Source organism: Schistocerca gregaria, chromosome 2 (assembly GCF_023897955.1).
Source record: "Schistocerca gregaria isolate iqSchGreg1 chromosome 2, iqSchGreg1.2, whole genome shotgun sequence".
Taxonomy (NCBI): Eukaryota; Metazoa; Arthropoda; class Insecta; order Orthoptera; family Acrididae; genus Schistocerca; species Schistocerca gregaria.
The window spans coordinates 648,505,976-648,650,154 of record NC_064921.1 but is presented as its reverse complement, the minus strand read 5'-3'; the positions used below and the strand labels follow the sequence as shown (position 1 = coordinate 648,650,154).

General features: G+C 42.7%; 1 long non-coding RNA gene across 1 annotated transcript; it reads left to right on the top strand.

The window, feature by feature from the left end:
• Window positions 1-34,218: 34,218 nt before the first annotated feature.
• Window positions 34,219-103,787, top strand: LOC126336620 (uncharacterized). The gene is made up of 3 exons (XR_007564983.1): window positions 34,219-34,360; window positions 103,341-103,492; window positions 103,669-103,787. It is a non-coding gene; the product is annotated as an uncharacterized LOC126336620 (long non-coding RNA).
• Window positions 103,788-144,179: the final 40,392 nt, after the last annotated feature.

The following is a 144,179-nucleotide window of genomic DNA, read 5'->3' as shown; positions in this document are numbered from 1 at the left end:
ATGGACGTTTTGCTCAGTCATCTATCTACATTCGCAATGATACTCGCTAGGTAGAGAAGGCGTGGTTTAGTTATGATACTGAAATTGGGAAACATGCTGTCACATCCTTAGTTGGTGTTAAAATGTCGTGTGACGAGGGCCTCCCGTCGGATAGACCGTTCGCCTGGTGCAAGTCTTTCGACTTGACGCCACTTCGGCGACTTGTGCGTCGATGGAGATGAAATGATGATGATTAGGACAACACAACACCCAGTCCCTGAGTGGAGAAAATCTCGACCCGGCTGGGAATCGAACCCGGGCCCTTTGGATTGACAGTCTGTCGCGCCGACCACTCAGCTACCAGGGCGGACTGGCTGGTGTTGAAAGTATTTAAAATTGTTAACATTGTTCGCACTATCAACTGTGATGCTTATTACGAGGGTTGGAACTTAAATAATGGAACTATTTATTCACAACACTATACAAAACAGTTACATGTTTGCACCTGTTACTGTCCTTCAAAGTAGTCACCAGCGTTGTGTAGAACCCATTGCCAGCGATGCGGAAGGCGTAGTATTCCGTAAGCAGAGCCTATTCTGTTGATGGTGCGAATGGGGCTGTCTACTGTCTGTCGAATTCGAACAGTTCTGAAGTGAATGCCACGAAGTGGTTTCTTCATCTTCAGAATCAAACCAAAGTCACAAGACTTAAGTCTGGAGAGTACGGTAGATGGTACAGTACTTACCAGTCCCATCTACCGAACAGAGCAGCCACAGCTTGCACTGCATGTGCCCACACATTGTCATGCAAAATGATGGGTGGCTTGCAGAGAAAGTGTCGCTGAGTCTTCCGCAAAGCTGGCCGCAGGTGATGCTCCAAAAACGAACAGTAATACTGGGCACTGACAGTCTGCCGTGGAGGAAGGTAATGCATTAGGTTAACACTATCAAAGTCGTACACGAGAATCACCATAACCTTAGACAGCTTCATTCGCGCCATCAACAGAACAGGCTCTGCCTAAGGTATACTACGCCTTCCACAATACTTGCAATTGGTTTTACACAACGCTTGTGACTACTTTGAAGGACAGTAACAGATGCAAACACGTAACTCTTTTGTTTTTGTTGTGAATAAATAGTTGCCTCTATTTTACTTCCAACCCTCATATTACAGTATATCAACAGTGCCTTCTCGATCCCATTCATCCACTGGTACTCTGTTGGTTACCATGCAATGATTGACTGACATCGCTTGTGTGCGATGGATAAAGAGTTTTGGAGGAGGGGCCACACCATCTGGGGATGGCTAGCACTGAAACAGTGACTGCGTACATGACTGTAATATGAGGAATCAGTTGAAATGGAGCGCAGAGCCATCAGCTATTCTTTCACTGTGACATATGAGTTTGAATAGAGAGGTCTTCAGTCACCTTTGGACAGCAGTTAGGGAACTCTCCGCAACGCCACCAAACTCGTCCAGTTTCCTTATCTTGTTGCTGTTCTTCATTTAAGATCATCCTGTGTGTGTGGTGTATTATGGAAACAGCAGTAACAACATGATTTACACAATGCGACATCTAGTTTTCTGTGAGAGGTAATAGATAAGAACGAGTTAATGTCAGCTTAGAACCTGACACAGACCTCAAAGCCGTGGCGGAAAATAATAAATGTATGGCAGTGTACAAAGCGTGTTACAGCAGAAGAAAACAATGTTTCAAACAACAACACAGGTCACAGGGAGCGTATCTCGCTAGCTACAGTATAGTCTGTGGGATACGGTCATCTTCCTACAGTACATGTGATGAAACTTTAAACTCGTCTGTGCAGTGGATCAATACATGTATATTTACTAAGATCGTCACATGTATTCAATATCAGCATGCATGCGGTATTTGTTTTCGATATATGGAAAGGGAGAGATGTGGTAAAAATCTTTTCAAGTTTCCTATCAGATGAAGTTAGTGGAGGATTTATAGTTCGTAATTTTTCTTTGTTGGATCCTACAGATTAACAAAGATAGAATGTTGGGGTGACAGTCGTGAATGAGCCCTGAGGGACATGGATCTGTATTACCAGTTTGTGGTTTGGCTGGCTCTCAGCACTGTGGGGCTTAACATCTATGGTCACCAGTCCCCGTTTGTGGTTTGGAGAAGCATCACAGTGCAGTAGCAAAATCCATTTCCTCTTCCGCCCCCCCCCCACCCCAATTCCTGTACTGTCTTTTATACTACCTAGTGTTGCAGGAGCAGGCTTTGTTTGGCGCTTACCTTACGCATCATGCATAGTTGGCAGACGCAGTCCTGGCTCATTAGCTCAGCTTAAGCTGTTCCTACATGGTTTGCAGAGGGTGACAGCTATAGTTTCCTGCAACATCTACTCAGTTCCGACGTACATTAGAATGATCACATGTGCAAGGCTGCAGGGATGGTAGTGCAGAGTCTGAGAGACAGTTGCAGGATGCATAGGGACTACCGAAAACCACATTGGAATTTTACTGTAGCAGACAGGTTCGAGAAAGGTAACTCGTTTCGAGATATGAGAGACTAGAAATGATTCACTTGTGGGTGTAATCGTTAAAGGACTTCTCCATCAGATAAAATACAGGTATGTTGTTGAATGGAAAGACTTGATTCCAAATCATAGACATCATTTTTACTGAAAGCGTAGCACTAGAGATATAAAAAGCTAGTGTACATTTCTGAAGACCTCATACAGCACACCATCTACTACCGTTTGTGATCCTTCTCAATCAACCATAGCCTATAACTCTGTGGATATATCACAGAACCTCTGACATGGCATCATGACAGAGTGCTTTACCAATACTGGAGAAATATCTAGCAGCAGCATGAGGGAGTTGCAAACACCAGTTTCATATCACGCTCCTTACCTAAATCAATTTCAAAATAGTGTAATTTTAATAGGAGGGTGCACCGTCGCTGTTGTGTAACAGCACTGCTGGTCTGATAATATGCACTTGTACGAGCACCGCCTATACTCAGTGCCATGATATTTGTCTGGAAAAAACACGTCATTCAGAGGTAATGCCATACCTCGATTTATAAAGCCAGTATAGTTTTTTAACATGGATACTTGTGTGCACCTGTAGAACCAAGAACACTTGCGACAGTGATATACAGTAGTTGTTGCGATCGGTTTTTTTTAACATCTGGTGGTTTGTAAGCCGCTTACCCCTCTCTTTCTAACGTACAGTGGTAGCACCCACAAGAAAATCTTATGAAGTATGTTCACACATTGCTGATTTTCTCTCAGTATTATTTCGTATCGTCTCAAATCTATTATTGGCGAAGTATTATACTTAGTAGAAGGGGATGCATGATACGTTCATCTTGAGCATCAGGCTTATAAAGTATGTATCTGTGTTTCGACATGTGAAGCGGAAATGCCTATGTCCAATCGTAAGGAATATATGGATTTGATGTGGAATACTGTGATACCAAAGTGAAGAGTATGTCAGGTCTTTCCAGAGCTATAGCTGTCAGCAGGATGTATTTCCGATACGTCGCTCATTGTCAAATGTCGATCAATTGAGAGCGCGGTTGTAAGACTTAACTGTAAGGATAGTAATGAAATATGTTTGTTACTTATTTCCTAGGATAATTCCGTCTAGGGCTGCGAGATGCGCCAGCGATGGCCTGTGGCATTAATGTTTCATGTTTCCTATTAACAGCAGGAGCTGTCCGAATGGACAGGCCTGTTGAGGTGTAGGAATGTAGCTGACATAACCATGTCATCCTCTAGATGGCCGAATGACGAAGTAATACTTAGTGTTAGTTTGACAGCTTTCATGATCACATGGAAATTTGAGAAGATTCAGAATGGATGTGTGTTTGCGCTGGACCATTATTCTCTCCCATGTAAATTTTCGGTTGTTTGCTTCTACAAATTTCGCACCTTTATTTAGTTGAGGGAACATCGATTGTGGTGTGTGGATCTAGCATGTGGAAGACATGATTGCTGGTTCTCTACACATGAGGAACACCTTAGTGTAATTTGTAAATCATAAGGATGATTTGGAATCTGATACATCACCAACACTGGTATTTGCGAGTGGAAATATCAGTTTGCTCTATTTTTTTGAATATAGTTTTCATGTAGAGGTTTTCGCAGACGGGATAAATTTCTAGTTACTCAATGGCTTAAAGCATGCCCCCTGTCATAAAAGTTATGTGTTTGTAGAGAAATAATTTCCGGTCTTTATCTTTGGAATTCTCTTGCGTGAATGATACTGGTATGTGTTTGATATCGAAAAGTATGATATTCTTTGAGGTCATGTGGAAATACATGTGTTCTTGCAATCCCAGAGTGTAGAGACGTGTGTAGTAAATCAAGCGAGCAAGCAGGTTGGGACCAGAAGCTGTAACACATTTGTGCCGACCCCGAATTTGTAGAACAATTCTGATGTGACCTTGGTCCACAGAGGGCATTCTGGTCATGCGATGGGAGTGGATGACCGTGCGACCTTGCAGGAAGTACGTAGTGCAATGAGGAGTATACCTATTCAGTATGTACTTATGCTGTCTTCGTTGCATATGTACGAGCGTCAGGCGATAGAAAGCTATTTGAATGATGTAAAAGAGGCATTTTGTACAATGCAGGATACGAATTGTATCTTTACTACATCGACACCATACGCAGTGGTATATTGCTTGGTTGGAGATCGGTTTCAGACTCTAATATTCAAGCTCCTGCACTCAGTGGCAGAGCGGTGTGATTGAGGAAGAGTTTTTCAATGTTTGACGATCTGTAGGACACTTTGCAGGGTTTACTGTCGTTGCCAATAGATTTCTGCTGCTGAATGTCTCATCTGCAGAAAAAATAGGAGAACGGTGCACCCACCCTGGCAGTATCAGTATCAGTATCAGTAATTCCACATGTAAATTCAATAAGAACCAAACATAATGCTCACATTCTTTGTGCCGGTATATAAGAGTCCCTACATAGTGGTGAGAACTTTTGTGTATGTTGAAAGCAGGAAGGGTAACAGGTGCAATGTTAGGGCTGCGAGGAAGATTGCATTCGATGTTATTCTGCGCTATTTCCGTAAACAGTCTCTCTTAAGAATTTCCATGCACACAAGCTGATTCATCACAAAAGCGCCCGTTAACTTTTTCTGGGACTATATACAGTTTCTGAGAGGTCGACTTGGATCTTTTCTTACATAGCCATGTGACATCAGTATAACATTTAGAACCTTTCAGATGTGCTTGAAATGATGTGTAGCTACGTGCACACATTAGGTAGTGTAGCGTCAGTCATGCTGGGCAGGTAGGCACATGTGTACGGCTAGACACAGCTCAAATGTCCCGTTACCACTAGGGACATTGCACCCTGCGCCATTCTAGGAAGCAATGGAATGGATTTCTGCAGCATCTGCGAGGGTGTGTTGCTCTAAAATTAGGTCTTCGCTCCCACCCTGTCTTCGCTCTTGTCCTCAGTGGCAAAACATTGTAATTGAGTAAGAGACTTTACATATTTGATGATATGTAGGGCACTTTTGCAGGATTTAACTGTCAGTGCAGTATGGCCACCTGTAAGATAAAATAGATTTTTGCCACTGCAGAAAACAATAGCAGACAGTGCTCCCACACTGGCAGTAGTTTGATGCACAAATTAAGTGACGTACAGGCTGTACCATTCGTATTGCTAGGGAGAAAGCAGTCGATGTTATTCTGGAACAGATTTCTATATTGCGACCTGTGACATCATACCATTTAGAACCTTTTAACTGCTATGCACACATCTCTCTCAGCACTGGACCCTCAACCGAGCTATGCCTGATATTGTCAGCAATGGTGCCTAAATGAACACATTTCGACAGGACTTTCTCAGGTCTCAACTATGATAGGGGTGCCACTGCTTCATGTTTGCAGGACCCAAACGGACACCGGTGCATGGCTCGGCAGCTGACAGCCGCATCGTCACTTTTCAGGGGCCTCCCGTGTGATAACATCCTGTTCAGTCTAGTGGACAGAGGTCAGCAGGTGGTGCATCCACGCGATGAAGGTCTGTGACATCGCATTTTTTATGTGCACTTAGTGTTTGTGCAGTGCATTATTTTTTGCTGTTTAAGCGTTGTGAGCGTGTTTGCATAGCACTCTACATGCAATATTTTTTTGTCAATTTGCGAGTTGCTTGCGTGCCTGTATGCTGTGTACTGTATTATTTCGGTAATTTACGAGTTGTTTGCTTGTGTGTACATCAGTGTACTGCATTATTTCGGTGATTTACGAGTAGTTTGCGTACCTGTATACTGTGCACAGCATTATTTCTGTAGCTTACGAGTTGTTTTTGTGCCTTCGCACCAGTGTACTGCATTATTTGCAAGTAGTTTGTAGGTCTACAGACTATTTACTGTGATCCTAAGCAAGTCTTTGTGTTTTGTAACAGAGTGATAAATGAAGTACCTGAAATTCGTCCCTAAATAAATTGTTCCAAAAATAAATAAAGTACACTCCTTGCTCTCTCCATCAGTCCAGAACAAGGTGAGTCCTTTTCCCGTCATTTTTCCCTCCAGACTGTCCTCTTGGATCACGGCACAGGAGGGATGACAGCACCCTTTGCTGGTGTACTGTGTACTAGGTCAGTTGGACTCTGAACCTTGGAGTGAACACACTTGATGGTGTACTGCATCTAATTCTTTAAATTAAGACTGTTTAAATAAAATCTTACGTTCAACCTGTCCAGCACAGGCTGAGTGCTTTTAGTGCCAGTTCCAGGAATAGGTGGCGGTCGGATGACTTAGGTCAGAGGAGGCAGCCCAAGTACCTTTTTCCAGCCATTTTCTTAAGTTAGTCGAGGTAGTTGTGGCGTGTTGCATTGTCCTGATGGAATGAGATCTTCCCGCCATTTTGTGGGGGATGGCTGGGGAGGGGGATGGGGGGGTTAGGTTGGTGGAGGTAGTCCAAGTGACCTATCTTCCTGCCAAAATTTGAACTTCTCACCATGATGTCATTGTGACGTTGCCATGTCTATCACCGCCATTGTGGATCCGCCATCTTGAATAAATTTGCCAACAGTGGAGAGTGAACTGACGCTGGCATTGTTTTACTATGTATGCCAACATCCGCAGCGTACAGCATGGAATGGAGTAAAGCCAGTTTAGTGTTGACATTGAAGGTGGCTATGTGATAAGTCTGAAATGCTGCCATCGCCAGGAGAACAGGCGTTTAAAACATTAGAAAATCACGATGAACTTCATGTTAGGCCCCCACGGAAGGGCACATACTGTGACAGGGATTGAGCCGACCCCACCAAGGGGGAGTAGAGCGTTCTGTACACCTCCACAATGTCCCACCACAGCATCGACGTCGTCCTCTCAGGAGACACGTGTCACTGGGCCGGTTCAGTGGAAAATTACCAGAAGTGCGCCCACAGGCAGCGTCAGACACGGAAAGGGAGGCCACCGAATCAGAAGTGGGTGAGGGAAAGTCACTATCCAGAGGGGGACAATCACTGGAGATGGAGGCAGTGAAGGGCGTTGCGTCGCCAGGTGTCAGGGCGCCAGAGGACAGCACACCATCAGTGGCAGGGTCATCATCCTGTGCAGACTTCCAATGTATGCAGTCTTCCCAAGGGTGTATGGCGTTTTGTCTTCCATTTCCTCGGCGTCTGTTGTTTCCTAACATGCTGCTCCGTGTGGGATGGGAGGCGGCTGTAGTGCGACATGTGGCCAGAAGGAAGAAAGGCGGAGGTAGGTACAGCTGCATGATCGACAACCAGGGGTTGGGACTGATAGTTTCTGCCTACTGACGGTAGTCGTTCATTTGTATTGCCTCCGGCAGAGATGTAGAAGAGAAAGGCGATATGTCCATCACGTAATCGAGAGGAGCTGACACTGGTACTGACAGATCCAGAGAGGGCATGCTGCGTGGTGCAGCTGCGCGGTCTAGGGCGCGGCTCCCTCCCCCGTCCTTCCCCTGTCTGTAGTTCGAGTCCTCCCTCGAGCTTGGGAGTGTGTGTTTTCCCTAGCGATAAGTTAGTTTAAGTTAGATTAGGTACTGTGTCAGCCAAGGGACGGATGACCTCAGCAGTTTGGCGCTATAGGAACTTACCACCAGAGGGGCTGCAGCAGGCAGCACCGCTGCAGGAGGAGCTACGTCTCCGATCAGAGTCTGAACCAGTCCACGTCAGAGACATTCAGAACGAACATGTCCTTCCAGGCCACAACCTGAACAGGTGAGCTGCTGGCCATCGTACACGATGTGCACAGCAGTATTGATGATCGAAAAATGTATTCCGAGAACAATTTGTGGCGGGCGACACATTTCATACCGTATAAAACGTTCAACATCATACGCCTTCGGTCGTTCGTAATATAATGTAAAAGTTAATTTAATTGTGGCTTGGTGGTAAGAAAACGCCATGGTGGTCAATGAAGTAGGGCTCAAAGACAGGCCTTTGCGCGGAAGTAAAAAATTGCGCGATTGCTCGCAAGCAACACACTAGGCGACACACAAACAAGGCGTGCGCATCTCATTACAGCCAGAGGCCGACTGCTTTTACTAGGCAGCAACACTGACGGTTGCACCACTGCAGCAGTATGATAGTTGCGCTCGAGCGCCGAGCGGAAAGGTTCTTGTTTATTTCACTTGCCGCAGCGTCGCTTGTGTGAAGTTTTCCCCGTTAGTGTTGTTCTGTCTGCCGAGTGAGTCTTAGTAGCTCCGCTCCGTCTTACTGTCTGTTGGTGTTCGTCTAATGCCAGCGGCGTCGGCCGCTCCACCATGGCTACCATGGTTTCCACGTGTATTCCACGAAAAGGTACTGTGAGCTTCACTTTCAACCGGGTTTCTAGAAATCCACGACTGGCTTGTCGATACCATTCGTGTGAACCCTGATCAGGTGCACATCGTTTATTTTGACGCAGACGAGCAAGTGTTTTACGTGAAAGTTATGGATCCCCTGAAATTGACTATAGTAATGTTGGAGTGTTCAAACCCCCGACGGAGGTTAATGACGGCTCTCTAAAGAACATATTGACTTCTTATGGTAACTTGAAAAACGTCCGCCGAGAACGTTGGTCTATTCAACAGAGATAATAGCGTTATAGTGGAATTCGTTCCGTGGAAATGCATGTCAAACGGAATATTCCATCACATTTACTAGTGTGTGGTTATCGCGTTGGTATCGTGTATGCTGGTCAAGAGGGAACCGGCTTTCTATGTAATGAAAGTGGACACGTTCGATCTAATTGCCCACGTAGGCTTTTTGTATTAAAGCTGTCAATAATGCAGCATCGCAAATTGACGGTTGCTGAACTCATTCCTTGCACTCCCGACGTCAGACCTACTTCTCCTTCAGATCATAATGCACAAAAAGCCAGTTCTGATAATTTTGTAAGTGAATTTTCGCCTTTTCCTCCGCGACCGGTGCAGAATCCTATTGCCTCTAGGATAGACCCGTAACAGTGAAAAACAAGCGACGTCGCACTCTAGGTAGTGTTGGTGAAGATTTTGCCGTACCTTTTGCCCCAGCCTCCTCTGCATTGTTGTGTCCCCTGCTTCTCTCTATGCTACGATACCTTCCATCCGTGGTATGGTGAGCGGCGAAGAAGTTATGTCCAGCATCCGCCCTGCTCTCGAAGTGGCTCCTCCTGAGCTGCCTGTGTGTGGAGAGAAAGCGGAGTCCCCTACTTCCTCCTTGTGTCCTCCGTTACAGTCTGAGACAACGAATTATCCTCCTGCTCCTTCGTCTTTAGACGCCGATTGTTTCCGGAATTTGCCGCCTACAACAACTCCCGAGGAGAATGAAATTAGTGGCCAAGTATCACCTGTTGTATTAGTAGTTCCCCAGGATGCTTCCCCTTAGTGACTGGACCTTTGTGCTGAGGGGCAGGAGGCTGTGCCGATAACCCCACCCACACCTCCGTCTGCAGAGGCCGCCATGCCACGTAGCCGCAGAAACAGCATATACAACCTGAACGTAAGATGGCACATAAGAAATAAAAGAAAAAGTTTATGATGATAAAAGTTCTGGTCCCCTGATGTCTGATTTTGCTGTGGACTCCGCAATGTACCTTGACGCTCAGCTGTATACTTTGATACTTTTCTGCGATGCCAATGCGCGAGACTTTCGGAGAACTTATGAATATTACTATTCCATCCTGAGTGAATTTTATGCTGCTTCGGATCTCGCCCCTCAGCGAATTGCGGATATTTGGCGTGTAAAGGAATTGTCGAAGAGAATACAAATGGATGGTTTGAAAATCCGATCGAAGCCACGTTCATTGGCGACAGAAGAACTGACTTCCTTAGGTCATAAGCTTCGGCATCAGACCCGTCGCCGATGCGCTTGTATTCATTCTCTCACGATGCATGATGGAAGTATTGTAAGGGCGGAAGCTGATACAGTACGTATATTACACCAGTACTATGTAGACATCTACGACATCGATGAGTCCAATGAAACCTTTTACGACTCACTTATCAGCATCTTGGACACAACAATTGCACCTGAATATAACGCAACGCTCTTAGGTGCCTTTTAGCCCGAGGAAGTTTCCAAATTTATTGTGGGATCGCCATCTCAAAGGTCCCCGAGTATAGATAGACTTCCCACGGAATTTTACGTGCACTTTTGGCCTTCGTTGGATGCTACCTTTACCTCCCTTTTGGATGAAGTGTTACCTGGTTCAAAGTGGAAAAAATGTTTTAATCCCGAAAGTTACTGGACCGGCTGCCCCTGATAGCTTTCGCCCATTTACCATGTTAAACTTTGTTTACAAGACTGTGGCGAGAGCAGTTAATGGTAGGATGAGGGCTGTGATGGAGACGATTATTGTAAAACATCAAAGCTGCATCCCTGGTCGTACCATTCTTACTCCTATAGTCGAGTGTCATGACGTGGTTTCGATTGCTGCTGTAACATCCGTTCCTTGTCCTCTTGCTTTTCTAGACTTCGATAAAGCATGTAATCGTGTTAATCACTACCTTCTGCTTCGGATTCTGGTGGCAGTTGATTTCACTGTTGACACACGGCGAGTGCCCTCAAATCCGTTTACGGGCATTTCGGCTTCGGTGGTTGTTAACGGCCAACTGACACCCCCAATAAATACCCGTAGGAGAGTGCCTCAAGGAAGCCCGCTGCCAATGACTTGGTTTGCGATGTCTCTGGAGTCCCTATTTCGGATGCTAACATCCCAGATGACAGGTTGGATGGTTTCTGGTGGACTTACAGCTTTTCGTGCATTTGCAGATGCCGTGATGGTCCTACTTCGCAATCTTACTGAAGGCTGTAATCGATGATTTTTGTCGGAGTTGAGGTGCAAAACTTAGTGAAGGTACGTGCAGGCTTCATCCCTTGCGAGGTGTTGATGACGCTGTTGTTCCATGGGATATTGCGGTGCATCGGCATAAGTCTCTCGGTATCATCATTGATCGTTGTCTACTCAAAATGGCGACGCTCAGCTGGAAATCTGTAACGGAAAAAATTCAATGAGCGTTACTAGAACATGAAAAGCGTTCTCTTACTCTGCTCCACAAGGGCCGAATACTGGGTACGTATGTCTTAATCCAAGCTTATTGCATGGCCCAAGCTTATTGCATGGCCCAAGCTTATCCGCTTCCCTCGAAGATGGCGAAGAAACTACAGGAACTGTCTGGTCATTTCTTATGGGTAAAATATATCTGTCCCTTATGGTATGAGGTAGTCGAGCAGCCTCGTTCCTTTGATGTGTTGGGCCTGGCAGACATACGAAGGAACATGCAGATGCTGATGATGATTCAAGAAACTCACACATTCACGTTTCGTTTATTTCTCTGTGTCCGTCCTGCTAGTCTAGAACCGCCTATTGATGTAGGTCGCATAAATTATAACACGTTCGTGACTTCTATCTGGCGGTGAGCTGTTTAGGGACTGACATCTTAGGGAGACCTGTCTTCACCATGAAGTTCCTAAAGACTCGTTGGGAAGTAGTCCTTTACTCAAACCTCTTTGAAAGAGAATCGCCGCAAACAACCTGGCGTTAGTTTTGTTCAATATCAGTCTTCCGATTTTGCCAATACGCGTAGCGTCCTCACGGTATAAGGTCGGAAATAACTTGATCCCAACGAACGAGCGACTTTTGGGCTTAATCACACGGATTTATGTAGTCGTTGTATTTCTCCGGATACGACACGACATCCCTTTACTTGTGGAGCTCATATGGCAAACTGGCTTTGGATCAGGACACACTTGGCCTTCCTTACTCGGTCTTCTGAGATTGCATACGCTACAGACACCGTATTGCTCCCAGATTCTTATTTCTTTCCACGGACGAAAATCCCTACCGTTATGTGGTTGCTGGGATCCTTCGTTCATTATGTTGTAGAAGTAGAGGGGTAATATCACATGAACGTCAAGCAGTACATGATCACTGCCTATTGGACATGCCTGCGAATGCCTCGATATCGAGGCCTCTTCACTAACATGTTGAATCTTGTTTACCGTCGGCAAGATGTTGGTTAATTTAATTTTTCTGATGATAAGTATTTTTCTTTGATATGTATGTTCCCATACGATTTGCTTCTGATTGTCCTCTCCTTGTTTCCTTGTTCGTTTTGTTTTGTGTTTTACTGAGCATCGTTCCAGTTCCATTGTAAAATGTATCGAGATGAAGTACAGGTACACATCTTGCAGTGAAATTGAGACTTTTCTTAGTTTGCTATTTTGAATGTAATCTGGTTTAGTTTTCCTTCTGCTTTTAGATTTTATTACAGACTGTAAAAATATATAAAAAACACAAAATTAAAAATTAAAAAGTTTCTAAAAACCATAGAAAAATAATTGTTGATACATATCATGTGAGCTAGCTGGTGGTTTGTCGGATACGTTCTCGTTTGTTTTCTCCTTTCTCCTTATATTTATCATTCAGTTATCATAATTAATTTTTTCTCCCATTTTCAGTGTATATTACTTGATGATTTGACTATGGTCTATTGAAATGTCATATAGTACCACATCATACTGATCATAAAAAAAGGATCAACACTGCTACACGCAGTACCCGAATCCACTGTCCTCCCCAACACAAAATTCAGTTCATACCATCAGCTTATTTTCTACCTAAACTTTCATCATTGTCGGCACTCTGTGTCAGTGGAATAACACCACAGTCTTGGACGCAAACTCGCAAGGCAAATTTAGTTTTTTTTTTTTTTGGTCATCAGTCTACTGACTGGTTTGATGCGGCCCGCCACGAATTTCTTTCCTATGTTAACCTCTTCATCTCAGAGTAGCACTTGCAACCTACGTCATCAATTATTTGCTTGACGTATTCCAATCTCTGTCTTCCTCTACAGTTTTTGCCCTCTACAGCTCCCTCTAGTACCAAGGAAGTCATTCCCTCATGTCTTAGCAGATGTCCTGTCATCCTGTCCCTTCTCCTTATCAGTGTTTTACACATATTCCTTTCCTCTCCGATTCTGCGTAGAACCTCCTCATTCCTTACCTTATCAGTCCACCTAATTTTCAACATTCGTCTATAGCACCACATCTCAAATGCTTCGATTCTCTTCTGTTCCGGTTTTCCCACAGTCCATGTTTCACTACCATACAATGCTGTACTCCAGACGTACATCTTCAAAAATTTCTTCCTCAAATTAAGGCCGGTATTTGATATTGGTAGACTTCTCTTGGCCAGAAATGCCTTTTTTGCCACAGCGAGTCTGCTTTTGATGTCCTCCTTGCTCCGTCCGTCATTGGTTATTTTACTGCCTAGGTAGCAGAATTCCTTAACATCATTGACTTCGTGACCATCAACCCAGATGTTAAGTTTCTCGCTGTTCTCATTTCTACTACTTCTCATTGCCTTCGTCTTTCTCCGATTTACTCTCAAACCATACTGTGTACTCATTAGACTGTTTATTCCGTTCAGCAGATCATTTAATTCTTCTTCACTTTCACTCAGGATGGCAATGTCAGCAGCGAATCGAATCATGGATATCCTTTCACCTTGTATTTTAATTCCACTCCTGAACCTTTGTTTTATTTCCATCATTGCTTCCTCGATGTACAGATTGAAGAGTAAGGGCGAGAGGCTACAGCTTTGTCTTACTCCCTTCTTAATACGAGCACTTCGTTCTTGATCGTCCACTCTTATTATTCCCTCTTGGTTGTTGCACATATTGTATATGACCCATCTCTCCCTATAGCTTACCCCTACTTTTTTCAGAATCTCGAACAGCTTGCACCATTTTATATTGTCGAACGCCTTTTCCAGGTCGACAAAGCCTATGAACGTGTCTTGATTTTTCCTTAGACTTGCTTCCATTATTAGCCGTAACGTCAGAATTGCCTCTCTCGTGCCTTTACTTTTCCTAAAGCCAAACTGACCGTCACCTAGCGCATTCTCAATTTTCTTTTCCATTCTTCTGTATATTATTCTTGTAAGCAGCTTCGATGCATGAGCTGTTAAGGTGATTGTGCGATAATTCTCGCACTTGTCAGCTCTTGCCGTCTTCGGAATTGTGTGGATGATGCTTTTCCGAAAGTCAGATGGTATGTCGCCAGACTCATATATTCTACACACCAACGTGAACAGTCGTTTTATTGCCACTTCCCCTAATGATGTTAGAAATTCTGATGGAATGTTATCTATCCCTTCTGCCTTATTTGACCGTAATTCCTCGCTCTTTTAAATTCCGATTCTAATACTGGATCCTCTATCTCTTCTAAATCGACTCCTGTTTCTTCTTCTATCACATCAGACAAATCTTCACCCTCATAGAGGCTTTCAATGTGTTCTTTCCACCTATCTGCTCTCTCCTCTGCATTTAACAGTGGAATTCCGGTTGCACTCTTAATGTTACCACCGTTGCTTTTAATGTCACCAAAGGTTGTTTTGACTTTCCTGTATGCTGAGTCTGTCCTTCCGACAATCATATCTTTTTCGATGTCTTCACACTTTTCCTGCAGCCATTTAGTCTTAGCTTCCCTGCACTTCCTATTTATTTAATTCCTCAACGACTTGTATTTCTGTATTCCTAATTTTCCCGGAACATATTTGTACTTCCTCCTTTCATCAATCAACTGAAGTATTTCTTCTGTTACCCATAGTTTCTTCGCAGCCACCTTCTTTGTACCTATGTTTTCCTTCCAACTTCTGTGACGGCCCTTTTTAGAGACGTCCATTCCTCTTCAACTGTACTGCCTACTGCGCTATTCCTTATTGCTGTATCTATAGTGTTAGAGAACTTCAAACGTATCTCGTCATTCCTTAGAACTTCCGTATCCCACTTCTTACCGTATTCATTCTTCCTGACTAATGTCTTGAACTTCAACCTACTCTTCATCACTACTATATTGTGATCTGAGTCTATATCTGCTCCTGGGTACGCTTTACTATCCAGTATCTGATTTCGGAATCTCTGTCTGACCATGATGTAATCTAATTGAAATCTTTTCGTATCTCCCGGCCTTTTCCAAGTGTACCTCCTCCTCTTGTGATTCTTGAACAGAGTATTCGCTATTACTAGCTGAAACTTGTTACAGAACTCAATTAGTCTTTCTCCTCTTTCATTCCTTGTCCCAAGCCCATATTCTCCTGTAACCTTTTCTTCTACTCTACTATTATTTAGTTACAAGATTTATATGATCACTTGAGGTACAGGATTTCCTCTTTACGCCAGCATGAAATCCATGACTGGCTACAAGTGGACTTCAAGTAGCCGAACATAGCGTTGTCCAGTCAATGAACATGATTCTAGCATTGAAGTTTAACAGTAAGGTTGTGTAATACGACTTGAAAATAGAAAAAAAGGAATCCACTACTTTCCAAAATCTGAGAGGTTCTTGAAATTATAATCTCTGCGATATTTTCGTTATGTTTATCAAAATGTTTCAAATGGCTCTGAGCACTATGGGACTAATCATCTGAGTTCATCAGTCCCTTAGACTTAGATCTACTTAAACCTAACTATTCTAAGGACATCACACACATTCACGCCCAAGGCAGGATTTTAACCTGCGACCGTAGCAGCAGCGCAGTTTCCGACTGAAATGCCTATAACCGCTCGGCCACAGCAGCCGCGTTATGCTTTTGTCGGAAAAGACATTTTCTACGTCTAACTCACTTCTTCTTCTATCACTATCTCTTGGTGCCTTATCTGTGTGCAGGGATAGCCAAATCAGATGGTGTACAGCTTAGATTAATTACTTATAACGGAAAGCTAAATTATTTTTGTTTTATATTACTAATAATTCCTATTTTAAACTTCTTTTTGAATGTATTTTACACAATTGTGATTGGGGAGCGATACCGACGTTGTTGCTATTAATACAGTGCTGCTCTTTTTGGGGCCATTGCAGCAGCCTTGCAAGCATATTGCGTGATCAAAAAAGAGCCAGCGTTTTTTTCAGAATTTGAATACCGATCCATTTAAAGAAAAATGGTTCTTCAATGTGAATGTCGTGTGACTAGATCCTCCTATTGGGTAGACCGTTCGCCAGGTGCAATTCTTTCGTTTTTCGCCACTTCGGCGACTAGCGCGTTGATGGGGATGAAATTATTATGATTAGGACGACACCACCTGAGCGGAGAAAATCTCCCACCCAGCCGGGAATCGAATCTTATAAGCACTTATAATTCTTTCCACGGTAATGCATCATTCTATTAATAGTGGACCAACAGCCACTCGTTCCCCTCATTATGATAGTTTTGTCTTTCTTTTTGCTATTCATACGAAACAAACAAGATTTGATATTTTGAAGAATCAGGCTCAGTTGCACACATTATCTGTCCTTTACCAGGTTTAGGCTAAATTAATCTAGCCTTCTTCAGAAGTGTAAAATTACTATGACATGCCAGAGTAAGGCTCGGTCAACATTAAAATTAAAACCTATAGTACCGTGGTACCATGTCGAATTAAAATTGGTTAACTGGAGTCCAGTCTGGAATTTCTTCACCACGAGGTCGGTAGTTTTAATTCGATATGGTACCATGGTAATATTGGTTTTAATTTTAATTTTGACTGTGCCTTACTCTGGCATGGCATAGTAATTTTATGCTTCTGAAGAAGGCTAGATTAATTTAGTCGGAACCTGGTAAAGACTAGAAAATTTGGACAATTGAGGCTGATTCTTCAAAATATTAGTCTTTCACAGTTGCTGACGTGGCTGCAATATGCTAAAAAAAAAAAAAAATTAATCATTTATGAAAGAGAAAAGTAGTTCTACAGGGGTTCCATAAACGTTTACTCTGATAAAAAAAAAAACAATGGAACTCCATTTTGGTTACTGTAAACGCAACATGCTTTATACCACATATTGCACTATTCATTTAGTTTCCAACCTGAAATAAATATTAGGTATAGATAATAAATTTTAACATTTAAATCACTTCAACATGTGCAGCCCAGTTAACATGCAAAATATCAAGCCGGTATTCAATATCTTGCAACACATTCTGCAATATGTCTGATGGTATTGCGCCAATGTCACCTATGATGCTTTGTTGCAGTGTCGCAATATCAGAGACTACAGTTCCATCACACCTGTCATACACAAAGAAAGAAATGTACGGGAGTAATAACAGGTGACCTCGGGGGGGGGGGGGGGCTATGGAATTGGCCTGTCGCAGCCAATCCATATGTTCAGGAAGCTTTCGCTAAGAAAATCACGTATATCTAGAGCGCAGTGAAAGGGAGCCCCATCTTGCTGAAAAATGATAGTGTTCCGCACATCCTGTAGTTGGGGAACAGTGTAATTCATCAACATGTCTAGTTAAGCACATCCACCTTCAGTGCTCTCGAGGGAAAAAAAAATGGGCCAATCACTTGATCACACATTATCCCATTAACATTTTGACTGTCCCGAACGTGTTCTGTTAAGACATGAGGATTTTATGATCCTCAGATCCGGATGTTATGGCGGTTAAATGAGTCACAAACATGAACCTCATCGGTAACACAGACACACTTCAAGAAATCATTGTCCTCATACAATCTGTTCATAACGTCCACTGCAAAATGTTCACGTTTCGGACGATCATCTGGTTGTAATGCCTGAACGATTTCGTTCTTGTACGCAAACGCTTTAAGATGTTTTTGAACCACTTTATTTTTGCACTGTATTCTTCCGCACTCAAAGCTCCCGCGAGGCTTCTGATCGATTTCTGCCTCGACCTCGTGAATACAGTTTAAACTGCCTGCTCAGTTTCCTCCATACAGGTGGCCCGCCGCTGCTTGTCCATTTCTGAACCGACCACGTTGCGAAACAAGTTTCTGTCCATGTTTTGACTAACTTGAATCAGGCGTTTTCTTTCCATTGTGGGACGCAAACTTTTGCTGCACAGTAATCGGCGATTTGTTTTGTGCTAGCTACACAACAGACTGGGCGTGCCTCTGGGGTGTTACGGTATAGCTCAAACGGCACCTCTTTTGACGGAAGTGTTGAATGAAACACAGCTCTACACATGTCTCATTGGTTCCCTAGTAAACATGCAACAAAAACAAACTTTACCTTTAAAATATAATTAAAATTTGACCTTGAAGTCAATGAGAACATCTATGGGGATCCTAAAGTTTCCGCCGGCCGAAGTGTCCGAGCGGTTCTAGGCGCTACAGTCTGGAACCGGGCGACCGCTACGGTCGCAGGTTCGAATCCTGCCTCGAGCATGGATGTGTGTGATGTCCTTAGGTTAGTTAGTTCTAGGGGACTGATGACCTCAGAAGTTAAGTCCCGTACTGCTCAGAGCCATTTGAAACTGAAGTTTCAGCATGGTAAACTGCTTTGCCTGTACCGTCTCCACTGGACACGCGGTGACTAATATCGCCCAATAATAATTGCACTTTTATACGCAATTGTCTCTGTAGGTATTAATACTTGGCATGTGACTCATAGGAATACTACTTCAGACAGTCGTCACACTTCCTCAGAATTCATGCAAGTAATTTCTGTCAGGCAATGTGCTCCTCAAATACGTTATACGCGGTTATTACACCTACAGTAGCTGCTGATGGATATTCCTACACATTTGACAGTTGTGACTGTTCATTGTTGATACAGTCAAACAGTATCGACTCTCTGGTCACTACCATAGTCGACTTTTACTTGTGCACAGTAGCTGCACTGCCCTGTCTCTCGCGGTTGACCGCTGTCTTCAAGCGACCCCTCCCTCCGGCCTCCCCCCTCCGCCTCTCTGTCGCCGCCCTCGGACAGCCCTCCTCCGGCCGCTGACAATTACGGTCTCAGGTCTCCATGGCCTCCGCTGCTGCAGAGTCCCCCACCTCCAATTATGTCGCCATTACGGTGTGAAGAGCTCGTTGCTGGCGTCTTTGTAGAGAGATTAACCTCGCGCTCCTTTCAAAGCACTCTTACAACTGGCCGCCAAATTGCGTCTCTCCAAGGCTTACAATTTGACGTAATCAGAGCTCTCACTCTGGTGCAGACGGCTCGTTTGAACGAGTGCGACCGCTGAAGGTACTTCGCTTCTTTTGTGAGCGAACTATCTTTCCTTTTTCTCAGCAACTGCTCGCGAAACAATACGTGGGGAGGTGTAGAGATGCGTTTTCCGCAGATGAAAGCAGCTGCATCCAGTGGCCAAATTATGCTTCTTGACCTATTTACAACCCGATTTCGCATGATTAACAGGCTGGTTAATTTCTTAGAGTATTTCTCTGTATGCTTCAATGATACACATTTCTAATTTCAGATTTTCTGTGTCTTCAACTCCTTGCAGATTTGGGGCCGCTCTTATCTTAATCATTTTCTATAGAAGTACGGAGAGTACGAATTCTGTAACCCACTTATTAACCGGTGAAACCAATAATAAGACTCTTAAAACACTTTTACTAACTTTAATTGGAACAGCATTGACGATAAACCGTCGAATTCATTTTGTGTAGCACGTTATTGAAATTCAACCACTGAAACCAAACACACGTACCAGTACTTGAAAATTATGAAACACAAAAAGTTTCTCACTGAGTTAGACCATTGAATTACGTAACACATAAACAACTGCCAGTATTAGGAAAACAAATTTTCTCTGGACTCGGATCCGGCTCTGCCCTAGTTCGGATGATATTCTTTTAGACTTCTTTGAATGCCACCCTGAGTGAATTCCCTCTTTCTTTCAAAGACACCTTTCAAGTCCGAGGTTGCTGGGTTGGTGATTTTCTGTGCCGAGAGACTGTATGGTGGTGTTATCCTCATCATTTCAGCATCATCATCATTATTCTTGACAGTGTCTCGATTTGGGACTTTGGACGGGCGCTTGTGACCGTGCAGTTGGGTGCCCCACAAACCAGACATCGTCATCATCAAGACCGAAGTTTGTTTGCCTTAGTATCCGCAGTACCACGTGGAATAACGCAGAAGACTACGGTTCTGCTGTAGCTAAACATATGAACGTATGCCGTGCGATATAGGCACAGCCTCGTCATCATCACTTTCGTGGATCAAACACATTTATAAGATGATTACCAACAGCCAACAATTTTTTTTATATCCATCTGTCTGAAAATACCGTGTGGTTATAATTTAGGTGCAACTATTCGCGGAGGACCAATGTGGGCTTCAGTTATCGTATGCTACTTAATCTTGGTAGATATTCTAATGCATTAATGCGGAAACGATTTACGCTGAAAAAAAAAAACATTTCCAATTTCGGGTACCAGATGCAAATTTGGCACTGTGAATACAAGAGACACGTATATAAGAAGCGGAGAAGAAGTCGTAAGGTGTTGAGCCGAAATTACTTTACACATTTTACCAAAAATAATTAATTACATCAAGATTGGATTTCAATATCAAAGCTCAAAACTTATTATTCCTTCATAATTAAACGTCACGTACCGTTACTCTCTATTACAGTTTCTGATAACACCACGCTACAAGACTAACAGCTTAGCACTTTGATGGCAGGTCACAAGAAATTAAGCTCAAGTTACACGTTTTACTCACTGAGCTTAATTCAGGAACAGAAGGTATCAAAACTGCCATCAGTTTCACAGGGCTTTGGTAACAACTATACAAGTTAAAGTCTGAGTTAGAAAACTTAGCAACGCTTTCACAAATTTTGACGTAATCCAATTCCAGAAGAATGAACTTGCAATTAGTATATAAACTATTACGAGTTGCATTAATATCACTGCAGTGTCAGATTTTAAAAGAGCAGAAATAATTACATAGCTTCAGCTAGTGATCACTTGAATTTTAATCTAGAATACATTAATGCCAAATAACGTAAATGTCACACACAGATTTTTGAAACGGTGTCTATCTATGGGAGCTGACACATCTCATTTAAAGTAAAGATTAGTGACAGCTTAGAATTAAATAGCGATTTTCAATAATTACCACCAAGTAATAATTACCAGTGACTAACTTACAACATAACGAATTAAAATACTACCTAGCTTACAACACGACAATTTAAAAGCCCTATTACTTAAGATCCCCCCATGAACCATGGACCTTGCCGTTGGTGGGGAGGCTTGCGTGCCTCAGCGATACAGATGGCCGTACCGTAGGTGCAACCACAACGGAGGGGTATCTGTTGAGAGGCCAGACAAACGTGTGGTTCCTGAAGAGGGGCAGCAGCCTTTTCAGTAGTTGCAGGGGCAACAGTCTGGATGATTGACTGATCTGGCCTTGCAACATTAACCAAAACGGCCTTGCTGTGCTGGTACTGCGAACGGCTGAAAGCAAGGGGAAACTACAGCCGTAATTTTTCCCGAGGACATGCAGCTTTACTGTATGATTAAATGATGATGGCATCCTCTTGGGTAAAATATTCCGGAGGTAAAATAGTCCCCCATTCGGATCTCCGGGCGGGGACTACTCAGGAGGATGTCGTTATCAGGAGAAAGAAAACTGGCGTTCTACGGATCGGAGCGTGGAATGTCAGGTCCCTTAATCGGGCAGGCAGGTTAGAAAATTTAAAAAGGGAAATGGATAGGTTAAAGTTAGATATAGTGGGAATTAGTGAAGTTCGGTGGCAGGAGGAACAAGACTTCTGGTCAGGTGATTACAGGGTTATAAACACAAAATCAAATAGGGGTAATGCAGGAGTAAGTTTAATAATGAATAGGAAAGTAGGAATGCGGGTAAGCTACTACAAACAGCATAGTGAACGCATTATTGTGGGCAAGATAGATACGAAGCCCACACCTACTACAGTAGTACAAGTTTATATGCCAACTAGCTCTGCAGATGACGAAGAAATTGAAGAAATGTACGATGAAATAAAAGAAATTATTCAGATAGTGAAGGGAGACGAAAATTTAATAGTAATGGGTGACTGGAATTCGAGTGTAGGAAAAGGGAGAGAAGGAAACATAGTAGGTGAATATGGATTGGGGCTAAGAAATGAAAGAGGAAGCCGCCTAGTAGAATTTTGTACAGAGCACAACTTAGTCATAGGTAACACTTGGTTTAAGAATCATGAAAGAAGGTTGTATACGTGGAAGAACCCTGGAGATACTAAAAGGTATCAGATAGATTATATAATGGTAAGACAGAGATTTAGGAACCAGGTTTTAAGTTGTAAGACATTTCCAGGGGCAGATGTGGACTCTGACCACAATCTATTGGTTATGACCTGTAGATTAAAACTGAAGAAACTGCAAAAATGTGGGAAACTAAGGAGATGGGACCTGGATAAACTGAAAGAACCAGAGGTTGTACAGAGTTTCAGGGAGAGCATAAGGGAACAATTGACAGGAATAGGGGAAAGAAATACAGTAGAAGAAGAATGGGTAGCTCTGAGGGATGAAGTAGTGAAGGCAGCAGAGGATAAAGTAGGTAAAAAGACGAGGGCTGCTAGAAATCCTTGGGTAACAGAAGAAATATTGAATTTAATTGATGAAAGGAGAAAATATAAAAATGCAGTAAATGAAGCAAGCAAAAAGGAATACAAACGTCTCAAAAATGAGATCGACAGGAAGTGCAAAATGGCTAAACAGGGATGGCTAGAGGACAAATGTAAGGATGTAGAAGCTTATCTCACTAGGGGTAAGATAGATACTGCCTACAGGAAAATTAAAGAGACCTTTGGAGAGAAGAGAACCACGTGTATGAATATCAAGAGCTCAGATGGCAACCCAGTTCTAAGCAAAGAAGGGAAGGCAGAAAGGTGGAAGGAGTATATAGAAGGTTTATACAAGGGTGATGTACTTGAGGACAATATTATGGAAATGGAAGAGGATGTAGATGAAGACGAAATGGGTGATACGATATTGCGTGAAGAGTTTGACAGAGCACTGAAAGACCTGAGTCGGAACAAGGCCCCCGGAGTAGACAACATTCCATTAGAACAACTGGCGGCCTTGGGAGAGCCAGTCATGACAAAACTCTACCAGCTGGTGAGCAAGATGTATGAGACAGGCGAAATACCCTCAGACTTCAAGAAGAATATAATAATTCCAATCCCAAAGAAAGCAGGTGCTGACAGATGTGAAAATTACCGAACTATCAGTTTAATAAGTCACAGCTGCAAAATACTAACGCGAATTCTTTACAGACGAATGGAAAAACTGGTAGATGCGGACCTCGGGGAGGATCAGTTTGGATTCCGTCGAAATGTTGGAACACGTGAGGCAATACTGACCTTACGACTTATCTTAGAAGAAAGATTAAGAAAAGGCGAACCTACGTTTCTAGCATTTGTAGACAAATTCTAAAGGTGGCAGGGGTAAAATACAGGGAGCGAAAGGCTATTTACAATTTGTACAGAAACCAGATGGCAGTCATAAGAGTCGAGGGGCATGAAAGGGAAGCAGTGGTTGGGAAAGGAGTGAGACAGGGTTGTAGCCTCTCCCCGATGTTATTCAATCTGTATATTGAGCAAGCAGTAAAGGAAACAAAAGAAAAATTTGGAGTAGGTATTAAAATTCATGGAGACGAAGTAAAAACTTTGAGGTTCGCCGATGACATTGTAATTCTGTCAGAGACGGCAAAGGACTTGGAAGAGCAGTTGAACGGAATGGACAGTGTCTTGAAAGGAGGATATAAGATGAACATCAACAAAAGCAAAACGAGGATAATGGAATGTAGTCAAATTAAATCGGGTGATGCTGAGGGAATTAGATTAGGAAATGAGACACTTAAACTAGTAAAGGAGTTTTGCTATTTAGGAAGTAAAATAACTGATGATGGTCGAAGTAGAGAGGATATAAAATGTAGACTGGCAATGGCAAGGAAAGCGTTTCTGAAGAAGAGAAATTTGTTAACATCGAATATAGATTTAAGTGTCAGGAAGTCATTTCTGAAAATATTTGTTTGGAGTGTAGCCATGTATGGAAGTGAGACATGGACGATAACTAGTTTGGACAAGAAGAGAATAGAAGCTTTCGAAATGTGGTGCTACAGAAGAATACTGAAGATAAGGTGGATAGATTACGTAACTAATGAGGAGGTATTGAATAGGATTGGGGAGAAGAGAAGTTTGTGGCACAACTTGACTAGAAGAAGGGATCGGTTGGTGGGACATGTTTTGAGGCATCAAGGGATCACAAATTTAGCATTGGAGGGCAGTGTGGAGGGTAAAAATCGTAGAGGGAGACCGAGAGATGAGTACACTAAGCAGATTCAGAAGGATGTAGGTTGCAGTAGGTACTGGGAGATGAAGAAGCTTGCACAGGATAGAGTAGCATGGAGAGCTGCATCAAACCAGTCTCAGGACTGAAGACCACAACAACAACAACATTACTTAAGAGCCTGGCTCCAAATAACAACACACAGGTACAAGCCGCACAGTCAAATGGCTGTTTTCTGGGCTTTCAACAAAACATCAATCATTGAGATGGCCTTTACAATGCGTTAGCAAAGAATATTTGTGTAGTAATGCCTGAAATATAGATTTGTTACCACAAGCAATCAACATATCTAAAACGTAAGGGATGGTACACATTTGTTAATGAAATACCTATTTATTTGAATGTGAACAAAACACGACCAACTTCGCGTCAAAGCACTGTTCAAACGTTGGCGAGAGGATAAACGTAACGCGGCTTTTAGATGTAACCAAGGCTTAGGAACAATATGAGCAGTAGAAAAATTATCATGATTTTCTGGAGGTCTTGGTTGCAGGAAATTACGGACACACAGCTTAGCTCTTTATACCAGCTAGAATTAAAATGTGGGTGACAGGATACCAAAGTAAGAATAATTGGCAAGACTCCCACAACAGTCTGCCACAATATCACCAATTCACTGGAGGCTCCACAAGAGCCCGCTCCACAGGGTTTCAAAGTAGCACACAGTTTTCTGATCTGCTATCCAGGTTGCTAATAGATTCCCTCAGACACACCTGCTTCAATGAACAGCAAGCCGGACTACGCTACTGCACAGGTCACAGCCACCTTAGACACACTACAGCGGGCCTCCGCTTCACTCGTGGCACCTCCAAGGCAGCCACCGTACAACCCCCGGCGGTACTCTCCATTAGAAAATAGCGGCATTGCGCACGAGCCCAAACACCCTCCCGCTCACTGCACAACAAACCCTTTGACGGCAAAATTCGGAGAGAACAATAAAATAACCATAGAAGTTTGAAGGAGCAGCAAAAGTCATCGTAAAATAATTTCGATAAAAGGAACCGGAGGCACGCCATATACAAGGGATTAAGAACGGAATGTGAATAGAAAGCTCCTACAGGCGACCTTGCGCGCCATGCATCTGGAAATTGTCTGGCTATAGCACGCTAGTGGTTGGCTGCATTAAGCAAATATTTCAATGGGTGAACGACGTAACGTATTGTCCCACCTTGTATGAAAACAGTGGTTACCACAGAGTTGCGGTCTTCCAACGTACGAGCCACATGTTGTATAAGCAGGTCACGATGAAGTGCAGACGTCACACTATACCTGACGGGTCCTTTAGGTGTATTCTCTTCAAAGAAGGACGGACCGAGAATGAAGGTGCTTGTGAATCCACAACACACAGTCACATAAGGCTAGTGCCTTGGCTCTTCGTGCACAACACGCCATTTAACAGTACACCAAATTCTGGAATTCTGTGTATTCACTTCACCTTGCCGTGAATGCAAAATGTGCCTCGCCACTCCAAAGGATGTGACAAATGTCATAAACTTCGACCCGTGGCAGTAACGTAGAGCAAATTCAGAATGTTGCTGCCGGTCATGAGGTTCCGGGTGCTGCATTGACTGGATCTTATACGGGTACCAGCGTAAAATAGACAGCAAAACTTTCCGAATTGTGGACCATGGGATGGGCAATTCTCTTGATACTGCACGAACAACTAGCACTACCCGGGGCGCGTACTGCAAGGTCAATTATGGCACATCTTCTGCTGTAAGCAAATTCTGGACCCACTAGTAAAAACAACGGCCATAACCTGATCTCCAGTTCCATGTCCTAGTAGGCGTGACCACTCCAAATGGGGAACACATGATTATCACTGGTCTAAGTACTGCCTTGGTATCACCATTTAAATCGCTAGAGCGAGGTCAGAGTTTAAGTTGAGAAGATAACGCCAACCTACTGCATGGGAAGTTACCAGCTGTTTCATTTTTACGCTTATATTAGAGAAGTGTAGGTTCACGAAACAGAGCCTGCAGAAGAGTTTGTGTGCCCACTGTTTAGCAAGGACCATACGGTATTCAACCGCCAATGGTATTTCATAGTTATAAAACATACCTATTGAGCCTTGGCTTGCTCGCGTCATGCCTTGTATTTTTATCACTGGTTGCAGTTGAGTGGTGTTTTATTTCTTCTTCGGTTACTACAATCAGGTTGCTGTCTTCTCTCCATGAGTGGTAGCAGCAGCGTGTATCGATACTGCTGTACTATCTTTGATGTGGCGAATATATTTTCCGGCTGTACGGTGCGTAGCAGTCGGTCAGTTAAGGCAGAGCAGCGAGGAAGTCTCCTTGGCGCGTGGTCAGGTCAGAGCGCTGGCGGCGTGCATGCGTTGTTGGAGTTGTAAGGCACTTCTTGCAAGGGTTACGAAGTTCGTCGCCCACCGAGACTGGACACTAAAGTTGAGTGCTCACTTAACCTACTATCAAGCCTCAACAGTTTGATCCTGGTTGTCGCTTTCTGGGAGATTCCCACGAGCAACAACTTGTGTGCATTGAAGTCGGCTAGAATTGCAGCCATCTTCCTGTGGCGTGTTTAACTTAATTCATTCCTTCATTAATGAAGTGTATCATTAATGAAGTGTACTGTCTCGTGGCCATTGATGTTCCGGTGGCCTGCCCTCGTCGTTGACGTAGATTTCGGCAGTGTATTTTCCTCGTCATATAGGTGCTGTACAGCACTGGGTGTAGTTCGACAGCTGACGTGGTGTTGGTAGTTTCCGGCATTTATTCTGACTTGGCTGGATTGGGCACCAGTAGCCAGAACGTTGTGCTATTGACATCTTGTTGTCGTCTTGCTGGTCAGGTGGAGCAGAAGTGATCTTGTTGGTTTGTTGGTCGGCTGGCATTTGGTTGGGTTGCCTTTCGATTAAGAGGTTTTCGGTCAGGCTGTTTGTCTCACGTAATTGTGCGGTAGTGTTACCTTCCCGGGCCGATTCTTGGAACCTTCTGCGCACTGATCCTTGTGTTTTAGATAGTGATTTCCTTTTTAGTCTTAAGTACTCTGTGTGGCCTTGAGCCGAGATTTAGCTTATTACAACTGCAAGGCTTTTCTTCTTAGGCCTTAAGCCATAAAACAAATTCTTTCTTCTTGAGTATGTAGCATTCAGCCGATTTTCAGCCTTTCAGAATTAAAATAGAAAATTCCTTGTTCCTAGGCCTTAAGCCGCAAATTTGGTTCAAGTTGATATGTGGCCTTGAGCCGAGTTTTCAGCCTTTTCAAATCAAAAGTTGAAAAATTTTGTTTAGGCCTTAAGCCGTAACACTATTCTTTATTAATATGAGGCCTTCAACCGAGCCGGCCGCTGTGGCCGAGAGGTTCTAGGCGCATCAGTCCGGAACCGCGCGACTGCTACGGTCGCAGGTTCGAATCCTGCCTCGGGTATGGATGCGTGTGATGTCCTTAAGTTATTTAGGTTTACGTCGTTCTAAGTTCTAGGGGACTGATGACCTCCGATGTTAAGTCCCATAGTGTTCAGAGCCATTTGAACCTTCAGCCGTGTTCTATGGGAAACATCTAAGCTAGCTTTCTGCCTATTTATATTGGAGATAAAAAAAAAAACTGCTTAGGCCTTGTGCCTTGGTTTTTAATGTGGCGCTCAGCCGATCTAAATTAAATCAAAGGATGTCTTTCGTCAAAACCTGGAGAGTTATTGAATCTTGCTTGTGTGATTGTTTTAAGAAATAAAGTTTCTACGTTGAGTGCAACTGACAGTAACTTATTTAGGCCCTTTTCCACAAATATAATCTCGTCCGTTCTGTCCTGCTAGCCCAGGGATTTCACATATATCTTGTCCTCGTGTTTTATGTGTTACCAGTAATGAACGAGGTACGAGTTGCAAGGTGTAAAAACAAAAACCTAGTAGTCACTTTAAAACGTGTCTTGCAGTCATGAATAGATATGTATTGTTGTTGTCGTTTGAAGTTCGATAACGGTTGATTCAGCTCTCCACACTATTTTGTTCTGTGCCTCATCATTGCTACGTAACTGCCTCACGACACATCCATATGATCCTGTTCAATAGGGTAAAGACTGGGTCACATTCTCCAACTTTTACACGCCACACTTCATTTTACTACGGAACACAGGGTTTCGTGATGCTTCAAGATATGTTCTATTGACAGGTGGCTTCTTTTTTCAAATTGTGCTGTACATTTTTCTCCACAACACGGTTCAGTACCTCTTTATTAGATACCCGATTTATCCATCTAACCTTCAACATTTTTCAGCAGCGCCACATTTCAAAAGCTTCTCTTATGTTCTTGTCTAAGCCTTTTATCTTTCATGCTTCATTTCCATACAAGGCTACGCTACCGCCAAATGATTTAAAGCAAAGGTTCCTAGAACATTCGATGCTAAAAAATTATGTTTTTTCAGGAAAGCTTCAGTTGTTATTGCAAATCTGTCTTGTAGATCCTCTCAATTTTTCATTTATAGTTTACTCAACTTGCACGTTGGATAACGTGTGGGACATAGTACAAGTGTGTCTAACCCTCTCTCGCTCTCTCGCTCTCTCTCTCTCTCTCTCTCTCTCTCTCTCTCTCTCTCTCTCTCTCTCTTTCTCAAGTAGTGTATCTCTTTCATGTTCTGCAACACTTCTGTGTAAGCTGTAGATAACGTTTTGCTTTGCTTCCTCTGTTTCATCGATGTTACGTTCGGAACTTCATAGAGTCAACATTGTCGAAAGCTTTCTCTAAATCTACGTACGCTATAATTGTAACATGATGAAAAAGACCACTAAAACTCTATGATAAATATTCATTTATGAACTAACCATTTTCATGGCATTAGACCCACATCTCCAAGGATAAATACTTACTTCATTACTTAGTTGGAGAGATTACCAGTAGACGGCCCAACATTCTCTGTCCGATTGTATTAAAAACCTTCAGCCGTCAATAGGTGGACGCTTAAGATAATTGTAATTTATTGTTCCATCTCAGATTACATGTTTCGATCACTCGGATCATCATTATATCTAAGTTATTGCATCAGCAACCGTCTTGTCTACTCAGCACAACAGATCTGATTAGACAAGACGGGTTGTCGATTCAATTGCATTGCTCTGAAGATACCCAGACTGAGCGAAACATGCAGTGTAATTAAAAACGTGCAACAGAGGCGGAGAGAATATATGAGAATTATAAATATCTACTCGTACACAGTTGCTGATATCTCTCAGGACTATTATGTGGAATATAGTATGTCGACTATAATCAAGAGATAGGTTGGACATTTTTAATATAATTGGACAGAGAATGCTGGGTTGTCTACCCGTTATACGAGTATACGAGGGTATCTTGAAATAAGTTACGAAGGTGTGTCTCTAACGCCATGAAATTAATTGGTTCACAAATAAAAATTTATAATTCAGCTGAATCGTTTTTTTTTTTTTTCATTACGAAAAAATTCTACAGCTGTGCCCACAGAAAAAAATTCTAAAATTGCGTTTTCCTTGTTCAGTCTTTCGGTCATACGGTCAGCAGTGCCTCAGCTGTACTTCTTTGGAACCCAACTGATTCTACTCGAGTTCAGGTTCTGCTAGTTTATTCTATTCTTCTGTATATAATTCGTGTAAGTGTTTCGCAACCATGACTTGTTAAGCTACACGGTTGGGGAAAAATTAATCCTCCGAGATGGGGTCGATTTTCTGCGGACCTGTTCTTTGTTCCAGCAACACAGAGTGCTGTCGCCGCACAAGAGGAGGGCACAAGAGGTGGGAGGGACGGGCACGCCTCCGGCGTGAAACGCGTCGTAAATTACGGTCGACGCTATCGGACGCGGCCTCAGCCGGTGCGGCTGTGCGGCTGCTGAGGAGCCTCGTAAAACATGGCCGCCAGCTCCTGCTCCGTAGTGTCGACGTTTTGTGCGGCTCTTATCGCGGTTTTGTTAACCACTTCCCTCCCTCTTTCCCCTAAGTCACTGCCTGGCCGTGATTACATAGCAAATCGAAATTCCCCATTTCACTTATAGAGGAATATACACTCACATGCAAAGTAAGCTGCTCTTAAAGTAACGATCATCTCAGAGTAGTTGCTTCTGTATATAGCTGTGTCGTATCCGTAATTATGTTGAGCAAATGGTACAAAATGCAAGTTAGTGCCAGGACACTTCTTGCTAAAATTATGAAAGACCCCCTGTAGCTGTAATAATTGCCACGATAAGCAGACGAAGAATTTCTACAATTTGCTTCAGGTATGTCACTTCCGGGTGAAGTAGATGAGTAGATCCCACAGACGTGCTAAATCGCAGGGATACTGACTGCTATGCTTCGTCTGCTATTCCAGTGCCAAATATTTTCCGTTAGATTAAAACTGGGTGACTTAGCAGGCGACAGGTGCGACAGCAGGTATGTGCGGCAGTCAAATCGGGAAAGCACCCACGCAGTCCTGTGAACACGATTGTTGTCGTCTTGGAAAATTGGGTCTCAGCAACACAATGATCATGAAGATAATCACAGAGTTTGTTGAAATGTTCTTGTTCATGTTGTAATATGAGTGAACGCCAGATATGGTGCGAAAAAATCCCTAAAAAATGAGAGAAGCACCTCCAGCCTGAACTACACTCTTCTCATACTGCTGGTTAAATGCATCTTTGGGACGTCAATGCACTCGACACCTTGCATCATTTGGAAAAGAAAACCATCGTGATCCGTTGGACTTAGCTACTGTCTTATTTGGCCCATTGAGGAATTCAGCTTCATGCCATGATCATCATATTGCAATTATTCTACGATTCTGCTGTTTATCGCTTTCCGCACTACACTTTCACCGATCATGCCAGTCTTCTGGCAATCATCGTGTCCGGACGTTTCGATACCAGCTCCTTCTAGGACACCGAAGCTTTCTTCTTTCCGCTAAGGTCCACCACCATACGTTCTTTGGGTATCGGCTGTGGTCCATCCATGCCATTTTACTCATTTCGTTTGTATCGTGTCTGTCACCGATTTATCGACACAATAGCCTCTCTAATGTTAGTATTTCGTACACCATCCAGCTTAGTAAGCTAAAACTTAGCCTCCAAAATTCCATCTCTAGTACATATCAGTTGTTTGTCTGGCGCTTGTTTACTACCCACGCTTCTGCTCGGTATGTAGGAAAGTTTTCAAAAGCTAAACAATACAAGGCCTGCATGGCCATTTCTGTTATTTTGTTATTCCAAAGGATCGAGTTGGGTTGCAATTCGGCCCTCTTGCCCTATCCTACTTTATTATTTACGTAATCCGTTTTTCGCCTTGACATCATATCCCCACGCACTTGCAACCCCTGATCTTAACTGACGTCAACCTTCAGATCGTCTGTGGTGCTGTCACGAAACCTTATATATTCGCTTTTTGGCATGCTTATTGTGAGGCCCCATCTTCCGAATCATGTACTGAGCATCGTCTTGATCTCCTCCTACGATGACCTGGTCGTCAGCGAATGTAAATTGTGTACAAAATTTTGTCTACCACGGGCATTCACATGCCTTCACATTTGCTCCTCCAGGCTTCGAGTGGTTTCTTCACACGGGTTTTAAACAGGACTAGTGTCGATGATATAGTACACTCTAGGCTCAGATCTTTTGTAGCACGAAACTCCAGTGACACTAAATTTCCTGTTTTGACTGTCTCACACCGTCCGTATAGACTGTTCAAGTGCTTTGATGCAAGTAGCTGACACACCACTGTTTTAATAATTGTACATATTTGTGAATTAATAACAGACTTTCTCCATTCCTTAGGTACCCGGTCCTTTTCCAAATGCTCGTGATACAATTCAACCAAAATATGAAACACGACCATACGAGTTGCCGTTAATAACGCTACATTTATTCCACACGGATCCAGCGATTTGCCACTTTTCATGCGTCTAACAGCTCTACAAATTCTTGCGTGGTTATCTCTCGTGTACATGAATGTTTCTTTTTCCGTCAAATCTAACGTTCCTTGAATCAATTCCTCTCTTTCATCCATGATAAGGGCTTGGTAATGCTATACTCACTCATCCATGCTTGTTGCAGTAAACCCAGCCGTAACTGTGTTTTCAATTCTTAGCGTCTTCAGTATTGTGCCGTGACGGCTCTCTGGATATTGACCCTCGCTCTTTGTTTTCATCTTTGGTCGTCGGTTGCGACTCGGGCGCGAAGTGGTTCGCTCTGGCGGAGAAAAAGGAGGTCGCTGGAGAGAGATGAGAGCGAGGAGGCGAGCAGGAGCTTCGCCAAGTGGTCGACTTGGACGCCGTCGGCAGTACTAGCGGTGTGTTGCTGACTAGTCGGGGAGCCTGGCCGTATGGAGGCTGTTGACAAATGTTGTTACGTGGACCTAGTTCACTTATACGCCAACTGGAGAATTTATGCTGGCAGGCGTGGCCTCTTGGAAATTTTTAAGGTGATTTTCCTGTGCTTACGTCGTTTTATTTGATTACGTTTTCTGCTCACTATATCTGCGGGTGTTTTTACCATGAACTTCTTTTATGTGCAGTTCGCTTTTTCCTCCTGAACACTGAATTCAAATTCATGACTTATTGGGTGGGCTAGTATTACGATCCGTTGACTTCAGAGTGGCGCTGAATAGTAATTTAAATTATTCGCGCCAGTTTCAATTGTCCCACTGACTTTTTCACCGTGAAAATCTGTGATTGTTGTATCTGACGTTCTAACCCTCCCGGGTACTAGCATTTGGTCTGCTCCAGGCAGCACTGGGTATTGCAGAGCGGAGGTCGTGCTTGGCAACCTTTGTAAGTAGGCTGTTTAGGTTTTCTTATTGGTAACGCCACATAGCGCTCTGTATGAAAAATCACTGGCTGTGCTATGCGCAGTCTGTGGCTAATTTGCATTGTTGTCTGCCATTGTAATGTTGGGCAGATGGATGTTAACAGCGCGTAGCATTGCGCAGTTGGAGGTGAGCCGCCAGCAGTGGTGCATGTGGGGAGAGAGATGGCGGAGTTTTGAAATTTGTAAGACTGGATGTCATGAACTGCTATATGTATAATGCTATGTAGGTCAATACATTGTTTGTTCTCTATTAAAATCTTTCATTCGCTAACTATGCCTATCAGTAGTTAGTGCCTTCCGTAGTTTGAATCTTTTATTTAGCTGGCAGTAATGGCGCTCGCTGTATTGCAGTAGTTCGAGTAACGAAGATTTTTGTGAGGTAAGTGATTTGCGAAAGGTATAGGTTAATGTTAGTCAGGGCCATTCTTTTGTAGGGATTTTTGAAAGTCAGATTGCGTTGCGCTAAATGATATTTTGTGTCAGTTTAAGCACAGTCTTGTACAATTTTTCTAAGCGGATGTTTCATCTTGTTAATTCGCCAGATATTTTCTGGGGTGATTTGGTGTTGCCTCCGCACCGGATAAGCAATGATTTTAGAGCAGAATTATAGCTGGATATTTTATGAACTATTTTCCGGCAATATCATTTTGTTTTGACCCAAACGTTCTAAGATCTACATTTCCTTGGGTTGGTGATCTGATTTGGCTGTAGCTTCCATGTGTTTGTAGTTTGTATTTTGTAAGTTGACTGAAAACTATGTCACCGCACTTACGGCGTTCTGGACTTAAATGCGTTAATATGATTTTGTGTGCACGCATTTGGCGTCTCCGTAATTTGATATTTACTATTGTATGCTTTGTACTCCAGATGGCTGAGCTAAACTTGGTGGCCTGTGAGCCTTGTACTGCTACGTGCGGGCTCGGTTGAAGCTGATCGTCATTGTTTCACAAGGCCGTAGTCCAGCGGCACACTGTTTGTCCCTCCGCCCGCGGTCGAGCGTTAGGGCTATCGAGGCATTAACTGTGTCCATCTAACATTGAGTGCCACAGTGTTATCGAGACCACTCCGTGCAAGAAATCCACATACAAGGTAACATTACTAGTTTTGCATTACTCCTCAGTCTTTTACACAATTTTCGAATATTTTATTTTCTAGTTTGTGTTTGACAAGCGGTCACTAAATTCTGTGTTAAAGAAAAGCGTTTTAAATTCGCGTATTACTATGTGTTTGAGTTGTATATTGACTGGTACATTTTTATGGTTGTATTTTTTATATTTCTAGAAAAAGGTTCATACGTTGATGCTTTCCTAAAAATGTTAACGGGCGTTAAGAATTTCGCCCGTGGAATTCACTAAGAGTACCGGTGTGTCTCTTTCTCCCGCTAACAGCGATTATCACCTATTATTCAAAATTATTTTAATACGCGGGAGCTGTGATTCTCTCCTTTTCTGGATCGAGTTGTTGCCCTTAATTGCCTTCATCTTGTTCCTTCTACGGAATTTTTTTTTATTAGTACGATGCATCCCTTGGGGACTGTTATCATCACAATAGATTTTGGGAACTGTTGGTATTTATTCGACTAAAATTGGTATTTATTATTTAATGTGAAATGAATGGTTACTTACTGATCTCTTGCCCTCTAAGTGGTGATTGTTAAAGTCATCAAAAGAAATTTTGACCTTCCTGTAAACTTATTTTTTTTCCTTCCTGAAAACTTTATATTGACGAATTCTTATTTTAATATCGTAAACTTTAATTCTGAAGAATCTTCTTGTAAAGTTTTTTTTGCTTGATTTATTTCAGAGACCCTTTATGAATAAATTGTTTTGTGTGCGATACAAAACGCGGAGTCCAGTCCACACGCTAAGGTCGTTATTGGGGATTTTTGGATGCCGAGGTTTCCCCAGCACAAGTATCTTCTAAGTTCTGCTTGCTCTAATATCATCAACGTTTTCTTCTATATCATTTCCGACTATCTGCCATTTGCAGCTTTAGGAATCGCCTATAGTTCCGTTTAGCGCAGAATGTTTTATATTTATTGGTCTCTATCAAGCCAAGTGCTCAGGCATTTATTATAGGCCTCCTTTTTAGTCTTTACCAGTTTGTACACATCTTCGTTCCTCCTTGGATCCTCCTCTCTTCTTCCATTCTGCCCCCGCCCCCCCCCCCTCCCCATAGCTTCAAAAGTCGCCATATGAATAACTGGCTGATAAACATTCTCGACAGTATCAGCCTTGATAAGTGATCCCTTGTTTGACAGTCTAAGTAGATAGAAAAAGGGTTTTCAATTCTCCTACAAGCTTAGCAGTCGCACTCTCGAAAACTTCACATCCTCGAACCCTTCATATACTAATTCTTCTGTATGAAGTGTACGTAGAGCCTTGAAATCAACAAGTAATAGTGTCATCCACATTCAGTGGCCCATAAAACTCTAAGCCTTGTTTTCCATTGTCTTATCACACAGAAAATTACTGGTCTTAAGAGTCGGCTGCTCCGATGCATAGTAGTGTACTGACTTACGTCTAAACCATCCATTCACTATCTTCAAGCATTTTGCTGAAATGTGACCTTATAATCCTGGCCTTTTAAAACATTTCTCCTCATAATGACCAACAATGAGGTCACTAGTTCTCCACCCTGTGCGTGCAATCAAGTTCCCTGTAACTAAAATTTCTTTTTTATCTCATATCCTGCCTAGTGGTCTCGTCATTTCTTCATAGCCTGTCCTGAGGTACTCGACTGCAAATGTTCGTTGCAAGCAGTTCAATTCAGAATGTTTGCTTGGAAACTGGTTATGAGGTACTCGACTGCAAATGTTCGTTGCAAGCAGTTCAATTCAGAATGTTTGCTTGGAAACTGGTTATGAGGTACTCGACTGCAAATGTTCGTTGCAAGCAGTTCAATTCAGAATGTTTGCTTGGAAACTGGTTAAGACGGACAAGCATTCAGAAAAGCCCGTTGTATCTGGAACCGATTGTGGATGACAATCGTCCCCGATTCCCATCGCTTACTCTTTTTGCTATCACTGCTCTAATGCCACGTTCCTTAGCTATCAGTCGTACATCATACTTGATTATACTGTGAACAATCCATTTTGATGCAACTACAAATCGCGTAACTTCATTCATGGTGTGCTCACAGCCACGCGCAAATATGATGGCGTCTTTCTGCCATTCTGTCACATGTCCACGTCGATCCATACTACTGCGCTGATTTCTCACAGGCGACTGGCAGACAACCACACACCACTTTACTGCGATAGCTGAAGTCAGTGGCAAAAGGTTACATGACTGCCTGGTACCGCTTTTGCGCCTACAGTGTCGAGCAAGTAGTGTGCTGCTTCAACGGGTATCAGATGACCTTAGTGTTGTGTAGATCATTTTTTGTGCTGTCATGAGCTAACAGGATGAAATCGTGTGGCAGTACATAATCTGTTTCTCCAAGGTTTGGGCAAATAGCAGCCCACGTGTTGCAAGCGTCCCGCTAATAATTTTTTGCGGTCCACCAAGATAGAATGTTTAAGTAACAGTTCATACCTTTCTTGAAATGGAAAGTTAAAAAGTGCGGCTTTCCGCTACCCTCTGCTTCTACAAAGTGACGCAGGTAGAGGAGTTACTCAGACAAGTAACTGTCATTTTCAACATGCTGGACCGTATGCCTTCCTAGAATCCAGATTTCCTTAGAAAACACTACGGTTGGTACGTCCTTTGATACCATCCATTGGTATCATTCACCGAACGGCTCCTAAAGTTTAGATAGATGCTGAAATTAAATGCCTCTGGGCACAGTTTCTTCTGTGACTCTAGCTGTCACCATAATGCCATCTCTACGCTCAGTTTGTCGGTTACCAGAAGCCATAGAAATGGGCTCTCTCCCCTGAGCTATTTTTAACCACTTGCCACCAGTACGTGCAACACAATTTTCGAAACAAAATTTTCCTTTACGAACAGTGCGTGCTTTGCGTAAAACTGCCACTTGCCTCCTTTCCTGTCCACTCCAGACTAATACACGGGAGGAAATAATGTGAATTCTTATGTGGGTTGCTATCATTCTTATATTAAGCTAAACTACGGGCCATTAAAATTGCTACAACAAGAAGAAATAAAGATGATAAACGGGTATTCATTTGACAAATATATTATACTAGCACTGACACTTGATTACATTTTCACGTAATTTGGGTGCATAGATCCTGAGAAATCAGTACATAGAACAATCACCGCTGGCCGTAATAACGGCCTTGATACGCCTGGGCATTGAGTCAAACATAACTTGGATGGCATGTAGAGGTACAGCTGCCCATGCAGCTTGAACACGATACCACAGTTCATCAAGAGTAGTGACTGGCATATTGTGACGAGTTGCTCGGCCACCATTGCCTAGACGTTTCCAATTGGAGAGAGATCTGGAGAATGTGCTGGCCAGGTCAGCAGTCGAACATTTTCTGTATCCAGAAAGGCCCGTACAGGAGCTGCAACGTGCGGTCGTGCATTATCCTGCTGAAATGTAGGGTTTCGCAGGGATCGGATGAAGGGTAGAACCTCGGGTCGTAACAAATCTGAAATGTAACTTCCACTGTTCAAAGAGCCGTCAATGCGAACAATAGGTGACCATACCATCACGCCTGGTGATACGCTACTATGGCGATGACGAATACACGCTTCTAATGTGTGTTCACCGCGATGTCGCCAAACACGGATACGACCATCATGATGCTGTAAGCAGAACCTGGATTCATCCGAAAAAATGACGTTTTGCTATTCGTGCACCCAGGTTCGTCGTTGAGTGCACCATCGCTGGCGCTCATTTCTGTGATGCAGCGTTAAGGGTAACAGCAGCCATGTTCTCCGTGCTTACAGTCCATGCTGCTGCAATCGTCGACGAACTGTTCGTGCAGATTGTTGTTGTCTTGCAAACGCCCTATCTGTTGACTCAGGGATCGAGACGTGGCTGCACGATCCGTCACAGCGATGCGGAAAAGATGCGTCATCTCGACTGCTAGTGATACGAGGACGTTGGGATCCAGCACTGCGTTCCGTATTACGCTCTTGAACCCACAGATTCCATATTATTCTAACAGTCATTGGATCCCGACCAACGCGAGCAGTAATGTCGCGATACGATAAACGGCAAGCCGGCCGGAGTGGCCGAATGGTTGTAGGCGCTACAGTATGGAACCGCCCGACAGATACAGTCCCAGGTTCGAATCCTGCCTCGGGCATGGATGTGTGTGATGTCCTTAGGTTAGTCAGGTTTAAGTAGTTCTAAGTTTTAGGGGACTGATGATCAAAGACGTCAAGTCCTACAATCCGATCTTTATCAAAGTCGGAAACGTGATGGTATGCATTTGTCCTCCTTATACGAAGCATCACAACAACGTTTCAACAGGCAACGCCGGTCAACTGCTGTTTGTGAATGAGAAATCGGTTGGAAACTTTCCACGTGTCAGCAAGTCGTAGATGTTGCCACCGGCGCCAACCTTCTGTGACTGCTCTGAAAAGCTAATCATTTGTATATCACAGAATCTTTTTCGTGTCGGTTAAATTTCGTGTCGGTTAAATTTCGTGTCTGTAGCACGTCATCTGGGTGGTGTAGCAATTTTAATGGCCAGTAGTATATGGAGTAAAGTTCGTGTAATAGAGAGCAATATACTTACCAACACATAATTTTAGCAGCAAACCACTCCCTGATACACGAAAACTCTCTTCGAACATCTGCCACTGAAGCTGGTTGTGTGTGCCAGTGGCTCTTTCGCTGAATGAGGCTGCGACGTAATGCATTTTTCTTCTTTGCCTCTTCTCCATTTTCTCTATTAGTCCTATCTCTTAGGGCCGCAAACTGAGGAGCTGTGCTCATGTGTCAGTGGAATGAGGTTTGTTAAGCTAACTCATTCTCTCGTGGACTACACGACCTATGCATTCCTCCAATCAGTTAGAAATGTTGACGATTAGCTGCCTGTCCCAGCAGGATGGATCCTCTGCAGGTGTCTCTGCTTTTAACAACAGTTTTCTAGCTTTGCTTCTTCTCTATACACAACAGAATAGTATAGGAACATACTACCTATCGCCGCCACAATCCCTACAAACACACTACCCGTCCTTGAACTCGATCACTGAACTTTTATTCGAGGTCGCGCACGATTCCATCGATGACCTTGAACTGATGAAAATGTCAATGGCATCATCATCCTTATCAGTGGAAAACCACATTCCTGTCCCTCCATTCCCAAACGTTATCTAGAGCCAAAAAATAACGAGTATTAAAAAAATCCAAGACGGATGAAATAGGCAAATCACATTAGTAGAAAAAGTATCCTTCTCTCCATATCCCCCGCCAGTCACAGTGCCGTATTTATATCCAGCCAATCGTAGTGCGGCACTAAAATATTTAAGATCCCAAAAATGGTGCAATTGTGTTAATGCAAAATTTAAATCACCTCCCCCTCATTATATGTGTGCTTAACACCCCCTGCTCCCTCATGTCTTCAGAGTGTAGTATTAGAAAACACCCTGGGAAATTAAACAAAAAAGAAAATAACCTCTCACCCTCGCAATCATTATCTGCATCCAATCTTAACACAACAAGATTTTTGAAATGGACCAATTGTAGGTGCTATTTAACATACTACCCCGTCTATCTGCAACTAGTCAAAGCATAGTATTAAAACGGTGTAAATTACTTAATTTCTGACATGCACATCAGCCCAAGCCTCCCTTGCCCTCCCTATTTTCAGCAATTGTAAGATGTGAGTGAAATAGACCAATTAAGAGCTTCTCCTCGTCTTTTGCAACCAACCAAAGCATAGTATTTAAATGTTACGTAAAATGGCGCTGATTTCTAGTAGCAAATTATGTCACCCCCAATTGAAACAGATATTCACCATTTATCAGGCAGTCAAAGATATTCACGTTGAAAGCACAGTTATTTCCTTGAAAGTCAAAAATATTCCTAATGTCCAGCATATAATGGTGACAAGTTACATTATTTATGTACAGACAAATTCTGTGCACTATTACCCCATTGCCCTCGTCTTTACCATGCAATATTAAAAGAAATTTAAGTTCTTGAATGTGGGCTAATTACTAACAATATATGATAAACGTTAAATTTGAAATACTATTTGCTCAATAGTAAAATGCTAAACGCCTCACATTAATGTCTAATACCTAACAGCTGAAAGCTAACACCTACTGCCTAACACATGATACATAATAGCTAATGGCTAACAGCAAATGCTTAACAGCTAATGCTTGATGCCTAATGGCTAATGGCTGACACGTAACACCTAGCGCCTAACATCTAATGCCTAAAAGCTAAAACCTAATACGTAACATCTAAAATCTAATAGGTAACGGTTAACACCTGACCCCTAACACCTAACTCCCTACATCTAACGCATAACACCTCACATCTGACAGCTAACAGATAACAGTTAATGTCTACTACATTGCCCCTACTCTTCACTCACCATTCTTGACCACAGACCGACGTTCATCACTGAGCCTAATGTTTCATAACCATCAGTGATCACTCCCATTAAAATTTATCAGCTTACTACAAACGTGTATTAGCTTGTCTCCAATTGTATCAAATTAACCCTCAAACTGTATCAATTTGCCCCAAAAGTTTTTCGTCTTGCCCTAAAACTGTCTTAACTAATTTCCCAATTGTGTATTAACTTACCCAATAGGCTGTCGAATTATCCCATCAACTGTAACGAATTACCCCTAAAACTGCATCGCCTATGTAACTGGAGTGTAGAAGACTGAATAAAGCATTATGATGCCTACGCTTAATGCCAAAAGCATAATCCATAACACCTCCAGGGAAAAACATAATATATAATAGAGAGACTAGAGTTTCCGTTCCTTCAGTAACTGTCATCTACCTGGTGCAAGGATACTATTTAAGATCCAATAAAACATGATACATAATGAGTAATGTGTGATGCTTAAAGTCTCTATGCAACAATATTATAATTTATAGATTCCCTCTCTCTAGTAACTGTAATCCATTCGGTGTTGAAATACTACCGGTGTACAAAGATCCATTAATACCTTAAGCTTGATGGCTAAAGTATTACACCTAAGTTCCAATGTGCAAAATTGTATGCACGTACATACCTCTGGTGTAATGTTAAAATGACTCGAAGGTCAGAGATATGAATGGTGGCATTCCATCAAATCACCATATAAAACCCATCCACACTCCTGCAAGAGAGGCCAGTGACTGCTGGCAGGTCCTCGGTTAATGACGTAATTGGATGTGCTGCACTATACAGGGAGAATGGTTCGGAAGGGTGTTTCTCACGTATGTGCTACAACGTCTCTTATATTCGTGATTCTTCAGTCTTTCTAGCAATATTCACGTGCTAAAATAACGCTGGTTTCAAATACTCTTTGGAAAATTTTGCCATAACGTCTCTGAATCTCCAATTCCTTAAAGAGCTTATTATGATTTTACGAAATCCAGGAGGTCGGAAATTAGGAATTTCTTGCGAGATTTTGGACATGAAATATGCGATCTGTATGGTCTAATTCCTACACCAGTTGCTTGTATCACTAATATTAAAGGACATAGTGTTCAAACATACGTGTTTTAAACCTGTCAGATAGAGAGAGAGAGAGAGAGAGAGAGAGAGAGAGAGAGAGAGAGATATGGATAGAGGAATTATTCTTTTCCGTAGCATGTTAGGTTGTCTCTCAAGCTTGGAAAAATGAAGATAAAAACAAGAACTCTCCCCTCCAACAGGGTCTGCTTCTTTGTGTGTAACGTTTGATATAAAGCGGACCGAGATGTATTATCACTGACGTTGTTACACAATGGGAAAACACTGTAATATTGTTCATTCGTGCCTTTCATTCATATTACAACTTTGATGCCTGTAACGTATGGGAGGGTATTATCGTACACAATACAAGCGAAATGTTTAGCATCATTGCCTTTGGTGCAGATGGACTTAGTTTGATTGCTGGTACACTCTCATGTTTTTATGAGGTCGATAGGCATGGAACACGTAGGAGAATGAAGAGAGACGTCTTGGAATTATCGAAAATCGCCACTTAAAATGAGATTTGCTTTGTCGAAGACGACATTAAGCTTCAGAAGTTCACCGGTGACAAAGTTTTCGTTAAAAATAGAGGTACTTTGGTTTATTTGCAACTAGTGTAGCTACTCCCTTATCAACATTATCTACATTGTTTTAACAGCTCTGAGGCTGAGAAATGGGTTTTTGCTAGACGAAACTCTGCTTCTTATACCTGAAAATTGTGGAGCAGAAATATCCACACATTCCAGTTGCAATGTTGCTATAAAATGAATCAATCGAGAAATAATAGGTAGTAATACCTGCTGAGTGAAATGTTATCGTAAATTCACTGGCACCATGTTCAACACCTCCAACTACCTTTGCAAAGGCATGTGGAACCTTATCTTTTTGTAAGGATACACAATCTTTGTGCCACGTGCAGAACTCGCGGCGTTGTGTGGAAGCTATACAAAGCGCAATAAACGACTGAAATAGACAGGAAATTTTATGTCACACTACACAAGGGGTATACAATCTTCATTTAGCATTTTACTGGAGTTCTTTGTGTGGACATTGAACTTCATCTCTGTTTGTACGCATACATCATTATGTATTATAAACGTAAGCGTGCTATATGTGTGCCGCTAAAACTCAGAAACGAGTCCGGGTACGATCAAGGGGTTTATACAGTGTGTTAGCCCTCTATTGCCGTTTTTACATGAAGTGCATAAAAAAACAGGGTCTGGGAAGTTTCACTCTCTAGAAATTTTTAGAACATTCGAGAGTATCCGAGAACGTTCTTGAGTATTTTGGAGCATTCGTCAATATCCCAGAATGTTCTGGAATGTTCCATAATGGTTCGGGACGTTCTGGAATGTTCGGAAATAGTCTGGAACATTCGGGAAGATTTCAGAACATTGGGGAACATATCAGTATATCCCCAATCATTGTGGAACATTCCGGAACATTCCCCAATGTTGCAGAATGTTCTGAAACATTGTGGACCATTCAAAGCCTTTTTGGAATGTTCTGGAATTCACCACTGGTGGGGCTACCCATTGGTAGAGGTGCATTAAGCAAGACCTGTTGCGGTTTCGAAGGTCAGTTTCTTGCCAGTGACGAAGAGAGGACCCGAATAAGTAGTGCAGAGAGTGAATAACAAGAATAAGTGAAGTGCGAGTAGTCAAACTGATACAGTGACTGAATATAAATAAAAAAAGTGAAAAGTGTGTAAAGTATACATAGTATACTTATTAATAAATTTGATTTATATTTTAGACAATGCCCAAATGGGAAAGAAGAGGAAATCTTGCCCGCTGTGAATCAAACTGGGAAAACAAAAAGAACAGTGGAGAAACATTCAAAAGTATTCGATAGCATCCCACAACATTCTACAATGTTTCGAAGTGACCCAGCGTGTTCTGAACTGTTTGGGAATTGTCTCGAATACTCGGGAAGAGTCCAGAACCTTCGGGAAAATCACAGAACATTCCAGATCATTGTGGAACATTCCAGAATGGAAAAAATCGATTACCGCTGGACGCACCATTCTGCGTGAATTTTTGCGTTAGATGACCAGGGAGACTCCAGAATCAAAACATTTTCTCGACTATAAAAGCGTACAACACATGCTTTCAAATGACTCCTTTCAAATAACAGGCGGAAGTAAAGCTATGAGTCGTGCTTGGGTAGCTCAGTCAGATCAACATGGTACATTGTCGAGAACCGAAAATACCCTACGACTGATAAAAGGGACGCAATACATTTGGCGGATTCACCTATGTGTCAGCAATGCAGCGTGCTGGATACGGACGACCATCGGCTGGTCTGCGGCGAGGCATTGTCTCTCTGGACTCTTGCAAGAAAGATAGTAGCGTTAATGCGGCACATTATCTATACAGCAGTCTCTTCTGATATATTTATTTATTTATTTATGCATTTACTTTACCTGGCAAGATTAGGGCCTTCAGGCCCTCTCTTACACCTAACCAGGCATACTCAGATTGAACGAGTAACAGTTTCTAAATAACATTAAGGACGAAACTTCCTGGCAGATTAAAACTGTGTGCCCGACCGAGACTCGAACTCGGGACCTTTGCCTTTCGCGGGCAAGTGCTCTACCAACTGAGCTACCGAAGCACGACTCACGTCCGGTACTCACAGCTTCACTTCTGCCAGTATCCGTCTCCTACCTTCCAAACTTTACAGAAGCTCTTCTGCTAACCTTGTAGAACTAGCAATCCCTGAAAGAAAGGATATTGCGGAGACATGGCTTAGCCACAGCCTGGGGGATGTTTCCAGAATGAGATTTTCACTCTGCAGCGGAGTGTGCGCTGATATGAAACTTCCTGGCAGATTAAAACTGTGTGCCCGACCGAGACTCGAAAGGCAAAGGTCCCGAGTTCGAGTCTCGGTCGGGCACACAGTTTTAATCTGCCAGGAAGTTTCATATCAGCGCACACTCCGCTGCAGAGTGAAAATCTCATTCTGGGAACATTAAGGACATTTAACGTATTATGCAGTATTGATGTTAAACAAAAAAAAAATTGAGATTATAACAGTAGTACAATGATAATTATAACAATAAAAATAATTATAACAATCAAGAATAATAATGATAATAATAATGATAATAATCATAATCATAATAATAATAATGATAGTGACTAATTATATGAAAGTAAACATACTTTTCTTTTCTGAATGTCAGTCCGATTGTTAGTTGGGGTATTTTTTTTCCAGAGGAAACCTATTTTCCTCGTCAAGACGAACGCAGAGGCGTGGATCACAGGTATGACGGTCCATTACATCTATAGAGATACACGTCTGAAGGTACAGAACGTCCTGGATTACTGGCAATACTTGCAAGAGGGACACACAATACTGTTACGGCTACAAAAGTAAAAGAATTGGTATGACAATTTCCTAGTAACGATTTTTGCGGACCCGCCATATACTTGGGGTGTGCCGGGTGCGCATACTTGAGCGGCGGTGCTGTCGTTGTGAAACCTACCAAGTAAAGTGATCAGCTAAGGACACTACGTGAGTATGCGACCTAGGAAAAACTAACGATTGCACAGTTAGCAAATGGATTACTTCAAATTTTGTTTTCATATCTATCAATACTTTTCTTTAGGGTGCCGGAGGTGGCCCCACTTTGATTTTGTTGTTATTTCATGCTGCATGGTAGGACGGCAGCGAGGTTCCTTCCAGGACAGTTATCATGTTTCAAGACGTACTACGTTTTTGTGAATAATAAAGGTTTATGTTTCACCTGCCTTTCTCAATTAAATAATAATAAACCCCTCACTCCTGACAAAAAAGTGGTTCCCTTGTAAACAAATTAGAAAAAGATGGATAGAGTTCTTTCTTTTTTTCATATAAAGGCAAAGGACCCGAGTTCGAGTCTCGGTGTGGCACATAGTTCTAATTCTTCCAGAGAGTCAGCGCACACGCCGCTGCAGAGTGAAAATCTCATTCTGGAAACATCCCCCAGGCTGTGGCTAAGCCGTCTCCGAAATATCCTTTCTTCCAGGAGTGCTAGTTCCGCAACGTTCGCAAGAGAGCTTCTGTGAAGTTTGGAAAGTAGGAGACGACGTAATGGTGGAAGTAAAGCCATGAGGACGGGTCGTGGGTCGTGCTTGGGTAGCTCAGATGGTAGAGCACTTGCCCGCGAAAGGCAGACGTCCGGAGTTCGAGTCTCGGTCCGGCACACAGTTTTAATCTGCCAGAATGTTTCGTATCAGCGCACACTCTGCTGCAGAGTGGAAATCTCATTCTAGTGCAAGATGTACAAATGATGTTATACAGATACATAGAACTGAGTCATATCTTCAAAACGGCTCTAGACCGTATGATGTCTGATGACTATAATGTTATAATTGAAGCTGAAAAAGACCACCTGGAGAACACGAACAATGATTTAATGCCGCTCAAATAGACGAATTCGCCATCGTAACTGTGGACAATGAAAACACAAGCCGTGACATAATTGTACAACGAAGAAGGGGCTACAACGCATAGCAGAGATACACCTTTCATATGATGCCCTCCAGTATCCATTAACATTTCTGCATGGAGACCATGGATATCACTTTAATGTGAAACAAATCAACCTGAAACCAGGGTAGAAACTGTTCTGGCGTAATGATCAGAGACAATGAAACATAGTATCGCGTTGTCAACACTCGCCGGTTACTCCAATAATTCTCCCGGGGAACGCCGTACACTGCAGCCAGTAAATGTTATAAAAATAGCTGGTTTGAAGCAGTTATTTTAAATGTAACGCACAACACTTCCACTGTGTCTAGAGGCTGTAGTTTTCTGTAGCCCGGAGGTAAGCCAAAGCAAAAAACTTGCGGGAACAAGTCTCTGCTCATCTGTTTCCTGTCTCTTGGACAGATTTCGTTAAATCTTGTTTGTGTGAAACTGGCATTTCTTGGAAACATGATTAGGGAATCCATGATTCAGCACATAAGAGATATCAACTGATTCAGCAGGTCATCCCACACCAAACCGGATATGGCAATATGTGCAGTGTCCAGCTCATGTGACTTAAGGCAAGGAACGCGAACATTGAGTGCTCTTTTGTTCTCAGCCCAAATTATTGTTTTACCATTTAGGAAACTCTTAAACTGTTCTATAGGGGCTAGTGATCTTCCATAAGAATTGAGTCGTTGGGGGAAAATTCTCTTCTGGTTTACTAAACTGAACTCTCGACCATTGGAAAAATATGGTCTCTTAAGTTTGTGTCCTCCCTTTAGGTAAAATGCACACTTTTTGAGGCAATATGTCCGAAAATTGATGTTGCATGTCTTCTCCCTATGCATTACTGGATCAATCTTTTTCAAAGACTTATATTTTCCTTTTTTGAAAGACTTATTTTGTTTCGATGGTATAGTGGGAACAGGACCTGCACGTAATGTGATTTCCTGATCAGCATCTGTTGTCTTTTGTTCACATAGGTTAGTGATCAACAAATGCCTAACGTAATTGCTCAGATTGTGCAACACAGTAGGCACAGTGTAGTGTTGCTTTAATTCACAATGCAGCGGGGATGTGCTGCACCTCGGTATGCACTGTGAAATGACAATGATCCTGGTGTTTCCCATAGTTCCCTGCAAAGGTTTTCTCTCAAATGTGACAGACTTCTGCAGAGCAAAACGTTGATTCTTCTTAGTGGCTTAATGCCATCTTTTTATTTTTTAGCAAAGAGGTATTCACAGCCTCAGGGATTGCACAGAGTTGTCGAGTAAAGCATGCCATGCAATCGCGGCCTCTATATAATTTAAACTGATAGTATCTCCGGTTATAGCTGCGCTGTGTGTGGTAGGCGACACTGAACAGTCTATGTAAATGTACCTAATCGCAACTTCGTGGAGCTTAAACTCTGAATATTCATCACTAGAAGGGCAGTTCACGTTGAAAGCTGCATTATACAGTTCTTATGCATGAATGTCGTTACCAACACATGATTGCAGCAAGCATTAGATATCTGCATGAAAGACAAACGGCAATTTTTATTGCATGCTATACGACTCGACTTCAAAGAACTGTTTTTATGCTAGGGGCATTATACTTCTGGCAGCTTTGAATTATGAAAAATTAACCAAATTAAATGTCAAATGGTCTTTAGAATGGAAGTCGCGTAAACATCATTCGCATGTCACAATGGATCTAGTATGAGAAGTGATGTTACTCTATACTAGTCTGAAGGGTTTTAATGCAGCAGAAATGGTCAATTTTTATGTTTGCAAACAGGCAACATTAAGAGATTCACATGCTCCTCGTATTTATAATGTGTTGACATAAGCAGTCTAACCCTTGAAACTTTTCTCCTTCATGTTCTTCTTCCGCTTCTTTCGATAACCGTCAACTGATGGTCAGAGTACTGAATGCCAGCACGTTAACAATTATATTATTTCCTCGAATATTCCGACATTATTCACTTTAGTAACACATGACCTCTTCTCAAAGATTCATAAACGTGGATACTGGCGATAGCTAGGCACAATGTTCACTTTGTTATTTGCTAAGTACGTATCAGCTATAATTCACTAACTGAAGCACTAACCATCGTTCTTTGAATCGATGTTTACGACATTAGGTGAATACCATATTTTTCTGATGGAAGATTTTGGTGAGCCATTGTAATATGATTTTATTGTAAGCAATGTAACTCGAGGAGAACAGTACTATTCTGTAATCGAAAAATTTTGTGATCCATCATGATTTGATTATATTGTAAATAATACAAATTGTAGATTTATTTTGAGCTGACTACTATAATTTATCATATTTTATTATTAAGATGTGAATCCTTAACAAATGTATCATAAAAATGTAAATAGACAAAAAATCATTCTATGAAAAAACAGAAGATCACGCAGCTGCCCCGTCTCCCATTGCACTGGACCGTTCTATCTCACAACGGAAAGCGAGGAGCTAAGATGACCCTAAGTAAAGTATATTGTGAGTTACTAATAAAACAAGTGAAATGCATAATTTTTCGCAAAAACTATTTTGTGGAATGACCTGTAATAACGAGACAAAGTTGCACAAATATATATTAGTAAAGCTATTTAATCAGGAATTTTAAATGAAACGGTAGTGCTAAGGGAAATTGCAGGGAACTTTGTTGCAATTTCTGAGAAAGCTGATCACTGGTCACATGCATGTACATGAAGTATACAGTATATCTGATGTATGAAATACAGAGATATTAAGACACAAATGAGTTACAGGCATTGGCTGTTGGCGGGCATTTATTTATATTAATGAGGAAAGTTAAAAATTTGTGCCGGACTGGGATTCCAAACCAGATCTCTTGTTTACTAGGCAGATGCTCTGACCATTTTTTTTTTTACTCTTGCTGCTCTCGTTTCCTTCTTTGTTGTTGGTTGTATTTGTTCGGGGCGGACGTCCCATGGCACCTGTTCAAGTTCATCGTTGATCCGTTCACTAAGTTTTTTGTTTTTATTATAGAAGGCAACAAACAACCTGACCGAACACGCTGAGCCACCGTGTCGGCGTCTATTGAGCCATCCGGACACAGTGGTTATCGCCACTGGAAGCACTATCCTACCACGCCTCCTCTCACATCCTCACACTGCTAATATAGTTCCAATTCGCAATTATATATATATATATATATATATATATATATATATATATATATATATATATGTGTGTGTGTGTGTGTGTGTGTGTGTGTGTGTGTGTTAGAGGGAGAGGCACACTGAATGATTACTTTGCTTGACAAGGATCAGACGTGTGCACAGTATTTTGACATAGAAAATACAGAAGGGAAAGATGACTTCGACAGAGAGAGGTGTTTAAAAAGTACAGTACTTGATGTAAGAAATACAGAGAGATTATGTATTGCAAGGAGCACAGAATCTGACATAAACAGGCGATATTTTATGTATATAATGCACGAAATAATGAGACTCTCGCGGAAATAATGGATATCTTTGACTTTCAAGTAGAGGATACATAATTTTCTACCGGATATGTGGCGCCGTTTTTACGTATAATATAAGCGTTATACTCTGATTGGTTGGAAACTGAGGAGGGGAGACTAAGGAGAGGGGAGTACGCAACTGGTCTGTTTCCATCACCTCTTGCACTTGCTAGAGGTAAGGAAGAGAAGGGGCCGTGAGTTGCTTTGTACGTCAGAAATAATGACTTTGACACCATTAAAATACATCGCTGTGATTGGTAGGAAAGAGAAGGCAGGAGTGGAAATGTATGTCGGAAATAAAGTAAAACAAACTTTTAATATTTCAACATTGAAATACACTAAGTTCTGTTTCCGTCATTTTCACTATCAGTTATAAGGAGCGGAACGGGCGTGTCTTAATCTGTACGTGAAATATATTGTAATTTTACTCTTTGTTAATAGAATGTTCTGAAAGAGGAATAAGGGGTGATGCGTACATCGGAGGTAATATATTTCGACACCATTTATTTCGACTACAAACTGATTGGCTGGAGATAGCGAGATGGAGGGAAAGGAGTGTTGAGCAGTTGGTTTGATTCCACCATATTGGTTGTTAATACTGAGCTATGATCCGCTTTAGGTAAGGAGCTTTGCACTCTGATTGGTCGGAGATACAGGTGATGAACCTGACGGTACCATCTTGGTTCTGTAATACTGGATTATGATTGGCTGTCAACAAGGATCGTGAATTACACAGATAATCATAATGATGTCACTGATAACAGCGATCACCTCACTGAAAAGTATGACGATGTCACAAGGTCAGTGATCCAGGTAACACGACGTCACAAATCTGAAAAGATTGTATCAAATTGTTGGCATCACGAACAGCCTTATGCGTCTTTCGAATCAGCAAGGTGGCTTACTTGTACTACTTTCTGACAAAATGTCAAAGACACCATCAAACAGACTGCACCATTCGTAGTGCTAACTTAGTGATTGTTATCCATAGTGTCACTCTGTTTGTTACTCAGCGGCTCAGACATTCAACAGTTTCGAATATTGTGTCGGTTCTTGAATATAAATTCTGAATAAATATCTGTTGTTGGATAGAACACACTTCCTCATTTTGCGAGTGTTTCGTGGCAAATTACTTAGAAGTCGGCGAAACGTTAAACATAAGCCTTCCATCGCTCGTCCTTCGAATTATTTGGCGTTTGAAGGAAGACATTGTGTCTCCGCCTGATGGTGCTGAAGAATTTACCCTACCACCTCTTCTCACCTAGCGGAAGGTTTCTTCCTCTGTCTGTATCATCTCTAACCACTTCGATATCAGTTTCCGTCTGAACAGAATTCGTTAGCAGCGTAATCTATAGAGGCTGCTCAGGAAACCTTACTTTCTAAAATAGATGTGGCGTCCTTTGTATGATATATCTGTGTCTTAACAGGCTCCTGCCTGCTGGAAACGGCACTAAACACTATAACATTTACTGGCTACTATTAAATTAGAAATACACCGATAATATTTCTACTGTGAATGGATTTTAATTTATGATCGTAACTGTATGTAATGGAAAGGCGTCGCACTATTTTTTGCCTCTCGACAGGAAATAATAACAAAACCAACGGGAATTAAAACAAGTTTCTATTAGTAACCAAGTAAATTGTACTTACGTAATATGAAAGGTCGCTAGCGTAATTAGACAAAGATGTACCAAGTAATAGTATGGTTCATGAAAAAAACGAACTATTGAGACTGACCTTACTTGATAGTTAACTTCCGCTTTGCTGATAAGATACAAACAGTAGTAAAATTTAGCAAGTCTTGTACCAGTGGTTTAACCTGAACGACATACGACATAGGAGTATAAGTACGCTTAGACAACAACTGTCTCTCAATAACACTTACTATCTGTGCAATACAATAGGAAGCCTATGATAGTTAGCACACAAAATTAGAAAAAGAAAACCACTTAACTGGTCTGTCAAATAATACAGTACTCACCAGATAATTTGAGATGAATGTGGTGGCACTATCCATCTCCTGTGGTATTCAAAACATGCAGCAAAAATATCCATAATTCTTCCATACAAAAACCTCTGAAAATTGTCTGATTAGCGTCAGATTTTCGTAGTCCAGAGCTAACCAAAGTATGCCGTGAATAAAAAGCCAAATTACTTCCTCATTCGAGGCTATATTATACAATCTCGCAGTTCTTCTCGCCTCTTTCAGTTCACAAGATGCGCACGCTTTGCCTGCTAGCCACAGACTGACTCATGCCAGTAAGCAGCCTTGCGGTTCGACTGTCAGGTCCTCCTTTCTATCCCCGCATAGCCAGTTCCGTTGCGGAGGCATTTCCCTCCAAGTTTTACATTACAAACCTACTTTCCCTATGCATGAACCAGTATTGCGAATAAACTTTTAACATTTTCATTCTTTTACAGTATGATGCCTTTGAAATTATATCCATAGATTAATTACAATCCTATGAACAATCATAAATACGAGGTGCATTCAAGTTGTAAGGCTTCCGATTTTTTTTCTCCGGACTGGAAAGAGATATAAACATGCGTATTGTTTTAAAATGAGGCCGCATTCATTGTCAATACGTCCCAGAGATGGCAGCACCGTACGGCTGTGGAATTTTACCGCCAGCGGCGAGAAAAAGAACTGTTTTAAATACTTAAAATGGCGACGTTTTCCTTACTGGAACAGCGTGCATTCATTCGTTTTCTGAATTTGCGTGGTGTGAAACCAATTGAAATTCATCGACAGTTGAAGGAGACATGTGGTGATGGAATTATGGATGCGCCGAAAGTGCGTTTGTGGGTGCGACAGTTTAATGAAGGCTGAACATCGTGTGACAACAAAGCGAAACAACCTCAGGCTCGCACAAGCCGGTCTGACGACATGATCGAGAAAGTGGAGAGAATTATTTTGGGGGATCGCCGAATGACTGCTGAACAGATCGCCTCCAGAGTTGGCATTTGTGTGGGTTCTATGCACACAATCCTGCATGACGACCTGAAAATGCGAAAAGTGTCATCCAGGTGGGCGCCACGAATGCTGACAGACGACCACATGGCTGCCCGTGTAGCATGTTGCCAAGCAAAGCTGACGCGCAACGACAGCATGAATGGGACTTTCCTTTCGTCGGTTGTCACAATGGATGAGACGTGGATGCCATTTTTCAATCCAGAAAGAAAGCGCCAGTCAGTTCAATGGAAGCACACAGATTCACCGCCACAAAAAAAAAAAAAAAAAAAAAAAAAAAAAAAAAAAAAAAAAAAAAAACCGTCAGTGCTGAAAAAATGATGGTGTCCATGTTCTGGGACAGCGAGGGCGTAATCCTTACCCATTGTGTTCCAAAGGGCACTACGGTAACAGGTGCATCCTACAAAAATGTTTTGAAGAACAAATTCCTTCCTGCAGTGCAACAAAAACGTCCGGGAAGGGCTGCGCGTGTGCTGTTTCACCAAGACAACGCACCCGCACATCGAGCTAAGGTTACGCAACAGTTTCTTCGTGATAACAACTTTGAAGTGATTCCTCTTGTTCCCTACTCACCTCACCTAACCTGCCTCCTAGTGACTTTTGGCTTTTTCCAGCAATGAAAGTCAGTCTCCGTGGCCGCACATTCACCAGCCGTGCTGCTATTGCCTCAGCGATTTTCCAGTGGTCAAAACAGACTCCGAAAGAAGCCTTCGACGCTGCCATGGAATCATGGCGTCAGCGTTGTGAAAAATGTGTACGTCTGCAGGGCGATTACGTCGAGAAGTAACGCCAGTTTCATCGATGTCGGGTGAGTAGTTAATTAGAAAAAAATCGGAGGCCTTAGACCTTGAATGCACCTCGCAATCAGTACAACATTCACATTGATGTTTACTTTCATCCTAGTAGTGCAGCGGTTTAGTCACGATGATAAAACGAGTTCAGTGCGTACTCTAAATTAAGATGTCTGCTGCAGTATGAAAATGCAATAGCTCAGTTTATTATGTCTTTCACTGCCATACAGCACAATCAGTCGGCCAGCACCGGTATCTGTTGTTTACAAGTGTGGTGTTTGTTGTGGTGAAGATAATTCGTAAGACTTTTATATATATGCCGAAAGAGAAATCCCGCCATCAGCTGCAATCGGGCATACTGTCAGTGGCATACCTTGTATGTGGGTACGGCAGCGATAGAGACAGACTGCTGCGATAGAGCACTGGAGCTTATCAACAGGATGCTGGCAGCTTTATAGCTTCGCCATTTAAATTTTTCCTTCGAGTAGTTCCCCCTCCACATGGTACGTGTGCTTAACTGGGTGGTAACGTCCTCGCAAGCTGGCCCGGGTTCGGTTCCCGGCCGGGGACTGGGTGTTGTGTTGTCCTCGTCATCATTTCATCCTCATTACCGACGCGCACGTCGCCCGTTGTGGCGTCGAATGAAATAAGACTTGCACTTCTCGGCCGAACTTCCCCGAGTATGGGCGCTCCAGGCCACGATGCCATTCAATCATATGATTTCACTTTTTTCCCACCACATGGCTCCGGATGCCGGGTAACATGAAATGAAGCTTCCCAGCCGCCACCACCACTGCCCCTCCCCCCCCCCCCCCACATCACTTACCAAAGCCAAGGGTATGCATCTCTGACATTTGGCAGTCGAGGTGAGCCAAACGGTTGTCTCGGAAAATAGTTACCTTAGTTACCATTGTTTTTATGCCAGTTACGTTTAACAGTTATTTATAGCTTTCGTTTATGTTTACTACCGAATTCTCCAGACGGAGGTACAGTTTATACCTATGAGCACCAGACAAACGTGAGCTGATAGATTCCCCTCGGTTCGCATACGTCCCAACTTGGACTTACAAATATTTCTGTCCATTGTTCATCTTATGGACAGGACTTTAACTTTTGTTGCTTAATCTCCAGACAGTCTGATCTCTCATGGTAGAAAACTGGCAGTGCCTCGTCGCGTCATCTTAACTGTGTGATGTCACTGCCCTTATGAATCTTTTTTGGTGATTCACATTCTTCATTTTCTATTGTCGTCTTTAGCTGAGATATTTGACTTTATTTGATTTTTCTCCTAGTTGATTTTGGGGCGAAATACTGGGCTAACAGCTATTTCATACACTTCAATGGCAACTTTGTGGTGGCGTGTGGATCATGTTAAGGATAACAAAGATCCACTTATTTGTAAACTCGGCGGAACCCTGTGACGACCGGCGGTTATTACCGTAGAAGTACGAAAATACTGGTATCAGTACAATATCTACCGTCTCTGGAAATATCATCGTCTGTTACTACCTGCTGGCGTCCGACACCCAGTTACCAACATACAAGCTATTCATAGTTGTATCCCGTAATTTTCAGTGAAAACGGACACAGAAAAGTAAGTTACTGCTACAATCATCTACTAACGGTTATTTCCATAGTTAGATAGCATGAAACCGAAACAAACACATCGATAAACAATTTTCTGCCTGACAGTTATTTCCATGAGCTGTTGAATACCTCATGGATGGTCGGTCCCTCTACTCAGTCCTTATATCCGTGGTCAGATCTCGTACGATGCGAAACAGTAGTAGGCACGTTAGTAAGCAAGAAGGCGATACCCACTACTGGCAGTTATTAACATAACTACTAGTGAAAGATGAACGGTTATTACAATAGCTGCTTCTTCTGAGTAAATGGTTATTTCCATCACTTACTTTTTGCTTCCTGTAACTGGCAAGCGGCAATCAGCTGAGGCTCTATCTCCAACCACTCACACAGTGTCATACACTTTACCTCAAGGCAATCACGCCTATGTGTTAAACATCCAAGATGGTGGAATCAAACCAACTGTCCTAAAAGTGCCACGCCTTTCCCCCCGACTCGCTACCTCCAGCCAGTCAGCTTATAACCTAAATAAATGTTGTCGAATTACATTAATTCCTATTACACATTCATCCTCCCCTCCGCAAAAACCCCCCTCCCAAACTCCTCTTTTCAGAGCGTACTATTAAAATAGTGTGTAATTTCAATACATTTAACGTACTCATCAAGCCAAGCTACTTCCGCTCTTTTCTTCTCCCCTCTCCACCTTCAGTTTACAAGCGCGAGGCAACACGTGGACAGGAAACGAATGGTTCAAATGGCTCTGAGCACTATGGGACTTAACGTCTGAGATCATCAGCCCCCCTAGACTTAGAACTATTTAACCCTAACTAACCTAAGGACATCACACACATCCGTGCCAGAGGCAGGATTTCAACCTGCGACCGTAGCAGCAATGCGGTTCCGGAGTGAAGCGCCTAGAACCATTCGGCCACCGCGGCCAGCACAGGACACGACATACGATAATTTCAGTTTGGTAAGAAGCATAATTGTCGAGGTTTTATTAGATGTCGATCAGTTTAGATTTAGGAAGGGTAACGGCAGCATAATGGCAGATTTGACCTTGAATGAGATTTTCACTCTGCAGGGGAGTTTGCGCTGATATGAAACTTCCTGGCAGATTAAAACTGTGTGCCGGACAGACACTAGAACTCGGGACCTTTGCCTTTCGCGGGCAAGTGCTCTACCGACTGAGCTACCCAAGCACGAATCACGCAGAAGTAAAGCTGTGAAGACGGGGCGTGAGTCGTGCTTGGGTATCTCAGTCGGTAGAGCACTTGCCCGCGAAAGGCAAAGGTCCCGAGTTCGATTCTCGGTCCGGCACACAGTCTTAATCTGCCAGGATGTTTCAGATCTGACCTTACCAGCAAAACAAGACTCACGAAAAACCAAAACAATTTCATAGAATTTACTTGAATGGATGGTATCAGCTGCATGAGAACTTTATGTGGAATCAGCAGCAAGGAGTGAAAATGTGTGCCGGACATGGACTTGAACCCAGAATCTCCTGCTTACTAGGCAGTTGCGTTAGCCACTACGCCATCCGGACACAGTGTCTGTCACAAATGCGAGGACTACCTCGGCCGCTCCAAGCCCGACACTCAGTCCCGCCTAGCGCCACCCATCCGCAGTCTCCATCCATGTCCTCCGTGCGTACTAATTTTATATATCCCAGATGGAGGTCGGACGTTGATGTGTATTCACACTTAAAGGTGTCGATGCATGGCCCATCAAGGCGAAGAACACACACCACACATTCAAGTAAACGATTCACTTCGATGGGCAAAAAATCCACGACATTCGATGCGGATCCACATCAACTTGCGACCTCTGTGCGGAAATATAAAACCAGCGAGCATAGAGGAGAAGGACGGGGCTGTGGATCCGTGGGGCTAGGCAGGAGAGTGAGTGAGCCGGAGAGCGCACCGAACCAGCCTGTGCATTTGTGATAAACACGGTGAGTGGATGGCGTTGTAATTAAGGCAGCTGCCAACTGAGGAGGAGATTCCGCGCTCGAGTCCTGCCGCAGTAGACATTTTCATTCATCGCCTTTAATTCCGCAACACAGTAAAATGGTGATATATCTCCGAAATTCTCAGGAAAGTAGATCTGAGCTATAGGGAAGGTATATGTAGCGAAAAGAAACAGTAAGAATAGAAGTGTGCACAGTGATACGGCAACGGAGTAGAGTAGGAGCCGACATAATAGATCTGATGATGGATGACATTGGACCAGTGGACGTCGCGCGGTGACGGGCGGTCGCACTGGCCTGTGTTTACATCGCGAGCGGTGCTGAGGTGGGGAGCCGATCAGCGTGTGGAAGCGTTGCTTACGTCTGTTTTCTTCATAACAAGTTCGATGTCCACAATTACCAGTGTCAACAACGTTCAGTGTGTTTTTTATCGCGCTGCATTGTGCCCGACGGCGTTTGAAATTCACTAGTGGATTTTTGGGGATTTTAAATTGCCTGAAGATATAGTCAACACGTTTCAGTGGGACTTTGTGCAGTACTCGTTATTTGCCAAATTTATTTCGAGTGACGTTTCCTAGAAATTCGTTGAGGAGCATGATGGCATGAGACAATTTCGTCATACTGGTGGTAGTTTTAGTAATGTCCAGACCGTGCCTTCGGGATACGGAGTGATAACCGTCAGGGTATTTAACGTGCCACTTGAGTATCCTAATGAGCTCATTGACGTTCTCTGCCTCTGTACGGCGTCGTTTTGTCGGTTACCAATGAAAAATGGTCAAGTGCATATCGTTACCAAGATAACAGCGGCGTGAGAACTGTACGTGTAGACTTAATAAACCTTTGCATGTTGTCATTGGCGGTTGTCGCGCGCAGGTAACATACATTGGTCAACCTCGTACCTGTTCGATCTACCATTCAACAGAACGTCTGCGGATGAACTGCACGCGTCGATGTCCATTTCAGCTTCCACGGGAACGTCCTGCAGTTGGTAGTGATAGGGTTGTTTCATTATTGAGGCAGTCGCGTGGACTGTACCACAACCCCGGCAGCCGGAACATGTTAACGAAGGCGCAGTGCCAGCTGAGGTGGAAAGCAGTGACAATGACATTCAAGATAGGATGAACGGCACTTCGGCCCCGTCATACGCGCCGGGACTGCTACCGCTGGATACCAACGATGCGCCGGCCACTTCTGAAACCTAGCCGTGTGAGACGCAGGAACAGGTGCAGACCAGTTCGCCTGAACGACACCTACCAACAGAGACTGCAGCAGAAACGAAGAAGCAAAAGGAACAGTGGCAAAGAGGTTCAAAATGGTTAAAATGGCTCTGAGCACTATGGGACTTAACATCGATGGTCATCAGTGCCCTAGAACTTAGAACTACTTAAAGCTAATTAACCTAAGGACATCACACAACACCCAGCCATCACGAGGCAGAGAAAATCCCTGACACCGCTGGGAATCGAACCCGGGAACCCGGTTGTGGCAAAGAGGATAACTCGGATGATTTGATACCTGTACCTATGTCAGTAAGTGGCATCGAGAGTCAACCGCAGTCTTCTTGCTCAGTGCGCTGCAAGAACACCGCGAGGGAAGAACGCATTCGTGGACAAACCAAACATGTGAAGGTACTATTGAGCGCCAAGAGGGAACAGAGCGCTATACCAGCTAAGAGGAAGAGCGAGCAGCTGCCGCAACGCTGCGGAAGGAACTCGCTGACGTCAGTCGCAGCCCCGAGTGGTGGCCAGGCGGATGCGACCACGTTGACACAATCAGCCGGCGGTGGCGGGCAGGCCAGCGCGCGCACCGCACATCATTTCGACAGCATTGATACGTGGTGGCAGCAGGACGAGGAGGTGCAGCAGTAGCTGCTCTCGCGCATGACTATCGCGCTGCGACCCTCTGCCACTCCCTGACACGTTATGGCTTTGACGTATCGCCTCATACGACAGGCGTTGCAAAACCTTGGTTTGAAGCTGTCGAGAAGGATGATCCCAACACTTGGAGCTCATCGCCCTGTGTGTCACTATGTGCGGTAACCAAACGTATAATATTACCATACTTAACATCAATAGGATTTAAAGTGCGGTGAAACTCTGATCGCTAAATGATTTCTTGTATGGTACCAGCGTTGACATTGCCCTGCTACAGGAGGTAGTCACAATTTTAGAAATGCCTGGTTATGTACTTAGTGTTAACATCAGTATGCTGTAGGCACTGCCATACTTTCGCGCGACGGTATAAAAGAGAACGTTCCACATTTTATAAAAACTAGGTTACCATGCTCCTTAGCATTTGTCGTGCACACTTCTATTGTATGCTTAACGACAGAGACCAAACTCCTAACGTGAACAGACGTGTAGAACTCGAATATTTAATTAATAACATGCGTCTTGACGATACTTAGGAAAAACTGCACGGGGAACAGGTAGCGTGCAACTTCGTAACCGGTCATTCTGCCAGTCGGCTGGCTAGGATCTACGTGTCCGATACCCTCCAGCGACGCACTGTGAACTGTGACATAGCTCCTGTCAATATATCCCATAATTGTGCATGTCAGTGTTACCTTAACCAACAACGTCAGCAAATCTATCGCCGCCAGTGGAAATTAAATGTCAACTTTCTGCAGGATGACCAGCCGATGTGGCCGAGCGGTTCTAGGCGCTACAGTCCGGAACCGCGCTGCTGCTGCGGTCGCCGGTTCGAATCTTGCCGCGGGCATGGATGTGTGTGATGTCCTTAGGTTAGTCAGGTTTAAATAGTACTAAGTCTAGGGGACTGATGACCTCAGATGTTAAGTCCCATAGTGCTTAGAGCCATTTTAACCATCTGCAGGATGCCCAACTTGAAGAGGAGGTGAACATAATGTGGCAACAGCTCCAGCGGCACCCAGGTCGTTACGGTAGCGTTCTACAGTGATGGATTCAGTGTGCCAAGCCCAAATTTACGCCTCACCATCATGACATATGCCCGATGAGAAAAGCTTTTGGCATAAACAGACTATGGAATTTTATTATCGCTGTTTGAGAGAATTGTACAGTCACACTACCAATCCTCCTCGCGATATCACTGTTAAGATCAAACGATGTAAAGCGAAAATCATGGCGATCCAACGCAAACGAATAGAATGAATCATCGTGCGAGCCCACCCAAAAGATGTTACCGTTGAAGAACGGGCTTCTCTGTACCACATTTTGAGAACGACGAAACGCTGTAAAGCCGTGTTCGTTGAAGTCGTCGTTGATGACGCCGAGAATGCCTTCATGAAGCAACGTGCAATCATCTCGCACGTCTGACTATTACAGTCGACTTTACAAGAAGCAGCCAGTTGATGAACAGTCTTACGACAATTTTGTTAGGACCTTGTCACGCGAGAATAATGCAAATCTGGAATCTGTTTTCACGGAGGATGACATCCTCCCAGCGCACCACAGTTCAAAGAAACGGAAATCACCCGGACCCGACAGTCTCAGTGCTGAGTTTTACCAGCGCTATTGGAACATCCTTGGCCCGACACTCCTCGAGACAGCGAATGAAATCTGGCACCTGGAAGTAATATCCAAGTCATTCAAGGAAGGTATCATCTTGCTCTTACCGAAAAAAGGTATCAGCAGCATGGTAGAAAACATGCGACCCGTCACACTCCTGAACGCCGATTTCTAAATCATTACCAGATCGGTTAAACTACGGATGCAAACCGTTATGCACAAGGTTTTAGGCAATTACGAATACATTGCAGTGCAAGGCCGAAGTGCAATCACACCTGTTTGTGATTTTAAGCGACATCATCTGTTCATATGCGGAGACCAAAGGAAATGGCGCTCTGATCCTTCTAGATTCTGAGAAGCCGTATCACCGTGCACGTCATGACTTCCTCTTTAAAAGCATGGCGAAACTAGGCTTAGGACCTCATCTCATAGAATTAATTCGCAAACTTACTACAAACGTCTCTTCCCGCATTGTCATTAATGGGCATTTTACAAAAGAAATTTCCATTGAGCAATCTATCCGACAAGGATGTCATCTGTCAATGATTTTGTACGCCACTGCAGTAGAGCCGCAACTGAACAACTTAGTGCACTGTGGGATCTAAGCTACGGGGGAAGAATATATAGCAAAAAGACACAGTAAGAATAAAAGTGTGCACATTGATAGTGCAAGGGAGTAGAGTAGGAAACGACACGGAATTTCGTATTGATTTTAACACATTTGATGATGGACTTCTCCCGAAACGTGTCGTGAGATGAGATGATGAAATACTTTGGTAACATATACAAGTGTATTACTAGTTAATTTATGAATGTCTGTTTGTTGTCTGTCACTCCAGTCTGGTGGATAATACTCGGCAGTTCCCTAGGAATGTACCTTTCACTCAGCATCACAGTTCACGGTGTTACAAATCAGTCCCTATTGACGGAGGTTTCGAGTCATGCAACAGAGTCGAAAGTACAGCGTAATGTGCAATTTAATTAAGAGTGAGAAAAAGAATCTGTTTCACATTCACAAAGGCGGAATTAACGAAAAACAGATTACTTTCCTGTAGCTAATCTCATGTCTGTGTGCTCTGATTTTCGCAGCGCTTGGGACTTAAATCGGCTGGTCGATGGTCCTCCCAGCTGAAACTGTCAAAACTTGTGCGTACCACCGTGATCGAATGTGACACGCAGAAATTAATTTTCTGCAGAAGGGCGAAACTCTGTTTTCTGTGCACGCCGGAGAGCAAAAATTAACGTGCGTGGCCTTCAACGTCTGCGTCGTTTACTGTAACTTTAAACACCTCTTCCATAGTAATTACTTTAAAGTAATATGAAGAGGCACTCTTCAGCGGAGATGGTTTTAAATATTAAATTAGTGACGAACACAGGCGCGATGAAGGTGTGCAGTGTATGAGAAGCACGGTTTTTTTACGTTGAATATGGAGGCAGTTGGGACTGGGACGACGTAATTACAAGACTCCTGCGTTGTGCTCAGTTTTTGATCATTTGTTACTCTCTGTCTTCACGCATTATGTAGTTAATGAACTCACAAAATACAGGACCTTTACTTAGGGGTGGACACTAATTTGTCTTTTCTGCTACATGTTGCTGTTGTTGTTGTTGTGGTCTTCAGTCTAGAGACTGCTTTGGTGCAGCTCTCCATGCTACTCTATCCTGTTCAAGCTTCTTCATCTCCCCGTATCTGCTGCAACCTACGTCCTTCTGAATCTATTTCGTGTATTCATCTCTTGGTCTCTATCTACGATTTTTACCCTCCGCCCTGCCTTCCAATACTAAATTGGTGATGCCTTGATGGCTCAGAATATACACCACCAACCGATCCCTTCTTCTAGTCAAGTTGTGCCACAAATTTCTCTTCTCCCCAATTCTATTGCATACCTCATCATTAGTTATGTGATCTACCCATCTAATCTTAGGCATTCTTCTGTAGCACCACATTTAGAAAGCTTCTATTCTCTTTTTGTTGAAACTATTTATCGCCCATGTTTCGCTTCAATACATGGCTACACTCCATACAAATACTTTCAGAAAAGACTTCCTGGCACTTAAATCTATACTCGATGTTAGGAAATTTCTCTTCTTCAGAAACCCTTTCCTTGTCATTGCCAGTCTACATTTTATAGCCTCTCTACTTCGACCATCATCAGTTACTTTACTCCCAAAATACCACAACAAATCTGCTACTTTAAGTGTCTCATTTCTTAATCTAATACCCTCAGCATCACCCGATTTAATTCTACTACATTCCATTATTCTCGTTTTTCTTTTGTCAATGTTCTCTTATATTCTCCTATCAAGACACTGTCCATTCCGTTCAGCTGCTCTTAAAAGTGGTTAAAATGGCTTTGAGCACTATGGGACGTAACTGCTGTGGTCATCAGTCCCCTAGAACTTAGAACTACTTAAACCTAACTAACCTAAGAACAGCACACACACCCACGCCCGAGGCAGGATTCGAACCTGCGACCGTAGCGGTGACGCAGTTCCAGACTGAAGCGCCTAGAACCTCACGGCCACGCCGGCCGGCTCAGCTGCTCTTCCAGGTCCCTTGCTGGCTCTGTCATCGGCGAACCTCAAGGTTTTTATTTCTTCCCCATGGATTTTAATACCTACTCCGAACTTTTCTTTTGTTTTCTTTACTGCTTGCTCAATATACAGATTGAATAGCATCGGGGATAAGCTACAACCCTGTCTCACTCCCTTCCCAACCACAGCTCCTTTTCATGATCCTCGACTCTTATAACTGCCATCTGGTTTCCATACAAATTGTAAATAGCCTTTCGCTCCCTGTATTTTACCCCTGCAACCTACAGAATTTGAAAGAGAGTAATCCAGTCAACATTGTCAAAAGCTTTCTCTATGTCTACAAATGCTGAAAACGTAGGTTTGCCTTTCCTTAATCTATTTTCTAAGATGAGTTGTAGGGTCAATATTGCCTCACGTGTTCCTACATTTTTGCGGAATCGAAAATGATCTTCCCCGAGGTCGGCTTCTATCAGTTTTTCCATTCGCCTGTAAACAATTCATGTTAGAATTTTGTTGACGTGAGTTATTAAACTGATAGTTCGGTAATTTTCACATCTGTCAACACCTGCTTTCTTTCAGATTGGAATTATTTCATTCTTCTTGAATTCTGGGGTATTTCGCCTGTCTCATACATCTTGGTAACCAGATGGTAGAGTTTTGGTAAGGCTGGGTCTTCCAAGGCTATCAGTAGTTCTAATGGAATGCTGTCTACTCCCGGTGCTTTTTTTCGACTTATGTCTTTCAGTGCTCTGTCAAACTCTTCACTCATTGCCATATCTCCCATTTCATGTTCATATACGTCCTCTTCTATTTCCTTAATATTGTTCTCAAGTACATCACCTATGCAGAGACACTCTATATACTCCTTCCACCTTTCTGCTTTCCCATCTTTGCTTAGAACTGGGTTTCCATCTGAGCGCTTGATATTCATACAAGTGGTTCTCTTTTCTCCAAAGGTCTCTTTAATTTTCCTGTAGGCAGTATCTATCTCACCCCTAGTGTGATAAGCCTCTACATCCTTACATGTGTCCTCTAGCCATCCCTGCTTAGCCATTTTGCACTTCCTGTTGATCTCATTTTGGAGTCGTTTGTATTCCTTTCTAACTGCTTCATTAACCGCATTTTTGTATTTCCTCCTTTCATCAATTAAATTCAGTATCTCTTCTGTTAACCAAGGATTTCTACTACCCGTCGTCTTTTTACGTACTTGATCCTTTGCTTCCTTCACTATTTCATCTCTCAGAGCTACCCATTCTTCATCTACTGTATTTCTTTCCCCAATTCTTGTCAATCGTTCCCTAATGCTCTCCCTGAAACACCTTACAAATTTTGGTTCTATCAGTTTATCCAGTTCCCGTCTCCTTAAATTCCCACCTTTTCGCCATTTCTTCTGTTTTCAAATGATTCAAATGGCTCTGAGCACTATGGGGCTTAACATCTATGGTCATCAGTTCCCTAGAACCTAGAACTACTTAAACCTAACTAACCTAAGGACATCACACAACACCCAGACATCACGAGGCAAAGAAAGTCCCTGACCCCGCCGGGAATCGAACCCGGGAACCCGGGCGTGGGAAGCGAGAACGCTACCACACGACCACGAAATGCGGGCCCTTCTGTTTTAACCTACAGTTCATAACCAACAGATTGTGGTCAGAGTCCACATCTGCCCCTGGAAATGTGTTAAAATTTAAAACCTGCTTCCTAAGTCTCTGTGTTACCATTCTATCCGAAACCCTTCAGTATCTCTAGGCTCCATGTGTACAACCTTCTTTAATGATTCTTGAACCAAGTGTTAGCTATGATTAAGTTATGATCTGTGGAAAATTCTACCAGGCGGCTTCCTCTTTTCATTTCTCACCCCAATTCCATATTCATCTAATACGTTTCCTTCTCTATTTTTTCCTACTATGAATTCCAGTCACCTATTACTATTAAATTTTCGTCTCCCTTAACTATCTGAATAATTTATTTTGTGTCGTCATATATTTCACCAATATCCTCGTTATCTGCGGTTCCGCTATATAGTTTGCTCATAACGTTACAAAATTTTGTAATGTTTCCGTGTGTCTGAAGGTAACCAGAGAGAAAAGTTAGCAGTAAATCGAGAGATCTGTTCAAATTTTCTTTTTCATTAATTGTATTTGTTTAAAATGTGACAAGGAAAGGGTTCTGTTATTACTTAAAGATACGGCTTTGGATCCAGCTACTCATTTTTACAAAAAAAAGCAGTAAATTAGGATAACCACAGAAAGACGTTTCCACAGAGATTTAAGTTGATGTACAGTACCACTGTATCGGATACCAGTGGTCAATGCAGTCGTTCCTAAACTAACTAATGGAAGCATCCCTCTATTTTAATTTGTAAACGAACAATTGAAAACAGAAAAGAGGATAGCATTTTCCTTTTATATCGATTAATATGCTCTCGTTGAAATCAAGAAATGTTATATCAAGGTTCTCTTACCCACATATGTGTAAACGAAAATAAATTAACGTCTACGTGGAAATTTCAGGTAAATCAGTATTTTACTTTTAACCATCTCACCGTTTACAACTTACGCGTTGGAAGATGTGTTTAGATGAACATTATATTTCAGATATACTACAAAAACATATTGCTTTAGTGTCATCGTGAAAATGAGTAGCTTTTACTGTCTGTGATCCATGGACAGAGAGAAAAAAGTATTCCTTGTACACATATGGCCTTAAACAATTCTGTTCTCCGTTAATAGCCACTGATGTGTTCGAAAGGTGTCATTTATGTATATGTTTCAATAATGGAAAATTATTCGTTTGAAACGCATACAGTACATTTCAATACGAGCTTTTCAGTGGTACCGCACTTACTGCCTCTCAGCCACAAGAGTAACGCGCGAAATCAGAAAATCCATACTGCCCAACGGATTAACGTAAACGGGTACCTTAATGAGCTTCACGAGAATAAATTATTCGGTTGAGTTCGGCATCACAAGCCCTGACATGGCCAACCCACCGACTGTAATGAAATCCATTTCGGTGCAATCTGCAATACGGAGGAACTGGTAGCTCCCTGATATGCTTAAATCATAACAAAGGTTTCGTGTGCATTGGAACGTTCAGCTACATCTGTGACATTACCCTGCGTAAGGTACCCAGTTACAGTTATCCTGTGTGGACCACGATCGGCTACAGGCACTTGTGCAAACCCCTACGCTGAATACAGAATTACACACGAGACCATCGGTACAAGATTCTGTACTTGTTGTTCACGTTGCGGGTTCAGCTGCTGACCAGGTAGCATTCGCCAGACAGAATCTTTGCTGACGATCGTAGAAGCCTAATCTTCTTCCGTAATTGTGCTCAATTCGCCTATATGGCAATGCGACTACCACGTTTGTGTTAATGCTCCTGCAGGGTGGCTCGTCTTAGCCGATCCGATGATTATCAGAACTTTCTATGTATGGAAACATGTAACAGATATTTATACACGCCGTCACCTGGTAACCTTTGGAGTAGAAATACACTCCTGGAAATTGAAATAAGAACACCGTGAATTCATTGTCCCAGGAAGGGTAAACTTTAATTGACACATTCCTGGGGTCAGATACATCACATTATCACACTGACAGAACCACAGGCACATAGACACAGGCAACAGAGCATGCACAATGTCGGCACTAGTACAGTGTATATCCACCTTTCGCAGCAATGCAGGCTGCTATTCTCCCATGGAGACGATCGTAGAGATGCTGGATGTAGTCCTGTGGAACGGCTTGCCATGCCATTTCCACCTGGCGCCTCAGTTGGACCAGCGTTCGCGCTGGACGTGCAGACCGCGTGAGACGACGCTTCATCCAGTCCCAAACATGCTCAATGGGGGACAGATCCGGAGATCTTGCTGGCCAGGGTAGTTGACTTACACCTTCTAGAGCACGTTGGGTGGCACGCGATACATGCGGACGTGCATTGTCCTGTTGGAACAGCAAGTTCCCTTGCCGGTCTAGGAATGGTAGAACGATGGGTTCGATGACGGTTTGGATGTACCGTGCACTATTCAGTGTCCCCTCGACGATCACCAGAGGTGTACGGCCAGTGTAGGAGATCGCTCCCCACACCATGATGCCGGGTGTTGGCCCTGTGTGCCCCGGTCGTATGCAGTCCTGATTGTGGCGCTCACCTGCAAGGCGCCAAACACGCATACGACCATCATTGGCACCAAGGCAGAAGCGACTCTCATCGCTGAAGACGACACGTCTCCATTCGTCCCTCCATTCACGCCTGTCCCGACACCACTGGAGGCGGGCTTCACGATGTTGGGGCGTGAGCGGAAGACGGCCTAACGATGTGCGGGACCGTAGCCCAGCTTCATGGAGACGGTTGCGAATGGTCCTCGCCGATACCCCAGGAGCAACAGTGTCCCTAATTTGCTGGGAAGTGGCGGTGCGGTCCCCTACTGCACTGCGTAGGATCCTACGGTCTTGGCGTGCATCCGTGCGTCCCTGCGGTCCGGTCCCAGGACGACGGGCACGTGCACCTTCCTCCGACCACTGGCGACAACATCGATGTACTGTGGAGACTTCACGCCCCACGTGTTGAGCAATTCGGCGGTACGTCCACCGGCCTCCCGCATGCCCACTATACGCCCTCGCTCAAAGTCCGTCAACTGCACATACGGTTCACGTCCACGCTGTCGCGGCATGCTACCAGTGTTAAAGACTGCGATGGAGCTCCGTATGCCACGGCAAACTGGCTGACACTGACGGCGGCGGTGCACAAATTCTGCGCAGCTAGCGCCATTCGACGGCCAACACCGCGGTTCCTGGTGTGTCCGCTGTGCCGTGCGTGTGATCATTGCTTGTACAGCCCTCTCGCAGTGTCCGGACCAAGTATGGTGGGTCTGACACACCTGTGTCAATGAGTTCTTTTTTCCATTTCCAGGAGTGTATGTGCAGTTTGTGTATCGTCACTTTGTCACTATGAGACGTCGTACACCAAACATGTTATTAATAGCTGTGATTCTTTTACTGGTGTACTGACTCATATTTATACTAAGACAATGTAAATGGAAGAAGTGTGCACGTATTTGTTATTTCTCACAGGTGACTTCATGGCACGGCACAGACATGCACGCCTTTTAACTGCCTGACTATGGATGGAGCATTTACTTACATTTTAGGAAGGCAAAGATGGTTCGCTTCCGCTACATGGAATCGAATAATGCTAATTGAAATAGTTCTTAATGTTAATCAGTTGATCTCTCGATCTCATGGCTCTAGACTAAGATAACATCTCATGGCAATGAAACCAAAAAGTTGTCTTTGCCAGGTCCACTTGACTGCACACCTTGGCTAGTCAGTTCAGATACGCTTAAAAAAAATAAAAAATGAAGCAGGTGACAAGAGTTATAGAAAACGCTTGATTACTCTCGTAAGTCAAAAGATATTAGGCTAGATAGGGGAAACAGAGGCGACTCATTTCTGGTAGATCTTTAGAGGAGAAAGTGAGATTTAAAGAGATAGTTGTACTTCAAATCTAAACCTTACAACACAAAGCGGGGGGAGGGGGGGCAGGCAAGAGACTCACCAATTTGGCGTATGTACGTACAACTGAAAATTTCGTAAGACTTTCCAAATGTAATCAATTAGCTTCTTAAGTATAGAGAAGCAATCCATAAGCTCGAATACTCAAACACTCACGAAAACCTTGAATATTTACTCCCCCCCCTATCAAAGAAATTGATGGAGTTACTAAAACATTAAATAGCTAGTGAGGAAGACTTTGTTACAGCATAACTTTTGAAATTGACAAAAAATGGACTAAAATTAATCTTTGAGATAACGTGCAAAACAGGAAAACTGCCATGAGTGGAAGGTTGCCATGACACATCCACTACATAAGAAAGGCAGAATGCAAGATGTTAACAATAACACAGGAATATTTTGAAATATTATAGTAAGAGGAGAAACAGTATTGGAGAGTAATTTAGTCAAATATCGCGGTATATTTAGTCAGGGAAAATCATGTTCTGAATAAATATTTATTCTGAGGTAATCATTTAACAAACATTACTGAATTCAAAAGGGTAGTTTTTTCATTGATACAGAAGTTAGTATATTTTGAAAGCGTGGGAGAGTGGTATTACGCATAGACTGGTAACTAGAGGTACTAGGTTCGATTCCTGCTGAAAACACCATTTTCTTTCGTTTCATTTTATTCCTTGTACTGTTAAACTATTAATCAGGAAATGTAAATACAGTTATACAGTTCAATCAGTATACGTAAAATTAAGATATTCAGTATTACTACTTCCATTGTAGGTCAGAAGGGTGCAGGCCACGACATTTTAGTGCAATGTTGTGTTTCTGAACGAGCCAGGACTTGACCTGTCAAAAGCCCAAACAAACAACGGTGAGACGTGCGGGAAGAGAGTCAGTGACGTTCTCGACAGTACTGACAGGGAAGCGAAACTGTGCTGACCCCTGCTCTAGGTTCTACCATTGAGGGTCCATGGGACGAACAGTTCTATCGAAGTGGCCCCTCAGAGACTTGGTTGGGTCTCAATCGACTGAATCCGTTTCCCAGGGCAGCAAACTGATAGTGTACAGCTCAAGTACATTGCGAGCTGTGTGAAACGTTGCCATGTCCTGTTGGTAGATGAGGTCCTGCTGAGGAAAAATATACAGCATGTACGGGTGGAAATGGTCCTTAACGATAGATGCATCCTTGTGTTGGTTCACTGCCTCTTGCAGAATACTAAGGTCATCAAGGGAAAGTCATGGAAACATTCCGCAGACCGTAACGCTCCCACCTCCGGCCTCGATCCTACCGGCGCTTGTTTCAGTGTGTTTGATTTCAGATGTTTCACTGCGTACCCGCCAACGGCCATCCGTCGGGTGAAGCGTAAAACATGGTTCATCTGAAAGGCCCATCTGTCGCCACTCAGATGACGTACACTGGCGGTATTGGCGTGAAAATTCCAAACTTCGTCGCCGACAAACAGCAATCAGCACTGGTGCAAAAACCAGGCGCCTGCTGCAGACGCCTGTATGCAGGAACGTTCCCTTAAAGTCTAACATATTTTGTGTTAAGACATAATGACCTTTCTAGACTCTGAGAGGCTCATGTGCAGAAACCAGCACGGTTTTAGGAAACAGCGGTCATGCGAGACACAGCTGGCCCTCTTTGTGCATGATATACAACAGGCTCTAGATATCGGTTCCAAGGTTGATGCCATATTTCTCGATTTTGGAAAGGCGTTCGACTCAGTTTCGCACTGTCGCTTGCTACAAAAAGTGCGCGCTTACGGGCTATCCAATAACATATGCGGTTGGATAGAAAGTTTCCTGACAGACAGGGAGCAGTATGTCGTCCTGAACGGGGTAACTTCATGTGTGCCACAGGGCAGCGTAATAGGTCGCCTTCTTTTTAAGATTTACATAAACGATCTGGTTGATGGTGGTGACAGCGGCCTTAGACTGTTTGCCGATGATGCTGTAGTCTGTAGTCTATAGGAAAGTAGTATGACACGAAAGTTGTTAACAAATCAATGGCTGTGGCTAAGCCATGTCTCCGCAGTATCTTTTCTTTCAGGAGTGCTAGTTCTGCAAGGTTCGCAGGAGAGCTTCTGTAAAGTTTGGAAGGTAGGAGACGGATACTGGCAGAGGTAAAGCTGTGAGTCCCGGGCGTGAGTCGTGCTTCGGTAGCTCAGTTGGTAGAGCACTTGCCCGCGAAAGGCAAAGGTCCCGATTTCGAGTCTCGGTAGGGCACACAGTTTTAATCTGCCAGGAAGTTTCATATCAGCGCACACTCCGCTGCAGAGTGAATATCTCATTCTGGAAATCAATGAAGATTTGCAGAAAATAATTGCGTCGTGTAATGACTGGCCCTTATCTCTCAATATTAGTAAGTGTAACCTACTGTGTATATCAAGGCGAAAATCCCCATTAATGTATGAGTACAAAAAAAATGATCAGTCTGTGGAAGCGGTAACATCCGTCAAGTATCTGGATACGATTATTCGAAATGATCTCAAATGAAATGATCAGATAACAGAAGTAACAGGTAAGGCGAACTCTAGATTGAGGTTTATTGGTAGAATCCTGAAGCGATGCAGTCCTTCAACAAAGGAAATAGCTTACAATACGTTAGTTCGTCCAGTCTTAGAGTACTGTTCGTCTGTATGGGACCCTTATCAGTTGGGTCTGAGTCATGAGCTTGAGAACGTCCAAAGAAGAGTGGCAACATTCGTGACATATATTTAGCCATCGCGAGAGCGTTACAAATCTCATATAAAGTTTGAAGTGGGACACACTTGCAGATAAAAAAAAAAAGATTCATATGGCTCTGTGCACTATCGGACTTAACTTCTGAGGTCATCAGTCCCCTAGAACTTAGAACTACTTAAACCTTACTAGCCTAAGGACATCACACACATCCATGGCCGAGGCAGGATTCGATCCTGCGACCGTAGCGGTAGCGCGATTCCAGACTGAAGCGCCTAGAACAGCTTGGCCACACCGGCCGGCACTTGCAGATAGACGACGCGCTGAACAGAAGGGACTGCTCACTAAATTCCGAAATCCAATCCTCACCGAGGGTGTAGAGCTTATATTATTACCACCAACTTTCAAATCGCGTAATGATCATCATTCAAAGACAAGGCAAATAAGAACTTGTACTGAGGCGTTTAGACAGTAGACCTTCCCTCACACGATCCGCAAGTGGAACATCGGGGGGGGGGGGGGGGGGGGGGGATATGACTTAGGCCCGAATTGTGCCCTCCGCCATACACCGCTTGGTGACTAGTGGAGTATGTATGTAGATGTGGATTTAGATGTTGATGAATCACTGTTGGCAACCCCCTTGGTCCGAGCTCGTGGTCGTGCGGTAGCGTTCTCGCTTTCCGCGCCCGGATTCCCGCGTTCGTTTCCCGGCGTGGTCAGGGATTTTCTCTGCTTCGTGATGACTGAGTGTTGTGCGATGTCCTTAGGTTAGTTAGGTGTAAGTAGTTCTAAGTTCTAGGGGACTGATGACCATAGATATTAAACCTCATAGTGCTCAGAGCAATTTGAACCATTTTTGAGCAACCCTATGTTCAGCTACTCAACAGTTTCACTTCTATTCGCCCGTACACTTCTCAGGAGCGTTGTTCACCCCTGTCATCTATGTTCCGTGGTGCATAACAGTTGCCTCGGCTCCGTATTGCCATATAGGGTATGCCTTAACCACTGCGGCACGCAAGCAGTTTACAAACTTAGCAGTTATGGAAATGCTTTCAGCCTAAGCCAGAAACCCAATTATCATTCCCGTTTGTACGTCTTATGGATCGCTCCGTTTTCGCCTTACGACAACGACCGTGCTCTTTTCCCGCATCCCACTGCCACGCTTAATATGCTGGGCACATCTAGTTCTGTCACCCGCCGTCTCTGAGTGGCTATTACACGTTGACGTCGAACGTAGGCGGTGGTCACATTAATACTGGACAGTTTATATTAAAGTTATAATACCCAGCTGAGTAAAGGTGAAAGGCTGCAATGTCTTCCAGTGTTCAACACTCTACAGAAAAAAAAACGCTATAGACGAAGATTTGCCTCAGTACATAATCATTCTTGGTTATGTTTGGAACTTCAAAAGGTGGCCCAAATAAACAGGTAGTCGTCTGCGTTCAGCTTCTTCTTTCATCTAGTTGGCAAAACAAGTGGCTTATCTGGAACCAAAATACAATATGGGATCTTTACTGTATTCTTGAAGTCTCAGTTATACTCCAGGTATTCGACGAAAGAATATTTGCATCAAGGAAATCCTCAAGGCTACTGTAGTCTGCACGATCCACAATACAATAGCCAAGGTCAACCATGCCTCTTAAGACAGCAGCAACATCACATGTGAACTGCATCTCAGTCTATGAAAGAAATTTTAACCACCAATAAATTGCTGCTTATTGAATTGTCCAGCAAGGCCAGCGTCTATAGCTTTTAAAGACTTGTACACAGGAACAATGTACCCCCAACGGCGACGATAACAACATCGTCTAGGCATTGCACAGATACGTTAACACAAAGGTCAACCCGTCAAGTGCAGATGGACAGAATAAGTGTACATGCAGCTTATTGCTGTCAAACGGACTTTGAAAAGTATTGAATCTTTAGCTTGATTAAAATGGAAGCATCGTACCGATAGACCGCACAACAGTTGGGTGCAATGCAATGGCTGCAGAAAGAATAGTGACGACATGGACTCACCAGGACAGAGTAGCAACAACAGTCGAAACGAGTCTTGCTAGAAGGACTACACCAGGAGGAGACGGTAGAATTAAACTCCCTGGCAGGTTAAAACTGTGTGTCGGACCGAGACTCGAACTCGGGACATTTGCCTTTCGCGGGCAAAGTGACCTACAAACTGAGCTACCCAAGCAAGACTCACGACCCGTATTCACAGCTTCAATTCTGCCAATACCTCTTCTCGTATCTTTCAAACTTAACAAAAGCTCCCCTGCGAAACTGGCAGAAGTAGCACTCCTGGAAGAAAGGATATTGCGGAGACATGGCTTAGCCACAGTTTGGATGATGTTTCCAGAAGGAGATTTTTACTCTGCAGTGGAGTGTGCGCTGATATGAAACTTTGTGGCAGCTTGAAATATACTTTCTTCCACGAATGCTAGTTCTGCGAGGTTCGCAGAAGAGCTTCTGTGATGTTTGGAACGTAGGAGACGAGGTGGTGGCAGAATTGAAGCTGTGAGCAAGGGTCGTGAGTCGTGCTTGGTTAGCTCAGTTGGTAGAGCACTTGCCCACGAAAGGCAAAGGTCCCGAGTTAAAGTCACTGTCCGGCATACAGTTTTAATCTGCCAGAAAGTTTCAATCAGCGCACACTCCGCTGCAGAGTGAAAACCTCTTTCTGGATGGTAGAATTGGGAGTCGGGCTTTTGACAGATGATAAAAGCTGTAGTTCGGGTAGAGGTTTCAGACAGATTTTCACCACGAACGCTCGGGTTACAGATTACTGGAATCAGGGAGGAGTTCTGGAGTCTTCCATGGTGTCGAGCCAGAGCCAGCAATGCTGCTGTGTCCAGTGATGAGTCTTGTGGCTGTGTGTGACAACCGGATGGACGTAAATGCAAAATGCGACACCCGTACCACTCAATATCCTAGAATCATGGCGTGGAGAGATATTAGCTATGACAGTTAGACTGATTCGTTGAGTGTTGAATGAAGGCTGAGTGCTCGCCAGTATTCTATGAAGGGTGGATGCTCGCCAGTAGCCAGCAAGAGTAGTAGACCATATTATCACGGCATTCATCACCATTATTACAGTGTAGTTCATAACAGAAACACCTTGACCTAAGGGCATACCCTTCGCTTGCCTATCCTACATCTACATCTACATTTATACTCCGCAAGCCACCCAACGGTGTGTGGCGGAGGGCACTTAACGTGCCACTGTCATTACCTCCCTTTTCTGTTCCAGTCGCGTATGGTTCGCGAGAAGAACGACTGTCTGAAAGCCTCCGTGCGCGCTCGAATCTCTCTAATTTTACATTCGTGATCTCCTCGGGAGGTATAAGTAGAGGCAAGCCATATATTCGATACCTCATCCAGAAACGCACCCTCTCGAAACCTGGCGAGCATGCTACAGTGCAATGCAGAGCGCCTCTCTTGCAGAGTCTGCCACTTGAGTTTGCTAAACATCTCCGTAACGCTATCACGGTTACCAAATAACCCTGTGACGAAACGCGCCGCTCATCTTTGGATCTTCTCTATCTCCTCCGTCAACCCGATCTGGTACGGATCGCACACTGTTGAGCAATACTCAAGTATAGGTCGAACGAGTGTTTTGTAAGCCACCTCCTTTGTTGATGGACTACATTTTCTAAGGACTCTGCCAATGAATCTCAACCTGGTACACGCCTTACCAACAACTAATTTTATGTGATCATTCCACTTCAAATAGTTCCGCACGCGTACTCCCAGATATTTTACAGAAGTAACTGCTACCAGTGTTTGTTCCGCTATCATATAATCATACAATAAAGGATCCTTCCTTCTATGTATTCGCAATACATTACATTTGTCTATGTTAAGGGTCAGTTGCCACTCCCTTCACCAAGTGCCTATCCGCTGCAGATCTTCCTGCATTTCACTACAATTTTCTAACGCTGCAACTTCTCTGTATACTACAGCATCATCCGCATAAAGCGCATGGAACTTCCGACACTATCTACTAGGTCATTTATATATACTGTGAAAAGCAATGGTCCCATAACTCCCCTGTGGCACGCCAGAGGTTACTTTAACGTCTGTAGACGTCTCTCCATTGATAACAACATGCTGTGTTCTGTTTGTTAAAAACTCTTCAATCCAGCCACATATCTGGTCTGATATTCCATAGGCTCTTACTTTATCAGGCGACAGTGCGGAACTGTATCGAACGCCTTCCGGAAGTCAAGAAAAATAGCAGCTACCTGGGAGCCTGTATCTAATATTTTCTGGGTCTCACGAACAAATAAAGCGAGTTTGGGTCTCACACGATCGCTGTTTCCGGAATCCATGTTGATTCCTACAGAGTAGATTCTGGGTTTCCAAAAACGACATGATACTCGAGCAAAAAACATGTTCTAAAATTCTACAAGAGATCGACGTCACAGATATAGGTCTACAGTTTTACGCAGGGAAGAACCCAGGAGATACTAAAAGGTATCAGATAGATTATATAATGGTAAGACAGAGATTTAGGAACGAGGTTTTAAGTTGTAAGACATTTCCAGGGACAGATGTGGACTCTGACCACAATCTATTGGTTATGACCTGTAGATTAAAACTGAAGAAACTGCAAAAAGTGGGAAATTAAGGAGATGGGACCTGGATAAACTGAAAGTACCAGAGGTTATACAGAGTTTCAGGGATAGCATAAGGGAACAATTGACAGGAATAGGGGAAAGAAATAAAGTAGAAGAAGAATGGGTAGCTCTGAGGGATGAAGTAGTGAAGGCAGCAGAGAATAAAGTAGGTAAAAAGACGAGGGCTGCTAGAAATCCTTGGGTAACAGAAGAAATATTGAATTTAATTGAGGAAAAGAGAAAATATAATAATGCAGTAAATGAAGCAGGCAAAAAGGAATACAAACGTCTCAAAAATGAGATCGACAGGAAGTGCAAAATGGCTAAGCAGGGATGGCTAGAGGACAAATGTAAGGATGTAGAAGCTTATCTCACTAGGGGTAAGATAGATACTGCCTACAGGAAAATTAAAGAGACCTTTGGAGAGAAGAGAACCACGTGTATGAATATCAAGAGCTCAGATGGCAACCCAGTTCTAAGCAAAGAAGGGAAGGCAGAAAGGTGGAAGGAGTATACAGAAGGTTTATACAAGGGCGATGTACTTGAGGACAATATTATGGAAATGGAAGAGGATGTAGATGAAGACGAAATGGGAGTTACGATACTGCGTGAAGAGTTTGACAGAGCACTGAAAGACCTGAGTCGAAACAAGGCCCGCGGAGTAGACAACATTCTATTAGAACTACTGACGGACTTGGGAGAGCCAGTCATGACAAAACTCTACCAGCTGGTGAGCAAGATGTATGAGACAGGCGAAATACCCTCAGACTTCAAGAAGAATATAATTATTCCATTCACAAAGAAAGCAGGTGCTGACAGATGTGAAAATTACCAAACTATCAGTTTAATAAGTTACAGCTGCAAAATACTAACGCGAATTCTTTACAGACGAATGGAAAAACTGGTAGATGCGGACCTCGGGAGGATCAGTTTGGATTCCGTAGAAATGTTGGAACACGTGAGGCAATACTGACCTTACGACTTATCTTAGAAGAAAGATTAAGAAAAGGCAAACCTACGTTTCTAGCATTTGTAGACATAGAGAAAGCTTTCGACAATGTTGACTGGAATACTCTCTTTCAAATACTAAAGGTGGCAAGGGTAAAATACAGGGAGCGAAAGGCTATTTACAATTTGTACAGAAACCAGAGGGCAGTCATAAGAGTCGAGGGGCATGAAAGGGAAGCAGCGGTTGGGAAAGGAGTGCGACAGGGTTGTAGCCTCTCCCCGATGTTATTCAATCTGCATATTGAGCAAGCAGCAAAGGAAACGAAAGGAAAATTTGGAGTACGTATTAAAATTCATGGAGAACAGGTAAAAACTTTGAGGTTCGCCGATGACATTGTAATTCTGTCAGAGACGGCAAAGGACTTGGAAGAGCAGTTGAACGGAATGGACATTGTCTTGAAAGGAGGATATAAGATGAACATAAACAAAAGTAAAACGAGGATAATGGAATGTTGTCAAATTAAATCGAGTGATGCTGAGGGAATTAGATTAGGAAATGAGCCACTTAAAGTAGTAAAGGAGTTTTGCTATTTCGGAAGTAAAATAACTGATGATGGTCGAAGTAGAGAGGATATAAAATGTAGACTGGAAATGGCAAGGAAAGCGTTTCTGAAGAAGAGAAATTTGTTAACATCGAATATAGATTTATGTATCAGGAAGACGTTTCTGAAAGTATTTTTTTAGATTGTAGACATGTATGGAAGTGAAACATGGACGATAACTAGTTTGGACAAGAAGAGAATAGAAGCTTTCGAAATGTGGTACTACAGAAGAATACTGAAGATAAGGTGAATAGATCACGTAACTAATGAGGAGGTATTGAATAGGAATGGGGAGAAGAGAAGTTTGTGGCACAACTTGAGCAGAAGAAGCGATCGGTTGGTAGGACAAGTTTTGAGGCAGCGAGGGGTCACAAATTTAGCACTGGAGGGCAGCGTGGAGGGTAAAAATCGTAGAGGGAAACCGAGAGATGAGTACACTAAGCAGATTCAGAAGGATGTAGGTTGCAGTAGGTACAGGGAGATGAAGAAGCTTGCACAGGATAGAGTAGCATGGAGAGCTGCATGAAACCAGTCTCAGGACTGAAGACAACAACAACAACAACAATAGTTTTACGCATCTGCTCGACGACCCTTCTTGAAGACTGGGACTACCTGTGCTCTTTTCCAATCATTTGGAACCATCCGTTCCTCTAGAGACTTGCGGTACACGGCTGTTAGAAGGGGGGCAAATTCTTTCGCGTACTCTGTGTAGAATCGAATTGGTATCCCGTGAGGTCCAGTGGACTTTCCTCTGTTGAGTGATTCCAGTTGCTTTTCTGTTCCTTGGACACTTATTTCGATGTCAGCCATTTTTTCGTTCGTGCGAGGATTTAGAGAATTAACTGCAGTGCGGTCTTCCTCTGTGAAACAGCTTTGGAAAAAGGAATTTAGTTTTTCAGCTTTACGCGTGTCATCCTCTATTTCAATGCCATCATCATCCCGGAGTGTCTGGATATCCTACTGCATTCCTTGTCCATGTGGGAAGAGATATACTTTCACATTAACTCTCAGCCTGCTGTGTCAGTTAGACCGTCAGAGGGAGCGGATTGCTAGTTCGTGCTGCTACTAAGATGAATACACCGTTCGCCTTTTACATGTTTTTACGAGCTTCAAACAGGAGGAGTGCATTAGTGGATGGGAACTGATTGTTGTGTACAGATGATAGCTGAGCTGGTGACCCTTCGCTCACAGCTTCAAGCTGCGTTGGCTTCCGTCACACAGCTTGAGGCAGCTGCCGGGGGGCGTCCCTGTGGGGGATCGGTCGCGGGGATGCGAGGGACGTCGAGCACGTCCCACGTGTCCTCCGGCCGGTCACTGCTGTGGCCTACCAGGGTACTGCCTGCTCTTAGGTTGACCCCTCACTCGTGGTCGAGTGGGAGATCATTTCAAAGTCTGGCAGGCAGCGAAAAACTTTCCGTGGGGTCGTGCCACTAAAGCAGAGTTATTAAACACGGTTCTTCACCAAAGAAGAGGAAGTAAATATTCCTGAATTCCAATCAAGAACTAGTGCCAAGATCTGAAACATAGAAGTAGATATCCTCGGTGTAACAAAGCAGCTTAAATCACTTAATAAAGGCAAGGCCTCCGGTCCAGAATGTATACTAGTCACGTTCCTCTCAGAGTATGCTGATAAAGTAGCTCCATATTTAGCAATTGTATAAAAGTATGAAACCAGCCGCTCACAGAAAAATACGTACCTAAAGACTAGAAAATAGCTCAAGTCACACCAATACCCAAAAAGGGAAGTAGGAGTAATCCGCTGAATTACAGGCCTATATCACTAACGTCGATTTGCAGTAGGATTTTAGAACATATACTGTATTCGAACGTTATGAAGTACCTCGAAGAAAAAGATTTATTGAAAGGTAGTCAGCACGGATTCAGAAAATATCGTTCTTGTGAAACAAAATCAGCTCTCTATACTCATGAAATAATAAGTGCTATCGACAAGGGATGTCAAATTGATTCCATATTTTTAGATTTCCAGAAGGCTTTCGACACCGTTCCTCACAAGCGCCTTCTATCGAAACTGCGTGCCTACGGCGTATCGCCTCAGTTGTGCGAATGGATTCATGATTTCCTGTCAGAAGGGTCACAGTTCGTAGTAATAGACGGAAAGCCATCGAGTAAAACAGAAGTAATATCCGGCGGTCCCCAAGGAAGTGTTATAGGCCCTCTACTGTTCCGCATCTATATTAACGACATAGGAGACAATCTGAGTAGCCGTCTTAGATTGTTTGCAGATGATGCTGTCATTTACCGTCTTATAGTCATCAAATGATCAAAACGACTTGCAGAATGATTTAGATATCTGAATGGTGCGAAAAGTGGCAATTGACCCTGAATAGAGAAGAGTGCGAAGTTATTCACTTGTGTTCTAAAAGGAATAAGAGGGCTGTAAATTCAACTAAATACTTAGAGATTACAATGACAAATAACCCAAATTGGAACGATCTCGTAGACAATATTGTGGGTAGAGCAAACTAAAGACTGCGATTCATTTGCAGAACACTTAGAAGGTGGAACAGGTCTACCAAAGAGACTGCTTACACTACGCTTGTCCGCTCTATTCTGGAGTATTGCTGTGCGGTGTGGGATCCGCATAAGAAGGGCAGCTCGTTTTGTATTATTGCGAAATAGGGGAGATAGTGTCACAGCCATCATGCGTGAATTGGAAGTGGCACTCATTAAAACAAAGGCGTTTTTTGTTGCGACGGGATCTTCTCATGAAATTTCAATCAACAGTTTTCTCCTCCGATTGCGAAAATATTCTGTTGACACCCACCTACACAGGGAGAAATGATCATCACGATAAAACAAGAGAAATCAGGGCTCACACGGAAAAATTTAAGTGTTAATTTTCCCGCGTGCCTTTCTAGAGTGGAACGGTTGAGAGACAGCATGAAGGTGGTTCATTGTGAATATCAGAGTAATCACGTAGATGTAGATGATGTAAATTCATGTGATTCAGGCATGTCCTGAAGGTGACATTCGGTGACTGTTTACTTTCGTGTGACAGCGAATACAACAATTTTAACATTTCGCGGCCTTGTCAGCAACTGTATAAATATTAAAATTAAAATTTAAAAAAATAATGCAACAATTGTAATCTTTCCCCTGGGGGCAACAACGCATCTTGACAACGGGCATCACTTAGGATTGGAACGACAGTTTAACCGCTTAATACCGGTTATGTGATGAACGTCTTTGCCAAGTTTGATAAATATCGGGCAGCTTCTTCAAGGTGTAACGGTTCCAATTTCGGACAGTGTACATACGTTCCCCGGCACGAGTGTTTCCACAGCTTAGTTCTAGAGCAGTGAGCGCTCTCAGAGCAGTCTCTCTCTCGTCGCCGGCATCGATGGGGAGGGCCCGGTTCTCGGGGCCTCAGCTGGCAGTCGGCGCTGTGTCATTGATCTCGGGACGGTAGCGGCTGCGGCGGCGCTCGTAAAGCCAGGCGGTTCACTCCGTCCTGCCCTGCTCTGCACTGCCGCGCTCCACCCTGCTCGCTGCTCTCTAGACTCGATTACCGCTGACTTATCGACCACGGCCGGCTCGCTCCTCCCACGGACTTACGAGATTTGCGAGGGTCTCTCGCCGAACGCGACTTTTACCCCAGTAGTATTCACAGAACAGTGCAGCAGGTTCGACAGTAGTTGTCTTCTGATTACTGTCGAAAGGGTTTAAAGTTAATTCAATATCTCTCGACCCGTAAGAGGCTTGTGACTCGGTAGCTCACAAGCGGATCCGAACCAAACCTTGTGCGTCTGATGTTTGGTCTAACCTATACGAATAGATTCGTGGCTTCTTATCAGAAACGTCACAATACGTAGAATTTGATGGGAAGACATCTCTTGAAACCGAATCTGTATCTGAGATTCACAAAGGAAGCGTTCCCCAGGTCCGGCGGTAGGTCCTACACGCTTCTCATTGTACGTATATGGTATGTCATCAGTTTTGTCCTACTGCAAATACCATATAAACGCTGATGACTTCTAGTTGCATCTAAGTGCAAAACCCATTAATTTGAAGACTTCTCGGCAATCACAATTGCGACCTGTGTTCCCTATCAAAGGCAGACAAACATCAACTTCTATCCTTCAGCAGAGAATCTAGAAGGAATTATGAATTGGGGTCAGCATGTAATTGCAATATACAAGAAGGCATCGGCATTTCTCTATGCTCTTTAGAGACATAAAAAGATGTTCCCCTTCATCTGGAAAATGAACTTGCACAAACGCTTGTGATTTCAGTTGTTGATTACAGAGAGGTTAGCCTCAGAGGCATTTCTCAGGAAAACTGTCGACGCCTGGAACTGGTTATAAATGCCTGTTGTCGAGATACCTGTGATGTTCGACAGTTTGTTCATATTTCATCATCATATGCACATCTATCCCCGCTGGGTGCAGACAAAATGGTTCAAATGGCTCTGAGCACTATGGGACTCAACTGCTGAGGTCATAAGTCCCCTAGAACTTAGAACTACTTAAACCTAACTAACCTAAGGACGACACACACATCCATGCCCGAGGCAGGATTTGAACCTGCGACCGTAGCGGTCGCGCGGTTCCATTCTGTAGCGCCCAGAACCGCTCGGCCACTAAGGACGGCTGGGTGCCGACAATCTCTGAGATATATATAATTCCTATCTTCTCTACTGTCATATCAACGAACACTGTCCCCTCACATGTATTCTGAACCTTAACTCTTCTCTCAGCAACAGGAAAAAACATCTGTTCCCTTCAGACCAGAATTCTTTCTATCCCATTACATCACTCGGCCACTTTATCTAATTTCTTCTCGTAGCAGAACCCAAATCTGGAATGACCTACCGCGCTATATTATAGAACAAAATAGCATATATAGCTTCAGAAGACAGTTACTGACATATATACGAAAGCAACAATAAAGATTACCATTCCTCCTGTAAGCACTCGTTTCCATTGTACATCCATTTTTCCAACCAGATCTGCCTCATCTGTCAGTATTCTTAGGTGGCGCTGTCTCCTTAAATTTCCTTTCGCAAAACTCACTGTATCACACCGGCCACTATCATTATTGCTATTATTGTTGATATCTTCATTATTATTTTCACTATTAGTGGTAGCAGCTGCATTATATACTGGTACAGCCAGTATTAACTTTACTAGTTCATACTCAGTACGGTTCACTTACTTTGCCACTTGGGACACTCGTATCATTGTAATACATTTCTCGCACTAAGGAAGTGGCATGACTAGATCTCAGATACGTATCACTGATTAAAAGATTTTTGTTACACAACGGTTACAAAAAAAGTATAGAAATGTGCTTTAACATGTCTTTTGTCATAGTATTTCAAACAATAATGGTCCAGTCAGTTTGTATTCTGCTATCAATTAAACGTGATTCAAACCCAGCCAGAACCTCCAGGAACTGGACGCCACGTAACAGGTGGCAGATCAGCGTAGCATAGTAAATAATACTTCCACAACACACAGGGAAACCTTTTTAGGATCCTAACAGGGATGAACAATTTAAAAATTTGAGAAATTACAAGACGCTGTAAACTCAAGGCAATGACCTCCGTAGGCTTCAAGCGTCGCACATTTCCTTAAATTAATTTCTCTATATAAAAAAAATCAGCCACATAATCAAGGGTAAATTAATATTTAAAAAACAAACCTTTTCATTAACAAGTTTCTGAATGCGTGGTCTTGTAACACTGAAATCTTGTAAGCACTCGATGGTAATGACTAATTTAGATACACGATCAGGTCATCATGTGTAAATTAAAAAACAAACACAAAAATTCTTAAAAGCACTTGATAATAATGAGCAATATAAGACGAAGCACATATACAAGCATTTATACAGCCAGAATAAAACACTGAAACAACGACACAGTATCTGCTTATGCAACCACAAAACTTTAAAAATGCATGAAAATCAGAGTGTATACAAGAGAACAGCTTAACCTGAGGATGCGAAACTGGTAGTAGAAACACAGAGTGGCTGATGCTTGCATATGAAACCGACTGAAACAACAAGGCAAAGAAACAAATTTATAGCTGCAAGAGCAAACACAGATCAAACGCTTACGTTTAAATAAGTAACGAAAGCATACAACAGGTTCTTTCGTAAGTTTATTTGATCGTCACAGTTATTCGATTCAGAGCTTCGCAAACACCAAATTAAGAACAAATTCAACACAGGCTATGAAAGACGTAAAGTAGCATAACACATGTAGCCATCTCTGGGTCCCCGTAACATGCCTGAGATTAAGTACAAATCCCACCACCCTTAATTCCAGTAGTCAACAACCAGCCCAAACCCGTCTCTAGTAACAGATGCCAGTGGCTTACATGCATCACTATGCAAACTTTCTAAAAATCGGTTACAAAATTTTGCTCCATTGCAGAAAGTACAGAAGATGCTGTAGGATCCTGGAGCTCTCGCGTCCTTGACCAAATCAAAAGTGGTTCAAATGGCTCTGAGCACTATGCGACGTAACTGCTGAGGTCATCAGTCCCCTAGAACTTGGAACTACTTAAACCTGACTGACCTAAGGGCATCACACACATCCATGCCCGAGGCAGGATTCGAACCTGCGACCGTAGCGGTCGCGCGGTTCCAGACTGTGGTGCCAAGAACCGCTCGGTCACTCCGGCCGGCCCGTCGAAATCCAGCTCGTTCAGACAGGAACAACACGTTACACTTCCTCTGCCGAACTGCAATTGAGTGGCGTGTGGCCTCGATCGCCCAGCCTGGCTCCCGACGCCTGCTGTCAGTCTTGGAGTAGATTGCTGTTCTCTGCCATAGCATCGACAGTCGGCAGAAAAACTCGGAAATAAGCCACGCGCTCCCGCAGAGTGGGTGGTAGCGAAACTTTAGTTACATACACTGTTCAGTCACAACATTGTGACCACATAACCTACAGACGGGATGTCCACCTCTGGCATCTACATCTACATCTACATTTATACTCCGCAAGCCACCCAACGGTGTGTGGCGGAGGGCACTTAACGTGCCACTGTCATTACCTCCCTTTTCTGTTCCAGTCGCGTATGGTTCGCGGGAACAACGACTGTCTGAAAGCCTCCTTGCGCGCTCGAATCTCTCTAATTTCACATTCGTGATCTCCTCGGGAGGTATAGGTAGAGGGAAGCCATATATTCGATACCTCATCCAGAAACGCACGCTCTCGAAACCTGGACAGCAAGCTACAGTGCGATGCAGAGCGCCTCTCTTGCAGAGTCTGCCACTTGAGTTTGCTAAACATCTCCGTAACGCTATCACGGTTACCAAATAACCCTGTGACGAAACGCGCCGCTCTTCTTTGGATCTTCTCTATCTCCTCCGTCAACCCGATCTGGTACTGATCCCACACTGATGAGCAATACTCAAGTATAGGTCGAACGAGTGTTTTGTAAGCCACCCCCTTTGTTGATGAACTACATTTTCTAAGGAGTCCCAGATATTTTACAGAAGCAACTGCTACCAGTGTTTGTTCCGCTATCATATAATCGTACAATTAAGGGATCCTCCTTTCTATGTATTGGCAAAACATTACATTTGTCTATGATAAGGGTCAGTTGCCACTCTCTGCACCAAGCGCCTATCCACTGCAGATCTTCCTGCATTTCGGTACAATTTTCTAATGCTGCAACTTCTCTATATACCACAGCATCATCCGCGAAAAGCCGCATGGAACTTCCGACACTATCTACTAGGTCATTTATATATACTGTGAAAAGCAATGGTCCCATAACTCCCCTGTGGCACGCCAGAGGTTACTTTAACGTCTGTAGACGTCTCTCCATTGATAACAACATGCTGTGTTCTGTTTGTTAAAAACTCTTCAATCCAGCCACATATCTGGTCTGATATTCCATAGGCTCTTACTTTATCAGGCGACAGTGCGGAACTGTATCGAACGCCTTCCGGAAGTCAAGAAAAATAGCAGCTACCTGGGAGCCTGTATCTAATATTTTCTGGGTCTCATGAACAAATAAAGCGAGTTGGGTCTCACACGATCGCTGTTTCCGGAATCCATGTTGTTCCTACAGAGTAGATTCTGGGTTTCAAAAAACGACATGATACTCGAGCAAAAAACATGTTCTAAAATTCTACAACAGATCGACGTCAGAGATATAGGTCTATAGTTTTGTGCATCTGCTCGACCACCCTTATTGAAGACTTGGACTGCCCTTGCTCTTTTCCAATCATTTGGAACCTTCCGTTCCTCTAGAGACTTGCGATACACGGCTATTAGAAGGGGGGCGAGTTCTTTCGCGAACCCTGTGTAGAAACGAATTGGTATCCCGTCAGGTACAGTGGACTTTCCTCTGTTGAGTGATTCCAATTGCTTTTCTATTCCTTGGACACTTATTTCGATGTCAGCCATTTTTTCGTTTGTGCGAGGATTTAGAGAAGGAACTGCAGTGCGGTCTTCCTCTGTGAAACAGCTTTGGAAAAAAGTGTTTAGTATTTCAGCTTCACGCGTGTCATCCGCTGTTTCAATGCCATTATCATCCCGTAGTGTCTGGATCTGCTGTTTCGAGCCACTTACTGATTGAACATAAGACCAGAACTTCCTAGGATTTTCTATCAAGTCGGTACATAGAATTTTACTTTCGAATTCACTGAACGCTTCACGAATAGCCCTCCTTACGCTAACTTTGAGATCGTTTAGGTTCTGTTTGTCTAAGAGGTTTTGGCTGCGTTTAAACTTGCAGTGATGCTCTCTTTGCTTTCGCAGTAGTTTACTAACTTTGTTGTTGAACCACGGTGGGTTTTTCCCGTCCCTCACAGTTTTACTCGGCATGTAACTGTCTAAAATGCATTTTACAATTGCCTTCAACTTTTTCCATCAACACTCAACATTGTCAGTTTCGGAACAGAAATTTTCCTTTTGATCTGTTAGGTAGTCTGAAATCAGATAAACCAATCAGATAAACCTGCCTCCCTTTTTTTATATTCCTATTAACTGACTTATGATCACTGATTCCGTGTTCTGCACTTACAGAGTCGAAACGTTCGGGTCTGTTTGTTATCAGTAGGTCCTAGATGTTATCTCCACGAGTCGGTTCTCTGTTCAATTGCTCGAGGTAATTTTCGGATAGTGCACTCAGTATAATGTCACTCGATGCTCTGTCCCTACCACCTGTCCTAAACATCTGAGTATCCCAGTCTATATCTGGTAAATTGATGTCTCCACCTAAGACTGTAACATGCTGAGAAAATTTATGTGAAATGTATTCCTAATTTTCTCTCAGTAGTTCTGCCACTAATCCTGCTGAGTCGGGAGGTCGGTAAAAGGAGCAAATTATTAACCTAGCTCGGTTGTTGAGTGTAACCTCCACCCATAATGTTTCACAGGAAGTATCCACTTCTACTTCACTACAGGATAAACTACTACTAACAGCGACAAACACGCCACCACCGGTTGTATGCAATCTATCCTTTCTAAACACCGTCTGTGCCTTTGTAAAAATTTCGGCTGAATATATATTTGGCTTCAGCCAGCTTTCTGTACCTATAACGATTTCAGCTTCGGTGCTTTGTATCAGCGCTTGAAGTTCCGGTACTTTACCAATGCAGCTTCGACAGTTTACAATTACAACACCGATTGCTGCTTGGTCCCCGCATGTCCCTGCACCTCTTGAGGCTGTTGCCCTTACTGTACTTGTCCGAGGCCATCTAACCTAAAAGACGGCCCAGTCCACGCCACACAACTGCTGCTACCCGTGTAGTCGCTTGCTGCGTGTAGTGGACTTCTGGCCTATCCACGTCTTCAAAGAAATTTAGAAAAAAGGAAGCACTTTTTACTTTACCGTACTTATTTTGCAAATTGGATATCATATTATTGTCTGAACAAGTGAGCTTTTTTTACTTACTCGAACAGAATTAAACACTAGATTACGTACTAAACCAAACAGCCATGTGCTCCAAGCTATATGTAAAATAAATAAAACGACCACACTCTTAATTTGTGCATTTCGTAAGATTTGTATTTTTTTCCAATGATTGATTCTCAAACTTGAAAAATGAAATTGCTTTACTTTAGTCATATACTGAAGCCTCTGCTGTAAAACAGTTAATTGAAAGTAGGCTGAAGCTAAAATTCTTAAAAGATAATTTATTCATTAATAAACTGGATGTAACTATTCGATTTGATTCTTATGACACTCAGTTAGCATACTATTCGAGAAAAAGGAACAGGGATCCTGCTTGGTAACAATGCCTGGGGGCAATGAGGACGCAATCGCTCTGAGTTTAACTGATTATTATTTAAATAAATCTTATCAATCAAATCACACTCAATTGTGCTGCTGGGTTAGCCGTTAATACTTTTTACCAATGAACAGTCTTACTTCAGTGCTGTGCATACGACGAAACTCGGAGCCGACGACGAAACTTCTGCTGTTGAAGACGGTAGCATCTTGTGCAGCCACGGCTAATTATTTAGTACAATTCTTTTATCTCGGCGGCTCGCGCCTGCCCGCCCAGACGTGGGAGATTTCTGCGTTGCCATTTGCACGCGCCAAGAGAAGCAGCGCCACAGTATAGTATAGTTCGCAAACTTACGTTTAGATTGGAGCGCGCAGTTAATGAAGCAAAGTCACCACTGCCGCATTAACCCTTTCGCTGCTTCAGAGACCGGTTCCCCGCATTCCGCGCTGTGCGCGATTTTGTCATCACTGCACTGCTCGCCTGTGCAGACACATGGTGTTCCGACTGCTCTGACACACTTATCATTCGATTTCACAAAAACTATTTGGCCCAAGAAATTAATTTTTACATATTTTCTTGACTAATACTTTTTCCCCCATAAATGACTTTATTTTGTTTCGATGTTCAACGCAGTTAATCCTTTCCACCCTGGCCCGCACAACCATGCGGATTCAGCTTCAAATTTTCTGTGGCTCAACAACATCACTTTCCTGTGTAACTCTGGACTGCAACGATTCTACGACTTCACAGCTTCTGTTTCACAGTTGTTTTATTGGCTATTTTCGAACTTCAGTGAAACGACAAAGCCTTGGAACACCAAGATAAACATTTTTTTTCTATATTTGGTAAGTTTAAGCAATTCCTGCATTATTTTAGATTAAGAATGTTTCATTTAACTTATGTAAGTTGCTCGAACACAGGCATGGAGTGCCTTTCCGATATTATAAATGTTTGTATCTTGAGTAACAGGATCATGCTAGTGACTCCTTGAACACTGAGAATTTTGTCAGTATTTTTACCTCATTCCAGATGTCATAAAGTATAGGAACTGATACCTAACAGATGAACTATTAAAAAAATTTCTGTCAAGGTGGAGAGGGTTATTGTGCAGCATTAAATGAAGTAAATCATTGCACGACATTTTGAGGAATTTGCAGAGGTAAAAGTCCACAGCGTATACTTTCCGTGTAGTCGATTTTAGTTGTCACTAGAAACTAAAAAAAAAAAAATACAGTCAAACGAATAAAATTTATGAAGTAAAACACTTCGATATTGTTTTTAAATAAAGAAAAGATTCAGCATCGAATAAGATTTGAGCTCGGAATCTTTATCTAAACAGCCAAATACTTCCAGAATGAGATTTTCAATCTGCAGCGGAGAGTGCGCTGATATGAAACTTCCTGGCAGATTAAAACTGTGTGCCTGACCGAGACTCGAACTCGGGATCTTTGGGTTCTGTAAAGTTTGGAAGGTAGGCGACGAGATACTGGCATAAGTAAAGCTGTGAGTAGCGGGCGTGAGTCGTGTTTCGGTAGCTCAGATTGTAGATCACTTGCCCGCGAAAGGCAAAGGTCCCGAGTTCGAGTCTCGGTCGGGCACACAGTTTTAATCTGCCAGGAAGTAGCCAAACACTTTTTTTAAATCTCATTTTGTTCGTTTTCGTTCGTTGTATCTTTTCTAGGAGGACGTCCAAAGACACCCGTTTCAGTTCGTTGTTGATCCATTAACTCAGTTTTTTTTTATTACAGCGGGCAGCTTGCATTTTTTTTTTAATCGTTGTGTTTGGTCGTTGCGGACGTCGCAAGACATCCTGTTCAACCGTGCCGGTTGACACCTTAACCGCTACGCTAACGCAGCTCGTCGTTCATCAGATTTCCTGGAGTACTTTATACAATGAAGCAAAATACCGACAAACACTGTTGCTATGACTATGAATTACTCACGTTTCGTCGAAGTACAATAGGAAATAAACAATTATCGCTGTTCTTTATTGCGAAAAAGCGGTTAGTGAGAATGAATTTCCTTGCTATCGCCTGAATTAAATGGTTCAACTGGCTCTGAGCACTATGGGACTTAACTTCCGAGGTCATCCGCCCCCTAGAACTTTGAACTACTTAAACCTAACTAACCTAATGACATCACACACATCCATGCCCAATGCAGGATTTGAACCTGCGACTGTAGCGGCGTGCGGTTCCACACTGTAGCGCCTAGAACCGCTCGGCCACTCCAGGCGGCCGCCTGAATTAGGAGGCTTATTGGTTGTTTGGCTTCATTAATTAATAGAATATGAAACAGTTGGTATAAAGAATGCTATTTCCAAACTTTCTTTTATAGAAACATTGCTTTTGTTCAATTACTTTATTTATGAATGAAGGTTTCTGAAAATGAAGACACTTGTCTGTTCTCTGCTCTGCATTCGAGCTCTGGCAACGTCTTTCTCTGTTCATTGGCTTACTGTGTTTTGTGACGTCAGATGCGCAGAACGAACCTAAACTCGGCCGTCGTCGTAAATGACGCGCACTTTAGGAACGAACAACCGTAATTCATACAGCCCCTTCCCCCTTCCACTGTCCGTGCTCCCGCTCTAGAAATCTGATCGGAGCGCGTAGATGATCCGCCGAAAATGGTGCTCTCTACTGCGAGAGCGTTAACACCAAACTTCCGCACACTACAAGCGCTGGAACCCATCTCTCGCTCTCTCCGCGCGCTCTGCTCAACAACTCCCTACCCAAAGATTTTACAACGCACCAGCAGTACTGTTATAGTTGCTAGTCGATACAAATAACAATTCCTGTGGCTTTTTCCCAGAGCTTATAAGTTTCATAGTAAAACACGGATAAATACAATGAAACGTCAACAGACTTCTACCTGTGTGTGTGTGTGTGTGTGTGTGTGTGTGTGTGTGTGTGTGTGTTTGAGGTTTACGGGCGCTAAACAGCGTGGTCATCAGCGCCCATCTTCTACCCAAATGTATACGTGCAGTAAAGCAATGTCCTTACTTATTAAAAGCAAGCATTTAAATTACCAATATTTACATGCAGTTTAAAAAAAAGTTATATATCGGTAGCAGGTGCCATGCATCCTGCCTTTTCGGTGTTACAAGCACGTAAAAAACAAATACAGTATTAAGTGGGTGAGGTTACATCTTGATTTGGCAACTGACGCACGTTATTAAGGAACGATATTCTTATACCTATGGAGCAATGAGCAATATATTTCAGTAGGCTTCCCTAAAACCTTAGGCCAATGTTGTGATGGAATTTTCAGGAAATGCCGCGTCTTATTATTCACACTTTCCCTCATTAGAGGTGAGCTAATGTTGGGTCTCTGTGTGCTGTAGCACTGTTCGCTACTACCTCGTTGTCGCACACAAGGATCATGCATCCGTGCGAAGACGAGTGTCCAGAAGTGGTAAACAACAAACTACAGTCAACCAAATTGATCTAGCAGATGTGTTGAGTCTCATACCAGCCATACCCTGGAAGGAACTGACATGAGGTTGAGATTTAGATGAGCCACCAATATGTCAAGCCTGTGATGCACTATTTCAAATACAAAACATATTAGGTCTTGTCTGCAGATCTGTGCACCATCCTAACTGACAATGGCCACAAAATAACACCGATTTCAAATTCCGTGAAGTTTCAGATGTCCTATTTAACACTGAGAACCAGAAGTCAATGTACTCTAAGCGTATGGCTCGACCCTTTTGTTTTGCTTCAGTAGTCATTAACTTATATAGCAGCCAGTGTACATATGGTAAAGACTATTTTTTAAACGATTAAAGGATTTTAGCACATATTCACATAGCCGAACACTCTGGAGAAATCTGCGTGTTCTTTGGTACCCTCCAGACCTGTTCCACACTTGAGAACGGACAACATTCAAACAACGAAATGTGTATGTTGATATAGAGTAAGGGCGTAACGGGAAGTTTCTGAGTAACTTAACTCTAACATAATTATCTTCAGCATCGTCATCATCATCATCATCATCATCATCATCATCATCATCATCATCAACAATAACAACAACATCACCTATTGGCCACGATGTTTACACCTCGAAAAAGAACTTTATGCAACTACAAAACAGTTCTGACGCTACCTCCACGCTAATGAATATTTCGATCCTAAAATCGAAGTGGGTTGCTGAACTGCAGTAGTCTTCTACAATATCTTTGACTTTGTGTGTTAAGGACGACTGCTTTAAGGTATCCATTGAGATGCACTGACTAATGTAAAAGTAACTATTATAGTCCGTATAATTTGAACATAAGCACGGATATTAGGTACAGAAATTACAGAAAATATATTTGCACATAAAAACAAAATATTAAAGTAGTAAAGGCCATCAGTGTCAAAAAAAATACAGTAACTGACTCTTCCTTCGCTTTAGATACAAAAACATAACTATAAATGAGAAATAAAAAAATACTGCGTAGTCTACGTACAATATGATTAATTTGTTCAAAGGGCCGGTTTGTAGCTTACCATACCTTCATCAGACAGATTGCGGTCAAAGAGGTTACAGTATTTCTAAACAATTTTTGGAAAACATGTTCCTCAAGTAAACAGAGGCACAAATAAACAGTAAATGTCGTCTTTGACAGTACGGTGATAGTGCAATTTAATAGGTAAAAAACTGACCTGTAAATGAGTATAAAGTGAAGGAAGCAAGAAAAATATTAACACGGAAATCGGAAAACAATGGCTACGTAACAGTTCACATTAAATTAACAATTACAACAAAATAAATTAGTATTAATACAAGAGCCCGCAGCTCGTGGTCTCGAGGTAGCGTTCTCGCTTGCGGAGCACGTGGTTCGGAGTTGGATTCTCGGCGGGGTCAGGGATTTACACCTGCCCCAAATGACTGAGTGTTGTTGTGTCGTCTTCATCATCATCTTTCATCTCCATTACGGTCGTAGGGAGGCAACGGGAAACGACTTCTATTAAGACCATGCGTAGTCGGCGGTGCGGGTGTCCCGCATCGTTCCTCTACCCTCTGTCATGAAGCATGGGACTTCATTTTCATTCCATTCACACAAGAAGCTTTCAGGGCCCTAACCAGGGCGCTCCCACCGAAACAGAACATCAACGTTGAGGAAAGGAAAACTCTTCGTTCCTTACGAGAAGAAACAGAAGTAGTGATCTTACACGCTGACAAGAGAAACGTCATTGTTCTTTTGCCTGCAACATCTTATTTCGGCAAGATGACTGATTTACTGCAGGACTCAGCATATCGCCGTATCCAGAAGGATCCAACTGACGCAACGCAACGAAAGCTAGTCAAATCGAGCCAGTTTCTTGAACATCTTAAAAAGGGATAAAGAGCACAAGCGCCAGTTCCATCTCGACTTATTGTCTGCCTAAGATCCATAACAAATGGGTTCCTCTTTGCCCCATCGTGTGCAACACAGGAGATCCAACATATTACTTGGCAAAACATCTGGCTTTTCTTCTAACTCACTGCTAGGAAAATGGGAACATAACGTTCGAAACTCAGAAGATTTTATATAGTAATTGAAGACTTTGCATCTCGAACCAGCTGACATATTAGCGAGTTTCGATGTGGTCTCTTTGTTCACACAAACATCTTTGGTGGATTCGTTACAACTTATGGGAACTTAGTTGAAGGGGGACGTCTTACATCTGTTCAAACACGTGCTTACTTTTTATTTGATGAACAATATTTTGAGCAGCCTGATGGTGTTGCTAGGGGTAGCTTTTTGTGTCCCATAGTAGATAACCTTTTTATAGAGGACTTCGAGGAAAAAGTACTTCAATCAGCGGTGGTGAAACCTAAATGTTTCTGGAGATATGTGGACGACTCTTTTGTAGTTTGGCCACACGGAGCAGAAACGCTTCCTGCATTTCTGGAACCCCTTAACCCCCTCCATCGTAGCATTTGCTTCACCATGGAAGTGGAGAAAAATGGAGACCTCCAGTTTCTTAATGTCTTGGTCCGCAGAAAAGAAGGTGGTTCCTTGGGTCACAGTGTGTTTCTAAACCGACACACAGAGACCTGTATCTACGAGCTACCAGCTGCCATCACCCATCTCAAAGCATTGGCATGTTGCGGACTCTTGTTCATAGAGTTAGAATTCTCTCAGATGCAGGGAGCTTATCAGCAGAGCTTAGCCATCTTGGCTCTGTGTTTGTACAAATCGGGTAGTCTTATAAACAGATCCGTAATGCATTTAAACCTGCACGAGCTAAAGCACAAGAACAGCCAGAAGAAACAGAGAACTCCATGAGCAGGATTTTTCTACCGTATGTTGGTGGCGTGTCCTTTAAAATTGGCAGGCTGTTGAAAAAACACCAAAAAAAATGTCTTCCACCCTCCAGGGCAAGTGCAAACTATGATGGGTTCTGTTAACCTACGTCCAAGGAGACCAGAAATATATAAAATCCCGTGCCTTTGTGGGAAATCCTACATCGACCAGACGTGTCTGCGCTGGACACCAACGTCACACCAGACTGGATCAGCCAGAAAAGTCTGCTTTGACTTAATGTTGTCTTGACACGGAACACAGCGTGAGACCAAGATCCTTTCGTCCCTTCCACATATTGGGACTCCATTGTTATAAGTAACTACCTGGTCAATAGAGACACGGGACTTCAACTGACCAAGGCATGAGAACCAGCACTTGCGAAACTAAGGTATGGTCCGCCGCAGACGATCAATTCCGCGTCAACACAGACGCAGAATCAAAGTCCGCAAACTTAAACTGGACGCCAACACTCTGGCTCGTGCGCGCTGGGCTGCTATTTGCGGCCACACTTTTCCCGATCTGGCATGACAAGCCCATGGCCCGTTTGACCGGCAAGGGGCACTGGCTTTTGCCGTGTTCTGTGATTCGCCTACGATGACTTTAAAGCCTCAACCCTTGACGCATACGTTTTCTTGTGAGTAAGCGTATATACTGCCGAACCTTTGCAGCAACACGTCAGAAAGCACCTGAATATCACGAGCAGCTGTCTCGCCGAAATGTTCTGCAGCTTCCACGAAATTATCCGACGTGACACCCGTGAACCAATGAAGCAGTTACTACATTTGGAAAGTCTCAAACAGTACAATAAAGAGTAACTTGAAGAGGTATCACGTATGGGAAGTGATACGAAAACAGATGAAAAAATAGAAGTGACAACTGTAGAAACAGAGTATATGGAATACATAGGCAATCAAAATAAAATTAAAATAAATAATATCAAGAAAATTGTGGAATAGAAAGGAGCAGACGGTGTAAGAAATACTGGATAACGGAGATGATTAAGTGAAGATTACAAGTGCTGTGTTTGGTAATGTAATATTAAATCAGGACTGTGTGCCTTATGTTCGTTGATTTCAAAGACTTTCAAGGTTTTTGGCCTTTTTTGCTAAGTGAAAGGTACGGAACTGTGGCTGGTAGCTTTGGCCCTCGTTCAGTAGATGTACATCACATGTGGAATCATAATTCTGCAACCTTCTGTTGTGTTCATGTTCATCCAGCCTAGCTGCTCTATCTGTGCCTGGGCTGCAGCGTCCTTCACATAATAGGAAACTCTGTAGTTGCAGGATTTCAATGTTTTTGCTACACTCTGTGGTGCTTGTCTTAGCTACGGTACTGTCTACCGCTTCGTGCAGACATTGGAAGGAACAGTAGAGGGAGCTTAGAGGAGTGGTGTAATTTTTAATTTTTATATCCTATGCAAGATGTGGTCAATCAGGACAGAACTACTATTTGCCAACATACCAGTGGTGAATTGTGTTGACATTCCGACAGAGTTCTTTCACGGGTCGAATGTCAACCTTGTGGAAATGAATAACTGGAGACTGACCACTCAGGCATACTTAGCAAAACACTATGATAAAATCTTCTTGTATTGACAGCTGAGTGAATGCGTCGTTCTCCGGCACACTACACTATTTACTGTGCGTAAGAAGTTTCAGAACGTAAATAGCCAACACGTTGTCACCCTTCTCCTTCATGACGGCTTTCTCTGAGGACAATTTAAGAGGCTGTTTAGATGTCAGTAAAGAAATGGCACACGATTCTTCCTCTTGAGCCAAACACGAGTAGTGGTGTTGGAGTGGAGCGAAGTCTACTTTCTAACTTATTCCATTGGGATCAAATTGGGAATATGGCCAGACGAGTAAATTTCAGAAATGTTACGTCCACAGACCATTGCCTCACAGATGCATCTTTATGACAGTGTGCAATGTCATGGCGATACAAATGGTTATCTCCGAACTGTGCAGTGCTTTTCAACGTGTTCATACCCTTCCGCATTTAGTGCAACAAAGGTGACGAACAGAAACACCCCCGTAACATAACATAACCTCGTCCGTACATCACTCTTGGTACTGCAGAAGATTGCAAGTAACATTCTCTAGGCATTGACCAAAACCACTCTTCCATTGGATTGCCAAGACTTACAGCTGGTTCACGAGAACCGACACTCACTAGGACTTAAATGACACACATATTGGCCACCTTAAGTAAGCCTGGAAAGCTCAAAGCGTTAACCTTTATATATAAAAACTCACATTACCCACAGGGGACATATTAACATGGATTAACCGATATCGTAAGCAAATTAAACACTTGCTAATAACAACTAATGAACTAACATTCTGCAAATACATCAATATTATCAGGAAGCAGAGCAAACACTTAGTAAGGGGGATGAAGTGAAATGGAAGACACAAAACATCACGCGCTCGACAACGTCTTACTATACTAAGAGCGATCACAATCACAGTTAACTAAGCGCTCTGAGTAATTCTAGTGCTTAACTGGGTGTCTTGATGCTGGGGCGATCTTGCGAAGACGTCAGACCATCACTTCGCAAGACCTTAACAGCGTGTCCTTCCAGGGAAGCGGGCACATCCACAGCTCACGAGGTCGCTGGAGAGTGCACAAGAGTGCACAGCGGTGGCCAACTCCCGCCGCCTCCAGTATGACTACGTGATAACCGCCGCCCGGCCTCAGGCACGCCGTCTTCGCTTCTGCCCGCCAGCCAATCGCCGACTAGAGCACCATCGCCTTCCGTTCTTAAAACATTGTTCCCCTTACTCGCGGTGGGCACTCGGTTATATCCTGAGCCGGCGCAAGCCACAAGACAAACCTCTTGCTAGGAAATCGATCGTACTCATGTCAAAGATACTACAGGCCGGCCCACCTTACAATACCCTTCCTTACTTAATGTTTAATCTGTAACGAATATCTCAGGTTTCTGTGCATGGACTGATGGAACTCTGTAATAATGTAGACGAAGTTTAAAATATTGTGTAAGAGGAGGTGTGTTATATTTGCAGATAAAAATTACGTACCCTACAAAGTCGGTATCAGTGTCTGGCCTTGTTTCCTTGTTCCAGTAAAATGTTTTAGAATATTTGGCCTAGAGTTGTTAAAATAAAAAAATCGCTAAAGCATTGTGTTGACTTTAACCACATTCTTCATTTAGTGATATGTTCTTGGCGCTCATTTTAAAACAGCACATCACAAATATAAATTGTGCAACATATTGAGCTAGACCAAGAACATGGTCGATACCGGGCAACATGTACAAAAATTCAATACCTGCTAAACACGCTCTGCTCTGATGCAAACTGATGTAACTTTCAAGCAATTCTAACTTTATCTGACGTGCTTGGCGCTAAAATTCTGTATTTCTATTACGTACCCAGCTTGCAGTAACTATAGGAAATAAGGTCATCCAAAGTAGTATCAACACTATTGTCTTACCAGAAAAAGGGTTACAGATTTAATATGTGAAACGTTTCCAGGAAATACTTTATTTGAAAATTTATAGGCCTAATAGTTAATAACAAAGACTGCATTTTAGACAATTTCGGAAATAGTACAAGTAGCTTCCTGTTAATTTTACAAGATCGATTCTATTGTCAATAATAATAAATCAGAAATATTGTAAATGGAGATGGAAATTTTGTCTCCATGGAAACTGAAGCATAACAAAATTATGTTCACTGTATATTGCACAATGGATCATTTAAGCTGAGAACTGCCTTCGTGATTCAAGAACGATTTTATGAAATGGATCTATATGGACAATAGAAATATTTTCAGAAAAATAGTTTTTTTGGAGTCAAATATGTTCGCAGATATATTCAGATGAAAAGTCTACAATTTAAATATGGAAATGTACCCAAATCGCAAAAATTTATAACAAATCGAACATTTCAGTTAACATACGGAATTTCTGAATAAGTAAGGTTTATTACAATATATCAGCAAGTATTTATCCTTTTGTAACTGTTGTTAGTAATATTGTCTGTGTTTTGATGTTTATGTAGGGTTTTGTTGTTGCAACTGCGCTACCAGATCTAAAACTACACAAGGATATGGATGTGTTCTACACGTCACAACAGCCACAACAGTCTACAGTGCAATGGGATACAGAAGCTACCCACACTACATTGCGACAACAGGGACAGTCCACAAATACGTATAGCAATCAGGAGGCATGTTGAGACTTCCTGAGAGATTAAAACTGTGTGCCGGACCGAGCCTAGAAGTCGGGACCTTTGCCTTTCACGGGCAAGTACTCTACCAACTGAGCTACCCAAGCACGACTCACACCCCGTCCTCACAGCCTTACTTCTACCAGTACCTCGTCTCCTACCTTCCAAACTTAACAGAACCTCTCCTGCGAACCTTGCAGAAAATCTCATTCTGGAAACATCCCCCAGACTGTGGCTAAGCCATGTCTCCGCAATATCCTTTCTTCCAGGAGAGCTAGTTCTGCAAGGTTCGCAGGAAAGTTTCAGTGAAGTTTGGAACGTAGAAGACGAAGTGCTGGCAGAAATACAGCTGTGATGACCGAGCGTCAGTCGTCTTTGGGCTGCTCGGTTGGTAGAGTTCTTGCCCGCGAAAGGCAAAGGTCCCGATTTCGAGTTTCGGTCTGGCACATAGTTTTTATCTGTCAAGAAGTTCCAAATCGGATCACACTCCTCTGCAGAGTAAAAATGTAATTCAGAAGGACTGTTGTTACCTACTTAAAAAGTAGTTATAAAATTGTCATTGTGTAAAGAAAAACGTCTGAAAACTGTTTTTATATTTAATTCAATCAATCAATAAGAGCACACACACTTGCAGTTTATAAAGTGAAAACAGTTGAACTGTCTCCACGTTCTGCGAAGCCTTGCTGATGATGGTAGTAAAACACATTAATATACGATGTGTTGACTGATAGATGTGACTAATGCTGCGTGCACTGCACCATATTTGTGACGGTGTAATATCTTCAGATGATACTTCAATGCAGTCCAAAGGAGATGTCGTTCACAGCAGGCTGTATGACTCTGGGGTACTTTGGCTGTTCCTGGGTGCCTGTCAGCAACATAGTGCGATATGCAGTACCTAGCATACGTTATCGCAATTCAGTAACAGATTCAGCAACGACTTCAACTTGCTACCAAATGTGAAACCTAAATGTCGCTTCAGCACACACATACAAGGCGCATGGAATACTTTTCTGTATTAAAGAAGTCGAAACTTATGATACCACTAACTGCGTAGATTCTGTAAAAAAATATTTAACCACTCATGCATACCATAGACATATTTTTTGACACATGCATGGAAAATTAACATGAGAAAATGTATGGTACAGAATGATACGAATTAAAGTTTGTCTTAAGAGATGCTTCAGTGGTCGTAACTAGTAAAATATAAGTTGACAATGAGCACCATCAAACTTCATTTGCTATAGAAGGTAATAATAACCTTATTCATTTTGTTAAGGATGAACATACTGGCAGTTGTGGTCAGCGTATTCATTTTTCTTCTTTACAAAAGAATAGTTACAATTACTATAAGTTAAGTGATTATGAGAAAATCATCAGAGGGTAAAAATGTTGAGATGTATCTAAATACCCCTGTAATGAGAGAGTGTAAGCATTAGTGCTGCTGGCGCGGAATAGTAATGTAGACGAAAAACGGTATGCTTAACTTTCTTGCATGTTACGGGAAGGTATTCTGTAGTAGCTACACTGATGTGGAATAATGTCGTTCAGTCTAATCTTCAGTATAAACACGAGAGGCCATAAGCAGGTCATTGTGGGTATGATATTGACTCAGGGGTTCTAGCCTGTGGTGCAGGTCGAGAACCCTCAATTTTGTAATGTCAAAGTAGAATCAATTATGGATGAATGTCGTTCACTATGTGATGTGCCAATACTGATTTCAGCTTTCCATAGAAACTTTCACTCTCCATCAGTGATACTGGTTGATTATAGAATCTCTTCCATAGAACAGTTAAATTTTTAACAAGTGAGAGTGCATATGTCTTTAGTACCAGACTTTTTTTTAATATTATGTACACCTGCTAGAGTATCGACTAAGGTGGCAGCCATATACTCACTCATTCTGAGACATTGTAGTGCAATCGTCTGGCGTTCTTACCAAACTCTCTGCGCTAGAAAAGTAATAACTTAACTCTATAATTCAATCTGTAAATTGACTGAAGTTCATGAATCACCTTTCCCAGATTTAGGCACCGAACTACGATCCTATTTATATTTGTTTATATGCCTAGCTATATGTAAGTGATTGTTGTCTTCAGTCCTGAGACTGGTTTGATGCAGCTCTCCATGCTACTCTATCCTGTGAACGCTTCTTCATCTCCCAGTACCTACTGCAAACTACATCCTTCTGAATCTGCTTAGTGTATTCATCTCTTGGTCTCCCTCTACAATTTTTACCCTTCACACTGCCCTCCAATACTAAATTGATGATCCCTTGATGCCTCAACACATGTCCTACCAACCGATCCCTTCTTCTAGTCATGTTGTGCCACAAACGTCTCTTCTTCCCAATCCTATTCAATACTTCCTCATTAGTTATGTGATCTACCCATGTAATCTCCAGCATTCTTCTGTAGCAAAAATGTTTAAGAAGCTATGCATATGTTACGTATTCCTCTACAAAACCACTATGTACTAGTGTCAATGAGCAGTCGTTGCTATGACTGAGTGGATAAAATAAACTTATCAAAATGGTCTTGTAGAAAGCATGTGAACCTGCAATGACACCTGAAATCGGAAGGAGAAGAGAAATCGTTCGGTACTTCCCGGTAATCTACGTGCTTTCCTTCTCGGAGCATCTGGTTTTGGAAGACTAACCTTATTCAGATGCTGGACTAGCTTCAAGCATTTATATATAACATGAAAAACATTTCAATTCAAATACATTCGGTGAAAGCAGTCATATTCCACCATCCGAGAAAGAAAAACCACATAGAGCATTCTTATTTGAGTATATCATAGTCGAAAACCACGATCTGGTACGCAAACATTTATTTTGGCCATCATATAAAAGCCAATGTCTTTTATTTGACTGTAGATAACCTTGTAGGTTGGGCAACCACGGCTATGAGTAGTCATCTTGAGTATTAATAACCTCCTCAGCTGAATTTAGTCCCTTATTATTGGATCACTACCGGTTTCGTGGCATTAAAATCCACATCTTAAGGTAAACATATGACTAAAACATAAGATGGGAATCTTTTTACCCAATATCCGTTGTCCGTCGGACCAAAACACAGCCAAAAAGTGGTATGTAACAGAGTAAAATAGCCGGATTCCTATACAGTGGAAGCGGCAGCTCCTCCAATCTGTACGGAACCGCGTACAGGGGACGCGTTTGCATGCTCTGTCATACTAGTCAATATGTATGTATTGCCACTGATGGTCGTCATATTGAACACAACCTGTGCTGGTCAGTCGTTTGTGTAGTGGTCAGAATTCACGTAACTAATGTATACTTAACGACTACTCTAGAATCCCGAAAGAAACACCACTGACGTTATAATTTGTCCTACTTTTAGTTTGTTAATGTCAAAAAATTGTTCAAATGGTCTGAGCAATATGGGACTTAACATCTATGGTCATCAGTCCCCTAGAACTTAGAAATACTTAAACCTAACTAACCTAAGGACATCACACAACACCCAGCCATCACGAGGCAGAGAAAATCCCTGATCCCGCCGGGAATCGAACCCAGGAACCCGGGCGTGGGAAGCGAGAACGCTACCGCACGACCACGAGATGCGGGCTTGTTAATGTCAATAGGCTTTGTTCTATTTAATGTTGTGTATGTTTGCACAAAAAATACACAAAGTATTATTACAGTCTAACACTACCAACACTACTAACACTTGATTAGCACTCCATTTCTGCAAAAAGAGCATATCTTTAGCACTTCCCTTTTAGCGATATTTGCGGTGTAAGTTTTAGGTGATTCACCCTAAATATTCTATGTATGTGTGTGTAAATATGTATATGAGTGATTGTTGCATACAAGCAATTACATGCTGCAAGTCATGAATGAAAACTGAATTGTATTAGTGTGATGCACCTCTGCACATAAGCAATATTATAAAAAAGTCAAAAGGTATTGTTACTAATAATAAAACTTGAGTTAATCGTTTGTATCACTGTCATTATTTATAAAACACCCTGACACCATAAAATGTATTGTAAGGTGCTAACAAATAAGAACAACTTTTTGTAGGCCATTTTTTATTTACACACACACACACACACACACACACACACACACGTGTGCACGCGCGCACGCACGCACGCACTCAGTTGTGCAGTACTGTCCACGTAATTCTGGGCATTCCTACGGTGATGACGACGTTCGGTTTATGGGGCCTCCAAGTGCGCAGTCAGCAGCGCCTATACAAAGTCCCAGTCTTTACCCAGTCCACTTTTTAAGCAGTCCATTCTAGCGACTGCAACGAATGCTGATGAGACGATGGGGACAACACAAACACCCAGCCCCAACCCAGCTGGGAATCGAGCCTGGGAGCCCATGGTCCAGAGGCAGCATCGCTAGCCACGAGACCGCGAGCTGCGGACATGCCTTCGGTAGTTAGTCACTTCTTTAGTAAATTCAGTCTCCACAGGTTTTATACTTACAGGATTGTCAGATGCATCTACTGGCGGTGGATGAAAACAGCTGTTTATACAGTGTTCTAATTAAATTTGTTTTCACGCTATACACATGCAAATAGTCAATAAAGTCACAGTATGTAGCTCTAATATACGGATGCCACTGCCTAAGCCTACCTGACACATCAGTTAAATGGTGTATAGGTTGTTTAAATTCACCACAGTTCGGTGTTTAATGTAGATGGCTGTACCCACTGATTTTAACTCAAGCATTGCCTCTCTGTGAATACTGACAACTGATGTCTCATCCTTCAGCATATGTTACTATGGATTTTCAAAGGGTAGTATTCAGTCATCATCTTCCTCTCTATGAACTACTATACAGATAGTACCATCCATACCATCCATACCGTGCATACTGCTATCTAGTACCATGACACTGAATATTTTATATCTCAATTACCACATCAAAGTCTCTGTGGGTGCTACGCCTCCATTCACTAGTATTCTGCTAGAGCTTAACTGACACTCAAGTTCCCGTAGCTGCCTGTGGCTGTGCTGTGGCATAATTGAATTACACCAGCTGCGAAACGTTGGGAAGGCATCCTGTGGGCAGTGACTGCTGCTTCTGTGCTATCTTTGTGTCGTGTCCTCGTCTGTAACACTAATGAAACCTAATTTTAGCAGAACATAACTAATAATACTAGATGAACGTAAAAAATACTTACTCATGGTCTTCTTCTTCTCAGCTGATCGCTGCTGTTGGCGGGACTTCATAATGCGCAAAGTGCAGATGGCAAATCGTTGATGCAGATCCGATTGACCGCCAGCTGAGTGTGGTTGTGTCACAGAATTTCCGCGAGTTTAGCGATCTAACATTGTAACAAGCGCAACCATTTAAGTGAGTATTATTGAAACGCGCCTTTCTTCTCAGCGCTCGTTTCCACTTTGATTATTAGAATAGTATTATTATATTACCTAATCATTGCTTCAGAATGCATAAACTAGTGACATGCTCGTGAAATTTCATTAAATTTTGGCAATATTATGGATCAGAGGCAAGATTTTGAATTGCAGCGTGAATGGAGGTGACTCAATGAGGAACGTATTCCTGACTCGCGTTGTCGCTATGATGATATACTGGAGGAGCAGAATCGTCGGTCTGAGCACCAGGGAGAAGTTCCGGGTGAGGAATATTCATGCGGCGGCGCATCCCAGACAAGCAGGTGGGTTCATTTTTACAACTGCGTATCTGCCGCTATGTGATCAAAGACTCCTCCTGAATATAGGAAAAGATTGAACCCAGAAGACTGTGTACCTGCCTCCATGTCCTAATCGAACAAAATAATAGAAAACTATTATCGAATAGTGCATCTCCGTGTAGAAAAGCGGTCTGGAGAAAAGTGGTTTAAAACTGGACACAAACGGTCTCCACCGAAAAACCTTTCATTTTGTGTTGGCGCTCGTGGAGATAAAACACCTGCTCCATTCACTGCCACAGCCTACCATCATGTTATGAAGACCTGAGAATGGTGAAAAACTTACTGAAGCCGGTTACCATAAAGTAAATATTACTGCGTCGATACTGCTTGTGTCCATTTTTTAAGATAATATCGTTGATCACGCACCCAAATATACTGACGTAAATGTAGACCGTACCAAGAATAATTGTTCTGGAGAGTAACACACAGATGCAGCTAAAATAAATAAAGATTTGCTGGAATTCTGTTGACGACAGGATTGACTAAAATAAGCCTGTTGAGAACTAGGCAAGTATGTGATCACATGAAACGTATTGAAATTGATGCAATTTGGTGACACTGGGGGCCGCCAACTACGGGAATATTTTGACAGACTGACCCCAATACATTAAATATTTGATTATCCCGATATCAATTTTCAACAGTATTTTGTTTCGAGAACTGGAACGGCCGTCATTCAGAGGACGCTGCCCATTTAATCAGTCTGTGCCGTGCCAACCTACAAAACACGCTGTAAAGTATTTACGCTCGTGAGTCCTCCCTATCAGTCCAACATTGACATTTACACAGATCAACAAAATGGGACCGGGCATATCTATTGCGCAATAAAGGAATTGACAGGGTAATGAGAGAAGTGCGTCCTGTTCTCGGCAGAAACCTCATAATAACAATGGACGACTGGTTTTCATCACTTGAGGTTGCCAAGCAACCGTTCGAAAATAGAACCACCATAGTTGCCAAGTTCCAGAAGAGACAAGGAGAAATGTCCAGGTAATTTCTTGTGGCAACACGTAATCCAAGAAGGTCTTCAAAGTTTTCTTTCGACCCTAGTTACACATTAGTTTCTTATGTGCCGAAGCCTAAGGAAGTGATGATTTTGATGACCCCAGTGACCAATGACTCAAAAATTGATGAAAAAAAAAAAAAAACAGAGCGAGAGACAGAGAGAGAGAAAAAGAGAGAGAGAGAGAGAGCTGTTTCTTGGCATTCCTCTGGCGGAAAGTCAAACATTAACTTGAGGAATGTCACAGAGGCGTTCGAGGGGTCGCTGCTATGACGGCGCAAGAATACGCTACTAGACTACGGGAGAAGTGTGGTATGTATGTGATGAATTAATTTGCCTCGATCTTTTTTCCCCCAAAACCGTGATTAGATAAGTATTTATCAGTATTTACTCATTTTTAAACTCAATCAAATAAAATTTTGGTATTTTAGTTAATCTGTAAATATCATTAAAGTTTTGTTGTTCTTTGAACTGTGAGGAAATATGTTTACTTTCTGTTGATAATTTTAAATTACTACGGCAAACACATAAGACTCAACAATTTTGTTTTTGGAACTGCAATGACTTCTTATTTAGTCGAGCAAATGGCACAGCTATCCACTCGCATGCGACCACTTAGTTTCTTTTTAAAGCGCGACCACTGCAGGGTAAAATGGGAGTTACGTACCCAAACAGCGACATTGCCGTGTAACTGAATTTTGCAGGCAGTACGTAAAACAATCTGAAGGCGACAGGAAAGTAGGAAACTCCTGACGTGAGGTTGGTAGCCTCCGCTGGGGCAGTGCCAGTCCCAGTCCCAGGTCTGCGGTATGAGCGGCTAATGGACTGACCTGGCACCTGGGCGGCCTTTGTGCTTGCCCCGCTCCAGCTCTCCAGGTGACAATTACAGGCTCCAGTGCGCGTAATTAGTCAAGCCGCGCCCTGCGGCCGGGCTGACCTGCTGACGACACCGGAGAGCTGTTCGCAACGCGTCAACGCGCTGGCGCATTCCCAGGGCGCCACAGATAACGGGATGAATCTTTAATGCGGCCCGCTGCTGTACGGAAACTTCTGCAGACATTCTGGAAGTGTAGAGATGCTAGTGGGTGTCGAGAGGTTTGTTAGATTATCGCATTGCATCACATTCACCACATGTTCACAACGATTCGTTGCTGTTGAGCAGGCTTCTTCGCCAAATATTATTGTCTGGCCCCTTCGTGACAGCATGAAGCTATGTCCTGGATTGGGACTCGAAACCAGAACTTTGCCTTTCGTGATAGTGCTCTTACTGACCAGGCACTTCTCGCTATCACCCCCAACCTCACAACTTTACTTCTACCCATAACCTCTCTATTACTTTCCAGACACATGCTTTCCTACTTATCTTGCTTGCCCAGCAAAACGTTGTTATCCACCAGGAAGTTTAAAAAGAAGTGTGTCGCTGGTACCACAAAACTGCACTTTGAAGACCTTTCCACAGATGTATTAAGGGGCAGTTCAATTACGCAACCCAGTCCTGAACTGCACTTTGAAGACCTTTCCACAGATGTATTAAGGGGCAGTTCAATTACGCAACCCAGTCCTGATTCATAGTACGACTTTAACACTCAACTAGGTCACCCACCTATGTAGGAATTTTGTGTTTTTTTCTTATCTCCGTTTCATGTACGAGGAACTGTAAATGTTTTCCTGAAAAAAACTGCTTTATTGTATTATTAAAATATGAATCTATCAAGTAAGTAGAAAGAGAGAAATCACCTTGTATGAAGCTAATGTCGGAGAGATAAGTTATGCAATATAATTAGATAGGTTAGAATGATTTTGTGTGTGTAAAGACAATACTGTAGGTGTTTCCATAGTTGAAACAGTAGAACGAAAGACCACTTCATATTACTGTAAAAACTGATATGTAAAAAACCACGTACGAGGTCATCGAGCATCACCTGGGCCAGTACCATTATGAACACTAAGATTTTGAAAATAACCGAGAACGGCGTAAGTGAAAGACAGTATGTAACAGACATTTGGTGAAGTGTGTCAGGTATTTTTTACTGTAGAGAAAGCGAAGTAGCTTAGCGGTTCTTCGAAACTGTAAAATGAGGTAAGTGAAAACAGAGTAATTCCTGGCTGACTTGGAGTTTGTGAAAATTGTCACTTGCTCGGTACCTAATAATTAGGAGTGTAAGTCTCAACCTTTACAAGACTTAGCAGTATTTATTTTTCCGATTTTACGGCCAAAACATAAAAAGGAATTAATTCTCCAGGTCAGCTCATCAGAGAAGCCCTGTACATACCGATCTAAATCGAGATAACTTTTTTCTCTAGATCGTAAAACTAAACATATTCGTAAACTAAGGCACTAAGAAATAACCCGTTCGTTCCTCTCTCGCTCATGTAAATCCCTTTTGTGTGCTGCGAATATCGATTCCATCGAGAATCATCCTCAAATTGCGGGCCTATCTGATTTTCAAAATTATTAAATTACTTTTCTCTCACAAACGCAACTCACATAGAAGAAAGTTTTATAGGAGGTAATATTTACGGTCTTAGTTTTAAACACACTAACGGAACCATGGTAGGATTATGCGATATGCGATTCCGCTAAATGAACTACATGTGCAGCAATGATAATTTACCAAATAACGGTGTAGATGTGGTCCTAACTCCATCTGTGAATGCCACAGGTGATATTACTGATAAAGTGTTAGGTGCTGATGATAATCTATGTATGGTTAATTTGCCTGCAAATCAGCTAATTGCAAACTTTTTTGTTACTTACCCACATATTCAGGCTAAGATTTAATGTTCACCAATGGAATGAAATTCTTTTCTGGAAGAACAAAAACTTGGTACATCTTTAATGTGCAGTAACAACAAAAATGATATTCATAATAATCATGAGAAATCTTAATCAGCTACTCTCCTTCCTCAAAGAAATATAAAACGGTTTCTGTGTCGAAGGCAAATTTAGGGGCGAAGAAAATTATAGCTAGACAAAATACGGCATTCCTGAGTCAACTTTAGAATACTCTCTACTGAATAAGGTACGTAACTAAACCCGAATGAGTTACTTAGAAGATTTTGAAAAATTTTTTGATCGAGAAGTTATTAGCCTGATGACCAGTCATTTTGCAGCGAAAAGGAACAGACTGGGAGACAGCACTGAAAACAAATGTCGCTCTTGATAGCTGTCCTGCAGCTAAGTTGGTACATTGTGGTCCCAAGGAGAAATATGTATTGGAAAGGTGAAATTGACAGCCATAATGGCTTATCTCAAATGCCACATCGCGGGACCAATTCGATTTCATCATGAACGGTCTTCAGGTTTGCAACAGTGATAAACTGGACCGAAATGACAGATTTGAGAAAATGGGAAGACTGCTATCGTCACTCAATGAGATAGTCATAACACTGGCACCACATGGACACCATCATTCAATCGATGAATCAATGGTAACTTATTTTGTACATAAAAACTTCACTTCAAAAAGGTAAATAACTTATTTAAAAAAATTATATTACACTGAAGAGCCAAAGAAACTGGTACACTTCCCTAATATCGTGTAGGGGCCCCCGAGCACTCAGAAGTGTCGCAAAACGACGTGGCCTGGACTCGACTAATATCTGAAGTAGTGCCGGAGGGATCTGATCTTATGAATGCTGCAGGGCTATCCATAAATCCGTAAGTTTAAGAGGGGATGGAGGTATCTTCTGAACAGCACGGTACAAGACATCCCAGACAAGCTCAATAATGTTCATGTCTGGGGAGTTTGGTGGCCAGCGAAAGTGTTTAACCTCAGTAGAGTGTTGCTAGAGACACTCTGTAGCAGTTCTGGACGTGTGGGGTGACGCGTTGTCCTGCTGGAACTGCCCAAGTCCATCGGAATGCACAACGGACATGAATGGATGCAGGTGATCGTGCGGGATGGTTACGCTCGTGTCATGTGTCAGAGTTGAGCTATACTTAACAGGGGTCCCATATCACTCCAACTCCACATACCCCACACCGTTAAAGAGCCTCCTCCAGCTTTAACAGTGCCCTGATGACACACAGGGTCTATGGATTCATAAAGGTATATCCATACCGTACATGTCCATCTGCTCGATACAGTTTGAAACAAGACTCTTCGGACCAGGCAACGTGTTTTCAGTCGTCAACAGTCCAATGTCGTTGTTCATGGCCCAAGCGAGGCGTAAAGCTTTGTGTTCTGCAGTCATCAAAGATACACAAGTGGGCCTTCAGCTCCGAAAGCCCACATCGATGATGGTTCATTGAATGATTCGCACGCTGACACTTGTTGATGGTCCAGCATTGAAACTGCAGAAATTTGCGGAAGGTTTGCACTTCTGTCACGTTGAACGATTGTCTGCAATCATTGTTGGCTCCGTTCTTGCAGGATCTTTTTCCGACCGCAGCGATATCGGAGATCTGATATTTTACCGGATTCCTGGTATTCACGGTACACTGGTGAAATGGTTGGACGGGAAAGTCCCCACTTCATCACTACCTCGGTGATGCTGTGTCCCATCGCTCGTGCGCCGACTATAGCACCACGTTCAAACTCACTTTCATCTTGATAACCTGCCAGCACTAACCTATATAACAACTGAACGAGACACGTGTTACCTTATATAGGCGTTGCCGATTTCAGCGCCGTATTCTTTTTGTTTAGATATCTCTGTATCTGAATACGCATGGCTGTACTAGTTTCTTTGGCGCTTCATTGTATTTTCTAATAATTTCAGTTGTTCATAATGGTGTATATTCCAGGAAAACCAATTTCATATTTATATATGTTCTGATATGAGGGTACCAGCGACGGATATCTATGGTTATAGCCTTGTCAGGGAGCCAAAACGGGCAGAATAATCTATGACACCAACAGTCTGGGGCAAGGAGTGACACTAAGTGATGCGCTGTGGTAGTACCACGCGAAATAACAAGGTTGCAAGCCCCCTCAATGAAGAACATTACCACACCATAACACTACCACCTCCGAATTATACTGTTGGCACTACACACGCTGGCAGACCCTGCCATCGGGTCACCACATTGTGTACTCCACACGCCGTTTTTCCACTGTTCAATTGCCCAACGTTTACACTCCTTATAGCAAGCGAAAAGTCGTTTCGCATTTACTGGCGTGATGTGTAGCTAATGAGCAGCCGCTCGACCATGAAATCCAAGTTTTCTCACCTCCCGCCTAACTGTCATAGTATTTGCAGTGGATAGTGATGCAGTTTGGAATTCCTGTGTGATGGTCTGGATAGATGAGAACGAAGTCTTTCGTGACGTTACTGATATGTAAAACATTCTCGGTTTTCTTGCCGCGTCAATACCGGATAAAATCTCAAGCTTTCGATGATAGCCTCCATCGTCATCGTTAGGAGCAACTGACTGTCTCCACTGCTGCTGTGGTGGCATTTTAAAGCCCGGGGACGGCTTGTGATTGGTCGGCTTGTGATTGGTCGGCGGTTACGTACTGCTGTCACAGACGGTGTCAGTATCTGTTCTGGTCGTGCTACCGCTTCCATGGGAGGGTAAACACAGCAAAAAATGTCTCTGCTGCTTCTCTGCATCGAGCGCTTGTTTCCATGCACCGCTCATATAGGATCCACTATCACGGTTATTCTTTTCGTTCACTCTTATTTCAGCAGCCTCCTTAATAACAGATACCCAGTATGTGGAGGCATGGGACAAAATGTTTATTTCATCGAACAGTATTTTATGTCTGTCGGTGATGCTGTGCTCCGCAATTGTCGTGATCCAATACCAGTAGAGAGGAGGAGAGGCTCTGTTTACTTTGGAGAGATGAAGATCTTGTCGTATTACGAGCTGACATAGGAAATGCTACCATCGTTCTTAATACTACCGAAAATCACAGCAAAATGACATCATTGTTGGAGGACAGTACGTACAAATGTCTTAAACTGGACCCAAATATGACGTACAGAGAAAAAGCCATGATGCTATTGAAGAATTCCTTTCTGACAGACGATGTTAGGAAAAATCTTAAGAGTCCAAGCTCCCAGACCTCCCAGGTTGTACGGACTACCGAAGACCGACCTATAGTCAGTGCAATTGGTTCTCCTACCTATAAGCTGGCCAAATACCTTACAAAGTTGATAACTCCTACAGTCGGCCGGTGTGAACATCATATCAAATACTTCCAGATGTTCATTGAGAAAATCAAACAGATTAGAGTTGGTCCAAATGACATTTTAGTCAGCCTGGATGTCGTATCGCTGTTCACAAAAGCTCCTATGGAGGACACTTTGCAAAAACTGGAGAATCTTTTTTCCTAAAGTTGTCCCGTATTGTTATGACGACCGCCTGTTTCTTGTGTAGTAATAAATTTTATGAAATGACTCACGGATGGCGATGGGCTCTCCGTTGTCTGCATCATTGGCTAACTTTTCTACAGAGAACTTTGAGGAACTTGCATTAAATTCGGCTCTCCTCCGGCCATCCTTATTTTATCATTATGTTGACGATACGTTTATGGTCTGATCACACGGCGCAGCTCTCGAGCAATTCATGGAACACATGAACAGCATATTTCAGAACATCTGGTTCTCTGTCGAGTTGGAGAAGGAAGGAAGTTAGTTCAACAACAGGCGGACGAGCGTCTCGGCCACTCTGTGCACCGTAAGCCGACGCATACCGATTTATACCTTGATGCACAGAGCTTCCATCGTCGTGTTAAGAAGAGAACTATTTTTAACCCCTTGGTATATAGAGCAAACGCTGTTTCTGACGAGGACCACTTGAAGTCCGAAATAAACCAAGTGAAGTACATGTTCCGATAGAATGGCTATGGTGCACGCGACAAAGAGGCAGCGTTCTCTAAGAACAGGAAACGTGAAAATGCTGCACACTCACAGGATGAAGCACCTATTGCAGTTGTTCTATTTTGCGGGGGTGCTATATCCAGTAAAATAGAAAGAGTCCTGGGTAGCCGGGCTATAAGACCGATTTGTCGTCCTGCCAAGAAAAGTAAGGAGATGCTAAGCCCTGTTAAGGACAATCTTGGACTCGGGGTGCCTGGAATTTATAATATCCCCTGAGAGTGTGGAAATAATTATATGGGTCCACCATTCGTACCGTTTGCGACCGCTGTGCAGAACAATAACGGCATATTAAAAATAGAGAACTTGAGAAATCGGCAATTACGAAATACACCCTCACGAACAAATATAAAACATTATTCGATGAAACTAAAATTTTGTCCATGCCTCCACATACTGGGATTCCGTTATTAAGGAGGCTGTTGAAATAAGAATGAGCGAGAAGGACTTTATCCGTGATAGTGGATACTATCTTAGCGATGCAAGGAAACTAGCGCTCGATGCAGAGATGCAGCATAGACATTCCTAGCAGGGTTTACGCTCCCACTGAAGTCGTCATGGCTCCACCAGCTCAAAGACTAACGCCGTCTGCGACAGCAATACCTAATCGTCGACCAATCAGAAGCCGTCCACGGGCTCCAGAAGGACACCATAGCAGCTGTGAAACCAGTCCGTTGCTCCTGACGATGACGATGGAGGCTATCGTCGAAAGCTTGAGATTTTATCCCGAATGGAGGCGGCAAGGAAACCGAGAATGTTTTCCATGTCTGGATAGATGGCTGCCTATTACACATTATGACCCTCTTCAACCGTTGGCAGTCTATGTCAGTCAATAGACGAACTCGGCCTGTATTTTTTTTTTGTGCTGTATGCGTCTCTTCACGTTTCCACTTCACTATCGCATAGTGGACATAGGGGTGCTTAGCAGTGTGGAAATCTCACGTACAGATCGTATGACACAAGTGACACCCAGTCATCTGACTACGTTGGAAGTCCGTGACATCCGCGGAGCGACCCATTCCCCTCTCTCACGATGTCTAATGACTACTGATGTCACTTATATGGAGTACCTGGTAGTAGGTGGCGGCACAATGCACCTAATATGATAATAGTATGTTTTTGGGGGTGTGCGGATACGTTTGATCACATAGTGCAGGTGTATAGGCCGATCAGCTGCTGCAAAATATTTCATATAGAATTTTCTCTGAGAACCTCGTTACCATCATTCAGCGTGTACAAGATTTCAAGAATTCTGTGCGACAATCCGCCGGAACAAAATACCACCAAAAAACTGCACTCTGTCTGTGCCAGAAAAATTCAAAAAGAAGGAAAGAGGAACGCATGAGTCCTGTTCTGATAAAAGTTCTGCTAAATGCTAAACGTGCATGTGAAAATGCTATACTCTGTAATAAATCTACATGGTAATTAAATTTTTATTGGTTACTAATTATGCCCAGGCACTGCCATGGGCACAAGTAGGCCGATTCTCCTGCATTAGTGCCCCCACATAGACTACTCCAATCGTATAATAATTTAGGAATAGATGGCGCAGATCTGAAGATATCGTTTATAGAACATCCATAAGAGGAAGAGAGTGGTACTTACTATAATAGCACATGTAATTAATGTTGCTGAACAAAATGTTTGGAACCCGTACAGACGCAATGAGGAATCAATGTATCATCTCACATTTAGGTGCATATAGCAACTGCCATACTTGAAGGACAAAAAAGGATTGTCGAAAGCAACTGACGACATTCCAGTAAATATAACTGCATCACGTTATGGCAGGAAAGAAAATTATGATCCTGACTTACCAGTAGATAGCAAAACTAACTAGAAAATACAACTGCAATGAAGAATGTGCAAGACGAAAAGCACCACTAAATGCATTAAGAGTGGTTTACCTCTCCATGTATCATGTCTTCTGTCTTTCCATACAAAATCCTAGAGTGTTGTAATATTGTTTGACATTTGTTCATGTTATCTTGCCATTCTTTTGGGAACAATGCCTGTTGAGAATAGACCATACGTTTAAATTTTGTAAAATTTGTTTTCTCTGTTTGTAATAACTGATGACAACTTAATATTCGAATATTTATAAAAAAAATTAAAAATTATATTCGAGGCCTATTGGTATTAACGTTAAAGTGTGCTTGAATGTGGTACAGAAAGAAAAAAATGTGAGAATAAAGTAATGCGAGGAAGCGAGTGCGAAGTGTCCGAGTTTCATGCCGTGTGATGTGGAAGCGTTCTGATGGATAAACGGTGATGATGTGTAGAATACTGACATATGAGAACATGTGAAAAAAATCTCTGAAGAACAAATTTATCGACTTGTAAAGCTAATAAATTATAAGGAACGAGCGCGTACAGGGCTATATTGCCACATCAATTTTGAACGTAACGGGAAACGTTGGGAAATGAATATCTGTTCATTTACGTTATTTAAGGTTCTGACTTAAAATTTGACTTTTATATGCGTGTGATTAAACAAGCAGTAATGAAATACACACATGGATGACTGTGAACGTACACTCTGTAATTACAGTTTACATGATTCAGTCAGTCGCATCATAATTCCGCCGCACTCTGCTAGTATTTTCTGGCGAGCAAATTTGGAACCCATTGGAAATGTTTCCAGGAGGACTAAAACGATTTCAGGAGTTCGTTAACTCTTAAGCGTCGAACCCCATATTAAAAGCGTGAGTTGTTAAGAGATGACTCCTAGAAACGCACCACAGCGGCAATAACTACCAACGCAAAGATACGTATTGCATCAAACAAAGCGACACATCTCAGAAAACATTTATTTTGTGAAATAATAAACTAAGAGAATATTAGAGATTCATTTATTCTCCGTCCCGATTAAAGTTTTCAGGATGTTTCCCTTGAAAATTGTACGCCTTAATCACCAAAGATTATGAAGGTACCTCTTGACAATACGTACCTCCTATCGGAAATATATTTATTTGAATGAACAGTGTCTGTTCCTCCGAAGGAACGGACACCACGCAGATCCAGCAGCTATATGGAAACTGAAGGTTCAAATGGCTCTGAGCACTATGGGACTTAACTTCTAAGGTGATCAGTCCCCTAGAACTTAGAACTACTTAAACCTAACTAACCTAAGGACATTACACATATCGATGCCCGAGGCAGGATTCGAACCTGCGACCGTAGCGCTCGCGCGGTTCCAGACTGTAGCGTCTAGAAGTGCTCCGCCATCTCGGCAGGCAGAAATCCACATTTCACGCAGGGTGACAACGGCTGCCACGCCAATTTGGCGTTCTTTTCCCTCTTACAGTAATGGAAACTGTACCGTCTCTATGAAGGAGAACGGGGTAAAAGCAACGGTCAAGCGAAAGAAACAAGAGAAGACGCGATTACCTCGGTGAATACGCGCTAATTAATTACGGCTTCCCTACTTACGAACAGAAAAGCTGAAAGAGGATGAATGACGGAAATGCTATGGGTCAAGGTCAACCGTATAATAAGTTCCAAAACACTGAGCATGAAAACATACCGCGAGTTCTGTTGGTGATAGAAAGGTAGGGTCAAGTGATCTGAATAGCCCTTGGACTAGGGACAATTTCTATATCCATCAGAATGATCGTCTTTATCACTATCATACAGTGCTCATCCTGCTGCTGAGGCAAAGGGAGAAGATGTATTGGTTCTTTTTGCTTTTCACATGGTCTACGGAGAGCTTCATGGGCCTTAAGGAGGCATGGTTTCTTGGAAAATCCCACAAAAAGGTTTTTTTTACTAGCGCACCGAAACCCAGCTGAGTACTCCAAGACAGCTAGCCACAACGAATTTCTGAAATTTTTACTATACATTCCAAAGATCGCGAACCCTAAATTTTTTGGTCTTGGCTTACCCACACAAGGAATAGGTGTCAAAAGAGGGCATCAGAGGGCGTAGTGTGACCTACTTTAGTTTAACGTACCCATAGTCACCGATTGCGTATTATCGGTAACCTCGATTATATACACTATGGATTTGGATTTTCCATTACGGCTCACTACGCAGATTCAGAGCCGGATTAGACTCCTGGTTAGGGTATCTCCCCTGGTTAAATTGTGGCTGGTTTCCCTAGTTGTATTGCAATGTGGATTCTGAAATTTGTGTTCTTACTCTATTGTGAATAACCTATATTTTGCTCAGACTAACGTGTAGGCAGCACGCTTCTGAAATCTTTTGCGAAAGTAACTGCATGAAACGTTTTTTTCCTGGATTGTACATATGAAACTGTAGGTTTTCTTGAAGACATTCTGCTACACATAAGAGACAAAGTAGCTGCTACACCTGTCTGCTATCGTGTAGAGTCCCCGCGTACACGCAGAAGTGGCACAACACGACGTGCCATAGACTCGACTAATGTCTGAAGTAACGCTGCAGGGAACTGACACCACGAATCCTGCATGTCTGTCCATACATCCGTAAGAGTACGAGAAAGTGGAGACCTCTACTGAACAGTACGTTGAAGGCCTCCAAGATATGTTCAATAATATTCAAGACTGGGGAGTTTGGTGGCCAGCAGAAGCGTTTAAACTCAGAAGAGTGGTCCTGGAGCCACTCTGTAACAATTCTGGACATGTGCGGTGTTACAATGTCCTGCTGGAATTGGCCAAATCCGTCAAAATGCACAATGGAAATGAATGAATGCAGGTGATCAAACAAGTTGCTTACGTACGTGTCACCCGTCATCATATCTAGATGTATCAGGTGTCTCATATCACTAGAACTCCACACGCCCCATACCATGACTGAGCCTCTGCCAGCTTGAAATAAGACATGCAGGGTCCACGTAGTTGTCTCTATACCCGTACACTTCCATTCTCTCGATGTAATTTGAAACGAGACTCGCTCGACCAGGCAACATGTTTTCAGTCATCAACAGTCCATTGTCGGTGTTGACGGGCTCAGGAGAGGCGTAAAGCGTTGTGTCGTGCAGTCTCAAAGGTACACGAGTAGGCCTTCGGCTCCGAAAGCCCATATCGAAAATGTTTCGTTGAATGGTTCGCACGCTGACACTTGTTGAAGGTCCAGCACTGAAATCTGCAGCAGTCTCCGTAAGGGTTGCACTTCTGTCGCGTTCAACGATTCTCTTCAGTCGTCGTTGGTCCCCTTCTCGCATGATCTTTTTCCGGCCGCTCCGATGTCGGAGATTGATGTTTCAGTGGATTGCTGATATTAACGGTACACACGTGAAATGGTCGAACGGGAAAATCCTCACTTCATCGCTACCTCGGAGATGCTATGTCTAAACGCTCGTGTGACATCTATAACACCATGTTCAAACTCAAGTAAATCTTGATAACCTGCCATTGTAACAGCATTAACCGATCTAACAACTGCGCCAGACACTTGTTGTTGCTGACCGCACCGCCGCATTCAGTCCGTTTACATATTTCTGTATTTGAAAACGTATGCCTATACTAGTTTCTTTGGCGCTATTGTGTAGTATAACTGATGAAAGTGTGGTGTCGTGTAACAGCATTTTGTGGTACTATGTTTCTTCTAGCTATAGTTCCTTGTGCACATACGTCTTCATGAGAAACTGGACTATGACATTCATCATTACTCTATCCTGAATAGATACCAGCATTCTTTGTTTGTTCCCTTCTTCAAATGCTCCAATTATATTCCTATTTTTGTTTGGGTAAATCCTGTGTTATGTTTTTGTATGTTTCCTCAGTCAAATTGTCTGTAATACTGGCGTGTTCGCTCGGTGTACACCTCCATAATCGTTTGCTCAACAGCCTTCTGTAGCTCTGTCTCTAACCTGTTATCAATTAGTCTCTCTTCCTCGTAAGAAATTATTGACTTGTTTTTTCATGTTTTGTTGATACGTCAGCTACTTTTTGACTAATTGTTCGACTGTGGACTGTAGTGTTGTGTATTCTATGCATATTGTATCAAAATCATGTGCCAGTTTTGTAATCTATTTAGGCATCTATTTTACTGTAGTTTTCACTGTTGAAATTTCAATAGTTATTCCTTCTAAGTCGCCTCTTATCACTTCAGTGACGTGATAAGCAACGTCTGTTCTCAAAGTGTTCTGCATATGAGTAAGATCAGTAACGTCGTCGACCTCTAATCTTCCTGAAGTGTTGTCAAGTCTTCGATCGTTTTCATCAAATCTTCTAACAAGTGTTTGATTATTTTCTTCAAGTTTTAGATTGAGCAAAGAATCTACTCTTTGATATAGTGGTACAAATGTGTCAGGTGTAAGGTTGCTACTTCGGAACTAGTATTGCTCATCGTCTGTGACGTTGCGTCACCTGGTGGCGCGATAACATCGCTACCGTTACCCTGAATATTTTCAACATTAGTTTTACGTATAGTATGTAAAGTGTTCTTTCCCTCTGAGCTTTCCTTGGTTATTGTTTCAAGCTTAGTGTTAACCATAAGTAAAAGTATGAATTTCCAAAATTAACTAATCGTCTCTTTCTTGTTTGTCTTATGTTCTTTATGGAAACAGCTCGCAGACGACTGTTTGCTGTAACTTACCTCTCCTATGGAAAAATATTTCTTTGGATAACAATTGCGTCACGTTACGCGTCACACTACTGCGTGATTGCGAGCTACTGCAAGAACATTTCTACCACGTTGTGAAACATTTACGTCATGAAAAGTTACTACAACAATAATAAATTTCGAAGATACTAGAAAAGAAACCTAATTCTAGGCGTAGCACACAGTGGGTCTCGTAAAAATGCAACTACTACATTTAATTTCGTATCCACTCATCACTAACATAATTTTTGGTGGTTCTCATGTACTTACGAAATTTCTGAGTCTTTATTAAGTCTTTGCTGGCAACTATGAATATTGCTATCATCTCTAACTTCTTCTTAAATTTTAAAGAGTATTGTCAGTGATGGTACCTTATTTGTATGTATTTCATGCCACGATATCTCTTCTTTCACACAGAGAAACAATCACCATCAGAATCATTGGAAGACACTCATTGTTACTGTTCAATCTAAATTATACGTAAAAATGTACCTGAATCTAAGGTTGGGAAACACGATTCAGATACTTTTATGTAGAACATTTCCTCATCCGCTTGTCCTATATATTTGTATTATCTCCTATTCCATGACTGGCTTCTTAAGGCTGCCTTACGAGCTTTCAACCTGTGCAATCCTCACCATTTATGGTAATGTTCGCCCGAGAATTAGTTTACGTCCTCGAACAACATGGACTGTCAGTGGTCTTAGAATGGACAACGGGACACGTCGGAATCCCGAGGAATAAACTTGGTGACAGGCTAGCCAAACAGGCTACTCATAAACCGAGTCTGGAGATCGACATACCGGAATCTGGTATTGGATTGGTGTTACGCCGTGAAGTTTTTAGAATACAGGATGCCGCTTCCTGACTTCGCCGAATAAATTGCGCATGATGAAGGAGACGTGTGGGGGTCCTCCATGCAAGCCTCTCGCCAGGATTCCATTGTTCTTTGGTAGCTATTAAAAGGCCATACATACTTGGCTGACACACGTTCACCTCTTTCCTGGTGGAGACCCACCTCAGTGTCTCTGTGGTTCAACAGCGGCCCACATCTTGTTGGACTCCCCAAATTTAGCCGCCCTGCGGCGGACTTTTAACCTCCTTGACGTCCTCCCTTCGATTGTAGCTGACAAAGCCTCAACGCCTAACACAGTTTTATCTGTGAAGTTTTTTTTTAATTCTAATTAAAGGCAGACGCCTTAGCCTTACCTTTCTGTCCTTCACGCTACCTGTATTTTCACTCTCTCTAGCTGACTTTGGTGCTGTTTGTACGACTTGGTGTTCGTCTTTTAAATATCTATGTTTCTCTTGCCTTGTGTTTTTAGGATGGAGATTTTAGAGTGTTGTAGAGTGGTAGGTTCATCCTTTTTTATTCAGCCCGCCAAAGCCATCTTCTATATTGTTTTAAAATCTTATACCTATTTTTTCCATTTTAGTTAATGTTTTCAATTTTTTGTGGGTATTTTCGTTTTCTGCCTCACTGCGGTTACACAAATAGTTTTGCTCCTTTCGCGGATTTCAGGCGTTAGGATTCTTTTGCGTTATGGTTCTAATCCAAAACCTGCGTGACTAAGGAAAAAGGGACTGACAATCTTACTGATTAGCCCCTTTAATCTACAAACCAACCAAACAATCCTGGACTACATGGACCGCCTAAGAATCGGTTTTCCATGATCATTGTGAAGAAGTTCATAGAGCTCCTGAAGTCAGATGCTGTTAAATTTTTGTACGTCATGATGTACTGTTTTACATATTCCTGCATATCTTGTGACTAACAACTAGTAAGTGTTCCTTAAATTCCTTGTGTAAGGTCTCTCTCCTTTCCTGCACTGTTCCCCCATGGAACTGTCCGCATATGAATTCAGATTTATTCATCGGTGTCCATGGAGGTGGTAGTGACAGATCGATTTCAGTTAATGCACACCTTTGCGTTGAGGATATTATCTTTATCCTTGTATTTTTGATGTTAATGGACACACAAAATGTTTGATGTCGAACAGTTTTTTTTTCTGTCACACACATTGTAGATGCTGTTACTGAGGTTCTTATTTCCTCTTAAACACTTGAAACAACATAGTAATCCCTACATATACTCTGTGTTGAACTATTCTTGCTTGCTCCTTGTCCGTAACTTCTACCCAGCAGTACACAGTTACGTATTTCACTCGTTGCTGCTTCCAGACCTCACATTTGCAATACCTTTCCCTTGAATTTGTTTCCGTCTCTGTCTGTATCCCTGTTTCTTCGCTGCTGCTATTCACTGACCCTCTCCTGTTATTTCTGAACTGTAAGTATCATCTGAGCCTCCGGGGATTCTGCTACTGACACCTGACAGCTTGCTTATGATGTCCGTTTCCATACTTGTGTGTCTCCTCTGCCATGAGTCCATGGTTATGAGTCTCTAGCTGATTCGTGATCTCTTCTAATTTGTTATCAAACCGATCATCGATTTGGCCAAGATTGCCCTCCATCTTGTGACATCGTTCCTTTATCTCTTCCTGCTGCTTAAGGATTTGAATTTGATCACACTGTATGTCCAGAAATTGTTCTCGTTGTTGTTCCGTTTTATGAACTCTGTGATAGTTAAATCATATCATCATGGGTTTCCTCCATTATTTTTATAGGTACTTCTATTTCCTTCACTTCCATATTAATCATAACATGTATCCACAGGACATGAGACCTGTAATTGAGTAAGTGTCATGATGACGTCTCCATTGGCAAAAACGGGATCTCCGGGAGGGGACTGCTAAGAGGAAGGTGAACATCAGGAAATGACTGAACAACCAACTAAAGGATAACGTTCTACGAGTAGGGGCGTGGAATTTCAGAAGCTGGAAGGTAGTAGGGAAGCTAGAAAATGGTAAAAGGAAATTCACAGGCTCAGTCTACATAATACAGTAGGGGGTCAATGAAGTGAAATGAAAAGAAGACAACGATTTCTGGTCAGATGAGTATAGTGTAATATCAATAGCAGCAAGAAGTGGTATAACGGGTGTGGAATTCATTATGAATAGGAACGTAGGGCAGAGTGTGTGGTAGTGTGTGACCAACTCCGTGACATGGTTGTTCTGACCAGAATAGACAGCAAGTTCATGTATAGATGCCAACGCCGCAAGTTGAAGATGGAAAGCTAAAGTATATGAGGATACTGAAAGGGTAAAACAGTACATAAACAGAAATGAAAACCTAATGGCCATGGGGGGACTGGAATGCAGTTGTAGGGGAAGAAGTAGAATAAAATGTCACAGGAGCGTATCAGCTAGTAATAGCGGATACTCTCTTCAAGAATCATAAGAGGTGGAAGTAACTTGGAAAAGGCCTCATGATGCGCGAAGATTTCAGATAGACTAAATCATGGTCAGGCAGAGATTCCGAAATCAGATAATGGATTGCAAGGCGTAACCAGGAGCAGATATAGACCCAGATATAAATTTAACATTTTAAAGAACATAGTTCTGTATATATAAAAAAAGCGATCTACAGTTTTTATAAATGAATAGGAAGCAGTCTTGATCACATAATTTTTTTATGTGGTGACCGGTGTACAGTACGCTACCAACCACAAGCGACAGGGTTGCCACGCGCCACCGCCTCCGGCAGACATGTATGGTCTGAAGATGATTTTATAATAAGATCGAAAAAGGTTTTTCAGATATCAGCGTAGTGGTTACACAGATATTAGTCACGAAGAATCAGTACGCAGTGATGTGGGACATGGAAGTACTAAGAAATCGCGAGACACGCTTGAAGTTCTGTAAAGCTGTAGACAGGACAATGAGCAATAGTTCAGTAGGCAGTTGAATTAAAGAGGAATGGACATCTCTAAAAATGGCAATCACAGAAGTTGGAAATGAAAACATAGGTACAAAGAAGGCAAATGCAAAGAAACTATGGGTAGCAGAAGAAATACTTCAGTTGATCCATGAAAGAAGGAAGTTCAAAAATGTTCAGAGAAATTCAGAATACAGACACACAAGTCACTGAGGAATGAAGACGAAATGGCTGCAGGAAAATATGAATAAATCGAAAAAGAAATGACTGTCGAAAGAAATGACTCAGAATATAGGAAATTCAAAACAACCTTCGGTGACACTAAAGATTAAAGAGTGCAACTGGAATTACACTATTAAATGCAGAGGAGAGAGCGTATAAGTGGATAGAGCACATTTAGGGCATCTATGAGGGAGAAGATATGTCCAGTAGGATACAAGAAGAAATAGGTGTCCATTTAAAAGAGATAGGGGATCCGGTATTAGAATCAGAAATTCAGAGAGGTTTGGATGACTTAAGATCAAACAAACAAGGCAGAAGTAATAGATAAAATTCCATCAGAATTTCTAAAATCATTGGGGGAAGTGCCAACAAAATGATTATTGACGTTGATGTGTAGAATGTATGAGTCTGACGATATACCACCTTACTTTCCGAAACATGTCATCCACACAATTCCGAATACTGCAAGACCTGACAAATACGAAAATTATCGCACAATCATCTTAATAGATCATGCAGTCAATTCGCTGTCAAGAATAATGTACAGAAGAGTGGAAAAGAAAATTGATACTGTGTAAGGTGACGATCAGTTTGGCTTTAGGAATGGTAAGGGCACCAGGGAGGCAATTATAACGTTGCGGTTGCTAGTGGAAGCAACACTAAAGAAAAATCAAGACACGTTCATAGGAATTGTTGACCTGGAAAAAGCGTTTGACAAAGTAACATGCTGCAAGCTTTTCTGTATTCTGAGGATAATAGGATTAAGGCCCAGGGAGATTCCGGTGATATGCAATATATAGAAGAGCCAACAGGGGATAAAAAGAGTAGACGACCAAGAACTAAGTCCTCGGATTAAAAAGAGCGTAAAACATGGATGTATTCTTTCTCTCCTAAAGTTCAATCTGTACATCAGAGAAGCAATGATGGAAATAAAAGCAGGTTCAGGAGTGTAATTAAAATTCCAGGTGAAAGGATATCAGTGATACGATTCGCTGGTGACATTGCTGTCCTGAGTGAAAGTGAAAAAGAATTACATGATCTGCTATATGGAATTAGAATCTAATGAGCGCAGAATACGGCCTGGCAGCAAATCGATGAAAGACGAAAGTAATGAAAGTAGTTACAATTAGGAGAGCGAGAAACTTAACTTCAGGATTGACGGTCATGAAGTAGATGAAGTTCAAGAATTCTGCTACCTAGGCAGCAAAATAATTAATAACAGACGGAGCAAGAAGGATATCAAAAGCATACTAGCACGGACAAAGAGGGCATTCATGGCCAACGGATGTCTACAAGTACCATGACAGGGCTTGATTTGATGAAGAAATTTCTGAGAATGTGCGCTTGGGCCAGAGCACTCTGTGGATATGATAAATAGACTGGGAAAACCAGAACAGAAAAGAATCAAAGCATTTGAGATGTAGTTCGACAGACGAGTGGTGAAAACTGGGTGGACTAATTAGGTAAGGAATGAGGAAGTTCTACATTGAATTGGAGAGGAAAGAAAGGAGAAGGACAGGTTAATAGGACATCGGTTTAGACATCAGGGAATACCTGCCATGGTACTAGAGGGTGCTGCAGAGGTATATAACTTTAGGGGAAGTCAGAGATTTTAATACATCCATCAAGTAATTGATGATGTAGATTGCAACTGCTACTCTGAGCTGAAGTGGTTCGCACAGGAGAGAACTTCGTGGCGGACCGCATCGAAGCCGTCAGGAGAGTGATGACTCAAAAAACCAAAAAGAAAAAAAAAGAAAAATAATAGAGGCAGCATGGCTCTATATTTCTGCGGAGGACTTGCAACGACTTGTTGAATCAATGACACGAGTTGATGCTCCGCGGTGGACAAGAGAAGGCCAGACACGATGTTTGGAGGTATCTCATGACTTATGGTCCCTTGAGCATTACAAATGGTGAGGAATGCATCCTTTGCAATCTGCTCCAATTATTGGCACAACGTTGGTAAGGAGTTCTTTTGGTAGGGCGCTCCGCTCCAGTGATTGCGCGGTTGACACCTGCTGACTGATCTTTGGTGGATGTGGATGTGGACGTGGTGCAGCACGCCTCTCTAAAGCATTCCACGTATGATCGATGGATTAAGTAGGAAAAACGGGTGGGCCTGTCGATCCACCGAATATTGTCTTGTTTTATGAACTACCCCACCGGCGCTGTTTGATGCAGTCTCGCAATGCGATCCACAAAAATGTAGTAAAACCCGAATGCACCCTTGAAAAAACGCAGGGAAGCGATACAGAGTCACAACAACGTTCTCACCATGTCACTTTGACTAACAAATCGATAAAATTCGAGTTTCCTCGGTTCAATACGTACCCTCATATGACGAGAGGTGGGAACGATAAGATAAAGGAGAGTAGACTGGACTGCCAGTTATCTCATCTTAAATCCTATCGGGCACGTCGGGGATGAGTTGCGGAGATGTACCGTGGCATACCCACATGCAGCAAAGACCACCCAGGAGCTGTCAACTGCGCTGTTACTGGATAGGAACGCACTTTCTCAAGAACACCTTACCAACCATCATACGAGCTCATTGCAGACAAAACATTGCCCTTCATGGTAATCAAACATCCTATTAAGAAGCATGTCTTTCCTCGTGTGATGCCCTGGGGATCATGACGAACTCTTCTGTCTGAATGAAAGCGTCATACCTTTTCTTCTCGCTGCGTATTTCTTTAATTTATCTTCTGTTTACAATGTAACAGTTCCTTCCATGTATGGCCCAAGTGTCATTAAACTTTTACAGTGTGAGATAGCAACACGAGCATATACAAATGACGGTAGTGTTGTATACACAAGGTATAAAAGAGCAGGACATGGTAGACGCAGTTATTAGTAAGGTGTTTGATGTGAAAGGTTGTCCGAATTGACTCTGGCCGGGCGGCGGGAATTAACAGACTCGGAATGCAGAAAATTAGTTGGAGGTAGACACAAGGGGCTTCCATTTCAGAAATCGTTAGGAAATTCAATATTCCGCTACCCACAGCGCCAAGAGCGTGCCGAGAATACCAAATTTCGCGCAATACCTCTTACCACAGACAACCCGTTGGCCTAACACCTTCACTTAACGATCACGAGCAGCGGCATTTGTGTGGTCATGGCTAACAGACAGACAACACTGCGTGAAATAAAGGCACTTACCGATGTGCGACGTACGACGAACGTATCCATTACGACAGTGCGGCAAACGTGGCGTTAGTTGGATATCAGTGGTTCATTGGCTAGTGCACTTCCGCCCCTCCCCCTCGACAATAATAATACTGTCTACAGCTCTATTATTACTGCTGTGTCATTCTGGCAATGAATTAATTTATCTATAATTTATCTATAAACGTAGGCTTCCGCAGCCATTGTCAAAAATAAATTTTTTTTTGCGTTTGTGCCCGCATTGTCAATTTGCAAAACTACCTACATTTCGGCCACTGTTACTTTCTTCACGAAGTTTCTTTTGATTGACACCCTGAAGAAGGTCACTTGCAACAGTCGGTAATTTTACATGTTGACGATGCGGTGACAATCTCGGAAAAATGTTATTGAATTTATTTATCTATTTCGAAGCGAATAATGTAACCAATTTCTGGACTACTGCAGGTACTATCCACAGCTTGCAGAAAACTTTTCTTGATATATTTATTATTTGTTACGCATATGTCTCACTTGTATCATTAGTGATTTACAGGACAAAGCACAACATATGTGTGTAGTATATGAGGAACCTGTAAGCTCAATCGCATTCATATTACTAATTGAGGAAACGTGACTATTGATAACACAGTCTTACAGGATTGTGGTAATAGTAATGATCTTTTGGAAATAGTTTAGTTTCTTAACTCAAACAGAATTGAATCTTTTAGTTTTCACTCCTCATAAAATTTCATTGTATTCCATAGAGGGTAGCTACCACCAGGTTGAGAACGACTGGGCTATGGCCTCAGACGCGACTGCCTTTGTTAACAGAACATTGCCTGCAACGCGTCTTCCTGGCTGCTGATCATTTCAGGTGGATCTTAGACGACTGGAAAACCGTGGACTGGTCAGATGTGGTCGGATTTCAGTTGGTAAGAGCTGATGATAGGTTTCGGGTCCGGTGCGGCCCGCCTACAAACCCATGGACCCAGGTGGTCAACAAGGTACTGTGCAAGCTGTTGGTGACTCCACAATGGTGTGAGCTGTGTTTACATCGATTGAATTGGGTCCCCTGTTAAGTTCGGCTACTTGGAGACCACTTGTAGCCATTCCTGTACTTCATGTACCGAACGACGATGGAAATTTAATTTTCATGGATTGTCCCATGTCACCGTGCCACAATTGTTCGTGATTGGTCTGAAGAAAATTTGGAAAATTTGAGCGAATGATTTAGCCATCCAGATCACCCGACATGAATCCCACCGAATGATTATGGGACATAATCTAGAGGTAAGTTCGTGCACAAAATTATATACCGGTAAACTTTCTCAATTATCTATGGCTATAGAGGCAGCATGGATCGATGTTTCTGTAGGGAATTTCCCACTGGGTGAGACCATGCCACATCTAGTTACTGCATTACGCCGGGAAAAAGAAGGTCCGACACGATATTAGGAGCTGTCCCACCACTTTTGTACCCTCAGTGTATGTCACTTGGTGCTGACACGTCATGCGAAAATTAATTTTGTTCTTACGATTTGCACACCAGTGTATTACGCGAACATTATTTGAAATCATCGGAAAGACTACACCTTAAGGAGTAGTAGAAGTTTCAGCTGTGGTCGCTAGAGGGTGAACCGGTGATCATCTTCTTTAAAACTGCAGTTGTTTGCATAATATTCATTTACCCGTGTGTTGTTTCCGTCTTGTGTATAGCTGCTAATGCTTTGTCTGACTGATTGCGTCCGATATGTGTCGTGACAGCTGCATTCCCATGCAGTCCTTTAATTTTACTGGCTTTGGCTGGTAGTGTTGTATCATTCGCTTCTACTGTGTTGATTAAATGACGCTAGACTAATAAAGAACTTTAAAGAGTATAAAAATTCCAAGTATTCCAACCGCATTCATATTCAAATTACTTTTCTAAATTAAAAACTTCTTTCCACCATATATTTTATTTAAATTAATTTGCCGGGAACTTCGACGCCTATCATTGAAACATACTGTTTAGATATGACGGTCGTTTAGGAACCAAATTATGCGATAACATTACGAGAACATAAAATTAATCATATGTACTGGCCGATTATACTGCTCGACTCCACTGTTGACAACACAGTTCACAAACCTCCACTGAAATACAAATATCTCTCAAGAAAACATTTCCAAAATACTGTTCACTATCCTTATATATTCCACTGCTACACCTCTTCATCAGCTGGTGTGACTTCTGAATTCCCAGTTCTTACCTACATGGAGTCTATAGCCAAATCGAAACACATTTCCCGCTGTGCTCATTGTACCTCCTTACACTGGCAAGCCTTCTCGAGGGACTGAAATGTAATATTCAGTTTCTAATGTCCTGCCATCCGCCACGTAGTATCTTTATTTAAACAAGCACTGATTGATCTCCCTCTCTCTCTATTCTTCTTCTTCTTCTTCTTCTTTCCCGTCGTTCACTCTCCTGCCTCCCCCCTTCCCTAATCCCGTTTCTTCTCTCTCGGCACGAGCGCTTGTGTGTATTCAGAGCGGACGTGCGTGTTTCTCAGAAAATCGCCATCGAGCAGGCTTTCCACTACTAGAGGTAATCGACTGTGCGCGAGATATCGCCTTCCCGGATCCGTGCTTCCAACCCACCATTCCTATTCTACCAGTTCTGCTGCACGCTCGACAAGTCGAATTCGAGAAATAACGAGTACGGTATTACGTGTTACAATTTTTGAATGGTAATATATAATGAAAAGAAACAGTGGCACCATCTAAATAAGGGATTTATCAAGGGCAATGAAAAGGCTAAATGTCATAATATCACTATTCCGTGTCATGCAAGAAAATAATGAATATGAAACGGAGATTCAAGCAACATTAGTTGGATAAAGAAAACTGAAGAAAGAAAAACGCGTGGATATCTTACAGAAACGTGGATGCGGGTTCGCTGTAGAGAAAGATTTTTTATGTGCGGTCATAGGAACAAAGATACGTGATTTAGTCTGCTTTTCTTGTGACCTTCAGTCCTAAAACTGATTTGTTTGATTTGTTGCTCCTCTCCACACTAGTCTATCCATTGCAAACTGCTTCATCTCTGCACACTATTACAACCTGCATCCACATGAAACTCCTTATTAGATCGCAGCCACCGTTTGCCTCTGCGATGTTTGTCTCCCAAACTTCCCTCCATTGCCAGATTGATGACTCCTCGATGCCTCAGGTTGTGTTACATGAACTGATCCCTTCTGTTCCTCAAATTTTCACTTGCTGCTGACACGTCATGCAAAAATTAATTTTGTCCTTACGATTTGCACACCAGCGTATTACGCGAACATTACTTGAAATCATCGGAAAGACTACACCTTAAGGAGTAGTAGAAGTTTCAGCTGTTGTCGCTAGAGGGTGAAACGGTGACCATCTTGTTTAAAACTGCAGTAGTTTCCATAATATTCATTTGCTTCAATACCTTCTCAGTATTTTTCTTCAATACCTTATCAATATTTGTCCGATCTACACAACTGAAGTTTAGCGTTATCTTGTAGCAAAATAGATTTTGTTCTCTCCTTGTTCGAACAGTTTATCTTCAAAGTTTCGCTTCAGTACGAGGCTATATACCAGACACCTTAATAAAATACTCCCTCACATTTAAATTTATTTGGGATGTTGACAAGTTTCGCTTTTACAGAAACGTTTTTCTTGTTACGTCTTGTCTGCATTTTAAATATGATTCAGTGCATCCGACTGGAAGACACCGTCCATGGAAATGATCTTTGCAGCGTACTCTGGCAATAGCTAATATTTTTAGTGAGTATCTGCACAGAACAGGTGGAAGAGTCTTTGTTGCTGCTAGAAGTAAATTTTTCCTGGAAGTTAACTTCGGTAGAAGCTGTAAATGACAGCTGGAATAAATCATTAGGTGTTTCGCTTTACCAACCCCGGAATTACACGATAAAGATGCTGAATAGTTCAAACAAAAAAATTATAGTTTAAATGGCTCTGAGCACTATGGGACTTAACATCTGAGGTCATCAGTCCCTTAGAACTTAGAACTACTGAAACCTAACTAACCTAAGGACATCACACACACCCATGCCCGAGGCAGGATTCGAACCTTTCACCGTAGCCGTAGCGTGGTTCCAGACTGTATCGCCTAGAACCGCTCGGCCACTCAGGACGACAGTTCAAAGAAAACTTCAGGCTCATTACAAATAGGTATCCCAGTCAAAAAATATAAACACATCAAAAAAGTTTTGCATCGCCCCGGTTCCCAGAATTCCTGAAGAGAGATGTCGAATGTGGATATTGTATCACAGACACAGTCTACTTAACTGTTCAGAGATGTCGCTAAACCCGCCCAAAGACGTAAATAACCATGCAAGAACAGTACGTAGTAGACGGAGGGGGTCGGACAGCCGATCAGTTCCAGTAATTCCACCAAGAAGGAGGTACACAGCTCGTGTTATCTGTTGTTCGACCCTGCCTAAACGGTCAATAACACGGATCGATCGCGTCCACGTTGTAACTTTGTGCCAGGAATGGCTCTCAACAAGGTAAGTGTCCAGGCGCCTCGGAGTGAACAAAAACGATGTTCTTCGGACATGAAGGAGATACAGAGAGACAGAACTGGCGATAATATGCATCGTTCAGGCCGCTCGAGAGCTACTACTGAAGTGGATGGCGGATAGCTACGGATTATGGCTCGGAGGAAAACTGACAGAAACCCCACCATGTTACATAATGCTTTTCGTGCAGCCACAGGACGAGATGTTACGACTAAAACTGTGCGCAGTAGGCTAAATGATGCGCAACATCGCTCCCGACGTCCATAGCGAGATCCATCTTTGCTCCCACGACAGCATGCAGCGTGGTACAGATGGGCACAACAACATGCCGAATGGCATCACGTTCTCCTCACCGATGACTATCGCATATCCCTTCAACCAGCAATCGTTGGAGATGTATTTGGAGGCAACCCAGCCAGGCTGAACGCCTTAGACACCCTGTCCAGCGAGTGCAGCATGGTGGCTGCTTTGGGGTGGCAGTATGTGGCGCCGAGGTACGCCGCTGGTGGTCATGGGAGGCGCCGTAACGTCTGTACGATACGTGGATGCCATCCTGCGACCGATCGTACATTCATACCGTCAGCATATTGGCGAGGCATTCGTCTTCATGGACGATAATTCGCACCCCCATCGTGCACATCTTGTGAACGTCTTCCTTCAGCATAACGATATCGCTCGACTACAGTGACCAGCAAGTTCTTGCATCAATGCAAGAGGACGTGCTACTTGGTATTAGAAGTACGGGTGTGCACAGCAATCTGCACCACCACCCCTGAAGGTCTCGCTGTATGATGGTAAAATATGCAATGTGTGGTTTTCGTGAGCAATAAAAAGGGCGGAAATGATGTTTATGTTAATGTCTATTCCCATTATCCGTACAGGTTCCGGAACTCTCGGAATCGAGGTGATGCAAAACTTTTTTTGATGTGTGTAGTTGTTGGTGGCTTCAGTCTACCCTTGATTTGTAGGCGAAACTATGTATACAGAGTTGGTGGTAAGTACAATTCGTCGTCAGAAATTGTATCAAATGCTTTCTTCAAAACTCATTTTCAGTAGTTGATTCAGGGCCCACTCGAGGTGTAAATGGTTGCAGAACATACCGGACCTCTCAGCACAAATAATCCTAAGCAAACACGGAGCATCATGACGGATACAGGGATTAGTGACCACAAGATTGTTGTAACAACATCCGAATCCATCAGCAGTACACTTATAATACATCTATTTATGAAAGCAGATGAAAAGTTACTTCATGCCTTCCTAACTATGTAAATGTAGACTAGATGTGGCTTACATTTAAAGAAATAGTATCTACGATAATTGAGGGATTTAAACCAAATAAAAAACACAAGTCCTTGCTGATACCCTATAGTACAGAATACACATCAGAAGACTGTTGCAGAAGCAACGAAGACAGCGTGTTAAATTTAGAAGAACACAAAATCTCCTAGGTTGACGATGTTTTACTGAAACTCTAACCTTGGCGTGGACTTGAATGCGAGATTCTTTCAGTAGCTTTCACAATGGAACTCTTCCTAGCTATATGACAAAAAATCCAAAGTGATTCTGGCCGTATGCAAAGTACACCAGCGGGGAGACACAGTCGATACCTTCACTTCTGATACCGTCAGTATTATTACCGATGACATCGGCACCACAGTGAAGTTAATTAATACAGTTTTACGAAATCACTTAACCAAAAAATACGAATTAAATATTCCAGAACTCGAATATAGAGCAACTGACAACATGAGTAACTTAGAAGTAGATAGCCTTATCGTAGCGAAGCAACTTAAATCACTCCATGAAAGTAAGTTTTCCAGTCCAGAGAACATACCAGTAAGGTTACATTCACAATATACTGATATAATAGCCCCATACTTAGCAGTAACATACAACCGCTCACTCAACGAAATATTCCTATTAAAACAGTGGAAAGATATACGGGTCACACTAGTACTCAAGAAAGAAAATAGGAATAATCCACAGAAACACGGACCCATATCACTAACGTCGATTTGCAGTAGCATTTTGGAATAAATACTGTGTTCGAACTTTATGAATTACCCATAAACTAACGATTTGTGGCTCACAGTCAGCACGAATTCAGAAAACATAGTTCTTGTCAAACACATCTAGCTACTTATTCGTACGAAGTAATGCGTGCTATCATTGCAGGGGATCACACCTTCACCGTTCTTCACAAGAGACCTCTGATCGTATTGCGTGCTTACGGAGTATCGCTTCAGTTATGCCACCAAATCCGTAGTTTCTTCTATGAAAGGTCACAGTGTGTACCAATCGACGGAAAAGTAATTGATTAAAGCGGAAGTGATATCCTGCGTTTTCCGAGAAAGTGTTATAGGTCCTCTGCCGGACTGCTTAGATAAATGGTAACATGCTTTTCATCATCATCATCGGCCGCAATCACCCAATGTGGCAATAAGATTGGCAATTGGCAGCCGAACCAGACAGACCTCCCGGCTGACAATGCTATACGGTAAGTTCATTTATATAGGCCCTCTGCTGTTCCTAATCAACATAAACGAGTTTCGAGATAATGTGAGTAATCCTGTTAGATTCTTTGTTGGTGATCCTTCCATTTGTCGTCTAGTAAACACGTCCTAAGATCAAAACCAACTGCAAAAAGACTTATACATGACAGGTGAATGGTGCGAAAAGTGACAATTGTCTCTCAATTAGGCAAAATGAGAGCACATCCACTTGAGTACAAAAGTAAATTCATTAGATTTCTATTACACTATAAATCACACAAATGTGAAAGCTGTCAATACGACTAAATACCAAAGTATTAAAATTGCAAACAACCTAAGCTCGAATGATCACATAGATAATTTTGTGGTCCAAAAAATGGTTCAAATGGCTCTGAGCACTATGCCACTTAACTTCAGAGGTTATCAGTCGCCTAGAACGTAGAACTAATTAAACATAACTAACCTAAGGACATCACACACATCCATGCCCGAGGCAGGATTCGAACCTGTGATCGTAGCGGGCGCTCGGGTCCAGACTGTATGGCCTAGAACCGCACGGCCACTACGGCTGGCTAATTTGGTGGGGAAGTCAAACCAAAAACTACGTTTTAGTGGCAAACCACTTAGAAGACTCAACAGCTCTACTAAAAAGATTTCCTACACTGCGTTTGTTCGTCCTTTCCTAGAATAATTCTGCGCTCTATGGGATCCGTACCAGATTGGATAGACGGAGAACATCGGAAAAGTTCAAGAAATGCTGCTCGTTTTGTGTTATCACGAAACAGAGAAGGGAGAGTCATGGATATAATAAGTGAGATGGGTTAGCATTAACTAAAGCACTAAAACAGCGGCGTTTTTCGTTGCGGTGAGGTCTTCTCACGAAATTTGGATCACCAATCTCCTCCTTTGAATGTGAAGTATTTTACTGTAGCCAGGCTACGTAGGAAGGAATAATCATCAAAATATAATACGAGCAATCAGGTATCGCAGAGAAAGATTTAAGAGTTCATTGATACCAAGGGCTATTAAAGAGTGGAACGGTAGAGACATAGTTGGAAGCTAGTTCAAAGAACTCTTTGTCAGTATTGTAGTCAGTGTGAATTACAGAGCAGTAATTTGGATGTAGGTGTAGATGTAGAACCTAGCTCAAAGCACGTAATGAACATGTAGAAATCGACGCAACAGATGTGGAAAGAAAGCCACATGCAGGTGAAAACCAGCATTTGTTTGTTACTTGAAGGAAGTGGGGTCATATAGTTTAGTGTAGCAGTATGTGTTGTGTAGGTAATAAGTTACAACCCATAAACACAAAAATCACAATCAGCAAGACACGTTAAAATGATTCACCATACAAGCTACTATATATGGGCAGGAGTAAATAACTTTACGGTTCCTGATGATAATCGGTCGATCAAACTGGTAATTATTTTACAGGTGTACTTCATTTACTGCTACAGGTGGTGCTAAATATAGTTTTTTTTTAATTATCTTTCAAGTGTAACTATATAATTTCGTCGGGCAAGGTACTCCCATGAAGCGCGGCATACTATGTAACACACTCATCCCCGTGTTCCACTTTAAAAGGTCTACAGCTAGTCAATCGTCATTGCTTTGCTCTTAATTTAATTGACGGCAGTAGGAAGCGTTTAGTAATTCTGAGTGTCGTCTGTACGCCGGTGTAGGTTTTTCGTTCGATAATTGTATTTCTGAGTGACTGACAAATACCGCGTTTTACTTGTGATCTCCCAGCCAGTTCTATGCGCTGTTAGTGTTTTAGTTTCTTTCCTGCAGATCATTGTTATAACTTTATTATATGTTCCACTAACTGACGCTTTTATGACAGAAGAGTGTCCGTAATTGAGTACGAATGTCATAAATTTAATTGGAACATGGTAATCTCTTACCGACTGTTTCGCACTTCTTCCCATGTTTTTAGTACTCAACATATGTAGATCAAGCGTGATTAATACTCATCATCCGATTTTTAAACTCATCGTTTAATTATCTGTCTGTGTCACACATTTTATAGCATTCATTGCATGGAGTGATCTCACAGAAGTACATTTTTGATTTAGTGTTGCAAAGTTAACTGTGTCGCTACCATGGAATTTCTATTTCAAACTGTAGGAGCTACATCATGTGCCCAAAACTCTCCAGCCGCTCCAGTGAACTGAAGGTGCACATAATTTGAAGGAAACGACAGTTCTAAAAAAGTAGTTTCCGTGAACGTGAAGGACAGATAGGATTTGCAAATGGGGATATTCAGATTGAAGCCCTTCGTTATACATATTTCCCAGAAGCTTAGTGTTCACAAAATTTCGAAGACTACAAGAGCTGACATGTGCGAGAATTATCGCACAATCAACTTAACAGCTCATGTATCAAAGTTACTTACAGAAGAATGGAATAAAAAAATTGAAGATGTGTTAGATTATGATCAGTTTGGCTTTACAGAAGATGAAGGCACCAGAGGGTCAATTCTGACGTTGCGGTTGATAATGATATTGACCAAATGAAACTCACGACACGATCACTGGATTTATCGACCTGGAAGAAAAGTTCGACAATGCAAATGATGCGGCATGTTCGCGATTCTGAGAAAAATATTCGTAATCTATAGGGAGAAACGGGTAATATACAATTTGTAAGAGACATAGAAGGACTCATAAGATTCACGACCAAGAACGAAGTGCTCGGATTAAAAAGGGTGTTAGACACCGATGTAGTCTTTCACCCCTACTGTTCAATCACCACATCGAAGAAGCAACGATTGAAATTAAAGAAAGGTTCAGAAATGGAATTAAAATTCAAAGCGAAAGTACATCAATGATACAAGTCACTGATGACTTTTATATCCTGAATGAGAGAGAAGAAGAATTACGCAGTCTGCATGGAATGAACGGTCTATTAAGTACAGAATATGGACTGAGAGTAAATCGAAAAAAGCCAACAGTAATGAGAAGCAGCAGAAATGAAAACAGCGAGAAACTTAACAGCGGATTGAGGTCACTAAGTAGATGAAGTTAAGGAATTCTGCTACCTAGGCATTAAAATAACCAATGGCGGACGGAACAAGGACATCAAAAGTAGACTGTCACTGTCAACGAGGGCATTCCTGGCTAAGAGAAGTATACTAGTATTAAACGTAGGCCTCAATATGAGGCTAAATTTCTGAGAATGTGCGATTGGAGCACATCATCGTTTGGTAGTGAAACATGGACTTTGGGAAAACAGGAAGAGAAGAGAATCGAAGCAATTGAGATGTGGTGCTGCAGACGAATGTTGAAAATTAGGTGGACTGATCGGGTAAGGAATGAAGAACATCAGCGCTAATTCGGGGAGGTTAGTAATATTTGGAAATCACTGACAGGGAGATGGGACAGGATGATAGGACATCCGTTAGAGTGACTCCCATGGTGCTAGACAGTGCTATAGAGGGTAACAACTGTAGAGGTAGGCAGACTGGTATACATCCAACAAATAATTGAGGACGTAGGTTTCAAATGCTGCTCTGAGATGAAGAGATTGGCACAGGAGAGGAAAAAAAATTGTGTCCTGGTGAATTGTTAGAGATTCGGAATCGATAACGTCAGCGAAATGCAACACACAGTCGTAGCCCTGTTGTGTTTAAAGGAGGCTGACGTATGTGTATATTGATAATATTTACCGGGACTCAAATTCTGGAGGGCGATTTGTCAAATCCCTGTTCGGCCGTCCAGTGGTAGATCTTTACGAAATTGCAGTGTCTGTGTTGTTGAGAATCGAAAAGCTACGTTGCTTTGTACAGCATGCAGGCTAGAATGAGTTTCAGTCTGGCACGAATTTTCGTTGACCTCAAATGTAACCGTAGGCTTCCGCGGCCGTTGTCAATGTCAATAAAATTCTTCTGGGTTAGAGACCGCATTGTCATTTATAAAATTCCAACGTTTCGGCGTCTGTTGCAACACTCTTCCATAGTATATATGTACCCACACTAGCGCTCATTCAGCAGTTAGCAACACATCCTGAGGAAGGCGTCTTGTAACAGACGCCGAAACGTTGGAATTTTATAAATGACAATGCGGTCTCTAACACAGAAGAATTTCGTTGACCTCATTCCATTATACACTCCTGGAAATGGAAATAAAAACACATTGACACCGGTGTGTCAGACCCACCATGCTTGCTCCGGGCACTGCGAGAGGACTGTACAAGCAATGATCACACGCACGGCACAGCGGACACACCAGGAACCGCGGTGTTGGCCGTCGAATGGCGCTAGCTGCGCAGCATTTGTGCACCGCCGCCGTCAGTGTCAGCCAGTTTGCCGTGGCATACGGAGCTCCATCGCAGTCTTTAACACTGGTAGCATGCCGCGACAGCGTGGACGTGAACCGTATGTGCAGTTGACGGACTTTGAGCGAGGGCGTATAGTGGGCATGCGGGAGGCCGGGTGGACGTACCGCCGAATTGCTCAACATGTGGGGCGTGAGGTCTCCACAGTACATCGATGTTGTGGCCAGTGGTCGGAGGAAGGTGCACGTGCCCGTCGACCTGGGACCGGACCGCAGCGACGCACGGATGCACGCCAAGACCGTAGGATCCTACGCAGTGCCGTAGGGGACCGCACCGCCACTTCCCAGCAAATTAGGGGCACTGTTGCTCCTGGGGTATCGGCGAGGACCATTCGCAACCGTCTCCATGAAGCTGGGCTACGGTCCCGCACACCGTTAGGCCGTCTTCCGCTCACGCCCCATCATCGTGCAGCCCGCCTCCAGTGGTGTCGCGACAGGCGTGACTGGAGGGACGAATGAAGACGTGTCGTCTTCAGCGATGAGAGTCGCTTCTGCCTTGGTGCCAATGATGGTCGTATGCGTGTTTGGCGCCGTGCAGGTGAGCGCCACAATCAGGACTGCATACGACCGGGGCACACAGGGCCAAACCCGGCATCATGGTGTGGGGAGCGATCTCCTACACTGGCCGTACACCTCTGGTGATAGTCGAGAGGACACTGAAATGTGCACGGTACATCTAAACCGTCATCGAACCCATCGTTCTACCATTCCTAGACCGGCAAGGGAACTTACTGTTCCAACAGGACAATGCACGTCCGCATGTATCCCGTGCCACCCAACGTGCTCTAGAAGGTGTAAGTCAACTACCCTGGCCAGCAAGATCTCCGGATCTGTCCCCCATTGAGCATGTTTGGGACTGGATGAAGCGTCGTCTCACGTGGTCTGCACGTCCAGCACGAACGCTAGTCCAACTGAGGCGCCAGGTGGAAATGGCATGGCAAGCCGTACCACAGGACTACATCCAGCATCTATACGATCGTCTCCATGGGAGAATAGTAGACTGCATTGCTGCGAAAGGTGGATATACACTGTACTAGTGCCGACATTGTGCATGCTCTGTTGCCTGCGTCTATGTGCCTGTGGTTCTGTCAGTGTGATCATGTGATGTATCTGACCCCAGGAATGTGTCAATAAAGTTTCCCCTTCCTGGGACAATGAATTCACGGTGTTCTTATTGTAATTTCCAGGAGTGTACATATGATGGTTGTTCGTATTCATAAATGCGAATACGTTTCATGTATGCCATGTGTATCCCGGTTTTTTTAAATTACGTAAGTCAATAACCGGAGTGGTTGATTTAAATGGGAACGGCTGATGTCCTTATCAATCGTTCCCAGATCCGAACTTGTGTTCTGTCCATAACAACCCCATCATCGACTGAGCCTTAAATCCTGATCTTCCTTCCTAGTTGTCCAAACAATATATTTTTTGTTTATTTTTTTCAAGTACAACTACAGTCGTTTTGAAATACCACATTTTCACTTTCCACTGCCGCTTTTTTTCGGTCAGAACGACAGCTGTTCTCACCATAGGCAATAACTGCAACTGGAAGATTCCGTTTCTACGCAAATGTCAACTGCTGCTGTAATACGAATGAGTGGTTCGCTTTTTCCACGCCAAATCTGTGACTGTTCTAGTGAAAATGAACACCAAACTTTATTATGGCTTGTTAACATGCATGAAGTGGGCGTGGAAATCTTTCATTCTTCTGCCTTAACTGTGTTCACTAGGGCATGAGTTGTTTATATACTGGAATGTGTGTTTAAATTTATTGACGTTTGTATGTACGAAACCTCGAAAAGGACTTTGTTGTCGAAACTGCATTCGGGGTGATTGTAATAAATCTGGCAGTCAAAGGCGGGAATGATGTCCTTCAGAAAGTTCTACGTAAGAATAAAACCTGCTCAAGAAGAAAAAAATTATCAACTGCAGCTATTTCTGCTGTTAGAATCGTAGATGTGGTAGGCACACAATAATCAATTTCGTCTCCAAAATGATTTAAATAATTTTGAAGAAACTGCTGTACTTAGAACTTAATGTTTTTTCTGCGTTTAACTTCCGATGTCGCTGCCTTATATGGCATGATATTGTGACCAAATAAAGGAAGACATCAAGGCGTGGAGCGGCAGTTCGGTGTACCTTCGCATCAATAACCTCTTTGCCTGCTATACCGACAGTGGTCAATTCTCGTTTTGTCTAGAGGGTACGATGGAGATGTGCTGAGTATAGTTGGCTTGGTGAGCGAACAAATAAGAAAACAAAATAGGATGGCGTTCGTTGAGAGCGCGAAGTTTCTACTGCGCTCCAGATGGTAGTTATGCGCCTGATACGAACTTGAGTGGCGAACGAATAGAGGACGCTGGTACTGTCCTGGTGTCTTGGAGCGCGTCGGGACGATAGATTTCACAAGCCTGGGGCACAGCGGACCGAAAATGTAAGTGCACGCGTTGGAAGCACCCGTGGCTGTTGTGATACGGCAGTGTAATATTGGCTTCTTTTCTGGCTCGTGAACATCCTGGGAAGCCAGCTCGACTTTTCCGCTTAATGTGGGCCTCCCTTTGTTTAATGGTGAGCTACGATAAATGTCCTTGGAAACTTGTTGTTGTGGGGAACTCTAACAGCCTTAACGCAGTCTCGTTGTCTCCCGCCATGATGATTTATGTTTCTTTTATTGTCCTTTTTAAAGGAATTTGGAGTAGTTATCTGTGCTGTGATTTAATTTGTCCTGATGCGTGTGGTGCGCAGCTCGTGGTCTAGTAGCTAGCGTTGCTTTCTCTGGATCGCGGGGTCCCGGGTTGGATTTCCGGCAGGGTTCAGGATTTTCTCTGCACGGGGACTGGGTGTTCGTGTTGTGTTATCTTGGTCATAATTCGTGACAGTGGCTAGATTATATTGCATAAAACGTCGATTGTGTAAAAATTGGGACCTCGTACGGGCGTTGCTGCTTGTGAAGTAATTAAAGTCTGCGGAGCGCATCAAGGTGGGTGACTGAGGTTATCACAGTGATTAAATAATTACCGAAATGTGTAAGACTCTTGTCGGAGCCGTTGATACATTTAAACGATTGTTTTGAGTCGATTCCTTAACCAGCACTGTAGTCGCTATAGTCCGAGGAATGAAATTTTATTCATTTGTGAAAATCCGAATGGGTTCCTTTTAAACTGTGTGCGTTCATTTGTTCTGACACTGTGCTTATATTTATTTCATGTGTCCCAGGTAGCTTATTAACTGTGCTTGTAAATGCTAGAGCTTTTGGTGCCTTAATGGCGCCTTGTTATCTTTAATTATTCAGTCTTCTGGTGTCAGTTACTAAGCCTGCTGGTTCTGGGCGTGATGCTAGGGTCTGTCACTATTGAACGTTTTGAGACAATGTGCAGCCTTAGTAATGCGTAATATTTAATTCTGTAAATGTATCAGCAATAACTGAGGAGCGCCGGAACAAAAACAGATAAATCCGCATTTGCTGTTAATACAGAAAGTAACAAATAGTGATCTCTAAATGGTTTCACAAGCTGTAAAAAGAAGAAACACACCATAAAACACTTGATGTCACGTTGTGCTGAAAATTATTTTGTGGCAGCATTTATTATTTCTCCCGTATCTCCCCCCCCCCCCCCCCCCCCTACAGTTGAAACACGCAAATAGAGCAAAAGTGGATATATCGGGTTTTGTTCCGGCGCTCCTCAATTTGTTTAACAGTTTAACTCGTATATAACTTTGTTAGTGCCTTGCAATTTTACTTTGGTTACTAGTAAATTTTGTTACTCTAAGAACAAGTTGGCCTGTAGCCGCAGTAATTTTCGGGGGTAAAACGTTAACTGAGCATTTCAAGGTTTAAATGAGAAGCTGAGATTTAGTTTTTTCCTGTAATACTTGGTTGCTCAAGGCCACTGTGGAGGTGATCAAATGATGATATAATGATGATCGTGTTTATACTTTGAGATATTTTATCTGCAATAAATCATTTTTATATTATTACCAGTTGATTAGCCAATTCAGCCCCTCACTACTGAATCACCCAGCTCCTGGCTACCGCGCAATTACATAATTTCTTCCTGATGACGAAGAAACACAATGTTGTACCACCGCAGTAAAATATTTGGGGATTTAGAATGGAGCGAAAAACCGAAATAGGTGTTTTGGAAGCCTTCACAGGTTGTAAACTCACTGCTAAACCTCTGTGTAATATTCCAGTGCCCTTGCAATAATAAGCTTTTTCCACATTCATATTATACATCCACGCCTCTTAAAGTGCTTTTGTGCGAACAACATAACTTTTCCCTTTGCATTCCTTCTAAATCCTCTATAAAGAGTAGCATGTCTAATTTCTCTTCCTTTCTGGAAAATTTCCTTTTCTCGAACTAACCAGCTGTCGATATACGTGAGAATAAGGAATACAAAGCCTAATTTTCACTCTGCCCTTTTCGCAACGGTATAGCAGCGGCGGAATAGCTCATGTTCTCCTTAACCAACGAACCAGTACGTATTTCCTTATTTAAGTATTCAGTTACAAATTTTAACATGAGACATCAAAACTGGGTATCCAAAACACATATATTCTAAGTTCGAAATACCATCATTGCTCTGTAGATGCTTAGTCTCTCGACATGAAGAGAGTCCTTTCGGTTTTAACCTTCTGAATAGATGCGTTACATCCGCCTTTTAGTTGGCAGCAACTTCTAGAAGAAAACTGATTATCGCAGTATCAGCATGCCTTTGGGAAGTCAATGTAATTTACATACTTTTTAGTAATCTTTAACTACAATTTTGTAATACGCTGTAACATGCTGTAATACGCCAATACATCCTAAACTATTGAATAAGTAATTGTTTGTTTCATCACAACACAGTCTCTATTCTGCAATGACCTACTCTTTGACATTTACAAGAGAGGATGCAAGAAGTGCAAAACAGTAAAGAAGAAAGACAATGTGATGTCAAAGATAATGGAATTGCGAAGATGAAGCAGCCCGGAAAAACAAAGCCTGTGCCGTTGTCAACAAGAAAAGTTCCAGCCCGGGTACTTACCTTAGACAGTGACTAAAGCCTATCGAGTTCGTTTCAGATGCAGAGTCCTCGGATTTAACGATTTGACGCTTGTTCAAAGCATTACATGCAACTTACATCTCTGTTTCACAGAATAAGTTCCATAAAAATAAATGAATGATGAAAACTTTCTGATTGTATTGTCATATATAAAAATAATATTTCCAGATATTTACATAAATATTTTTACTATTTATTATAAATAAAATCCATCCAAGCAAACGCCGAAATCATTATACTACTTAGAATAACAAAGCGAATTAGAGTCCTTAGGCGGCATATGTATGAAACCACTGACGGAAATTAATAATTATTTCAGAGAGAGAGTAATGCGTTCAAGAATAGAACTTTATTTTTGCATGTCATTCAACACAGGAGCAATAATAAACCCAAGATATATAAAGAGAGATGGCATAGCGCTAGAACAAAACCAAAGAATAAACACGTCGTAAATAATATTCTTCTCTGAGAACGGTGAGTCTTCCAGTGTGGTTTCGTGCTTCTAGTTTGGCGTGTTGCTCTCTGCAGTTAACACCTCTTCGTCATATTGTGTAGGCGGCGGTTCTTCACTGGTATCTTGATTTTCTTCGTCAGCCGGTGGCCACATGTGCGCCGGTTTAACTCTCTCGATGGAAACTGTCCTGATTTATCTGCAGCATATGTTCATATCTCGCAAGTACTTTATACGGCCCAGTATATGGCGGCTTAAGAGGTGTTCGTACAGCGTCTGTCCTCAGCCACACAAAGGGCAATCGCTAAGCTGCTTGTGAACGAATGGCGTGTTGGTGCCATGCCGAGAACCAGGTGTGGGTCGTAGCTGTGCCACGTCGTTGCGGACTTGTTGTAAGACCTAAGGCATGTCGCCCACTGTCGCTTCCGTTGGTTCAACGAAAAATTCTGCCGGTGGCCTGAGGATTTCTCCATACTCCAGTTCAACCATGGATGCACCTAGGCCTGATTTACAGGCAGTTCGGATACCTAGCAGCACCACTGGCAATGCTCAAGTCCAGCTGTCCTTATGGCACATCAATGCTGTCTTTAATGTCCTGTGCCACCACTCAACCATGCCATTGCTCTCTCGGTCTCGGTGATAAGCAGTGGTGCGCTGATGGTGGAATCCACAGAGCTTGACTAATTGTTGGAACAAAGTGGATTCAAATCGCCGTCATGGATCGGTTGTCACGTATATTGGAAATCCAAAACGGGAGATCCCAGAATCCAAAAATATTAGAGCTACCGTCTCTGCTGAAATGTGCGATACTGGAGAAGCTTCTGCCCATCTCGTATACCGGTCCACCGATGTCAACAAATACTTGTAGCCTTCCGAAGGTGATAGAGGGTCCACAGTGTCCAAATGAAGTGGGAGAACCTCTTTGTTACCTCTAGGAAAATCTGCAACTGCTTTATGTACATGCCGTCCAATCTTGTTCCTTTGACACAGCATGCATGCTGTTACCCAACCGCGGCAATCTTTCCTGATACTCGGCCAGACAAAACGATCCGTGAGTAGTTTGATGGTTGCTCTGCTACACGCATGACTGAGATGGATGACTTCGTGAATGCTGTCGAAAATCTCATTCCGTAGTTGCCTTGGCAAGAAAGGCCTTGGTTTGGTCGAAGCTATGTCCCACCATATCTTCACATTCGCGCCCGCCTGCTGGATTAATTTTGACTGAAGTCCGGTTCTTACGTCCTGTAAGTACTGTTGAGGTTGTGCGTCATTAACATGTGCTGCGGCTAATATATCGTAGTCTGTGGTTTGTGAAATAACCGAGACTCGTGACAGGCAATTGGCGACAATGCGTTCGGCTCCCTTGATATGCTTCATATCTGTAGTAAATTGACTGGTGTATTCTAAGTGACGAAATTGACGTGGAGAACAGTTATTCTGCGATTTACTGAATGCAAAGGTTATTGGTTTATGGTTGGTGTATACAGTAACTGCTCTTGCCTCTACATACAGGCGAAAGTACCGGATAGCTTCATATGTCGCTAATAGTTCTCTGTCGTATACGCTCCATTTCCTTTGTGGATCTGTACATTTTTGTGAGAAACAAACCCAAAGGCTGCCATTTGTCGTTTACATTCTGGTGCAATGCGGCTCGCAACGCGTGTTGGCTGGCATCGAGTGCTGTTCACAGAGGTGCTTTTGTTATCCGATGAGTAATGAGTACTGCTTTTCGTAAGTCGGCCTTTATGTGTTGAAATGCTCTTTCCATGTCCATGTCCACGTTCCATTGCAACGGTCGTTAGCCATTTGCATTTTTACCTTCGAGAGCGTCTGTCAGCTCGTGGTAAATACTGTGTATAGAAGTTTACCACGCCTACAAATTTTCTGAGTTGATCGTAAGTCTCGGGGCGGTTCATGTTGTCGATTACTGCTATCTTGTCCTCTCGAGGGG